At 57.1% G+C, this 137,723-nt stretch overlaps 7 protein-coding genes across 12 annotated transcripts; 4 read left to right on the forward strand and 3 right to left on the reverse strand.

Moving 5' to 3' along the window:
- The first annotated feature begins 16,483 nt into the window (after window positions 1-16,483).
- Window positions 16,484-20,325, forward strand: LOC140902449 (interferon-inducible GTPase 5-like). 2 transcript variants are annotated; one of them, XM_073322538.1, is made up of 2 exons: window positions 16,484-16,717; window positions 18,278-20,325. In XM_073322538.1, the coding sequence occupies exon 2, from the start codon at window positions 18,288-18,290 to the stop codon at window positions 19,455-19,457; it is 1,170 nt and encodes a 389-aa protein (XP_073178639.1). In that variant the 5' UTR covers window positions 16,484-16,717; window positions 18,278-18,287; the 3' UTR covers window positions 19,458-20,325. The 2 variants fall into 2 exon arrangements, with proteins under 2 accessions (XP_073178639.1, XP_073178638.1); XM_073322537.1 differs by lacking the exon at window positions 16,484-16,717 and having other exon boundaries at window positions 18,255-20,325.
- A 16,377-nt stretch (window positions 20,326-36,702) lies between these two features.
- LOC140902742 (uncharacterized protein C12orf60-like) lies at window positions 36,703-41,193 on the reverse strand. The gene is made up of 2 exons (XM_073323120.1): window positions 41,007-41,193; window positions 36,703-37,703 (listed from the first exon to the last, which is right to left on the reverse strand). Exon 2 carries the CDS (start codon window positions 37,694-37,696, stop codon window positions 36,842-36,844), a length of 855 nt encoding a protein of 284 aa, XP_073179221.1. The 5' UTR covers window positions 37,697-37,703; window positions 41,007-41,193; the 3' UTR covers window positions 36,703-36,841.
- Window positions 41,194-44,202: 3,009 nt separating this feature from the next.
- LOC140902947 (single-pass membrane and coiled-coil domain-containing protein 3-like) lies at window positions 44,203-46,777 on the forward strand. Its single transcript, XM_073323529.1, has 2 exons — window positions 44,203-44,563; window positions 45,953-46,777. The coding sequence occupies exons 1-2, from the start codon at window positions 44,203-44,205 to the stop codon at window positions 46,627-46,629; spliced, it is 1,038 nt and encodes a 345-aa protein (XP_073179630.1). The 3' UTR covers window positions 46,630-46,777.
- Window positions 46,778-69,157: 22,380 nt separating this feature from the next.
- CTU1 (cytosolic thiouridylase subunit 1) lies at window positions 69,158-74,753 on the reverse strand. The gene is given in 5 exon segments (XM_073322852.1): window positions 69,158-73,305; window positions 73,731-73,831; window positions 73,833-73,909; window positions 73,911-74,238; window positions 74,665-74,753. Coding segments are annotated over 4 exon segments (1,128 nt in total). The 5' UTR covers window positions 74,229-74,238; window positions 74,665-74,753; the 3' UTR covers window positions 69,158-72,673.
- A 3,184-nt stretch (window positions 74,754-77,937) lies between these two features.
- On the forward strand, window positions 77,938-88,535 carry LOC140902601 (beta-1,4-galactosyltransferase 3-like). Of its 5 annotated transcripts, none has more exons than XM_073322849.1 (9): window positions 77,944-78,021; window positions 81,879-81,974; window positions 83,039-83,126; window positions 84,604-84,965; window positions 85,315-85,550; window positions 86,166-86,353; window positions 86,913-87,035; window positions 87,384-87,488; window positions 87,941-88,535. In XM_073322849.1, the coding sequence occupies exons 4-9, from the start codon at window positions 84,692-84,694 to the stop codon at window positions 88,089-88,091; spliced, it is 1,077 nt and encodes a 358-aa protein (XP_073178950.1). In that variant the 5' UTR covers window positions 77,944-78,021; window positions 81,879-81,974; window positions 83,039-83,126; window positions 84,604-84,691; the 3' UTR covers window positions 88,092-88,535. The 5 variants fall into 5 exon arrangements, with proteins under 5 accessions (XP_073178948.1, XP_073178950.1, XP_073178951.1 ...); XM_073322850.1 differs by lacking the exon at window positions 77,944-78,021 and adding an exon at window positions 80,463-80,669; XM_073322847.1 differs by lacking the exon at window positions 81,879-81,974 and having other exon boundaries at window positions 77,938-78,021.
- Window positions 88,536-94,340: 5,805 nt separating this feature from the next.
- Window positions 94,341-99,364, forward strand: TYROBP (transmembrane immune signaling adaptor TYROBP). Its single transcript, XM_073322475.1, has 5 exons — window positions 94,341-94,524; window positions 96,515-96,535; window positions 97,122-97,259; window positions 97,974-98,020; window positions 98,468-99,364. The coding sequence occupies exons 1-5, from the start codon at window positions 94,464-94,466 to the stop codon at window positions 98,528-98,530; spliced, it is 330 nt and encodes a 109-aa protein (XP_073178576.1). The 5' UTR covers window positions 94,341-94,463; the 3' UTR covers window positions 98,531-99,364.
- A 1,205-nt stretch (window positions 99,365-100,569) lies between these two features.
- Window positions 100,570-105,472, reverse strand: HCST (hematopoietic cell signal transducer). Its single transcript, XM_073322672.1, has 4 exons — window positions 105,336-105,472; window positions 104,267-104,293; window positions 101,741-101,878; window positions 100,570-101,525 (listed from the first exon to the last, which is right to left on the reverse strand). The coding sequence occupies exons 1-4, from the start codon at window positions 105,373-105,375 to the stop codon at window positions 101,482-101,484; spliced, it is 249 nt and encodes an 82-aa protein (XP_073178773.1). The 5' UTR covers window positions 105,376-105,472; the 3' UTR covers window positions 100,570-101,481.
- Window positions 105,473-137,723: the final 32,251 nt, after the last annotated feature.

Below are 137,723 nucleotides of genomic sequence, written 5' to 3' on the forward strand. Positions count from 1 at the left end.
GGCTGCAGGGCCCCCCAAGAACGGCCCCTTCTCCGGGACTGGCATGATGCAGAGCCTGGGCGACTACCTGCCCGATGCCCTCACGGGGCGCCGGGCTAGGAATGCCCTGGCAGCGGCCGCCGGGCACCTGGAGGAGGCGCTCCGGGCTCTGGCACCGGCCTGCAAATCTTTCCAGTTGGCGGCTGCCGCAGCTGAGGTCTACATGGCCCTGATCACGGAGCAGCAGCCGGGAACGGGAGAGGGCCCGGGCCAGAATCCTCCCGGCGTCGCCCATGGAGCTGCGCAGGCAAAGCCATGACAGCGCCCCCCTCAGCATGGCACACGCACCGGCAGGCTCTGCCCTGGGCTCTGCGCCGGTTAACGAGCCCGGCACAGCCCAGCATGTGGGGCTGGCAGCCGGGAACCACAGCAAATAAAGGGACCCGAGCAAAACCGTGGGCCTGAGTCTTAGTGGTTTGTCCCGGCTGGCGTGCTGGCCCACCCGCCTTCGAACCAGACTCCCCTCCCGGCCCCTGGTGTAAATCAGGAGTGACTCGTGGGGGGCAAGTCTCCTTTCTGATGTAAATCAGGAGTAACTCCATGGGTGTCAAGGGGCTGATTCCCTCTCCCTCTGGTGTAAAGCAGGAATAACTCCCTTGGACTCAATGGGGCTGATTCCACCTCACTCACCCTGGTGTAAATCTAGAGTAACTCCAGGGGGTCAATGGGGCCAATTCCCCCCCGTGATGTAATCCAGAGTAACTCCGTTGGTGTCAAAATGCCATTTCCCCCCCGGTGTAAATCAGGAGTAACTCCACTGGAGTCAATGGGCCCAATTCCCCCTCACTCACCCTGGTGTAAATCAGGAGTAATGCAAAAAATGCCATTTTCGAAAACGATTTTTGGGTTCAACTAAAACAAAAACATTCGAGGTTTTGGTTAGAAATCGGGAAGAAAGGCAGCGAATGTTCTCCTGCCACGTTTAAAATACTGAAACCTGCTGGGTTTTAACCGGAAAACAAAAACCTGAGCCACAAATATTCCGGTTCCCGCTTTTCCTGCCTTTTTTTTTTTTGTTGGTGGGGGGAGGGGCACTGAAAAAACAAAAAAACAAAATTTTCCAAACCCGTTTTTGGTAAAAGAAAAACAGGTATGGAGGGGAGAGGGGGTGGGTTGAAATTTGGTGTTTTTTAAAACTTCCCTTTTTTTTAAACAAATGAAAAAAGTTTGAAAACCGTCACCTGATTTTTCTTTTTTACGTCGAAAAGGACCCCTTGGTCCCAGCTTTGGTTCCCGTTTTCTCCCAGGTTTTGCAAACCACCTCGGTTCCCGTGCAAACGGGGAGCCCGGACATCTGGACATCAGGGGCTTGGTGTCAGCCAGGCAACTAAACCTCCCCCTCCCCCAAAACAAGTGTCCCGTTGTTCGCACTCCCTCCCTGGTCCCCGTCCTGCCAAGCACAAACCCGACCTGCCAACGGCCCCGTTGAACCAACCCCCGCAATGGGCTCTCCAAAGACCCCAGCTCCCCGTGTCACGTAGGGGGTCCTGGGGCTGGAGAGCGGGTCCCAGGTCCTGGCCTCCCACCTCTGAACAAACCCAACTCTCCCTCCTCGGGGGGCAGGGTGGACGCCTGTCTCCCCTGCCCCATAACCATAGCACTGCACGGGCCTAACGCAGGCCAAGCCTGGCTCGGGCCCTCCAATGGGGGTTACACAGACCCCTCCCGCCCCTTGGCTTGACCCACAACGGCTCTTCCCCACCAACGCAGCCCCCCACCCTGCCTTGCGCTCCATGCGCTGGCAGCTCCCCCTGCTGGGCCCGTTCTGTGGTTTTAGCCCCAGGCCAGGCGTTTACATGGCATCCGCTTCAAGCAGCTCCTGGTTCAGGTGCCCATTGCCCTCGCTCCGGGCTCCAGCCTTCTGCCCCCACTTCTGCCAGCATTTCCTCCCCAAATCTCCCACGCTGCCCCCCGTCCCGCTCCCCAAATCTCCTACGCTGCCCCCTCCCCACACACCCCGTCCTGCTCTCCTTTCGCTTGTTGGGTCAACCCCCCATCATTTTTGAGTTTGGCCAACGGCGGTGGGGGGCGGGATGGAGGGAAGGATTAAGAAGATTCTGGCCCACCCGCCATTTATTTAAGTTTTTGGAAACTAATATTTTTAATGGAACACCCACCATTTGAACCCAAAATGTCCCCATTGCCAAATGGTTGAAGCCATCATTTAAATATCTATGTATCTATCTATCCCCATACACTCCCTCTACTTATCTATCTATCCCCATACACTCTATCTATCTATCTATCTATCTATCTATCTATCTATCTATCTATCTATCTACCCCATACACTCCCTCTACCTATCTATCTATCCCCATACACTCTATCTATCTATCTATCTATCTATCTATCTATCTATCTATCTATCTATCTATCTATCTATCCCCATACAGCCCATCTATCTATCCTATCTATCTAAATTTTGACCCACAAGAGTTCTTTGTCCAGTTTTTCGCTCTGTGTGCCGGGGGGCGACCTGTGGCCTATTCTGGGACCTCCTACCCCCCAGGCTGGGCAGACTCAGGAGTCCAGCCCCACAGGGCAGCCAGGGGCAGGTGTGAGTCTGAGCTCATTCCCCAGCGGGGGATGGTCAGGTCTGGGCATTGACCCGGCCCGTGGCGCTTTGCCTGGGCTGGACCAGAACCCACCCGCCCTACAGCGGGCCAGCCCCCATTACGGTCTCACTGTGTCACCGGGGAAGCCACGCGGCTTCACCGTCTCCTGGGACCGAACCTCAGCACCTCCAGTCCCCTCCCTCCAGCAACTCCACCTTAGTTGGGCACCTGAGGGAGACGTGTACCCCCAAAGGGGGCACTGCCCCCCAGCATCTGCTGGGGCTCTCAGCCGGCGGGGTAAGAGCAGGAGGGTTTGTTAGGTGGCTGCACCCAGCATGGCCAGTCCTCGGTCAGCCCAGAGAGCCGGAAGCTACAGCCTGGGCCATGGGCAGCTCCGAGCCCCAGCCAAGTGTGTCCGCCCTTGGCTCCCGCTCTTCCAGCTGGCTTCCTGCAAGGGGGGGTCACCCTGGGCGTTAGTTGCTAGGTTGGAAATGTCCCAGCAGGTTGGCTTTGCCATTGTCTTCATGGACTCGCCAGTGACACTGGCCCCAAGTCGAGACAGCCAGGGATCAGCCACCCCTGGGTGGTAGCCTGCCCGAGAGAAAACAGCCCTTTTCCAGCCCCTAGGGGCCAGCGCAGCACATATGGGAAACTGAGGCACACACGGTCTTCATACAAAGTAGTGCAGACACTTTCCACTGCGCTACTCCATGCAGGTGCAACCTAAGACTCACAGGAAACATGCGTGAGCAGAGCTCCCACGACTGCCGGCTGGCATGGACACAACCATGGGACTGAGTAACTCCCCCACCCCCATATGTCTTGGGTGTGAGGAACACACACACACAGAGCAGGGCTTGTCCCCTCTAACACACACGCACACACACACAGAGCAACTCTATGTCCAAAGGGTTCCTATGTCACTGTGCATCAGATAAGCGCCTCCATCCCCAGAGATTCCCCTCATGTGACTGGGGTATGTGCCTCAACCTGCCGGGTCAAGTGGTGTCCAATGGTTATAGCAGGGGGGCTGGGAGCCAGGACACCTGGGTTCTGTCCTGGCTCTGGGAGGAGAGGGGAGTGGGGTCTAGTGCTTAGAGTAGGGGACTGTGTGCCAGGACTTACCGCAGCCGGAGGGCTTTTGGCAGTTCTGCCAGGGTCATTACACGTTTGCAGGCCCATCTTCCAGTCCCTGCCCGGCCCCACTCGCCCTAATGTGTGGCAATGAGGAGGCACCAGGCACATGATGGTTGCGGGAAAGGAGACAGGAGGAGATGTGAGGCCCAGGATCAGGACCCAAGCCCATGTGTCGACCCCTGGCTTGTTGGCTCTGGGCCATGGCCCAGCCCCTCACCCACATTCCCTGCCATTCCCCTGCACTGGACCCACAGCTTGAAGTCTTGGGATTTCCCAGCCTGGCCCCAGGTGCTCTGTGCGCTGATTGGAGTCACCCTGGGGTAAATCAGGAGTAATGCAATGGGAGCCAATTCCCCTCTCCCTCACCTGGGGGTAAATCATTTCTGTAGCTCTTCTCAGAACACTCCCCAGTTTATCCAATGTCCTGTTTGATGCGTGGCTCCCCCCCAGAGCCAGGCACAGTCTCCAGTCAGGGTCTCCCCCATGCTGTATCCAGAGGAGACCCCACCTCCCAGCTCCTACTCTCTAATCCCCTGCTTCTCCGGTCCAGGGCCGCGCTTGACCTCTCACTCCGGTGCAGTGGGTTCCTGTGATGCACTAGGGAGCGGGGCAGATGGACCTGGGAATGTTGCAGGGCAGTTTTACTGGGACTGTCTGCATTGGGGATGGGATAGCAGGAAATGACTTTACTTGGGGGATGATACCTGAGCCTGTAACCTGAGCCAGGAGGGGGGTTGGGGCCAGCTGACACCTTTTCCAGGAAACTGGACAAAGGCTGGAGGAGGAGCCTGGGGGAGGGCTGGGTGAGACAGCTGGAGTGGGTTTCAGTTTGGAGCAGTATGGGGACCTGCCTGAGGGGTCCTGTTTGTACCTACAAGCTCTGTTTGAACTGTGTTCCTGTCGTCTAATAAACCTTCTGTTTTACTGGCTGGCTGAGAGTCATGGTGAATCGCAGGAAGTGGGGGTACAGGGCCCTGACTCCCCCATACTCCGTGACAGTTCCACCAGAATCTCCAGGTCCTTCCCAAATTGCTGCTTTCCAGGCTACAGCCCCTCACATGAAAATTGAAAGGTGGATAAGGAAATGGTTAAAGGAGAGACTACAGCGGGTCCTACTGAAAGGTGAACTGTCAGGCTGAAAGGAAGTTACTAGTGGAGTTCCTCAGGGATCGGTTTTGGGACCAATCTTATTTAATCTTTTTATTACTGACCTCAGCACAAAAAGTGGGAATGTGCTAATCAAGTTTGTGGATGATACAAAGCTGGGAGGTATTGCCAACTTAGAGAAGGACAGGGATATCCTACAGGAGGATCTGGATGACCTTGTAAACTGGAGTAATAGTAATAGGATGAAATTTCATAGTGAGAAGTGTAAGGTCATGCATTTAGGGATTAATAACAAGAATTTTAGTTATAAGCTGGGGACGCATCAATTAGAAGTAACAGAGGAGGAGAAGGACCTTGGAGTATTGGTTTACCACAGAATGACTATGAGTCGCCAATGTGACATGGCCGTGAAAAAAGCTAATGCGGTCTTGGGATGCATCAGGCGAGGTATTTCCAGTAGGGATAAGGAGGTTTTAGTACCGTTATACAAGGCCCTGGTGAGACCTCACCTGGAATACTGGGTGCAGTTCTGGTCTCCCATGTTTAAGAAGGATAAATTCAAACTGGAACAGGTACAGAGAAGGGCTACTAGGATGATCCGAGGAATGGAAAACCTGTCTTATGAAAGGAGACTCAAGGAGCTTGGCTTGTTTAGCCTATCCAAAAGAAGGCTGAGGGGAGATATGATTACTCTCTATAAATATATCAGAGGGATAAATACCAGAGAGGGAGAGGAATTATTTAAGCTCAGTACCAATGTGGACACAAGAACAAATTGATATAAAGTGTCCATCAGGAAGTTTAGACTTGAAATTAGATGAAGGTTTCTAACCATCAGAGGCATGAAGTTCTGGAACAGCCTTCCAAGGGAAGCAGTGGGGGCAAAAGACCTATCTGGCTTCAAGATTAAACTCGATAAGTTTGTGGAGGAGAAGGTATGATGGGATAACATGATTTTGGCGATTAATTGATCTTTATTCATGGTAAATAGGCCCAATGGCCTGTGATGGGATGTTAGAGGGGGTGGGATCTGAGTTACTACAGAGAATTCTTTCCTGGGTGTCTGGCTGGTGTATCTTGCCCACATGCTCAGGGTTCAGCTGATCACCATATTTGGGGTTGGGAAGGAATTTTCCTCCAGGGCAGATTGGCAGAGGCTCTGGGGGTTTTCCGCCTTCCTCTGCAGCGTGGGGCACGGATCACTTGCTGGAGGATTCTCTGCACCTTGAAGTCTTTAAACCATGATTTGAGGACTTCAATAGCTCAGACAGAGGTGACAGGTTTATCGCAGGAGTGGGTGGGTGAGATTCGGTGGCCTGCGTTGTACAAGAGGTAGACTAGAGGATCATAATGGCCCCTTCTGACCTTAATATCTATGAATCTATGAAACTCCTACCCACATGAATCGTGTCCCCCTGTTAGCCAGTGCACTGCACGCTCATGGTGCGTTGATTCTTGAAAATCCAGTGATTTGTCCCATGTCACAAGAGGAGTCGGTGGCGGATTCGAACCCAGATCTCCTGGATCTCTAAACGCGAGGCTGGCTGTTATCAAGAGTCTGTAGCACAAGTAGGGATGTTATTGACTTACATTCATGGGCAGCGCCAGGGCTGTCCTTAGGATTTCTGGGGCCTTACATAGAATTATTAAACTGGTGCCCCTATGCCCGATGGCAGCCTGGGCTCACAGCCTGGGTGGGAGACGAGGCAGCAAAGGATACCGAGCCGCCCGGCCCGCCTCACGGCAGCGGAGAGACACAGCTCCCTGCCGTTCCATCTACCTGAAAGGGGGTTCCAAAGAGGATGGCTCTAGACTGTTCTCAATGGTAGCAGATGACAGAACGAGGAGTAATGGTCTCAAGTTGCAGTGGGGGAGGTTTAGATTGGATATTAGGAAAAACTTTTTCACTAAGAGGGTGGTGAAACACTGGAATGCGTTACCTAGGGAGGTGGTAGAATCTCCTTCCTTAGAGGTTTTTAAGGTCAGGCTTGACAAAGCCCTGGCTGGGATGATTTAACTGGGAATTGGTCCTGCTTTGAGCAGGGGGTTGGACTAGATGACCTTCTGGGGTCCCTTCCAACCCTGATATTCTATGATTCTATGATTCTATGATTCCATCCGTTTCTCCCATCAGCTCCCGTCCCCCGTCCCCCCCCACGGCTCCTCGTCCTCCCCTTTCCTGCCAGATAGATGGACAACGAGTTTCCATTTCTTTACTTCTGACTATTTGATGAACTAGTTTTAAGAGAACCCTCTAGCAAAATCAGAACCTTCGTGAGATACCAAACCCTTTGTGATGCCTAAAATCTTTGGAAACATATTTTTTAAAAAAAGAACAGGAGGACTTGTGGCACCTTAGAGACTAACACATTTATTTGAGCATAAGCTTTCGTGAGCTACAGCTCACTTCATCGGATGCATTCAGTGGAAAATACAGTGGGGGGATTTATATACACACAGAACATGAAAAAATGGGTGTTATCATACACGCTGTAAGGAGAGTGATCACTTAAGATGAGCTATTACCAGCAGGAGAGTGGGAGTGGGGGGGGGGGAAAGGGGGAAGAAAACCTTTTGTAGTGATAATCAAGGTGGGCCATTTCCAGCGGTTGAGAAGAACGTCTGAGGAACGAGGCGGGGGGGGGAGAATAAACATGGGGAAATAGTTTTACTTTGTGTAATGACTCATCCGCTCCCAGTCTCTATTCAAGCCTAAGTTAATTGTATCCAGTTTGCAAATTAATTCCAATTCAGCAGTCTCTCGTTGGAGTCTGTTTTTAAAGTCTTTTTGTTGTAATATTGCGACTTTTAGGTCAGAGATCGAGTGACCAGAGAGATTGAAGTGTTCTCCGACTGGTTTATGAATGTTATAATTCTTGACATCTGATTTGTGTCCATTTATTCTTTTACGTAGAGACTGTCCAGTTTGACCAATGTACATGACAGGTTTCAGACAGCTGCTACTCTGAAACCTGTCATATTTTTTAAAGTTGGTGATATTTCATAAACGTGTCTATTGTTTTGCAGATTACACAAAGTAAATTAGGGTTCCCTTTTTCTAAAAACAATGAACGTTGTTATGAACACCTGAAACCTCTGTGACTGACTAATTTAAAATAATGTCTTTGTTTCAGTGAGGTAAATGTGTAGTCATCGGGAATGATTACGTTCTAAAGGCTTAAGAGTACATTTAAAATATAAAATCAGCTTAGAAAAACTGATTGAGACAATGTGAAACAGAGAAGAGCTGCATCATGTATTCCATAATAGCTAATGTTGTATTCAGCAAGACGGCTGACTTGCCCTTACGACAAAGTTTTTGCAAATAAATTTCTGACAAACTTCAGGGCATATCAAAAAACCCGAGACTGACGTTTTTTATTCCCAAATTTAGTGCTTTTAATTATGTATCTTTTGCCTCTCCAGTCTTCCCCTTCTGGCATGCGGTGGGAAACATGCTCCATTTTCTTGAGAAAGAAATGGCAGAAGAGTGTTTTTTTCAAATGTCATTTGCTTCATTTGGGTTCAGGAATTTGACTGGAAGGGGGTGATCAGGAAGGGGGAGGGAAGAGAGGAGGGAGAGGGCGGGGCCTGGGCAGAGTGGGGGCGGGGTCTGGGGCAGAGCAGGAGTGGAGTATGGGCGGGGCCACAGGTGGGCTGGGGAGCTAACATCCCCGAGTGACAGTTTCATCCACCGCCCATGTCATAAATATAAAGGGAACGGTAAACCCCTTTGAAATCCCTCCTGGCCAGGGGAAAGCTCCTCTCACCTGTAAAGGGTTAAGAAGCTAAAGGTAACCTCGCTGGCACCTGACCAAAATGACCAATGAGGAGACAAGATACTTTCAAAAGCTGGGAGGAGGGAGAGAAACAAAGGGTCTGTGTGTCTGTCTATATTCTGTCTTTGCCGGGGATAGACCAGGAATGGAGTCTTAGAACTTTTAGTAAGTAATCTAGCTAGGTACGTGTTAGATTATGATTTCTTTAAATGGCTGAGAAAAGAACTGTGCTGAATAGAATAACTATTTCTGTCTGTGTATCTTTTTTGTAACTTAAGGTTTTGCCTAGAGGGGTTCTCTATGTTTTTGAATCTAATTACCCTGTAAGGTATCTACCATCCTGATTTTACAGGGGGGACTTCTTTATTTCTATTTACTTCTATTTTTATTAAAAGTCTTCTTGTAAGAAAACTGAATGCTTTTTCATTGTTCTCAGATCCAAGGGTTTGGGTCTGTGGTCACCTATGCAAATTGGTGAGGCTTTTTATCCAACATTTCCCAGGAAAGGGGGGTGCAAGTGTTGGAAGGATTGTTCATTGTTCTTAAGATCCAAGGGTCTGGGTCTGTGGTCACCTATGCAAATTGGTGAGGCTTTTTATCCAACATTTCCCAGAAAAGGGGGGGTGCAAGTGTTGGGAGGATTGTTCATTGTTCTTAAGATCCAAGGGTCTGGGTCTGTAGTCACCTAGGCAAATTGGTGAGGCTTTTTACCAAACCTTGTCCAGGAAGTGGGGTGCAAGGTTGTGGGAAGTATTTTGGGGGGAAAGACGCGTCCAAACAGCTCTTCCCCAGTAACCAGTATTAGTTTGGTGGTGGTAGCGGCCAATCCAAGGACAAAGGGTGGAATATTTTGTACCTTGGGGAAGTTTTGACCTAAGCTGGTAAAGATAAGCTTAGGAGGTTTTTCATGCAGGTCCCCACATCTGTACCCTAGAGTTCAGAGTGGGGGAGGAACCTTGACAGCCCATGACAGCAGGTAAGAACGGGTCGGCTCCCGCACACCCAGCGCACGCTCCAGTCTCCTTAGGAAGGGCCCGTATTCACAGAGCCGAATGCTTCGGTGCTGCACATTCTGCCTGAGGGAGAGGGTACGGGGGTCTCTGCGGGGAACTGTGACTCTCCGCTGCCATGAGGCGGGCCGGGTGGCTCGGTATCCTTTACTGCCTTGTCTCTCCCCCCCGGGCTGTGAGCCCGGGCTGCCGTCGGGCATAGGGGCACCAGTTTAACAATACTGCGTAGGGCCCCATAAATCCTAAGGACGTCTCTGCTGAAGATGTTGCATCCAGCAGGGCAGCCAGTGGAGAGGAGTGGTGAGTGAGTGCCTGGGCAGCAGAGTGAGAAAGGGGCCTCTTTACCCCAGCCCCGGGGTGGGAGGTGAACTCTGCAGATGCACCTCTGAACTCTGGGGCTGCACTGACCAAGGGCAGCAACTGTGAGTGGGGTGCAGAGAAGGGACAGGCAGGCTGAAGGGACTTTTGGGTTGCTGAACGTGAGGGAAAAGGACACCGGCTAGCCCACTTGGGGGTGGGTCTTTTGCTCATGGTTTATGTGCATGAACTCTGTTTGTGGTGTTTTCCCAAATTAATGCCAAGTTACTTCCCTCCTTTTATTAAAAGTTTCTTTGCTACACTCAGACTCTGTGCTTGCGAGAGGGGAAGTATTGCCTCTTAAAGGCGCCCAGGGGGTGGTGTGTAATTGTCCCAGGTCACTGGGTGGGGACTCGGGCCAGTTTTGTGTTGTATTGTTGAAAAGGAACCCCTCGATACTGAGCCCAGCCCTTTTTGCTGCCAACTCTGACTGGCAGGAGGGTTACATCTATCCACAGCTGCAGAGTGAATCATTCTGTCCTCAGCAATTGGAGGTCCTCTTCTCTTCTCCCCGGGGCAGCCTGGTAACCCCTTCCTCAGCCTTCTTCCAAGTAGAGAATAGACCTGAAACCCTGAACTCTCTGCCCCCACCCCGGGTCCGGTGCACAAAGAGAAACATGGGGAATTGGTCCCCTGGCAATCTGTCTCCTGCTTAGGAAGACCTGAGGCAATTAGGCACTGGGCTGATTCTCAGCCATAGAATCATAGAATCGTAGGACTGGAGGGACCTCAAGAGATCATCTAGTCCAGTCCCCTGCACCCATGGCAGGACTAAGTATTATCTAGACCATCCCTGGCAGGGGCTTGTCTAACCTGATCTTGAAAACCTCCAAAGCCCCTCTGCCAAGTACATTGGCCACACCAGACAATCTCTACGCAAAAGAATAAATGGACACAAATCCGACGTCAAGAATTATAACATTCAAAACCCAGTTGGAGAACACTTCAACCTCCCTGGACACTCAATAACAGACTTAAAAGTGGCAATTCTTCAACAAAAAAAAATTTCAAAAACAGAATCCAACAAGAAACTGCAGTTCATTTGCAAACTGGACACCATGAAATTAGGCCTGAATAAAGACTGGGAGTGGATCATAGAATATCAGAGTTGGAAGGGAGCTCAGGAGGTCATCTAGACCAATCCCCAACTCAAAGCAGGACCAATCCCCCTTAAAGGATTGAACTCACAACCCCAGGTTTAGTAGGCCAATGCATAAACCACTGAGCTATCCCTCCCCCTAATAGATGGATCACTACAAAAACTAAATTTCCCCATGCTAATTTCCCCCACGGTTACTCACACCTTCTTGTCAACTGTTTGAAATGGGCCACCCTGATTACCACTACAAAAGTGATTTTTTTCTCCTGTTGATAATATCCCACTTTAATTGAATTTTCTTGTTAGAACTGATCCCACACTCGGTAAGGCAACTCCCATCTTTTCATGCACTATGTATATATATCTTCCTACTATATTTTCCACTCCATGCATTCGATGAAGTGGGTTTTAGCCCACGAAAGCTTATGCCCAACCAAATTTCTTAGTCTCTAAGGTGCCAAAAGTCCTCCTCATTGTTTTTTCCAGTGATGGAGATTCCACAGCCTCCCTGGACAAAGTATTCCAGTGATTAACCACCCTGGTTTTCCAAATGTTCAGTCTAAACCGCCCTTGCTGCAATTTAAGCTCATTTCTCATTGTTCTATCCTCAGAGGTTCAGAAGAACAATTTTTCTCCCTTCTCCTTGGAACAACCTTTTATGTACTTGAAAACTGTTATCATGTCCCCTCTCAGTCTTCTCTTCTCAACACTGAACAATCCCAGTGTTTTCAATCTTCCCTCATAGCTCATGTTTTTTTTCTTGCTCTTCTCTGGACTTGCTCCAATTTCTTCACATCTTTCCTGAAATGTGGGGCCCAGAACTGGACACAATACTCCATTTGCGGCCTAATCAGTGCAAAGTAGAACGGAAGAATTACTTCTCAGGTCTTGCTTACAACACGCCTGCGAACAGATCCCAGAATGACATTTGCGTGTTTTGCAACACTGTTAACTCATCTTTAACTTGTGATCCACTAGAACCCCCAGATCCCTTTCCGCAGTACTCCTTCCTAGGCAGTCATTTCTCATTTTGTATGTGTGCAACGGATTGTTCCTTCCTAAGTGGAGCACTTTGCGTTTGTCCTTATTGAATTTCATCCTGTTTACTTCAGACCATTTCTCCAGTTTCTCCAAATCATTTTGAATTTTAATTCTATCCTCCAAAGCACTTGCAACCCCTCCCAGCTTGGTATCACACAGAATACACAAAGTGTATAAATGTACTCTCTATGCAATTATCTAAATCATTGTTGAAGATATTGAACACAGGGAACAGAACCAGGTTGTGTCGTCATTTGCACCAGTGCAAAAAGGGTCTGGCTGTTAAACCCCAACTGGAGACTAAATTCGTAAATTGCTCCTGTCAGATTTTCGTTTTATTCCTGAGCTGGAGTTTGAGCTACTGCTGCAGAGTTTATACACTGACTTGCTTGTTGAGGTTGAGCTTAGGGTTGGCCAAGAGTCTGGGAATCACTGACACTGCTTAGACTAGCCTGGGGCGTGCGGACTGTAGTTGCATTGAGCTCTGATAGTGGTTGGTTCATTTTATGCTTTAAACCACTTTTTTGCAACAGATTTACTGTATTCCGCAATCAGTAACTGTAGTGAGGCCATATTGGAAATCCTGGGACTTCTAAAGGCCCCTCCCCCAGCCTAGCAGGAGGGACCACTGGACCCAGGAACCAAATGAAGACGGGGGACAGCTAAGGAATAACTGGGACAGGAGTGAAGGTCATAGGTTCAAAACTAGGGGTACAGAGGGGTACACCAAGCAGAGAACCCCGGACAGCGCCCACTGCTCCTCAAAGCTGTCAAGGGAGCTAGCGGATGCCACCCAGAGGAACTCTGCCCAGAAGTATGAGACCAGGGAGGAATGGAAATAGGCCACACAGTCACAGAGCACCCCTCGTCTACCATCCTCCTCCTGGTATTGTAGATGGTGCTTTTAGCCAGGGCCAGGAAGAGGTTGACGAGGAGGAGCCGGAATAGGGGCTGCAACCAGGCACACTGAAGATAGGATTGCGCCAGGGTCTCCCTCACGACGCAGAAGGGGCAGGCCTCGGCTATGGGGGTGAACCGCGCCAAGTGGACGCCCGTGCTCATGGCTCCATGAAGGCGGAATAGAAGCTGGCCCTGGCAGGCCGTGGGACCAAGGTGGAATAAAGGCTGGCCCAGCGGGGCTCCTCACCCTCGACAGGTGGTAAATAGTCCCGCAATTTGGTATCGGGGCGGGACACGAGGGTGAGGAAATGCAGAGTGTGGAGCATGAGCATGTGCAGTTGGTCTCTGGGCACGGTCCGGAACCAAACCGGCTGCAGGGTGCGCAGCCGGCTTGGAGTGTGGGAGCGGGGAGGCCGGGGGTGGTGGTGGTCATGGAACAGGGGCTGAATAAAAAGGTCCGGAGGGCCCGGGGTAAGGGGTGGGTGGGGAACACCCTCTCACAGGGCCCCCTGCAGGAAGACGAGAGAAACGCGTGACAAGGCAGCCCCCTGGTGTAAGTGCAGGGGGGTCGGAAGGGTGGAGAGCCCCATGAGCTGACCGAGCACACGGGGATCCACCCAGTCCCCTCTGTCGTAGTCCAGGAGGTCTCCGACCCTGGTGGTTTCTGCCAGGACCAATCTCCGGTGCATCAGGGTAATTGAGAAATGGCAAAGTGACTGGCGCAGCCCCATCGTCCTGGTCCCTGAACCGGATGGGACGGTCCGCTTCTGCATCGACTTTAGGAGGGTCAGTAATATTTCAAAATGTGAGGCCTACCCAATGCCGCAGATTGATGTACTACTAGACTGCCTGGGGGATGCACAGTACATCAGTATCCTGGACCTCACAAAGGGGTATTGGCAACTCCCCCTAAGTCTGAGCTCTCGGGAGAAGACTGCCTTTTCTACCTCCACCAGGTGGTATCAATTCACCCGAATGCCTTTAGGTCTTCATGGGGCACCAGCCACCTTCCAGAGGTTGATGGACGGGATCCTACAGCTACACAAATCCTTTGCGGCTGCGTACCTTGACGACGTGATAATTTACAGCCGCTGTTGGGAGGACCACCTCAACCAGGTCACCGCCATCCTACGGGCCCTGCGGGATGCCGGGCTGATGGCCAACCCCAAGAAATGCAAAATTGGCTGGCAAGAGGCATGAACTGGTGCTCTTCAGCCCTGACTTTGACAGGGAGTTCCTGCTACAGACCGATGAGTCGGAGGTGGGCCTGAGGGCAGTCCTTTCATAGGAGGTAAATGGGGAAGAACATCCTATATTATATATCAGCCGTAACCTGTTCCCCTGAGAGCGAAATTATATGGTGGTTGAGAAGGAAGCACTGGCCGTCAAGTGGGCCGTGGACACCTTATTATATTATCTTGTAGGCAGCCCCTTCGTACTAGTAACTGACCACGCATCTCTGAAGTGGCTACAAACAGCAAAGAAGACAAACCCTCGGATTATGTGGTGGTACCTAACCCTGCAGCCTTATGCCTTCACCATTCAGCATTGACCATAGAATCATAGAAGATTAGGGTTGGAAGAGACCTCAGGAGGTATCTAGTCCAATCCCCTGCTCAAGGCAGGACCAATCCCCAACTAAATCATCCCAGCCAGGGCTTTGTCAAGCCTGACGTTCACCACCCTCCTAGTAAAAAAGTTTTTCCTAATATCCAACCTAGACCTCCCCTACTGCAACCATTGCTCCTTGTTCTGTCATCTGCCACCACTGAGAACAGCCGAGCTCCATCCTCTTTGGAACCCCCCTCCAGGTAGTTGAAGGCTGCTATCAAATCCCCTCTCACTCTTCTCTTCTGCAGACTAAATAACCCCAGTACCTTCAGCCTCTCCTTGTAAGTCATGTGCCCCAGCCCCCTGATCATTTTTGTTGCCCTCCAATTTGTTGCCCACTGGACTCTCTCCAATTTATCCACATCCCTTCTGCAGTGGGAGGACCAAAACTGGACCCAATACTCCAGGTGTGGCCTCACCAGTGCTAAATAGAGGGAAAATCACTTCCCTCGATCTGCTGGCAACATTCCTATAAATACAGCCCAATGTGCCGTTGGCCTTCTTGGCAACAACAAGGGCACACTGGTGACTCTTATCCAGCTTTTCATCACTGTAATCCCCAGGTCCTTTTCTGCAGAACTGCTGCTTAGCCAGTTGGTCCCCAGCTTGTAGAGGTGCATGGGATTTTTCCTTCCTAAGTGCAGGACTCTGCACTTGTCCTTGTTGAACCTCAACAGATGTCTTTTGGCCCAAACCTCCAATTTGTCTAAGTCACTCTGGACCCTATCCCTACCCTCCAGCGTATCTACCTCTTCCCCGAGCTTAGTGTGATCTGCAAACTTGCTGAGGGTGCAATTCATCCCATCATCCAGATCATTAATAAAGATGTTGAACAAAACTGGCCCCAGGACCGACCCTGGGTACCGGCTACCAACTAGACACTACCCATTGAGCCGACGATCTAGCCAGCTTTCTATCCACCTTTATAGTCCATTCATCCAGCCCATACTTCTTTAACTTGCTGGCAAGAATACTGTGGGAGACCATATCAAAAGCTTTGCTAAAGTCAAGATATATCACGGCCACTGCTTTCACCATATCCACAGAGCCAGTTATCTCACCTTCCTCTCCTCCAAGCGCTTCAAAATGGATTCCTTGAGGGCCCACTCCATGATTTTGCCAGGGACTGAAGTGAGGCTGACTGGTCTGTAGTTCCCCAGGTTCTCTTTCTTCCCTTTTTTCTTCCAGACAGAGCTGTGTGCCAATGTGATCAACTTTGGCTGGTGTTGGGTTACAAATCACGTCAGTGCAGGGGTCATGAAATGTGGTTATCCTTATTGTGTGAGCAACGGGCAGCAGATCTGTGCTTCGCCTGTCCGGACTGAGGGGGCCCCGAGCGTGTCCGGTCTCTGCACTGTGTCTCTGTGCCCTGCACTGAGCGTGTGCGTTGTCTGCACTCTGTGTCTCTGCCATGCACCAGTGTGGGCATGTAGGTGTGTATGTTAGGGTGAGCAGACAGCAAGTGTGAAAAATCGGGACGGGGATAGGGAGGAATAGGAGCCTATATAAGAAAAAGACCCAAAAATCGGGTCTGCCCCTACTGGTCACCCTAGTGTATCTGCATATTTCCATGCTGCCCCATGCTGGAGGGGCTGAGTTCTGCTCTCTCTCGCTCGCTCTGTGGGTATGGGGTGTGTGTGTGTGTTATAAGTACACACTGTCACCCCCTGACTGCATTGTGACATTTAGGGCTGTGTGTCCACCTGGAAACTTGCTGAGGGGGGGCAGGTATCTCGGCTCCACTCTGCCCCACCCCTATTACCCCCCCCCCCCAGCCGGCTGGGGTGAGGCCCTGCCCTGCTTCCTAGCCAGCTGCTGCTTTCACTTTCCCCACTCGCTGATCAGGAGCGAGCCAGAGCTGGAGGAAGGCAGCAGGAGAGAGCCGGGGGCCCAGCCAAAGGCAGGCAGGGGAGGCCCCCGCACAGAGAGGGGGCGGCAGGAGGAGGGGGAGCGAGGAGCCCACAGACGGTGACAGCAGCTGAGGCACTGTGGACGGGACGGGGTGAGCCGTGTGCCCACAGATTGCTGCCCCTTCCCAGAGACCATCAACCCCCCCCTGAGCACAGCCCAGCCTTGGGGACGGTAAGAGATTCCCCTTGCTAGGGATTTTCCTCCCCATCCTCAAATTCCTCTCCCCCCCTTCCTGTGAGTTCCTGGGGAACACCCGGCCCCTGGGCCCCCTTCGCGCCTCCCCCGGTGTGGCTGCAGTTCGGGGCTCTGTTGGGGCAGCTGCTAAGCCGCTCTGCAGAGGAACTCGTGCTGGGGACAGTGTCCAGCCTGTGGCCCGCAGGGGGTCGGATTAGGTGGCCCCCAGGATAGTCCCCTTCCGGCTCTGCAGTCGATGAATCTGTGTTTTTCACCTGCAAAAGCTGTGGCTGAAAAGACTGTGCCCGGCTCTGGTTCCTCAGACTCTCTCTTGGCATCAGTAGAAATAGCTGGGCCCCAATGCCGGTGTCCTCTGTTCCCTGTGCGCCGAGCTGGGATGGGGTCCGAGAAAGCCGTGTGCTCCCCGTCTTCCTGCCAGGCCTTTCGGGCAAGCGAGAGCAGCTGCAGGGCTCCCCACGGCTCCTCTGACCTAGAGAGCAGCCAAGAGAGAAGGCTGGGTCTGAGCATGGCTCTGCCTATTCACAGATGACATACTGTCCCTGTCAGCAGCAGTGCGCTGGGCTGGCTCGAAAATCTCCCCACTCATTTCCAGGAGTTCATGGGAGCTGAGATCTTGTGAAAATTCTCACCTGTGGGGCTGCACAGTGCTCAGATAATGGGGGCCCTGATCTCAGCCAGGGGCTGTGCAGCACCTCACACAATGGGGTCCCTGATCTCGGTCGGGGTTCCTATGCACTACTATGCTACAAATAATAAATAATGATTAAAACCAAACGACTCCTGTTTTTTCCACACAGCCCCTGCCTCATTCAGCGCACGGGTCCGATACGTAAGGGGCAGAGTTAAGGTTGCATGGGCCGCCATAAATGTGCCTTTTCCTAACTTTTGAGGGCTTGACACTGTGCTGTTGGCGCAGGATTTTCTGGACATAGCCTTAACTAGGAGCTGAAATGTTCAATCGTAGAATCATAGAATATCAGGGTTGAAAGGGACCTCAGGAGGCCATCTAGTCCAACCCCCTGCTCAACGCAGGACCGATCCCCAATCAAATCGTCCCAGCCAGGGCTTTGTCAAGCCTGACCTTAAAAACTTCTAAGGAAGGAGATTCCACCACCTCCTTAGGTAACGCATTCCAGTGTTTCACCACCCTCCTAGTGAAAAAGTTTTTCCTAATATCCAACCTAAACCTCCCCCACTGCAACTTGTGACCATTACTCCTTGTTCTGTCATCTGCTACCACTGAGAACAGTCTGGATCCATCCTCTTTGGAACCCCCTTTCAGGTAGTTGAAAGCAGCTATCAAATCCCCCCTCCTTCTTCTCTTCCGCAGACTAAACAATCCCAGTTCCCTCAGCCTCTCCTCATAACTCATGTGTTCCAGTCCCCTAATCATTTTTGTTGCCCTTCGCTGGACTCTCTCCAATTTTTCCACATCCTTCTTGTAGCGTGGGGCTCAAAACTGGACACAGTACTCCAGATGAGGCCTCACCAATGTCGAATAGCGGTCCTTCTAATGTTTCTTCTTCTCTGCCGCAGACTGAGCGCCATGGCTCTCGATGAGTTCAAAGCCGCAGTCTATGAAGGGAGGCTGACAGATGCGATTTCTAATGTGCAGCAGAGACCGCTGGAGTCGTTTAACAGCCACACCCTCAGCATCGCCATCACGGGGGAGTCGGGCTCCGGAAAGTCCTCCCTCATCAACGCCATGCGGGGGCTATGTGCTGGTGATGAAGGCGCTGCTGAAACTGGGATGTTAGATACCATGAGGGAGCCGATGGTTTATCCAGATCCCATCCTTCCAGGCGTCACGCTCTGGGACCTGCCAGGGGTGGGGACATTCTATTTCCCTCTAGACACCTACTGTGAGCGGCTCAATTTGAGCCAATACGAGTTCTTCATCATCGTCGGCTCCCAGCGCTTCCGCTCCGACCACGCCAGGCTGGTCCGTGAGATCCAGAGAATGGGCAAGAGGTTCTACTTTGTGCGCTCCAAAGCCGACGTGGACCTGGATGCTTCCAGGAGGCAGCGTTCCTCCAGCTACAACCAGGAGAGGATCCTGCAGCAGATCAGGGAGGACTGCAGGAGAGGCGTAGCAGCTGAGGGAGTGGGCCACCCACAGGTTTTTGTCGTTTCGAGTAGGGAACCCAACTGCTACGATTTTCCCCTCCTGCGACAAACTTTGCAGACGGAGCTGCCGAGCCTGAAGAGACACGCCTTCCTGCTTAGCCTGCCTGCTGTCGCCTCCCGCATTGTCAACCAGAAGAAAGCCGACCTGAAGGGGGAGATTTGGAAAACAGCCCTTTTCTTATGTCTTCTCGCTGCCATTCCTGTCCCAGGCATCGCTTTCTTGTGCACCTTCTTTGGCTTCCGGAAACACCTGTTCCAACACTACAGCAGCTTTGGCGTGGACGACAGGTCCCTCTCTGCTCTCGCCCACCAGGTTGGGGAGCCCGTGCGGGAGCTGACGGCTGTGATGACGTCCTTGGGAACGACCCCCATGATGGCTCTGAAGCTGTTGTTGGATTCGGTGGGGGCTGCCATGATGGTAGCGGAATATTCGTGGAAGCGCCTCCCCGTATTTGGTGCCATGGTGTCAGGAGGGGTGGCACTGGTTACCACGTACTTCATGCTGCGGAAGTGTTTGGCCTCTGTAGCTGACGACACCCAGCGGGTTCTGAGCAAAGCTCTGGAGGCCGAACGGGAAAACACCGTCTAGGATTTGGTGTTGCATTGGATGAGCCTGCTGCTGTCTAGAAGACACAGTCTTGGACTTCAAGCAGGAAAGATTCCTGCTTCTTCATCCAGGAGTTGCATGTGTAGGCCAAAAGCCTAACGAGAAGAAATTGTCTTAAGTAAAATTTTGCTTATTTTGCCTTATACTCCATTTTGCTAGCTTTGAATTAGTATGAAGAAATTATTCTGAGTTTATTTTTTGCTGATTGTGTTAACATTTGTTCTTCGAAAGACAGATGTTTTATGATTGTAATTGCGTTATTTACTGTTTGATGGGAGTGAAGAATGTATGCTAATTAACTGAGTCAGGACAACTGGGCCGGATGGTCAAGAAGGGAGTGGAGGAGTCAAGAGGCACCAACTTTATGATCAATCACCCGGATGGCAGATTGATGACCCTAAAGCAAAGGCATACGCCCCAAGGACGAGATAAGGAGTTGAGCCAAAGGGATGAGAAAGAAACAGCTGCAGATCCTCCCAGTAACAACTCACAATAATGCTAATTAAGAGCAACCTTGTATACCTCGTGATTGACAGCTCTGGTGTAACACAGGTATGTCCATAGACTTGTATGGGAACTTATCGCTATAAAAGAAGGGTGTATTGCCATGGGACTTTGGGTTCGTTCTGCATCAACCTTGGAGCTTCGAATGCATTCAACAGCCCTGCTCCCCTCCCTCGTGTGCAGGTTCAGCTGGCCACTGGAACTGACCGAGCAACACTAAGGACTGGTAACTGTAAGATCCAGCTGCAGAACCTTTTGTGTGTGTGTGTGTGTGTGTGTGTGTGTGTGAATGGAAGCACATGCTGATTTTAATACTTAAATTGTACTCTCAATAAACGCGGTGTATTGCCCACCATAAACCATCTTGGGCGTCGTTGCACACAAGTCAAAGCGCCCATAATGAATGAGACAGACTCAGTAACAGCTCAGTGCTCCTGAGGTTTTACCCCACAAGGAATGAGGCAGCTTCCTTCTTCACATTCATACAACAAAAATAAAATTATACTGAATCCGGTTCTATCAGCCTAGGTCCCGCTGGGCTCCTCCATCCCTTCGGTATCTGAGCACCTTACAAACATGAATGGACTGGATCCCCGCACTGGGGCAGATCAGCTGTCATTCCATTGGAGTCAGTGGGGAAGATCCCAGCTGGGGTCAATGGGCCGTAGCTCCATTGGAGTCAGTGGGGCCAGATCCCAGCTGGTGCCGATCAGCTGTAGCTCCGTTGCAGCTTAGAAGCTGAAGGCCTTGTCCTCATGGGAAAGTTTTTCGGCATAACCTAAGGTGTGAATTTAAACCAATAGAGTGATCCTGGTGTAACCTTGTGTGTGGACGCTCTCACGCTGGCAGAAGAGTGGCTTTTTTCACTTTCGTTTACATCACTTGGGAGGGGGTTTAAGCTGAACCGGAGAATGTCACTGTTCTACCGGCACAAGAGCATCCACGGGGTAGGGGGTTAGAGCCGTGGATCCAGTAAACCTGGCCTTTGAAGACAAGGACTAAAAGCCTCCTTAGAATCCTGCCCTGTGAATCTGGTCAGTTGCATTTAGCTGCAATGCTGGGGCAGTGGGTTTGCTCTGTGTGTGGTTTTCCATGCTGACCAGTATCGTCTTGTTGTTTCCTTGCTCTTTTTCTTGGCCTGTTTGTTGAATCTACCTATTGCCAATAGTCTTACACTTAGATTGAAAGCTCTTCTGGGAGGGCCAGTCTTTGTGTTATATCGTCATACAGCGCCTGGCACAATGGGGCCCTGGTTTCTATTTGCTACCGTAATACAAACTCACAATAATTGGCCCGGTACCATGTGCCATCACCATATAAACAGGCTGACAGTCAATATCGATTCTAATCACGGCATCTTGCGATCATGTGATGCTTTATTGACTCATTCACTCCCTGCCACAGATCATGTTTAACTTAATAACGTTGTTAGATTCCATACCCGCCAGGCAGCGCGTATCCACGTTTACCTTCATTCACTAATATCGGTATTTGTTGCTTTTGGGTTCACAGTCACCGCGCTGGTTTAATAAAGGTACATTGAACACACGCCGCTGCCTGCAGCTTCCTGGGCATCTCTGCTCAGGCTTCCCGCCCAGGGTAAGTGGAGGGACCCAGGCTCCCCCCAGCTGCCAGCGCAGCTCTCCCCAGCCTGGCTCTGGAGGCTGTGGGTGGGAGGGGGTCGGAGCCGCAGCCTGGCCACAGAAAGGGCCAGGTGGGGAGCTGTGTGGAGCTGCCGTGGACCCTCCACCTGCCTCCACCTGCTCTGGGTGGATTAGATGGGCCCCAGGGCAGTCCCCTTCCGGCTCTGCAATCGATGAATCTGCGTTTTTCACCTGCAAAAGTTGTGGCTGAAAAGACTGGGCCCGGCTCTGGTTCCTCAGACTCTCCCTTGGCATCAGTAGAAATAGCCGGGCCCCAATGCCGGTGTCCTCTGTTCCTCTGCGCCCAGCTGGGATGGGGTCCGAGAAAGCCGTGTGCTCCCCGTCTTCCTGCCAGGCCTTTCAGGCGAGCGAGAGCAGCTGCAGGGCTCCCCATGGCTCCTCTGACCTAGAGAGCAGCCAAGGGAGAAGGCTGGGTCTGAGCATGGCTCTGCCTATTCACAGATGACATACTGTCCCCGTCAGCAGCAGTGCGCTGGGCTGGTTCGAAAATCTCCCTGCTCATTTCCAGGAGTTCATGAGAGCTGAGATCTTGTGAAAATTCTCACCGGTGGGGCTGTGCAGTGCTCAGGATAATGGAGGCCCTGATCTCAGCCAGGGGCTGTGCAGCTCCTGGCATAATGGGGCCCCGATCTCGGGAATTGGCCAATGGGAGCTGTGGGGGTGGCGCTTGTGGGCACGGTCAGCGCAGAGACATGCTGTCCCCCTCCCCCCAGGCACAAGCGGAGATGTGCCAGCAGCCAGCCACTTCCGGGAGTGGCGTGGGGCTATTGCAGGCAGGCAGCCTGTCTGAGCCCTGCTGTGCCACCGGCCAGGAGCCACCTGTGGTAAGCGCCTCCTGGCCAGAGCCTGCACCTCACACCCCCTACTGCACCCCAACACTCTGCTCCCTCCTGCACCAAACTCCCTCCCAGAGCCCACACCCCTCACTCTCTCTTGCACCCCAAGACCCTGCACCAGCCCAGAGCCCCTCCTGCACCCAAACTCCCTCTCAGTCCCTGAACTCCCTCCTGCACCCCAATCCCTTGCCCCAGCCCAGAGCTCCCTCCTGCACCAAACTCCCGCCCAGAGCCCACACCCCTCTATGATGCTCTGTACCTCAGGTAACACCTAGCACCCCCATGTTCATCCTTGTAAAATGATTGTATGGTATCCAATGCAAAGTTTGTCATGTCGGGTGTCTTTGGAAGGCTCACGATGTACTGAGCATTGTTGTTACAGTGATGTTACAGCTTATAATTTCATGTATATAGTTATAAGGCTGAAAATGTATCCTCATGGATTAAAGCATGCCCAGACAAAAACTCTCCAAGAGCAGAGGGGCAGTTCACACCTCATCAGGACAGGCATGGGACAAACCCAGCCCAGCCTCACAGGAACAATGGACACTGGCCTAGGCAGCAACAACAGAATCTGTTAGACCCTTGAGGGAGTCACCCCCCTTCCTTTGGTCAGTTTGGATCTGCGATAAGGTAATGCTCCCCTGACTCTGAAGGGTGGGGGGGAAAGCCAATAGGGAAGAAAGAACATGATAAAAGGGAGAGACGTTTGCCATGCTCTTCCTCTCTCTTCCACCTACATCTACAGACACCACACCACGCGACTGAAGCACTGAGCAAAGGGAAGAGCCTGGCTAACGAGCAACCAGCCAGCCTGTGGTGAGAAGCATCGAAGTTTGTAAGGACATTGAAAGTGTTAAGATCAGCTTAGTACGCGTTTTGCTTTTATATCATTTGACCAAATCTGACTTGTTATGCTTTGACTTATAATCACTTAAAAATCTATCTTGATATTTAGTAAATCTGGTTGTCTGTTCTACCTGAAGCCGTGTGTTTGGTTTGAAGCGTGTCAAAGACTCCCCTTGGGATAACAAGCCTGGTACATATCAATTTCTTTGTTAAATTGACAAACTCATATAAGCTTGCAGCGTCCAGCGGCCATGACTGGACACTGCAAGATGGAGGTTCCCAGGGTTGTGTCTGGGACCAGAGATATTGGCTAGTGTCATTTGATTGCAAGTAGCTGGGAGCAGTTTACATGCCAGAGGCTGTGAGTGAACAGCCCAGGAGTGGGGGTTCTCACAGCAGAGCAGGGTAAGGCTGGCTCCCAGAATCAAGGATTGGAGTGACCTAGCAGATCACCAGTCCGGATAATACCAGAGGGGAACTTCACACCCTCTCCGCACCCCAATCCCCTGCCCCAGCCCAGAGTTCCCTCCTGCACCAAACTCCCTCCCAGAGCCCACAACCCTCACCCTCTCCTGCACCCCGACACTCTGCATCAGCCCAGAGCTCTGTCCTGCACCCAAACTGCCTCCCAGACTCTGCAGCCCCTCCTGCCCCCCAATCCCCTGCCCCCCCCGCCCTGCACCAAACTCCTTCCCAGGAAAAAGACTTGTATACAGCGGCCCCACCAACTCTAATAGCCCTGGGCTCACAGGAGAGTTAATCCGGCCCTGCCTATGCCCTGGTCCCTTACACCTCCCTACCCAGCAATCAAACCTGCGCTCACTTCGGCTGGGTCAGGCTGCAGGGATTCTGGAGCAGGCCAGGCAGCCGATAGACCTTCCTGAATGTTTGGACTTGGCCAGCCTTGGACAACACACAGTGAGTGGGGAGCAGGGGAGGAGGGAAGAGGCGAGAATGCACCTGCCCCCCACCACTGAGATAGGCGCACTATGCTTGGGACTGTTGGTAAGACTGTCTGGATCAGGGGTGTGTGTCTTACACCCCAGATACTGTTGATGTATTAATTGCTGGCATCCCCAGGTTTATTCTGTTGTCCCCGCTAATAATAAAGCTTTCTTTGTTGAACTCCCAAGAGGTGCCGACTTCCCCAGTTCCCAAGGGGTTCTCGACCCCCACTCCGCCCCGGGCCCCACCCCCGCTCCAACCCTTCCCCCAAGCCCCCTCCCCTGCCCTGCCTCTTCTCATCCCCGTGTCTCCCCCTCCTCCTGTATATCCTGAACCCCATTGAACAACTGATTGCAGCAGCTGGGAGGTGCTGGGAGGGAGGGGGAGGCGCTGATCCATGGGGCTGCCAGTGGGTGCTAAACACCCACAATTTTTTCCATGGGTGCACCAGCCCCAGAGCACCCACGCAGTCAGCGCCTATGGAACCTGCCAGGAGTCAATGCTTCAGTGGGGTGCCTTGACTATCACGGGTGCCCAGAGCGGTATACACAGGGCAGTATAGATACTTTCCATAGGTTTCTGGGTGTGGCTCAAGTCGATTTTAAGTTTGCAGAAGGAACCCCTCGGAAATTGAACCCCTTTTGGCTGCCAGCACTGGTGGAAGGGTTACACTGATATCCCTATAAACACCGACTCCCTTTCCAACATACAAAGATCCAGTCCAAACACTCAACCAGCAAGGCTGACGCTTGGGTCCATTTTATGCCCTTTAATCCGTGTTTCCTAACTGCAATAAACCTCAGATGCACCAAGTGCCAGATCAAATTCCTTGGGCATTTATTAAAGGTTAAAAGCATTTCTATGGGGGGAGGGGGCAGTTGAATGATGATAAAGCCACAAGCAATGAGCACACATTGCAATTGAATCCACATTGCCCATTGCCTGCACAATACAGATGTGACCAGTTCCCCAGGAACCTGGAACTGGGGTCCCGCTGAGCCCTCTGTCTTACCAACCTGGGCTCCCTCTCACACTGTGATGCTGTGACAAGCTGCAAACCCCTCCAGGTCCTTAACACAGCCATCCACAGGCAGGGACACACCCACCTGAGTTACTTGAATGCTTCTCCCAGCCACTCACGAACCATCAATAGAGAGGCTCCAGCCAATTCCCCCAGCTCTCCCCCTAGGACTCCAGGGCTGTACCATCCTGCTCTGGTCAGAAGCCTGACCAGTGTAAGTTTATTATCCAGTCTGCCCCTCCCTCCATGTGAAGAGGACATGCAACAGCTCTAGTTCCTGAGCAGAGTCCCCCAAGCACTTTAGGCAAGACACACTCAGCCCTGGTCTACACTGTTGGAGACCCCAGGGCATGGCCACTAGTTAAGTCGAGGGGATAAAAGGCCATAAGGGTCGAGGAAGTCTCCCTGTTGAAGGCCAAAGGGCTTCTTCTTAACCCCCCTTAATAGAATTCAGGCCTGGCTGGTTTGAGTAAGCTCTTTTGGTCTTAAAACAATGTTGCAGCCGCAGATAATGCCTTATAGTGTAAGGTTTGCTGACACCAAGTTAAAAATAATAGGAGACAGTTACAAGGCCAAACAGGATGTGCTGGTTGTTTAAGTTGCTAGGAATGCTTGTTAGAGGTTGCAGAAAATAAACATTGTTGTAACCCATATAAAAAAGGCAAAATATTTGTGCAAAGTTTTAAGTGGCTAATGTGTAGTGCAGTAACATTAAAAAATATAAAAAATATATATAATGACCTGCTCTGGTGTGCAGGATTTAAAATTCTGTTCTCCCTGTACCTTGTTTGCAGCTGCAAATAAACTTTTCTGCTTCTCCACCCCATTGTGATTATTAAGTAAAACATACCGGGTAACAAACCCCTGCTGTTGTTTTGCCTCTCGGTACTGGGTGCCGGCAACAACACTACGAGTTTAGGTCGAATTTAGCAGCTTTAGATCGATTTAACCCTGCACCCGTCCACATGATGAAGCCATTTTTGTCGGCTTAATGGGCTCTTAAAATTGATTTCTGTACTCCTCTCCGACGAGGGGATTAGCGCTGAAATCAACATCGCTGGGTCGAATTTGGGGTAGTGTGGACGCAATTCGATGATATTGGCCCCCGGGAGCTATCCCACAGTGCTCCATTGTGACTGCTCTGGACAGCGCTCTGAACTCGGATGCACTGGCCAGGTAGACAGGAAAAGCCCCGTGAACTTTTGAATTTAATTTTCTGTTTGGCCAGCATGGCAAGCGGATCAGCACAGGTGACCGTGCAGATCTCATCAGCAGAGGTGACCATGGAGTCCCAGAAGCGCAAAAGAGCTCCAGCATGGACCGAACAGGAGGTACTGGATCTGATCGCTGTATGGGGAGACGAATCCGTGCTATCAGAACTCCGTTCCAAAAGATGAAATGCCAAAATATTTGAAAAAATCTCCAAGGGCATGAAGGACAGAGGCGAAACAGGGACCCGCAGCAGTGCTGCGTGAAACTTAAGGAGCTCAGGAAAGCCTACCAAAAAACCCAAGAGGCAAACGCCCGCTTGGGGTCAGAGCCCCAGACATGCTGCTTCTATGTCATGCTGCTTCTAGTCAGAGGTACCGCACTGGAGATTAGGAAACCTGGCCTGTACCCCTGGCTCCGGGAGAGGAGGGTTGTTTCTTTGTAGTGTAGAGATAAGTCTAAAGGGTTGCACATTTTGTAACTTTGCAGGCCGAGCTCATTGCACCCCTCCATTCCCCCCACCTACTCCCTGTGTGCCACCCTCCCATCCCCCTCTATTTCTTGGGCTCCCTGCAGTGCCTTGCAATCTCCTCCTTGCACTGTGTGTCCCCCATCCCCTCTTGCCAGGGTTCCCCATTCTCCACCCATACCAGAGGGCCACCCATTCTCCATACTGTGCCTGGGTCTGTGTGTGTCTTCCCCAGCTCCAAAGTACCTTCCTTCCCCCCATTAGGCAAGGGAGGTGCAGACAGCTGGTGCTTTCTCTTCCTTGCCTTGAGCAGGCTTTGAGGTGGCAGGAGTTTAGGAAGGAGGTAAGGATGAATGTATGGCCGTCCCTAGACATCGTGGTGCCCTACACAGCCCCTCTGTGGGGGGTGGGGGAGTTGGCCCCAGGCATCCGCGCGGGGGCCTGCGCCCAAGTTCTGTGGGGGGCAGGAGCAGGCTTGGGGCTTCGGAGGCAGGGGAGAAACCACCCCCCTGCACTCACAGGGCAGCGGGAAGTGGAGTGACCTGGCCCCAGCCCGCTTCGCTCTGCTCCCCTGGCTCTCAGCCTTGGGACTTGGGGGGTAGGGGAGAACTGCCCCCCAGCACTCACCGGCGGTGTGGCTGGGAGCCGGAGGAGCGGACCTGGCTGGGGCAGGGTCACTCCACTTCCCGCCCGACCCCTGCTGCAGTCCCCCAGGACATAGCTCAGGGGAAGGGGTGGAGTGGGGGCAGGTCTTGTGTGGAGCAGGGGTGGGAAGAAGTGGCGTGGGGGCGGAGCAGGGGCAGGGGCTTTGGGGAAGGGGTGGAGTGGGGGAGGGACTGGGGCGGAGCAGGGGTGGGAAGAGGTGGCGCGGGGGCACAGCTGGGGCAGGAGCTTTGGGGAAGAGGCGGGGTGGGGGCGGAGCAGGGGCGGGGGCAGCTTTCCTGGCAGGCTCAGCCGGCTGGGGAATCGGGCTGGCCACTGGAGCAGCACGCCCCAAATTTCCTGGTGCCCTACACAGCTGCATAGTTTGCATATGGGTAAGGATGGCCCTGGATGAATGAAGCCTTCTCTCTCCAGCTGCCCTTGCTGGCTGAATATCTCTCCTTTGGGTCCCAACAGGGATAGTTTGTCATTTAGGGTGTTGACACATTACTCTATTGGAAGGATGAGCAGGGGTATTGTTACGCTGCAAGGTGCTAATGGCTGCTATTAAAATGAGAGGTTTCCGAGTAGCAGCCGTGTTAGTCTGTATTCGCAAAAAGAACAGGAGGACTTGTGGCAGCTTAGAGACTAACCAATTTATTTGAGCATAAGCTTTCGTGAGCTACAGCTGACATCATCGGATGCATTCAGTGGAAAATATAAATCTGCCCACTTTATTTTCCACCATATGCATCCGATGAAGTGAGCTGTAGCTCACGAAAGCTCATGCTCAAATAAATTTGTTAGTCTCTGAGGTGCCGCAAGTCCTCCTGTTCTTTATTAAAATGAGAGTGATTCCATATGTCACCCATTTCCCCCTCTTTCAATGTTCTGAATATCCCCCAAATCAACAGAGTTCTGACCACTGTTGCCTAGAACATGCCCTGAAATTCTGGAATTGATCAGATTCAGCATTTAAAATTTATCACATCCAATGCCAGACGGGGTGTGGATCGGTGGCTAAGGCCTGGCACTGGTATGCTAGAGATTTAGGTTTTGTCCTGGTTATATCTCTAGTGATGTTGCGTATCCTCTCCATTAACTCATTTAAAAAAATGGGAGAAGGATGCATGTGTGTGTCAGCTCTTTCCTGATCGCTTTCAAGAATTGGAGTTCCATTTGCCTTGGGCCACGTCTCCTGCCTTGGGCCACATCTACACTACAGAGTGGAGTCAACTTAAGGTCCATTGACGGTCACAAACTACTGTAATTACATCACTTGTGCACGTCCACACAATGCTCCTTATGTTGGTTCATGAGTGGCTGGGAGAAGCATTCATGGAACTCGGTTGGGTATTTCCCTGCCTATGGACGGCTGTGACAGTGCAGTGCCTATCAGAGGTGTATAGCTTGACATCAGCATCACAGCGTGAGAGGCAGCCTAGGCTGGTGGGAAATAGGGGCTCAGCAGCCCCACACTTCATGTTGCACCCCGGGGACCTCATCACTGTAATATCTTGTAGGGAACTATCTTCTGTTGCGGAGGGAGAGAAGCTTTCACGCGGCTGTTGGATGGACGCCAGGCTAAACAGCTTCAAATGCCAGTCCCTCGCCTGTGTTTCTATGCAAGAATTAAGGTCATCCAGAGTTTTGTTTACTGACTGAGAGCCAGGCCCGCTTCCTGGCTTTCTCCCATTTCTGGGAAAGGGGGAGCTCAGCTGGCAGCAGGAGAGTGAGTTTGTGTGTGTGTGTGTGTGTCCCCGGGAAAAAAAAGGGGGGGGGGTGAGAAAGCCTGGATTTGTGCTGGAAATGGCCCACCTTCATTATCATGCACATTGTAGGGAGAGTGATCACTTTGGATGAGCTATTACCAGCAGGAGAGTGAGTTTGTGTGTGTGGTTTTTGGAGGGGGGGTGAGGGGGTGAGAGAACCTGGATTTGTGCTGGAAATGGCCCACCTTGATTATCATGCACATTGTGAAGAGAGTTGTCAGTTTGGATGAGCTATTACCAGCAGGAGAGTGAGTTTGTGTGTGGGGGGGTGGAGGGTGAGAAAACCTGGATTTGTGCTGGAAATGGCCCAACTTGATGATCACTTTAGCTAAGCTATTACCAGCAGGACAGTGGGGTGGGAGGAGGTATTGTTTCATGATCTCTGTGTGTATATAATGTCTGCTGCAGTTTCCACGGTATGCATCCGATGAAGTGAGCTGTAGCTCACAAAAGCTCATGCTCAAATAAATTGGTTAGTCTCTAAGGTGCCAAAAGTCCTCCTTTTCTTCTTCCAACCCTGATATTCTATGATCCACTCCCAGTCTTTTTTCAGGCCTAATTTCATGGTGTCCAGTTTGCAAATGAACTCCAGTTCTGCAGTTTCTTGTTGGATTCTGTTTTTGAAATTTTTTTTGTTGAAGAATTGCCACTTTTAAGTCTGTTATTGAGTGTCCAGGGAGGTTGAAGTGTTCTCCAACTGGGTTTTCAATGTTATAATTCTTGACGTCGGATTTGTGTCCATTTATTCTTTTGCGTAGAGATTGTCTGGTCTGGCCAATGTACATGGCAGAGGGGCATTGGATGTTTTCAAGATCAGATTAGACAAACCCCTGCCAGGGATGGTCTAGATAATACTTAGTCCTGCCATGGGTGCAGGGGACTGGACTAGATGATCTCTTGAGGTCCCTCCAGTCCTACGATTCTATGATTCTATGGCTGAGAATCAGCCCAGTGCCTGATTGCCTCAGGTCTTCCAAAGCAGGAGACAGAGTGCCAGGGGTCCAATTCCCCATGTTTCTGTTTGTGCACCGGACCTGGGGTGGGGGCAGAGAGTTCAGGGTTTCAGGTCTATCCTCTACTTGGAAGAAGGCTGAGGAAGGGGTTACCAGGCTGCCCCGGGGAGAAGAGAAGAGGACCTCCAATTGCTGAGGACAGAATGATTCACTCTGCAGCTGTGGATAGATGTAACCCTTCTGCCAGTCAGAGTTGGCAGCAAAAAGGGCTGGGCTCAGTATCGAGGGGTTCCTTTTCAACAATACAACACAAAACTGGCCCGAGTCCCCACCCAGTGACCTGGGACAATTACACACCACCCCCTGGGCGCCTTTAAGAGGCAATACTTCCCCTCTCGCAAGCACAGAGTCTGAGTGTAGCAAAGAAACTTTGAATAAAAGGAGGGAAGTAACTTGGCATTAATTTGGGAAAACACCACAAACAGAGTTCATGCACATAAACCATGAGCAAAAGACCCACCCCCAAGTGGGTTGGCCGGTGTCCTTTTCCCTCAAGTTCAGCAACCCAAAAGTCCCTTCAGCCTGCCTGTCCCTTCTCTGCACCCCACTCACAGTTGCTGCCCTTGGTCAGTGCAGCCCCAGAGTTCAGAGGTGCATCTGCAGAGTTCACCTCCCACCCCGGGGCTGGGGTAAAGAGGCCCCTTTCTCACTCCGCTGCCCAGGCACTCACTCACCACTCCTCTCCACTGGCTGCCCTGCTGGATGCAACATCTTCAGCAGAGACGTCCTTAGGATTTATGGGGCCCTACGCAGTATTGTTAAACTGGTGCCCCTATGCCCGACGGCAGCCCGGGCTCACAGCCCGGGGGGGAGAGACAAGGCAGTAAAGGATACCGAGCCACCCGGCCCGCCTCATGGCAGCGAAGAGTCACAGTTCCCCGCAGAGACCCCCGTACCCTCTCCCTCATGCAGAATGTGCGTTGGACTAGATGACCTGCTGAGATCCCTTCCAACCCTCATATTCTATTATTTGATTCTATGAACCTCTTCCAGGCCCTGGCCAAAGGCACCATCTACAATATCAGCAGAAGGATGCTAGATGAGGGGTGCTCCGTACCAGTGTGGCTTATTTCCTTTCCTCCCTGGTCTCATACATCTGGGCAGAGTTCCTCTGAGTGGCATCTGCAAGCTCCCTTGACAACTTTGAGGAGCAGTGGGCACTGTCCGGGGTTCTCTGCTTGGTGTACCCCTCTGTACCCCTAGTTTTGAACCTATGACTTTCACTCCTGTCCCTGTTATTCCTTAGCTGTCCCCCGTCTTCATTTGGTTCCTGGGTCCAGTGGTCCTTCCTGCTAGGCTGGGGGAGGGGCCTTTAGAAGTCCCAGGATTTCCAATATGGCCTCACTACAGTTACTGATTGCAGAACACAGTAAATCTGTTGCAAAAAAGTGGTTTATAGCATCATATGAACCAACCACTGTCAGAGCTCAATGCAACTACAGTCCACATGCCCCAGTTTAGTCTAAGCAGTGTCAGTGATTCCCAGACACTTGGCCAGTCCTAAGCTCAGCCTCAACAAGCAAATCAGTGTATAAACTCTGCAGCAGTAGCTCAAACTGCAGCTCAGGAATAAAACAAAAATGTGACAGGAGCAATTTAAGAATTTACTCTCCGGTTGGGGTTTAACAGCCAGATGCTTCCAAACCCTCCCAGGGTACAACTTTTATTATTATTTGCACCAGAGCAGCGCCTACTGAGATATGGGTCCCATTGTGCCAGGCGCGGGAAAGACCCAGACTGAAATCAGGGCTCCCATTGTATGGGGCATCGTGCAGTCCCCATCCAAGATCTGGGACCCCATTGTGCTAAGCTCTGCACAGATCCTGCCCATATCAGGGCCCCCATTGTGCCGGCTGCTGCACGGGACCCTGACAGAGATCAAGGACCCAACCACATTACACAGGCCTTGACTTAGATCAGGGTCATAGAATCATAGAATAGCAGGGTTGGAAGGGACCTCAGGAGGTCATCTAGTCCAACCCCCTGCTCAAAGCAGGACCGATCCTCAACTAAATCATCCCAGCCAGGGCTTTAGTTAATCCTGATCTTAAATACTTCTAAGGAAGGAGATTCCACCACCTCCCTAGGTAATGCATTCCAGTGTTTCACCACCCTCCTAGTGAAAAAGTTTTTCCTAACATCCAACCTAAACCTCCCGCACTGCAACTTGAGACCATTACTCCTTGTTCTGTCATCAGCTACCACTGAGAACAGTCTAGATCCATCCTCTTTGGAACCCCCTTTCAGGTAATTGAAAGCAGCTATCAAATCCCCCCTCATTCTTCTCTTCCGCAGACTAAACAATCCAAGTTCCCTCAGCCTCTCCTCATAACTCATGTGTTCCAGTCCCCTCATAATTTTTGTTGCCCTCCGCTGGACTCTTTCCAATTTTTCCACATCCTTCTTGTAGTGTGGGGCCCAAAACTGGACACAGATGAGGCCTCACCAATGTCGAATAGGGGGGAATGATCACATCCCTCGATCTGCTGGCAATGCCCCTACTTACACATCCCAAAATGCCATTGGCCTTCTTGGCAACAAGGGCACACTGTTGAATCATATCCAGCTTCTCGTCCACTGTAACCCCTAGGTCCTTTTCTGCAGATATGTGCTATCATTGTATGTGAAGTTGTTAAGTATTGCTGGATGTGTTACTGAAATATGTTGTGAGGTTGGGAACACCCAGAATCAGCCTTTCAGGCACAACAATGATGTTGCCGGACAGCAGTTCATGGCTCGTCAACACCCACCAAGGAAAGAATCCACTATCCCAGAGACTGTATGCAGTGGAGACTTCTCAAAGAGCTCACATAAGCAATGGAGACTGCTTGACCTATGGGGACTGACTGACCCCCATGTAGCAGCATAGATCTTTTCAGCAAGCTTCAAGAAACTATAAAGAAGGGAAGAGACATCATCACTTGGCCTCACTCCCCCCACTACTCAACACTTGGAAACATGGCTGGTGGACAAAGATTTTGAACTGCGGGGGTGGTCCCAAGCTGGAGGAGAGTCCCAGCCTACGTATTGACGACCTGTTTGTACCATCTTTCAGGGGGAGACGTGCACCGACGCATTCGGCTCTGTGAATATGAGCCCTTCCTAAGGAGATTGGAGAGCACACTGGGTGTGCGGGAGCCGACCTGCTCTTACCTGCTGTCATGGGTGGTGGGTGAAACTGTCACTCGGGGATGTTAGTTCCCCAGCCCACCTGTGGCCCCGCCCATACTCCACTCCTGCTCCGCCCCAGACACCACTTCACCCGGCAGGCTGGGCCACATACCCCAGTCACATGAGGGGAATCTTTGGGGGTGGAGGCGCTTATCTGATGCACAGTGACATAGGAACCCTTTGGACATAGAGTTGCTCTGTGTGTGTGTGTGTGTGTTGGAGGAGACAAGCCCTGCTCTGTGTGTGTGTTCCCTTAAACTCAAGACACGTGGGGCGGGGGAATTACTCAGTCTCATGGTTGTGTCCATGCCAGCTGGCAGTCGTGGGAGCTCTGCTCACGCATGTTTCCTGTGAGTCTTAGGTTGCACCTGCATGGAGTAGCGCAGTGGAAAGTGTCTCCACTACTTTGTATGAAGACCGTGTGTGCCTCAGTTTCCCATATGTGCTGCGCTGGCCCCTAGGGGCTGGAAAAGGGCTGTTTTCTCTCGCGCAGGCTGCCACCCAGAGGATCCCTGGCTGTCTCGATTTGGGGCCAGTGTCACTGGCGAGTCCATGAAGACAATGGCAAAGCCAACCTGCCGGGACATTTCTGACCTAGCAACTAACGCCCAGGGTGACCCCCCCTTGCAGGAAGCCAGCTGGAGGAGCGGGAGCCAAGGGCGGACACACTTGGCCCAGGCTGTAGCTTCCGGCTCTCTGGGCTGACCGAGGATTGGCCATGCTGGGTGTAGCCACCTGAGAAACCCGCCTGCCCTTCCCCCACCAGCTGGGAGCCCCAGTTGATGCTGGGGGGGCAGTGCCCCTTTGGGGGTTCACGTCTCCCTCAGATGCCCGTCTCAAGTGGAGTCGCTGGAGGGAGGGGGCTGGAGGTGCTGAGGTTCGGTCCCAGGAGATGGTGAAGCCGCGTGCCTTCCCCAGTGACAGAGCGAGACTTTAATGGGGGCTGGCCCGCTGTAGGGTGGGTGGGTTCTGGTCCAGCCCAGGCAAAGCGCCACGGGCCGGGTCAATGTCCAGACCTGACCATCCCCCCCTGGGGAATGAGCTCAGACTCACACAGCCCCTGGCTGCCCTGTGGGGCTGGACTCCTGAGTCTGCCCAGCCTGGGGGGTAGGAGGTCCCAGAATAGGCCACAGGTTGCCCCCCGGCACACAGAGCGAAAAAGTGGACCAAGAACACTTGTGGGTCAAACTTTAGAGTTCTGGTTAGATAGATAGATAGAGGGAGGGAGTGTATGCGGATAGATAGATACATAGATATTTAAATGATGGCTTCAACCATTTGGCAACAGGGACATTTTGGGTTCAAATGGTGGGTGTTCCATTAAAAATAGGTTTCCAAAAACTTAAATAAATGGCGGGAGAGCCAGGATCTTCTTAATCCTTCCCCCACCGCCGTTGGCCAAACACAAAAATGATGGGGAGCAGAAGGAGAGCAGGACAGGGTGTGTGGGGAGGGGGCAGCCTGGGAGATTTGGGGAGCGGGACAAGGGGAGAGGAGATTTGGGGAGCAGGACAGGGGCAGCGAGGGAAATTTGGGGAGGGAGGCAGCGTGGGAGATTTGGGGAGCGGGACGGGGGGCAGCGCGGGAGATTTGGGGAGCGGGACAGGGATAGCGAGGGAAATTTGGGGAGGGGGGCAGCGTGGGAGATTTGGGGAGGAAATGCTGGCAGAAGTGGGGGCAGAAAGCTGGAGCCCGGAGCGAGGGCAATGGGCACCCGAACCAGGAGCTGCTTGAAGCGGATGCCATGTAAACGCCTGGCCTGGGGCTGAAACCACAGAACGGGCCCAGCAGGGGGAGTTGCCAGCGCATGGAGTGCAAGGCAAGGTGGGGGGCTGCGTTGGTGGGGAAGAGCCGTTGTGGGTCAAGCCAAGGGGCGGGAGGGGTCTGTGTAACCCCCATTGGAGGGCTCGAGCCAGGCTTGGCCTGTGTTAGGCCCATGCAGTGCTATGGTTACGGGGCAGGGGAGCCAGGCGTCCACCCTGCCCCCCGAGGAGGGAGAGTTGGCTTTGTGCAGAGGTGGGAGGCCAGGACCCGGGACCCGCTCTCCAGCCCCAGGACCCCCCACCTGACACGGGGAGCTGGGGTCTTTGGAGAGCCCATTGCGGGGGTTGGTTCAACGGGGCCGTTGGCAGGTCGGGTTTGTGCTTGGCAGGACGGGACCAGGGAGGGAGTGTGAACAACGGGACACTTGTTTTGCGGGAGGGGAAGGTTTAGTTGCCTGGCTGACACCAAGCCCCTGATGTCCAGACGTCCGGGCTCCCCGTTTGCACGGGAACCGAGGCGGTTTGCAAAACCTGGGAGAAAACGGGACCCGAAGCTGGGACCAAGGGGTCCTTTTCAACGTAAAAAAGAAAAGTCAGGTGACAGTTTTCAAACTTTTTTCATTTGTTTAAAAAAAAGGGAAGTTTTAAAAAACCCTAAATCACCAACTTTCAACCCACCCCCCTCCCCTCCAGACTTGTTTTTCTTTCTGTTTTTTTTCGTTTTTTCACTGCCCTTCCCCCCACCAAAAAAAAAAAAAAAGAGGCAGGAAAAGCAGGAACCGGAATATTTGTGGCTCAGGTTTTTGTTTTCCGGTTAAAACCCAGCAGGTTTCTGTATTTTGAACGTGGCAGGAGAATATTCGCTGCCTTTCTTCCCGATTTCTAACCAAAACCTCAAATGTTTTTGTTTTAGTGGAACCCAAAAATCGTTTTCGAAAATGGCATTTTTGCATTACTCCTGATTTACACCAGGGTGAGTGATAGGGAATCGGGCCCATTGACTCCAGTGGAGTTACTGCCGACTTAAACCGTGGGGGGAAATGGCATCTTGACACACACGGAGTGACTCTGGATTTACATCACACAAGGGGAATTGGCCCTATTGACCCCCTGGAGTTACTCCAGATTTACACCAGGGTGAGTGAGGTGGAATCAGCCCCATTGAGTCCAAGGGAGTTCTTCCTGCTTTACACCAGAGGGAGAGGGAATCAGCCCCTTGACACCCATGGAGTTACTCCTGATTTACATCAGAGAGGAGACTTGCCCCCCACAAGTCACTCCTGATTTACACCAGGGGCCGGGAGGGGAGTCTGGTTCGAAGGCGGGTGGGCCAGCACGCCAGCCGGGACAAACCACTAAGACTCAGGCCCACGGTTTTGCTCGGGTCCCTTTATTTGCTGTGGTTCCCGGCTGCCAGCCCCACATGCTGGGCTGTGCCGGGCTCGTTAACCGGCGCAGAGCCCAGGGCAGAGCCTGCCGGTGCGTGTGCCATGCTGAGGGGGGTGCTGTCATGGCTTTGCCTGCGCAGCTCCATGGGCGACGCCGGGAGGATTCTGGCCCGGGCCCTCTCCCGTTCCCGGCTGCTGCTCTGTGATCAGGGCCATGTAGACCTCAGCCGCGGCAGCCGCCAACTGGAAAGATTTGCAGGCCGGTGCCAGAGCCCGGAGCGCCTCTTCCAGGTGCCCGGCGGCTGCTGCCAGGGCATTCCTAGCCCGGCGCCCTGTGAGGGCATCGGGCAGGTAGTCGCCCAGGCTCTGCATCACGCCAGTCCCGGAGAAGGGGCCGTTCTTGGGGGGCCCTGCAGCCGTTTCCCCAGCTGGGCCCCCAGGGGCGGCACAAGCAGACACAGCCCTGGCGATCTCCTCACTGCTCCGGCGCAGGGCGTCCATCGGCAGGCGCAGCACCGGGGAGGCCTCCGCCTCCCGCAGAGCCGCCTCCAGCCGCTCGGGGAGGCCGGCGTTCCGCAGCAGCACGGCCACCACGGGGCCACCCACGCTGCCGAAGATCCCCAGGGTGGCCTGGTGGAAGTCCCGGACGATGGCTCCCTTCTCCTGCAGCGAGGTGTGGGGGGAGGCCATGCGGGCGTACAGGTCCCGGCTGGTGTTCTTCTGCACGTGTCTGTCCGTCTGCTCCGCCGTGGCGTGCATCTCCTGCGCTGCCCGCAGCAGGTGCTCCAGGTTCTCCCCCACGTCGACGTCGCCCCCCACCGGTTCCAGGGACACGCTGGTGTCAAGGTGCTGGGTGAGGATGCAGAGCAGCGTGCGGGTGGCCGAGATGCATCCTTGCAGGGAGTCGAGCAGCGACTGGCTGGCGCGCACGAGCCTCTCCCTTTCGCTCTCTGTGCCTGAGAACAGGGAGAGCATCGCGGGGCTGGGAAACAAAGCAGAGAACGCCGGTGAGGGGGTGAAAGAGTTTCCAGGATCCCCAGCGCAAGGACAAGTGGATGTGTGATGGAACCGATAGGGAGCCCCTGTGAAATGGAGTAGAAGGAATGCTGTTTCACAACAACCCTGGGATTTGCCTGTAGAACTCACTGCCTCATGATCTCGCTGATGCCAAGAGCCCAGCAAGACCCAGAAAGGGATCTGACATTGATATGGCTAATGAGGAGAGCCAGAATGACATTAGAAAATAAATTTTTTTTGTTAAGTTTGATAAGATTGAACAGTCTCATGCTCCAGGGCATGACCCCACCTCTAACGGCTGTCAGGCAGGAACTGTCCCTGCTGTCAGAATCTCTCTAACCTGCTACTGTGGGGTTCTCTGAAGCATCTGGTACCATCACTATCAGAGACAGGACACAGTCAAAGGGCCTCTGGGCTGAGCCAGTCTGGCCAGTCCGACAATCCTAGTTGCGCAAAATAAAATGTCGCCCAACTGCTCTTCCTGATTTCAACGCACTGAAAGTGCCCAGACACAGCCAGGAAGGCCCAAGACCTCACAAGAAAGCCAGTGGTTTTTGGATCTCCAGCTCAGGCATGTTTTGAGCAAGTTTCAGCACAAGAGAGGAAAGAACAAAGCACCACAAACTTGCCACAGCGAGATGTTTTCCGCCACTCGAAAACGCTGGGGGCTGATTCCCAAAGCACCCAGCAGCGTCATCTTCGCCATGGAAAGAAGGGTCCTGACCTTCAGAGGTATTTCGGCTCCTAACTCCCTTTGGAATCACCAGAAAGGAGGAGCCAAAATCCCTTTAAGCTGACAGCTGCGCAGGCTGAGTTTGGTGATGGGGGGAGCCTCTTGTATCTTTGTTGTGACAGTTCTGTCTTCTGTCCCCAGTGCCTGGAGTCCCAGGGGGATGGGGAACTTCCAGTTACCCCGGCTTGTGGCCCCTGCCCCGGTGTGGAAAACCGCAGGGCAGGGCAGCCCCAGGAAGCCCAGACACCAAGAACCACTAGGCCCAGCCCCACCTGGACTCTTTCTTAAAATCTCCTGGTTTTCAGCCTTCTCATGTGTTTTCCTTAACCTCAGGCAGCAAGGGGCTGCCCAGAGCCAGGGAAGGAGCTGGAGCAGGCCCCACTATACCAGGAGTCCAGTGGGTCCGGCACTGGGCTAGGAGTCAGAGCGGCTGGGTTCTCTTGCCAGTTCTAACACATGGATATTGGGGAAACCCCTTCCTTTCTCTGCTGACCTGCCCGGCCTTTGTCTATCTTGTCTGGACTGACCCATTCAGAGCAGGGCCAGTCTCTCACTGTGTCTGGGCAGCAGTCGGCACAAGGGGGCCCTGATCTCAGCTGGGGTAGGGCCGGTCTCTCGCTGTGTGTCTGGGCAGCGTCTGGCACAACAGGGCCCTGATCTCAGCTGGGGCAGGGACGGTCTCTCGCTCTTGACTAAGAATTGGGAATCTCATGGATGGGTCTCTCTGGACTACATTTATTTTTTAAAAAAAACAAAAATCTAAGAGTGCGTTCAATTAAAGAAACCTGGCTGTCCCTCCTTCCCAGGGTGACTGCCCCGCCCGGCAGAGGCCAGCGGTAGTGATGGTGAGGTACAGGGGCACTGCTGGGCTAGAGGGGGGGTGCAAAGCCTGTCAGTGAGTTACCCACTTTGCGGCTGACGTGGGCCCCGAGAGAGCGACGCTGCGAACCGGAGGCCACGGGCCATTGGGGTGAAGCCCGGGGAGGGCGTGTGGAAACGACAGGGGAGTCTCTGGTACCTCGATACTGAAATAAAAGCCCCGTGGAACGGCCGGTGTCTGGTCTGACTCAGGCTGGGGGGCTAAAAATTGCTGTGTAGACATCTGGGCCAGGCTGGAGCCCGGGCCCTGGGACCTGTCCGCCTAGGCACAGTCCCCGCACTCGGGCTCCAGTCCAAGCCTGCACGTCTACAGGGCGAGTTTGCAGCCCGGCAGGCCAGCCGCGGGTGTTTAATTGCAGTGCAGACATACCCGCAAGGGCCTCCACTGCACCCAGGGGGAGGGGGCGGAGGGGGGGGGGGCGCCGGCCCTCCGCAGCCGGCTCCGAGCCTGGGGGAGGGGGCGTTGGGGGAGGGGGCGTTGGGGGGGGGGGGGCGCCGGCCCTCCGCAGCCGGCTCCCAGCCTGGGGGAGGGGGCGTTGGGGGGGGGGGCGCCGGCCCTCCGCAGCCGGCTCCCAGCCTGGGGGAGGGGGCGTTGGGGGGGGGGGGGGCGCCGGCCCTCCGCAGCCGGCTCCCAGCCTGGGGGAGGGGGCGTTGGGGGGGGGGGGGGCGCCGGCCCTCCGCAGCCGGCTCCCAGCCTGGGGGAGGGGGCGTTGGGGGGGGGGGGGGCGCCGGCCCTCCGCAGCCGGCTCCCAGCCTGGGGGAGGGGGCGTTGGGGGGGGGGGGGCGCCGGCCCTCCGCAGCCGGCTCCCAGCCTGGGGGAGGGGGCGTTGGGGGGGGGGGGCGCCGGCCCTCCGCAGCCGGCTCCCAGCCTGGGGGAGGGGGCGTTGGGGGGGGGGGGGGGCGCCGGCCCTCCGCAGCCGGCTCCCAGCCTGGGGGAGGGGGCGTTGGGGGGGGGGGGGGGGGGCGCCGGCCCTCCGCAGCCGGCTCCCAGCCTGGGGGAGGGGGCGTTGGGGGGGGGGGGGGCGCCGGCCCTCCGCAGCCGGCTCCGAGCCGGGGGAGGGGGTGATTGGGGGGGGGGGTGGGCGCCGTCCCTCCGCATCCGGCTCCGAGCCAGGAGAGGGGGCGTTGGGGGGGGGGGCGCCGTCCCTCCGCAGCCGGCTCCCAGCCTGGGGGAGGGGGCGTTGGGGGCGGGGGCGCCGGCCCTCCGCAGCCGGCTCCCAGCCTGGGGGAGGGGGCGTTGGGGGGGGGGGGGGCGCCGGCCCTCCGCAGCCGGCTCCCAGCCTGGGGGAGGGGGCGTTGGGGGGGGGGGGCGCCGGCCCTCCGCAGCCGGCTCCGAGCCGGGGGAGGGGGTGATTGGGGGGGGGGGTGGGCGCCGTCCCTCCGCATCCGGCTCCGAGCCAGGAGAGGGGGCGTTGGGGGGGGGGGGGCGCCGGCCCTCCGCAGCCGGCTCCCAGCCTGGGGGAGGGGGCGTTGGGGGGGGGCGCCGGCCCTCCGCAGCCGGCTCCGAGCCGGGAGAGGGGGTGTTGGGGGGGGTGGGCGCCGGCCCTCCGCAGCCGGCTCCGAGCCGGGAGAGGGGGTGTTGGGGGGGGGTGGGCGCCGTCCCTCCGCAGCCGGCTCCGAACTGGGGGACCCCAGAAAGGGGCCGGGGGCTCTCACCTGTAGCGGCGCGGCGCGTCTGCTGGCCCGGCGGGCGGAGGAGCGGACGGCGCCCCGCTCTCCGGCTCTCCTTATAAAGCTCCCGCTCGGCCGGAAAGTGAAAGTTGGCCCAAGCAGCCCGGGCTCGCTGGCTCCAGACCTGATTTATCTCCTGGAGCCCCCCCTACTCCCCCACCCCGTGACTGAGGCGAAACCAGGACTTGGAAACCAGCCAGACGCGGTTTCCTGGAAACCACGTGGGGAACTGGAAGCCAGCAGGCCCCCCCACAACAACCCAGCACCCCCCCAACCCAACACCCCCATCCCGCGATTGGCTGCCTTAGCGGTCCTCAGCCTTTCCATCTTCCAGCAGCCTCCTGCTCGCGGGGAGATCCCGCTCCCGCCCCTACCCGCCCCCCCCCCAGAGCAGGAGGCAGCTGGAGTGGGGGTCCCCGGGGTCAGTGCCCCCCCCCCCAGCAGTCAGGAACCTGGGTTTCTGCAGTGAGGAGTTAGGTGCTTATGAACAATCCCATCAGCCCCACCCCCCGCCCCTGAATCCCTTCAGAAAGCCGGCCCTTGTCTCCACCTTGTGCTCCCCCCGGTTTGGCCAATGTGCTTTGCAGTGGCTGGCGGTTGCACTCCTGGGGCTACCCTCGGGGCGTCCTCAGCAGCAGAGGGGGAAGGTCAGGGCGAGGAGGGTTGTCCCCAGCCCATTGTTCCCAGCAAAGGCCGGCCTGCAGGGCAGGAGAGGAGGGTGAGGGGCCTTTATTGCCACCCTGGTTATTCTGGACAGTGGCCAACACCCCTGGTTGGGGAATTAGCATCTTCCTTACCTTGGGATATGCCTATTCCTCACATCCCCCTGCTCCAGGCAAGTGCCACCCCGAGAAAGGGAGATCGGGGGAGGGGGGGGCAAATGGCAAACAGGACATCAGGAAACTGGGAGGGCTCAGAGAAGAGCGATGGGGGCTGGAAAACCTTCCTGAGAGCCAGAGACTGAAGGAGCCCGATCTACTGAGTTTCTCCCAGAGAAGGTGCAGACGGGACGAGATTCCTGACGATCAATATGTCTGTGGGGAGGAGGTTTTGGGGAGCGAGCAGAGGCTGTTTAACCTAGCAGACAAGGGCAGAGCCCGAGCCCACGGCTGCGGGATGAAGTCAGACAAATTCAGACGGGAAATAAGGGGCAGATTTTCTCCCAAGAGGGGAATTAACCCTGGGAATGAGTACCCCAGCAATGGGGCAGAGTCTCCATCCCTCTGAGTCTTTCCATTGAGATTGGGCATCTCTCAAAAACTCTCCTCTAGCTTCAACCCTCAGATATGGGCTTTATGACACTCTGTACCTCAAAGTAGCACCATGGAACCCCCATATTCACCACTGTCATATAATTTTGATATTGTAGTGGTTCCTCACTCTTGTGTGGGGAGGGAGGCTGCTCCGCCTCACTACAGGCAGACAGTAATCAGTAGTCTATGGGGAAACTCTGGCACTCGGGGCAGGACACAGCCACAAACAGTCTTTAGCCCACAGCCTTCTGGCTGGTGTAAGCCAACAACACAGCACGGGCCTTTGGGCCAAAAGGTGGGGGTTCAGCCATCACCCCAGGGGTGAGGTCAGTGGCAGAGGGGTAGAGGAACCCAGGCCCACCCTACTCTACCAGGTCCCAGCCCAAAACCCTCGTAGCTTCAGCACCAAGCTCCCCGGTTCTCCTTTAATATTTCCCGTCCCGCCCCGGGACTGAGGAAGGTGGGGCACATTTAGCTCCACCCACCAGGGGGAATGTAGTTGTCCCTCACGCTCCAGTTTGGAGGGAGGCCACGCTGCCTCACTCCAGGTATGTTGAGTACAAAGTCTGCCTTGTGAGGTATCATTGTAAAAGCCTTGATCTGTTGAACATTAATATCCTTTTGGGTTGTATGTGCTAGCCTTGTATGGGGAGCTATGAAGTATTGCTATGTGTGTGTTACTGACATACATTGTGAGGTTGGGAACACCCACAACTAGCCTTTTAGTGGCAAGAGAAGGAGTAGCCGTCAATAGGTAGATGGTCATTAAGGGCTCATCAACACCCAACCCACTATCCAAGAGACTCCTTGAAAGAGGCACGTAGGCAATGGAAACTGATTGACCAATGGGGATTCCCTGACCTCCATATCACAGCAAGGCTCTTTCTAGCATCTTGGAGAAGGTATAAAAGAGGGAGAGTGACATCATCACTTGCCCCCCACCCCCCAATCTCAACACAGGGAAGATTGTCTGGGTCAGACAAAGACTTGGAACTAGGGAGATTGGTTCCAGGCTGGAAGTGAGTCCCAGTCTGTGTACTGAGGAACTGTCACCTGCTTGGACCATCTGCAAGGGTGAGACAGTCCTTGATTTAACTCTTATTTAGATTAAAAGTTCAGGATTTCGAATGGGTGTTTACCTTTTATTTTCTTAAGGTAACACCCTCTGACCTTTTACCTACCACTTCTCATCATTTAAAATCGATCTTTCTGTAGTTAATAAATCCGTTTTGTATTTTACCTAAATCAGTGCGTTTTGATTTAAGTGCTTGGGAAATCTCAGCTCAATTTACAAAGGTTGGTATGTGCCCAGTCCACCCTGAGGTAGTGGTGAACTACTTAAGGAGCCGGCATTACCCAAGGGGGCCTTGAGCAGTGTAAGATGGTACAGTTCTGGGGTGTAGGGCTGGAGCTGGGGGCAATTGGCTGGAGCCTCCCTGTTGTTGGTTCACGAGTGGCTGGGAGACCATTCATGGAACCCAGCTGGGTGTGTCCCCGGGGCCTGTGGATGCTCTGCAACTGCAGTCCCTGTCAGGGGGTTGTAGTTTGACATCAGCATCCCAGGGTGAGAGGCAGCCCAGGCTGGTGACTTTGAAGGGCTCGGTGGCCCCATAGCGCAGTTTGCACCCCCAGGAACCTGTCACAGGCCTGAAATCTACAAAGGGGTGGAGTTAAGGGAGCGCTAGCTCCGCTCCCAAATCAGGGCTGCAGGGAGTCAGAGAGAGGTGAAGGTGACTTCCCTACAGTCATGCCGTAACCTGAGAAGTCCTGACTCCCAGCCTCCCTGCTCTAAGCACTTGACCCCACTCCCCTTCCCGAGCGGATGATGGAACCCAGGAGTCCTGACTCTGAGTCTGCCCCCTTTCACCTCTCTCCCTGCACTGTCCAGTTCTGCGATGGGAGAAGCCTGGGGCCTCCCTCCAGGGAGGATGGATGGACTCCGAGTTGCGCTGGTGGAAGCAATTCCCCCGGCCAAGGCCGGCTGCAGGCGCTTGCAGCCAGGAACTGCCTGGGGCTCGCTGGCTCATGGATTGATTAAATCCTGGATCTTTCCGCCCCTGGTGACTGAGAAGAAAACCGGGACTTGGAAACCAGCCAGACTCGGTTTCCTGGAAACCACATGGGGAACTGGAAATCAGAAGGCACTAAGCAACCAGCTGAGCCCCAGTAGCAGCCCTTTTAAGGACAATGTGACGTCTGCTAGCAGCATGCTCCTGACCATAGCTGGGCTCCAGGAATGTGGGGAGGCTGACTGGGAAAGTGAAAGCAAGGATCCGCTCTCCTATAAAGGTGAGAGTCCCTGCTCCGCTGTGCACAGAGCAGCCGGGGAGCTGCAGCATCACAGCGAAGGGATCCTCTCTGGAGAGCCCAGGCTGCAGCCCGCGGAGCTGAGTTGATCTGCCCAGGCAAACGGCTCGTCAACTTCCCAGGCGCCCAGCGGGCAGGTAACTCGCCCCACCGGACAGGGCAGAGGAGACACGCATGGGAGCAGGGGTAGTGCCCTGAGAGCCCCCCGGATCGCTAGGTGAACTGAGCCCCTTCTAACAATGGGGGTTTCATGCAGCCCCTGGCAAGGTGCCACGTCTAGGGATAAAGAATATCAGTCCCCCACAGGCTGTTGGGGGGGGGGGTGTCCCGACTGTAACCGATGGGGCGGGGAGTTGTGCTTTCCAAGGGGGGACCCTGGTGAGCTGCAACTCTAGGAAGGACCCAGGTGTCCTGGTGGTTCCAGCCTCCTGTGAGCCCCCTAGAGGATGCTGTGGCTAGGCAGGCAACAGCCACCCTGGGCTGGGGAAACTGGTGAATAGCGAGTAGGAGCCGGGAGGTGGGATCCCCTCCAGATAGCCGAGAGACCCTGACTGGAGACTGCACCCAGCTCTGGGGAGGAGGTGAAAAATGAAACTATTCCCAGGTGCCCCTTGAAGCTGCCCAGCTGCGCACAGCTCCAGCCCTGGCATTTTGTGCAAATTACTTCATGGGCTAATTTGCAGACAGCCAGAAACTGCAGCTTCTGACCTACGGCCGGGTACCCCGGGCAGCAGAGGGGAGGGAGCAAGTCATGCAACTGCCAAGAACTGGGAAACTCCATGGCTGGGGCAGGGGGTGGCCGGGTAGATGGGGCATGCTGCCGCGCTTCTGGGGTGGATGGACTCGGGGTGCTGGGAGGTGTTGGGGGTGGCGGGGGGCTGGGACAGAGGTCTGGGGAATGTGGGGAGGTAACGTGCGGAAGGAGAATTGAGGGTGTCTGGGGCAGTAGCTGGGACACTGCTGAGGTGAGGGGGATCTCTGGCAATTTAGGCTCTGTTGGGGAGTGGGGCTGAGAGTCCCGAACTTACTTGGGCAGATTCTCCCTCTCGCAGCCGAGGCTCTGGCTGGCTCCTCGCTGCACTTTCCTCCTAAGGCCACGTGGTTTGGTAAGGTGGGGAGCTTTTTGGGGCGGGGGCCCACTGGCCAAGTCCTTCTGCCCTAGAACCTCCAAGGTGTTTAGGCGCAGAACTCCCACGGGTTGACGGGGAATTAGGCACCTAAAGACCTTTGGGGATCGGAGCCCTGGAGACTTTTTCGTTGTAATGGCAGCTGAGTCTCTGCACTAGTTAAGTCTGTGATTGGGGGGAACGGGGGGACGGGGCGCAGTGGGGAGCGCTGGCTAACGCCTCCGTCTTCTTCCTGTCCTGGCAGCTCTCTCAAGAATGTCCTGGAGCGATATCCTGTACCCTGGCAACCCAGAGCGGCGGGAGACGGTGGTGCGGTTACACCAGGAGCTGATCAACTGCATAGAGCTCAATTTTGATTCCACCAACGAGCTGATTGGAGCCTTAAACGAACACTGTCATTGCAAGTTGCACCCCATTAAGATGAACATGAAAGGCACCATCCGGGACAACTGCAACTTGCTCCTCTCAGCCATCAAGTCCATCCAAGACATTCTGCAGGTCATCGACGCAAGGTTGAAGAGCAACCTGGAGCCAGATCTCTACCGAAAGCTTCACGATTTCCAGGAGACAGATGCCAAAAAGATGCAGATTCTGCGCTCTGTGGCCACGGTGGTGAGCGGGCTCACTGGGACAGTGGCCATGGGGATCTTCATCAAGCTGGCGTTATCGCAGGTGGTGAGCAGAGTCCTGAGCCAAACGACCATGATCTTGGCCAAGGTTGGTGCCTCCGTGATCGGCGCCGTGGCTGGCATGTTACTGGGCGTGGGTGTCGACGTGATTCTCAGCGCGATCCTGGGTGCCATAGAGAGAGACCAACTGGAAGAGAAGATTCAGGAGCTCAAGGCTCTGGTGAGCGAGTTCAAGCCAGCCTCCAAGGAGTATAACAAAACCATCCTGAAGACCATCTGCATGCTGTCATAGCCGGAGGAGAATCAGCTGCTCAGATGACTCCAGACCAAGCTGCAAGTTACCATTTCTTGTAAAAATAAGGCTGTGGGGATCAGATCCCATCTAGCTTGACATAGCCCAGCACCATTAAAGCAGGAACAATAAATGATTCTAGCTCTTACGCAGTGCTTTTCATTAGTAGAGCTTAAAGCGCGTCAGGCTTCATTAATGTCTTTATTCTCCCACCACGTCTGCGCATAGGACAGGGCTATTACCCCCATTCTACAGATGGAGAAACTGAAGCCCAGAAATTCAAAGCACTTAACTTCCATTGATTTCAGAGCAATTGGCTCAGGCTCTCTGCAGACTCAGGCAACGTCACTGATTTCAAGGGAAGCTAGGTGCCTAAAGTGACTTGCCCCAACCCATACAAAAAATCTGTAGTGTAGTAGAGAATTGCCTGAGTTTCCCAAGTCACAGACAAGTGCCCAACAACCACTGGGCCATCCTTCCCCTCTAGCTGGTGTTTTTCATCTGTAGATCTCCAAGCGCCTCAGTATCAATACCCCGATTGTACATGAGGGAAACTGGGTCACAGACAGGGACTCAGCCAGCAGGCCAGGAATAGCCCCTGGAATAAGATCAAAATAATCCATTTAGACTTTACCCTGTCGAAACTGACATGTCCCCACCAAACATTTTGATTTTGACTAAACAGCCTTTTCCAACAGAAAACTTTTCTATCAAAAGCTTTATGGCTAGCTCTGTGCCCAGCCCAGGCTGGAGAACCTACCTCAGGGTTTTCTGCTCCAGCCCAGATCTGGGAGTTGAGCTAGAGCGGAGCTCAAAGGTACAATAACTTCCCCAACATTTGCTAGGGTCTGTCAGGTGTTTAAATTCTTCTCTGAATCCGAGACTAGATAGGAGGGCGGATTCCGGGACCATAGTGAGCTGAGACACTCCGGCCTAGGGAACCAGATGGAAAATGTTACGGTCCTAAAGGGCAGTAAACCCATTCTAGAGCAGGGGGGTTCTCCAACTCTTTTTGGGTGGGCCCACTTTGAAAATATTTCAGTTGTGACAACCCCACTCCACCCCCACAAAGTGACAGCAAATCACTGGACATACTCAGAGGCAGGGCCATCCTTCGGCACACACAGCATATGCACTGCATAGGGCACCCCAAAATTTGGGGCACCACCCTCGCTGGCTGCTGCGCGGGCTCCTCTCTGGCCACCCTCCAACATTGGGGCCAGTGGGTTTCTCCCCTCCCCTCCACCCACTCACTCCTCAGCCAGCCTGAGGGCTGGGGTTGGGACAGGGCATCACGGGGCCAGGAGCAAAATTTGCATGTGAGTGAGCAGGGGGAGCCAGGCAAGGCTGGGAGCAGAACCGGGGGGATACCTGAAGGCTGGGAAGAGAGTGGGGGGAGCTGAGCTGCGGGGGTAGAGCTGGGAACGGGACTTCAAGGAGTGGGGGGAGGCAGAGGTGGAACTGAGCTGGGGATGACTGGGGGGAGCTGGGCCAGGGGCAGGGGAAGGGAGAAGGGGGCAGGCAAGGCTGGGAACAGAGTGGGGGGACACCTGGAGGCTGGGCAGAGTAGGGGGTGAGCCGAGCTTGGGGGCGGGGGGTAGAGCTGGGCACGGGACTTTGGGGAGTGGCAAGCGGAGGAGGAACCGGGCTGGGGGGAACTGGGCTGGGAAGGGAAAAGAGTGAGGCCGGGCGGGGTGGGGGGGGATTCTTTGTCTGGCTCAGTGAGCAAGCAGTGAATGCACTTGGGCCTTCTGGGGAGCAGGGTGGTGGCCCTGGGGGAGCAGCTGTTCCGAGCAGCCCCCCACTGTACCTGCCCCTCTTCTGCCCACGTGCCCTGCCCCACCGGCAACTCCCTGCAATCTCTCTGCTAGTCTCCTTTCCACTCCACCTCCCTCTGCTCTGAAGTTTAAGCCCAGACGCTGAGGATCCCCTTTGGACCCTTTCCTCTCCCTTCCCCAGCAGGGATCAACAGCAGACAAGGGCTGGGAGGAGGGAGCGGGACACACACCACCAGGCTGGGTGGGAGGGAAAGTTAAGGGTGGCGTTTGCTTTTCCTGCCCCATCACAATAGTCCAGGGCCAACAGGAGGAAACTGACTCTCAGACAATGGGAGGAAGGGGACGTATCTGGAGCAGAAAAGCAGCAATCGAGACCTTTTGCATGAAGCATATTCCAGTTACATTATATTCACACTCATTTCATAAAATCATCAAGATTTGCAACGTCACGGGGCTGCTGGGCATAAGGGGGTGGGGGTACTGGGCAGGGGGGCGCTGAGCGGGGCAGGCTGGCAGCGCAGAGCTGGGTTGGGGGCACAGGTGAGAGGGAAGAGCAGGGTTGGGGTGAAGGCGGCACAGTGTTTAATAAAGTGCTCGTGGCAAGTTTCCAACACTGAACGTTATGTTTGTGTTGCTAAGAGCAAGTCGGGCACAGGGGCAGCAGCTTACTAATCTTGCGTCGGGCCCCATAAATCCTAAGGACGGCCCTGGGTACAAGAACACATCAGCCCCTCGTAAGATAAGGACTGGATGACAGGACAGTGGGTGAGGAGGTTTTGTTTGAACTAGCTGGTGCCAGGAGAAGGGTGGTAATTAACAACATCTGGAGTGTGATACGTAACTCGATTGTATCAATATAGAAAAGGAGAAGTCCTGGAGGGGCATCTTTGAACTGGCTGAGGGGACAGTGTCCTGGTGCCCTGTCTGAGCCTTTACCTTGTGATGGGCACACATGTGTTCGTGTCCCTGTGACCCACTGGACAGGGCACTAGTCTGTGCTTTGCTGACAGTAAACGCGGCTGAGCACCTTTGCCACCGAACCGAGCCTGTGGGCTCTTTATGACTAACACCCAGGCCTCCGGAATCGGGAGCTTCCTTCCCTCCTCGTGCTGCCGACACAGGAAATCCAGGAACAGCGGCGCTGAGCAGCCGGAAGAAATTTAACCCCCTGAACCACTCACCACAGCCCCTGAACCACGCTCCGCAGCCCCTGAACCACGCTCCGCAGCCCCTTAACCACGCTCCGCAGCCCCTGAACCACTCTCCGCAGCCCCTGAACCACTCTCCGCAGCCCCTTAACCACGGTCCACAGCCCCTGAACCACGCTCCGCAGCCCCTGAACCACTCTCCACAGCCCCTTAACCACGCTCCGCAGCCCCGAACCACGCTCCGCAGCCCCTGAACCACGCTCCGCGCCCCTGAACAACTCTCCACAGCCCCTGAACCACGCTCCGCAGCCCCTTAACCACGCTCCGCAGCCCCTGAACCACTCTCCACAGCCCCTTAACCACGGTCCACAGCCCCTGAACCACGCTCTGCAGCCCCTGAACCACTCTCCACAGCCCCTTAACCACGCTCCGCAGCCCCTGAACCACGCTCCGCGCCCCTGAACAACTCTCCACAGCCCCTTAACCACGCTCCACAGCCCCTGAACCACGCTCCGCAGCCCCTGAACCACTCTCCGCAGCCCCTTAACCACGCTCCGCAGCCCCTGAACCACGCTCCGCAGCCCCTGAACCACTCTCCACAGCCCCTTAACCACGCTCCACAGCCCCTGAACCACGCTCCGCAGCCCCTGAACCACGCTCCGCAGCCCCGAACCACTCTCCACAGCCCCGAACCACGGTCCGCAGCCCCTTAACCACTCTCCACAGCCCCTTAACCACGCTCCACAGCCCCTTAACCACGCTCCGCAGCCCCTGAACCACGCTCCGCGCCCCTATACAACTCTCCACAGCCCCTTAACCACGCTCCACAGCCCCTGAACCACGCTCCGCAACTCCTGAACCACGCTCCGCAGCCCCGAACCACTCTCCACAGCCCCTTAACCACGCTCCACAGCCCCTTAACCACGCTCCACAGCCCCTGAACCACTCTCCGCAGCCCCGAACCACTCTCCACAGCCCCTGAACCACTCTCTGCAGCCCCTGAACCATGCTCCGCACCCCTGAACAACTCTCCACAGCCCCTTAACCACTCTCCACAGCCCGTTAACCACGCTCCACAGCCCCTGAACCACGCTCCGCAGCCCCTGAACCACGCTCCGCAACCGCTGAACAACTCTCCACAGCCCCTTAACCACGCTCCGCAGCCCCTTAACCACGCTCCGCAGCCCCGAACCACTCTCCACAGCCCCTGAATCACGCTCCGCAGCCCCTGAATCACGCTCCGCAGCCCCTGAACCACTCTCCACAGCCCCGAACCACTCTCCACAGCCCTTGAACCATGCTCCGCAGCCCCTGAACCACGCTCCGCAGCCCTGAACCACTCTCCACAGCCCCTGAACCACGCTCCGCAGCCCCTTAACCACGCTCCGCGCCCCTGAACCACGCTCCGCAGCCCCGAACCACTCTCCGCAGCCCCTTAACCACACTCCGCAGCCCCTGAACCACGCTCCACAGCCCCTGAACCACGCTCCGCAGCCCCTGAACAACTCTCCACAGCCCCTTAACCACGCTCCACTGCCCCTGAACCACTCTCCACAGCCCCTGAACCACACTCCACTGCCCCTGAACCATGCTCCACAGCCCCTGAACCACTCTCCACAGCCCCTGAACCACGCTCCACAGCCCCTGAACCACTCTCCACAGCCCCTGAACCATGCTCCACAGCCCCTGAACCATGCTCCACAGCCCCTGAACCACTCTCCACAGCCCCGAACCACTCTCCGCAGCCCCTGAACCACTCTCCACAGCCCCTGAACCACGCTCCACAGCCCCTGAACCACGCTCCGCAGCCCCGAACCACTCTCCACAGCCCCTGAACCACGCTCCACAGCCCCTGAACCACGCTCCGCAGCCCCTGAACAACTCTCCACAGCCCCTTAACCACACTCCACTGCCCCTGAACCACGCTCCGCAACTCCTGAACCACGCTCCGCAGCCCCGAACCACTCTCCACAGCCCCTTAACCACGCTCCACAGCCCCTTAACCACGCTCCACAGCCCCTGAAGCACGCTCCGCAGCCCCGAACCACTCTCCACAGCCCCTGAATCACGCTCCGCAGCCCCTGAACCACTCTCCGCAGCCCCGAACCACTCTCCACAGCCCCTGAACCACTCTCTGCAGCCCCTGAACCATGCTCCGCACCCCTGAACAACTCTCCACAGCCCCTTAACCACTCTCCACAGCCCGTTAACCACGCTCCACAGCCCCTGAACCACGCTCCGCAGCCCCTGAACCACGCTCCGCAACCGCTGAACAACTCTCCACAGCCCCTTAACCACGCTCCGCAGCCCCTTAACCACGCTCCGCAGCCCCGAACCACTCTCCACAGCCCCTGAATCACGCTCCGCAGCCCCTGAATCACGCTCCGCAGCCCCTGAACCACTCTCCACAGCCCCGAACCACTCTCCACAGCCCCTGAACCACGCTCCGCAGCCCCTGAACCACTCTCCACAGCCCCTGAACCACGCTCCGCAGCCCCTTAACCACGCTCCGCGCCCCTGAACCACGCTCCGCAGCCCCGAACCACTCTCCGCAGCCCCTTAACCACACTCCGCAGCCCCTGAACCACGCTCCACAGCCCCTGAACCACGCTCCGCAGCCCCTGAACCACTCTCCACAGCCCCTTAACCACGCTCCACTGCCCCTGAACCACTCTCCGCAGCCCCTGAACCACTCTCCGCAGCCCCTGAACCACACTCCACTGCCCCTGAACCATGCTCCGCAGCCCCTGAACCACGCTCCGCGCCCCTGAACCACTCTCCACAGCCCCTGAACCACGCTCCACAGCCCCTGAACCACGCTCCGCAGCCCCGAACCACTCTCCACAGCCCCTGAACCACGCTCCGCAGCCCGTTAACCACGCTCCGCAGCCCCTGAACAACTCTCCACAGCCCCTTAACCACGCTCCGCAGCCCCGAACCACTCTCCACAGCCCCTGAACCACGCTCCGCAGCCCCTGAACCACGCTCCGCAGCCCCTGAACCACGCTCCGCAGCCCCGAACCACTCTCCACAGCCCCGAACCACGGTCCGCAGCCCCTTAACCACTCTCCACAGCCCCTGAACCACTCTCCGCAGCCCCTGAACCACGCTCCGCAGCCCTGTCCCACCGCTAGGAAATGAGAGTGGAATGGCAGCGACACCAGAGCTATGGGGATGGCAGAGTTTAATTAATTGCACACCCCCAGCCCCACATCCTCCTGCAGCTCTGGGTGGGTCTTCTCCCCCCTCCCACTGCCCTCCCCAAACACTCCTCTGCCTCCTGAGGGGAGGGGGAGAGAGCTGCCTGTCTCCCGCAGCAGCTCTGGTTGGCTGCCCTTCCCCAGGAGGTGCGGCAGTGGGTATTTCTGATGGAGCAACAGTGACCCCTGGTGGCCTGTCTGGGTAACGTTTCCTTCATTCGCACAGCAGTGACACCCGGTGGCTAATTAGGGAAATGCACAGAGTGTATTTACTAGGTGGAACAGCAGGGACTGTGCATTGCATGTTACTGCTGCTTCTTTAGGTAATAAAATCTGAATGTAGAGCGGGAGCGCTGGGAGCCAGGACTCCTGGTTTCCACTGTGAGCTCGATGCCTGCAGCTGTTGTGCAATCTTGAGCAAGTCACTTATTTTCTCTGTGCTGCACTTTCCCGCTGTGAAAGGGGGAATCCTGCTCCTTTGAGGTCTGTGGCACAAATCCCGCCAGCTCCAGGGGGAGCAGCGCTGTGCCCGAGGGGGCTGACAGGGTTAATTCGTATGTAGAAAGCTCTGTGGTAAAAGGCTCAGGAGGGAAGAGTTCATTATCAGGCAGGAATTATGGGGCTGTGGGAGCAAGACAAAAAGTTCACAAGACGGTGAGAAATCGGGTGTGAGGAGATGGGACCTTAATTTTGTCTTATGATTGAAGAACAAACCTGAGTACGCGACCGGGAGATTCTTCCCCTGAGACTCAGGCCGGTTTCTGTGATTCCCGGACCAGCCTGGACTCTCTCCAAGGTCCGATCCCGACCTCATCCCCCAGGGATCCAAGCACTCTCCGGTCGGGTGCTAACTGAGGTGACGGACGTCTGTCACGTGTGATTCGGTGCCTCTCATCCTCTCTCTGCGCTGTGCGTGCAGTGGGGTGGTTTGTTCTGGGAGGTGTCACAGGCTGGCCGGCCCTTTGAGGCAAGCCAAGCTCAGCCTGGCCTGTGAGCTGGCAGCTAGCCCCCCGCTGGTGGTGATAGGGCGACTTAATAATAATTAGGGTTAGGAAGGCACCCTCAGGAGGTCATCTAGTCCAACCCCCTGCTCAAAGCAGGACCAATCCCCAATTTTTGCCCCAGATCCCTACATGACCCTCTCAAGGATTGAACTCACAACACCAGGTTTAGCAGGCCAATGCTCAAACCATTAGTGACCCCATCTGGGCCAGGGCCAGGAGGAGATGATACAAGGGATGGGGAACCAGTTAGGGGCAGACCCAGGGGGGAGGAGTGGGAGCCCTGGGGTCTGAAGTCCATGAGAGAGGCAGGTACAAGAGGGAGCTCTCTGCTGGCTTCTGCTGGAGGGCAAAGGGACTGAGTGAGGCCGTAGCTCGTTTACATATCAAGTGTGGATGGTTTGGGGACATCGGGGTTAAATGTGGCTACGTTTTGTACTTGGGCTGATACTCTGGAGAGTTCCCTGGTGGGAACCAGCTGAGCAAAGCCTGGGTTCAGGGTCTACGTTCACCTAAAGACTCTGGTGCAGGCTCCCTGTCCGAGCTGCTGAAATCATCCTAAGAGCCCCAGAACGGCGGAGCGATGGCAGCGTTAGGTTTAAGGTCCAACGGACGTGTCCCCGCACACGTGCCCCCACTTCTGACATCATCAGAGCAGGACGGGGGTAGAGCCCCAGGGACCCTGATTCTCCTGCAGCCACAGACTGTGAGCGAGGGGCTGGGAGGCAGAACAAACTGGATCAGCCGCTCAGGGGCCCATTGGTCGGGGCTGTGACAGATGCGCCCTGAGACAGTAGCTGGGGGAAGGTGTTGAACTGTAAATGTCTGTCCCAGCTCACCCCGTCCTTCCTCTTTCCTCTGCCAACAAAGTTCTTCTGTTGAACCCTCTGTTGACTGTGCTGGCGAGTGGGTGCAGATTTGCCCAGCAAAGGTGCCCCGAGGGGATACAGGTTCCCAGACTACTGGGTGGGGGCTCGAGTCACTGTGAAGGAACTGCAGAGAATCCCTGAAGGTAAGGACCAGACCCTTGTTGCTGGTGTCACGGAGTCACCGGGCGATGCTCTGGAACTACTCCATACGAAGCCAGTCAGGACTCTGGGGGAGCCTCCTCTCTGTGAGCAGACTGTCCCCAGGGCAAGACACTCACACAGCTTTGACCTTCCTGGGGCTGACCTCGGAGTATTCAGCATCCCCTTCCACACCGTGCGCTTCCCACAGCGAGTCCACACAGGCACGGCTCCTGGGGAAGCCAGAGGGGCCTACACCCCAATTCCACAGTCAGGCGTGACTCTCAGCCAGCCAGTAAAACAGAGGTTTATTAGACGACAGGAACATGGTCTAAAACAGAGCTTGTAGGTGCAGAGAACAGGACCCCTCAGTCAGGTCCATCTTGCGGGGCAGGGAGGCCAGCGCCCCATCTGGGCCTCCCTCCTTTTCCCCAGACAGCTCCAAACTGAAACTCTCCAGCCCCTCCTCCGGCCTTTGTCCCTTTTCCGGGCCAGGAGGCCACCTGATCTCTTTGTTCTCCAACACCTTCAGTTGGCACCTTTGCAGAGGAGGGGCCCAGGCCATCAGTTGCCAGGAGACAGGGTGTCAGCTATTCTCTATGCAGACACCATCACACTGGCCCTCTAGGGCTCTGCGACAATCACACCCTTATCCCCCCACCTAGATACTTAAGAAATGCATAGGGGAAACTGAGGCACCCACCCAGTATTCAGCGAAAACATTAAGAACAGTCCTACTTCATCACAGCTGGTGACACTGCTTCTTCAGGGTTTTGCTTCTTCTCCTCACAAACACCCTACGGATGCATTCCTCCCCCCCTTGTTAAACTCCCCAATTAGTGACACTCAGAGGGAAGAGCTCCTGTCTAGTCAGAGCAATGCCCGTAACCCATGGGCCTTTAGCAGTGGTGAAATTCAGAGAGTTTCAGAGAGTCCAGATTAAACGCAAGTTTATTATAATTGAAATATTAAATCATTTCTACAAGACAAGAGGGGCCCATTCTGGGGGTGTGAAAGGATAGCAGAACTGGACTGCTAATCATTATGAAAACAAAAGCAACAAATGAATGGGTTATTGAGGAAAGGCGGAGATTGACACGCTGGCTATTGACTGAGGAATAGATATGGCCAAACCAGCCTCAGTGTATCCGAGTCTCCAACTGCTCAAATGAAATTGTTCAATATGGGAAACTGTTGAAAAATTCACAATACCATTTGATTGCATCACTGTGTTTGTGACCCATAATGCCATGTACCTGGGGAAAACTTAGGATTGAGGTTTGAAACCTTTGTTTTAAAATGTTGTACACCTTACATGTATGGCACATTTGCTTAACGTTGTGGGCGATCTGTGGCAACAGATACTTTTGAAAGTTAAGGAATTAGTTGTGATTATACAATGTGCTTTCAGTGCCTGCCCTGCAAGAAAAGCCTGGTTCTGCATGTTTCTAACGGAAAGAGGGAAAAGTCCTTCTGTCCCACCAACCCCACAAGAACTTGCTGGAACGGCTGGTTCAGTGTTTCTCTTTATCACAGTGAACACACTGAGGATCCAGTTTCATTTTTTACAGAGGAGAATGGTCACAGAAGCAGTTCAAGTGTTCAAGAGAGTGTTGATCTTTGCCAATCCGCAGCAGTCACTGAAGAACTCCCGGCTCTAAAAGAGTTTCCACCTTGAATCAGGAACACGCTTCCAGCTTATGAAGAGCCCACAGTTCATGAGCTTGCCTTGTGGGCAGAGACCTGCTCTGAAACTTGCCAGCACCCGACGGCAAAACCAACACTCTTGGAAAGCTCAAACAAGGAAAAGTCAGACACGGTCACTGATTGAACCTTCCGCTTTTGCCAACCTGGTGCCGCTGTCTTCACGGCATGCTGTGTATGTGAGTCAAATCAAGTCAAATACCTTGACATTTGCGAGACCACAGTATTTGGAAATAGACCCCTGCTTGAAGAGAACTTTGCAGCACAGACAGAATGTCGGTCTTACTGGGAGCAGTTCAAGAATTGAGGAACGAGGACGTTTTGCCGCTTTTACAGATCCAGGCTAACACGGCTACCCCTCTGAGGCTTGACTTCCTGTTCTGGAGAAGCACGAAGGACACATTTCCAGCTCTGCCAGAAGTTGCCCTGCGATGCTTAGCAGTACCTGGCTACAGAACGCGCCTTCTTGTCTTATACAAATGTGCTTGGGGACAACAGACGCCGCATAAAAAATAACACTTTACCAACCTGTAACTTGTTACACGGTTGCAAAAGGGCCTTTACTAAAAAGAATCCGTTATTTTTGTTATATAGTTTTCGCTATTTTTGTTTGAAAAATGATTGTTATTACTCAGGGATCACAGAATATCAGGGTTGGAAGGGACCTCAGGAGATCATCTAGTCCAACCCCCTGCTCAAAGCAGGACCAATCCCCAATTTTTGCGCCAGATCCCTAAATGGCCCCCTCAAGGATTGAACTCACAACCCTGGGTTTAGCAGGCCAGTGCTCAAACCACTGCACGGTGTGCATCTATCACTTCAAAATAGTTTAATTTGACAAGGAAATGAAAGCTGTTGCATGAACATTGTTTCGTGTAAATGTGACACTGGAATACTTCATTGTTAAATTGTTACACGTTTTGTTGCCGTGACCGTACCCTGATTTTGTACCTTTTTACCATGACTAGTCTGTGAATTTTGCCTAATTTTACCATGAGAAAAATCCTATCCATAACTATTATCGATCTTACAGCAGCACCAGGGGCTCCCAGTTACACACTCATGCTCACAGAGTTATAGATTGTAAGCCCAGGAGGGACCCCTGTGGTCCTCTGGTGGGACCTGCTGTTTATCACAGGTCAGAGAGTCACAGGTCAGTGCCCCACGGTGCTCAGTGCGATACAAACCCATAACACAGGGAGATGATCCATGTCCCGTAGAAGTTACAGAAACAAAACAACAGGTGGGTACTGTGACAGTGCACCCCATATTCTGCACACGGGAGCAGAATTCACCCCCGGAAGAGCAAAAGCGTTTAGCTCTCAAAACAGGCGTCACATGCCTAACCGCTGAGAGGCCCGGAGGGTTTATAGCCGCGATTTGGAGATCATGGGGCAGGGGCGCCGGAACAGGGAGGGCCGGTGGCCATGGCGCTCCCTCTTTTTACCGGCTATAAGGATGAGCAATGAGGGCAGGTGGCTTTGTAGGGATCTTGCGGGGAAGAGGCAGTGTGGGAGCGGAGCCTGGGGTGGTGTGAGGTCAGGGGCTTGTGGAGAAGGGGCACGTTTGGGGCAGGGCCTCAAGGGAAGGGGGTGGCGTGGGGGGGCCTCAGGGAAAGGGGCAGTGCGAGGGCAGGGGCTCAGGGGGAAGAGGTGTTGGGAGGGTGGGGCCACAGTTCAGGCACCGGTGGGGGCTCCCCCGGTTAGGAAGCTTCCGCAGCACCTGTGTGAGGTGGATGTTTCAGCTGTTGCCGGCACCCAGTGCCGAGAGGCTGAACAACAGCTTGAGTTGGTTCGTTACCCGGTGTGCTACACCCAATAATCACAACGGGGTGGAGAAGCAGAAACGTTTATTTGCAGCTGCAAAAAGGTACAGGGAGAATAAAATCTCAGATCCTGCACACAGAGCAGGAAGTTACACAGGCTTTTATACATCCTTTTTCCCAGCATACTTATCCAATAGAAAGCTTCCCTAAGTATCCATATAGCCAGCCAATCCAGTTCCCAGCTAGTGCCCTTGTTCTCCGTATCATTTCTTAAACCATACATAAAGCTGCTTTATTCAGCATTGTTCTTCCCTATCTCCCCTGTTTGGCCTTGCTTAGTTTCAGGCAGTCTGACTCTGCAACATACTGTTGCAGATTCTCAGCATAACTGCTGCGAGTGCCTCCAGGCGGGGGGGCCAAGGACACCTGGGGGCTTCATCGACACTCGTGGTCTTCTATCCCCTCGAGTTACCTAGTGGCCATGCCCCAGTGTCCCCAACACAGCCGTCAGACATAACACCCAGGTCCTGAGTTCAAATCCACCCCAGGGCTGAGCTCCGAAAAGAAACGGGAAGCTACACGAGCAGTAATTCTTCTGCTCTGCTCACCCGTGTCAGAGCGACAACGTGCCTGGCCTGCCTCAGGATTTCACGTTAACACCCCCCTTTTCCTCGAATGCAGACAAAGCCCTCGCTTTCTCCGAAAGCCCTGAAGTGTGTGTGTCCCTGCTGTGTGGGGTGAGTGCTGCTCTGTGGGGGTGTGTGGGGGTGTGTCCCTGCTGTGTGGGGTGAGTGCTGCTCTGTGGGGGGGTGTGGGGGTGTGTCCCTGCTGTGTGGGGTGAGTGCTGCTCTGTGGGGGGGTGTGGGGGTGTGTCCCTGCTGTGTGGGGTGAGTGCTGCTCTGTGGGGGTGTGTGGGGGGGGTGTCCCCGCTGTGTGGGGTGAGTGCTGCTCTGTGGGGGGGTGTGGGGGGGTGTGTCCCTGCTGTGTGAGGTGAGTGCTGCTCTGTGGGGGTGTGTGGGGGGGTGTCCCTGCTGTGTGGGGTGAGTGCTGCTCTGTGGGGGTGTGTGTGGGGGGTGTCCCTGCTGTGTGGGGTGAGTGCTGCTCTGTGGGGAGGTGTGTGGGGGGTGTCCCTGCTGTGTGGGGTGAGTGCTGCTCTGTGGGGGGGGTGTGGGGGTGTGTCCCTGCTGTGTGGGGTGAGTGCTGCTCTGTGGGGGTGTGTGGGGGTGTGTCCCTGCTGTGTGGGGTGAGTGCTGCTCTGTGGGGGGGTGTGGGGGGGTGTCCCTGCTGTGTGGGGTGAGTGCTGCTCTGTGGGGGTGTGTGTGGGGGGTGTCCCTGCTGTGTGGGGTGAGTGCTGCTCTGTGGGGGTGTGTGGGGGTGTGTCCCTGCTGTGTGGGGTGAGTGCTGCTCTGTGGGGGTGTGTCCCTGCTGTGTGAGGTGAGTGCTGCTCTGTGGGGGGGGGTGTGGGGGGGTGTCCCTGCTGTGTGGGGTGAGTGCTGCTCTGTGGGGGGGTGTGGGGGGGTGTCCCTGCTGTGTGAGGTGAGTGCTGCTCTGTGGGGGTGTGTGGGGGTGTGTCCCTGCTGTGTGGGGTGAGTGCTGCTCTGTGGGGGGGGGGTGGGGGGGTGTCCCTGCTGTGTGGGGTGAGTGCTGCTCTGTGGGGGGATGTGGGGGGGTGTCCCTGCTGTGTGGGGTGAGTGCTGCTCTGTGGGGGGATGTGGGGGGGTGTCCCTGCTGTGTGGGGTGAGTGCTGCTCTGTGGGGGTGTGGGGGTGTGTGTCCCTGCTGTGTGGGGTGAGTGCTGCTCTGTGGGGGGGGGGGGGGTGTGGGAGTGTGTCCCTGCTGTGTGGGGTGACTGCTGCTCTGTGGGGGGGTGTGTGGGGGGGTATGTCCCTGCTGTGTGGGGTGAGTGCTGCTCTGTGGGGGTGTGTGGGGGGTGTGTCCCTGCTGTGTGGGGTGAGTGCTGCTCTGTGGGGGTGTGTGTGGGGGGTGTCCCTGCTGTGTGGGGTGAGTGCTGCTCTGTGGGGGGGTGTGGGGGTGTGTCCCTGCTGTGTGGGGTGAGTGCTGCTCTGTGGGGGTGTGTGTGGGGGGTGTCCCTGCTGTGTGGGGTGAGTGCTGCTCTGTGGGGGGGTGTGGGGGTGTGTCCCTGCTGTGTGGGGTGAGTGCTGCTCTGTGGGGGTGTGTGTGGGGGTGTGTCCCTGCTGTGTGGGGTGAGTGCTGCTCTGTGGGGGTGTGTGGGGGGGTGTCCCTGCTGTGTGGGGTGAGTGCTGCTCTGTGGGGGGGTGTGGGGGTGTGTCCCTGCTGTGTGGGGTGAGTGCTGCTCTGTGGGGGTGTGTGGGGGGGGTGTCCCTGCTGTGTGGGGTGAGTGCTGCTCTGTGGGGGTGTGTGGGGGTGTGTCCCTGCTGTGTGGGATGAGTGCTGCTCTGTGGGGGGGGGTGGGGGGGTGTCCCTGCTGTGTGGGGTGAGAGCTGCTCTGTGGGGGGGGGTGTGGGAGTGTGTCCCTGCTGTGTGGGGTGAGTGCTGCTCTGTGGGGGTGTGTGGGGGGGTGTGTCCCTGCTGTGTGGGGTGAGTGCTGCTCTGTGGGGGTGTGTGGGGGGGTGTCCCTGCTGTGTGGGGTGAGTGCTGCTCTGTGGGGGGGTGTGTGTGGGGTGTCCCTGCTGTGTGGGGTGAGTGCTGCTCTGTGGCGGGGTGTGGGGGGGGTGTCCCTGCTGTGTGGGGTGAGTGCTGCTCTGTGGGGGGGGGGGGGGTGTCCCTGCTGTGTGGGGTGAGTGCTGCTCTGTGGGGGTGTGTGGGGGTGTGTCCCTGCTGTGTGGGGTGAGTGCTGCTCTGTGGGGGGGGTATGGGGGTGTGTCCCTGCTGTGTGGGGTGAGTGCTGCTCTGTGGGGGTGTGTGGGGGTGTGTCCCTGCTGTGTGGGGTGAGTGCTGCTCTGTGGGGGTGTGTGTGGGGGGGTGTCCCTGCTGTGTGGGGTGAGTGCTGCTCTGTGGGGGTGTGTGGGGGTGTGTCCCTGCTGTGTGGGGTGAGTGCTGCTCTGTGGGGGTGTGTGGGGGGTGTCCCTGCTGTGTGGGGTGAGTGCTGCTCTGTGGGGGTGTGTGTGGGGGTGTGTCCCTGCTGTGTGGGGTGAATGCTGCTCTGTGGGGGGGATGTGGGGGGGTGTCCCTGCTGTGTGGGGTGAGTGCTGCTCTGTGGGGGTGTGTGGGGGTGTGTCCCTGCTGTGTGGGGTGAGTGCTGCTCTGTGGGGGTGTGTGTGGGGGTGTGTCCCTGCTGTGTGGGGTGAATGCTGCTCTGTGGGGGGGATGTGGGGGGGTGTCCCTGCTGTGTGGGGTGAGTGCTGCTCTGTGGGGGTGTGGGGGTGTGTGTCCCTGCTGTGTGGGGTGAGTGCTGCTCTGTGGGGGTGTGTGTGGGGGGTGTCCCTGCTGTGTGAGGTGAGTGCTGCTCTGTGGGGGGGGTGTGGGGGGGTGTCCCTGCTGTGTGGGGTGAGTGCTGCTCTGTGGGGGTGTGTGGGGGTGTGTCCCTGCTGTGTGGGGTGAGTGCTGCTCTGTGGGGGTGTGTGTGGGGGGGTGTCCCTGCTGTGTGGGGTGAGTGCTGCTCTGTGGGGGTGTGTGGGGGTGTGTCCCTGCTGTGTGGGGTGAGTGCTGCTCTGTGGGGGTGTGTGTGGGGGGTGTCCCTGCTGTGTGGGGTGAGTGCTGCTCTGTGGGGGGGTGTGGGGGTGTGTCCCTGCTGTGTGGGGTGAGTGCTGCTCTGTGGGGGTGTGTGTGGGGGTGTGTCCCTGCTGTGTGGGGTGAGTGCTGCTCTGTGGGGGTGTGTGGGGGTGTGTCCCTGCTGTGTGGGGTGAGTGCTGCTCTGTGGGGGGGTGTGGGGGTGTGTCCCTGCTGTGTGGGGTGAGTGCTGCTCTGTGGGGGGGTGTGTGGGGGGGTGTCCCTGCTGTGTGGGGTGAGTGCTGCTCTGTGGGGGGGGTGTGGGGGGTGTCCCTGCTGTGTGGGGTGAGTGCTGCTCTGTGGGGGTGTGTCCCTGCTGTGTGGGGTGAGTGCTGCTCTGTGGGGGGGGGGGTGTCCCTGCTGTGTGGGGTGAGAGCTGCTCTGTGGGGGGGGGTGTGGGAGTGTGTCCCTGCTGTGTGGGGTGAGTGCTGCTCTGTGGGGGTGTGTGTGGGGGGGTGTCCCTGCTGTGTGGGGTGAGTGCTGCTCTGTGGGGGGGGGTGTGGGGGGTGTCCCTGCTGTGTGGGGTGAGTGCTGCTCTGTGGGGGTGTGTGGGGGTGTGTCCCTGCTGTATGGGATGAGTGCTGCTCTGTGGGGGGGGGGGTGGGGGGGTGTCCCTGCTGTGTGGGGTGAGAGCTGCTCTGTGGGGGGGGGTGTGGGAGTGTGTCCCTGCTGTGTGGGGTGAGTGCTGCTCTGTGGGGGTGTGTGTGGGGGTGTGTCCCTGCTGTGTGGGGTGAGTGCTGCTCTGTGGGGGTGTGGGGGGGGTGTCCCTGCTGTGTGGGGTGAGTGCTGCTCTGTGGGGGGGTGTGTGTGGGGTGTCCCTGCTGTGTGGGGTGAGTGCTGCTCTGTGGGGGTGTGTGTGGGGGTGTGTCCCTGCTGTGTGGGGTGAGTGCTGCTCTGTGGGGGGGGGTATGGGGGTGTGTCCCTGCTGTGTGGGGTGAGTGCTGCTCTGTGGGGGTGTGTGGGGGTGTGTCCCTGCTGTGTGGGGTGAGTGCTGCTCTGTGGGGGTGTGTGTGGGGGGGTGTCCCTGCTGTGTGGGGTGAGTGCTGCTCTGTGGGGGTGTGTGGGGGTGTGTCCCTGCTGTGTGGGGTGAGTGCTGCTCTGTGGGGGTGTGTGGGGGGGGGGTGTCCCTGCTGTGTGGGGTGAGTGCTGCTCTGTGGGGGTGTGTGGGGGTGTGTCCCTGCTGTGTGGGATGAGTGCTGCTCTGTGGGGGTGTGTGGGGGGGGTGTCCCTGCTGTGTGGGGTGAGTGCTGCTCTGTGGGGGTGTGTGGGGGGGTGTCCCTGCTGTGTGGGGTGAGTGCTGCTCTGTGGGGGTGTGTGGGGGTGTGTCCCTGCTGTGTGGGGTGAGTGCTGCTCTGTGGGGGTGTGTGTGGGGGTGTGTCCCTGCTGTGTGGGGTGAATGCTGCTCTGTGGGGATAATGTGGGGGGGTGTCCCTGCTGTGTGGGGTGAGTGCTGCTCTGTGGGGGTGTGGGGGTGTGTGTCCCTGCTGTGTGGGGTGAGTGCTGCTCTGTGGGGGTGTGTGTGGGGGGTGTCCCTGCTGTGTGGGGTCAGTGCTGCTCTGTGGGTGTGTGTGTGGGGGGTGTCCCTGCTGTGTGGGGTGAGTGCTGCTCTGTGGGGGTGTGTGGGGGTGTGTCCCTGCTGTGTGGGGTGAGTGCTGCTCTGTGGGGGGGTGTGGGGGTGTGTCCCTGCTGTGTGGGGTGAGTGCTGCTCTGTGGGGGTGTGTGGGGGGGGTGTCCCTGCTGTGTGGGGTGAGTGCTGCTCTGTGGGGGGGGGTGGGGGGGGTGTCCCTGCTGTGTGGGGTGAGTGCTGCTCTGTGGGGGTGTGTGGGGGTGTGTCCCTGCTGTGTGGGATGAGTGCTGCTCTGTGGGGGGGGGTGGGGGGGGTGTCCCTGCTGTGTGGGGTGAGTGCTGCTCTGTGGGGGGGGGTGGGGGGGGTGTCCCTGCTGTGTGGGGTGAGTGCTGCTCTGTGGGGGTGTGTGGGGGTGTGTCCCTGCTGTGTGGGGTGAGTGCTGCTCTGTGGGGGGGGGGTGTCCCTGCTGTGTGGGGTGAGAGCTGCTCTGTGGGGGTGTGTGGGGGTGTGTGTCCCTGCTGTGTGGGGTGAGTGCTGCTCTGTGGGGGGGATGTGGGAGTGTGTCCCTGCTGTGTGGGGTGAGTGCTGCTCTGTGGGGGTGTGTGTGGGGGTGTGTCCCTGCTGTGTGGGGTGAGTGCTGCTCTGTGGGGGTGTGTGTGGGGGTGTGTCCCTGCTGTGTGGGGTGAGTGCTGCTCTGTGGGGGGGGGTGTGGGGGTGTGTCCCTGCTGTGTGGGGTGAGTGCTGCTCTGTGGGGGTGTGTGGGGGTGTGTCCCTGCTGTGTGGGGTGAGTGCTGCTCTGTGGGGGGGGTATGGGGGTGTGTCCCTAATGTGTGGGGTGAGTGCTGCTCTGTGGGGGTGTGTGGGGGTGTTCTCAGTACACACTCTTACCCCCTGATTCCATGGTGACATTTAGGGCTGTGTGTCCACCTGGAACTGCGCGGGGGGGGGGGGGGGGAGAGGGATCTAGGCCCCACTCTGCCCCTCCCCTATTACCCCCCACAGCCGGCTGGGGTGAGGCCTGGGCCTGCTTCCTCAGCCAGCTGCTGCTTTCACTGATCAGGAGCGAGCCAGGGCCTGAGCGAGGGCCGCAGGAGAGAGCCGGGGGTCCAGCCAAAGGCAGGCAGGGGAGGCCCCCGCACAGAGAGGGGGCGGCAGGAAGAGGGGGAGCGAGGAGCCCACAGACGGTGACAGCAGCTGAGACACTGCAGACGGGACGGGGTGAGCCGTGTGCCCACAGATTGCTGCCCCTTCCCAGGGACCATCAACCCCCACCTGAGCGCAGCCCAGCCTGGGGGACGGTAAGAGATTCCCCCTGCTTGGGATTTTCCTGCCCCCCCCTCAAATTCCCCCTGCACGCACACACCCCTTAGTGCTCAGTTGCAGTGTTGCCAATTTAGCCATATTCCAACCCCCCTGTACACTGGCACATCCCCTCTCCTGTCAGTTCCTGGGGAACACCCGGCCCCTGGGCCCCCTTCGCGCCTCCCCCGGTGTGGCTGCAGTTCGGGGCTGTGTTGGGGCAGCTGCTAAGCCGCCCTGCAGAGGAACTCGTGCTGGGGATGGTGTCCGGCCTGCGTGCATCTGCGTTTTTCACCTGCAAAAGCTGTGGCTGAAAAGACTGTGCCCGCTCCTCAGACTCTCCCTTGGCATCAGTAGAAATAGCCGGGCCGCAATGCTGGTGTCCTCTGTTCCTCTGCGCCCAGCTGGGATGGGGTCCGAGAAAGCCGTGTGCTCCCCGTCTTCCTGCCAGGCCTTTTGGACGAGCGAGAGCGGCTGCAGGGCTCCCCACGGCTCCTCTGACCTAGAGAGCAGCCAAGAGAGAAGGCTGGGTCTGCGCATGGCTCTGCCTATTCACAGATGACATATTGTCCCCGTCAGCAGCAGTGCGCTGGGCTGGCTTGAAAATCTCCCCGCTCATTTCCAGGAGTTCATGGGAGCTGAGATCTTGTGAAAATTCTGTGGGGCTGTGCAGTGCTCAGATAATGGAGGCCCTGATCTCAGCCGGGATCTGTGCAGGTGACCAGCTTGGCTTAACAGTGAAATTCTTGCTGATCTTAAACACAAAAAAGAAGCTCAGAAGAAGTGGAAGATTGGACAAATGACCAGGGAGGAGTACAAAAATATTGCTCGGGCATGCAGGAGTGAAATCAGGAAGGCCAAATCACACCTGGAGTTGCAGCTAGCAAGAGATGTTAAGAGTAACAAGAAGGGTTTCTTCAGGTATGTTAGCAACAAGAAGAAAGTGAAGGAAAGTGTGGGGCCCTTACTGAATGAGGGGGGCAACACAGAGACAGAGGATTTGGAAAAAGCTAATGTACTCAATGCTTTTTTTGCCTCTGTCTTCACGAACAAGGTCAGCTCCCAGGCTACTGCACTGGGCAGCACAGCATGGGGAGGAGGTGACCAGCCCTCTGTGGAGAAAGAAGTGGTTCGGGACTATTCAGAAAAGCTGGACGAGCACAAGTCCATGGGGCTGGATGCGCTGCGTCCGAGAGTGCTAAAGGAGTTGGCTGATGTCATTGCAGAGCCATTGGCCATTATCTTTGAAAACTCATGGCGATCGGGGGAAGCCCCGGATGACCGGAAAAAGGCTAATGTAGTGCCCATCTTTAAAAAAGGGAAGGAAGAGGATCCTGGGAACTACGGGCCAGTCAGCCTCACCTCAGTCCCCGGAAAAATCATGGAGCAGGTCCTCAAGGAATCAATTCTGAAGCACTTAGAGGAGAAGAAAGTGATCAGGAACAGTCAGCATGGATTCACCAAGGGCAAGTCATGCCTGACTAATCTAATTGCCTTCTATGACGAGATAACTGGCTCTGTGGATGAGGGGAAAGCAGTGGTCATGTTGTTCCTTGACTTTAGCAAAGCTTTTGACACTGTCTCCCACAGTATTCTTGCCAGCAAGTTAAAGAAGTATGGGCTGGATGAATGGACTATAAGGTGGATAGAAAGTTGGCTAGATTGTCGGGCTCAACGGGTAGTGATCAATGCCTCCATGTCTAGTTGGCAGCCGGTATCAATGGGTCCGTCCTTGGGCCGGTTTTGTTCAATATCTTCGTTAATGATCTGGAGGATGGTGTGGATTGCACCCTCAGCAAGTTTGCAGATGACACTAACCTGGGAGGAGAGGTAGATACAATGGAGGGTAGAGATAGGATACAGAGGACCCTAGACAAATTAGAGGATTCGGCCAAAAGAAATCTGATGAGTTTCAACAAGGACAAGTGCAGAGTCCTGCACTTAGGACAGAAGAATCCCATGCACCACTACAGACTAGGGACCGAATGGCTCGGCAGCAGTTCTGCAGAAAAGGACCTAGGGGTTACAGTGGACGAGAAGCTGGATATGAGTCAGCAGTGTGCCCTTGCTGCCAAGAAGGCCAATGGCATTTTGGGATGTATTAGTAGGAGCATTGCCAGCAGATCAAGGGAAGTGATTATTCCCCTCTATTCGGCACTGGTGAGGCCACATCTGGAGTACGGCGTCCAGTTTGGGGCCCCCAACTGGAGAGAGTCCAGCAGAGGGCATTGAAAATGATTAGGGGGCTGGGGCACATGACTTATGAGGAGAGGCTGAGGGAACTTGGGTTATTTAGTTTGCAGAAGAGAAGAGTGAGGGGGGATTCGATAGCAGCCTTCAACTACCTGAAGGGGGGTTCCAAAGAGGATGGAGCTCAGCTGTTCTCAGTGGTAGCTGATGAGAGGACAAGGAGTAATGGTCTCAAGTTGCAGTGCGGGAGGTCTAGGTTGGATATTAGGAAACACTATTTCACTAGGAGGGTGGTGAAGCCCTGGAATGGGTTCCCTAGGGAGGTGGTAGAATCTCCATCCTTAGAGGTTTTTAAGGTCAGGCTTGACAAAGCCCTGGCTGGGATGATTTATTTGGGGTTGGTCCTGCTTTGAGCAGGGGGTTGGACTAGATGATCTCCTGAGGTCTCTTCCAATCCTAATCTTCTATGATTCTCCCATGATTGCTCTAATTATTTGGACACTGAAAGTTCCCAGAAGCAGGTAAAGCCAAACCTTACACTGGAGTCTCATTTTAATTAAGTGGCATGTTTTGTTTGCGTTTCTTTTATCCCTTCTACAATATACACTGCACCTGTCCTGGGATAATGCACATTCCTCCCACAGTTTAACTCCTATAACATTAGCCATAGCAATTTTTACATATGGTGTAACTGTTTCTTTTGTGCTTACAGAGTTTTCATGTACCCTTATCAAAGTGACAGTCTGATTACTCAGAGCCACCTTAAGGCTCAGTGTTTTTAATGTTGCCTTTTTTATTTTGTGCACCTCACCCTTGCTGTTACTCCAGAGGGGCACAGCCTTTTTTAAAAAAAATTATTATTTTACTACAGCTTTTATTTGCTATTTTGTTACCACAAAACAAATCTAGAATTTCTTCCCATTCTTCTGGTTTTGACTGCCCTGCTGCAGCCATGACTTTGGTCTTTGAGAAGAAGTTATAAAGCATTGAGGTAACTTAAGGGTTAAATGCTAAATACCAAAGCCAGACAACTCTAGTTACCTGTGTCTGGCAAAAAGTGTTTCTCAGTTTTGCAATTCTGAATGAAAGATTCAAATGGATTTTAGTGGTATTATTTAAAAACAAAAGAAAACCAATTCATCTTAAACCTACAAAACAAGAGTTTTACAAACCAGGAGTGTTGGTTTAGGTCCTAAACACTCCACATATTTACACAATATATTTATACTCACTCACAGATACATACATACTGTTTTCCTTAACATCCTTTACACTGCTTTAATTTTTACACAGCTGTACATAGATTACATTTGTATATATTTGGGGGCAATTAAGTTCCAATAGAAACCCTTGAAATTCTTTTAGTGAATTTGACTAAATTGTTCATAGTCACATGATTTAAATCAGATTGTCTCTTTGCCTGGATTATTTACAGACATTTCTTTGGAAAAGGGCCCACTTTCCCTTCAGAATGGCTGCAAAGAAACCAAGAATTCTCTTTCTAACACTTTTTTAAAAAAAATTTTTTTTACAACGTTCAACTGCTTAATTCTCTCCAGCCTCTGCAGAGTGAACTTCTCACTCTCTTTCCTTAAATCACTTATTTTCCAAAATGACACCTTCATCAACTCAGATTTCACTATTCCAAGTATTGTCCAGGGATGTGAATTCCCCATGCCTGTACTTACTGCTTCCCTTACTCATGACACTATGCCGCTCAGGGCTCCCACCCTGTTTTCCAATCTCTTTATTTGTTGCTTGCCTGCTTGTCCGGGCCCATTCCTGCTTTCCTCGCTGAACTGTTCCTTCCATGGACACAGACTGTAATCAATTCTTATTTGATGAATGCTTGTTTTCTTAAATTGTTTTGCTTATTTTGTTTTTTTATTAAGTCTCTTAGGGAGTTACCCCATGCTGGTTTTGATCACAGCTATCTTGTCCCCGTTGGTAGGTGCCTGTCTTACTTTTAGAGTCGTCTATCTGCCCTCTTCTGACATTTCAATAGGGTCGTGTTGTAATTTTCTGGTGCCCTTGCGTCTGCCGCGGTTCCTCCCTAGAACATCTGGTTTGGTGATGGCCTTCCCACTTATCTTCTAACACACACATTCCTTATTCGCACTCAAAACAGGATGGATTTACACAGAGCATTTGAATGGGAACATCAAATTGCAATGCAGGAGAACAATCGTGGCATTCTTTTATTTTAAAATGCTAAACCTACAACAAAATGGTGACCCTAAAGGTCTGTCACGGCCTTAAAATCAGCTTCGGACACAGATGCTGGCTGATGCAGCTCTACCAATGGCCCATTCGGCCCATTCCTTTCTGCTATTCAAAAAGGGTGGTTGGCAGAATATAATCCAATCATACACCAACACATTTAATACATGCTACATTATTATTCTTTATTCTAAATTATATAAAATACAAACATTAAATCCTACTGCTACGTGGGGCTCTGTGCAGACTCAGGCAGCATTGCTGATTTCAAGGGAATCTTGATGCCTAAAGTGACTTGCTCCAGCCCGTGCAGGACGTCTGTCGTGCAGCAGAGAATTGCTCGAGTTTCCAAGTCCTAGAGCCGTGCCCGAAAACCACTGGGCTATCCTTCCCCTCTAGCTGGTGTTTTCAATCTGTGGCTCTCCAAGCGCATCAATCTGCCCCTATTAGAGAAGGGGACACTGAGTCCCAGAAAGGGCCTCAGCCAGCAGGCAGGAATAGCACCTGAAATGAAAATGTCAGAATAATTCATTTAGACACCCCACCCCACACCTCCCCACCGAACATTTTGGTTTTGACGAAATGGCCATTTCCAACAGCCAAGAGAACCTACCTCAGGGTTTTCCGCCTCCAGCCCCAATCTGGCAGTTGAGCTAGAGCGGAGCTCAGAGGTACAGTAGTTTTCCTGACCTTTGCTAGGATTAAATTCAGGGTCTATTATCTGAAACCGAGACAAGGTAGGGGTGGGGAGGGGGGCCTATAGGACCATGGTGAGCTCCAGTGCAGAAAAGACTTGAGACACTCCGGCCTAGAGAATCAGATGGAAAATACTGTCCTAAAAGGCGGCTGGTGTTTTAAACCCATTCTAGAGCAAGGGTCCCCCTTTGAAAATATGATTACACCCCCCCAGCAAGACGTGACAGGAAATCACTGGACATACTCACAGGAGCAGTAAATGACGCATGTCGGCGTTATCCCTGCAATCAATGGCGCTGAATCCCCTAGTGGCTTCCCTATCCTGCGCAGGCTGGAGATCAGCTCCCTCACCCAGCATAGGGCTGCCAACTCTGACTGAAGCTATTCTGGAAAAAAATTTTACCCAACGTGACGTAATGTCATTTTCTTAAAATATCCTACTTATAATTCCCAGATCGCTTTCAATGGTTACGGGGAGATGAATGTCAATTCCAGGAGACCCCAGGCCAATCCTGGAGGGTTGGCAACCCCAACCCAGCCATATCTGTCTGGGCACTGGTTGCGCACTCCACCCCCGGTGCCTACCTGGTCTCTGGACCTGGGCTGGTAGGAGCCTGCACTGGCTTCAGTTCTGTCCCCGTCTCTCTCTGGCCCGGTGTAGCCAATTATTTTAGTTTATTGTTCATTTATTGTGTGATGTTCTGACTAGCTAACATGTTATGGCCTATATAATCATTGTATGCTAAACAGTTACATTGTAGGATTATAGAAGTCTAAGACGGATCAGCATGTAGAGGGAATAATCATGTATTAAGTATCTGAGTAAGTAGGGTCGAAACGCAAGGCCTGCAGGCTGAGGCCTGCAAAATTTTAGCTTCGCTATTTTAGGCCTTGGAGTTAAGAAATGCAGATATAAGTAAGTACGTGAAGAAAAACCCGATGCCCTAAGATGATGGGGAAAAGAAGGGTCAAGGGGTAATGAGAAAAATTAACTGGAAGATGAATTTTAAATCCTAAAAATGCTGCAAAGGCATATCTGTTTCCAGCACGTGCCTTCGCCACAGGATACAGGCTGTGTGTCAATGCGAATGAGAATGAAGAGAGCCTACGCGACCTAAAGAAATCAGGCTCCCTTAAGTTTGTAGGGGACAGATAAGGGAAAAGAGGGGTGACACTTTCTTGTCCATGCGCAGAAGGTTGCTGTAGGCAGAATCACATTATAAAACCAGGATGCCCAGAGCAGGAAAATTGAGCTTGCTATGGGAATCTCCAGCAGAAACCATCTCTCTCATCAAACCGTGAGACCCATCAGACCGAAGACTATTGGAGAGGACGAGAATGTAACAATATTTGTAACTTGTGCACAGGTCTGTCTAGAATTGCGATCGGCTTGGGTAATAACTTTAACAAAGCCTATAAAACAGACTAGACCTTGTACTTGCGAATGCCTGCGTGGTCTCTACCCTTGGGGTCTTTGTGTTCCGAGAGACTCTACAGCGAAAGCAAGTCGCCGAGGTGACGTTCCTTCTGTTGAGCTTGAAACCGTCCCTGCTAGATCTAAACGCACAGGGGTGCGATACATTACAAAATTCACGTGAAATGAAATAAAAGGCTACACTGGCGTGCAAACTGTCCTCCTCCGTCCCTACTTCGTGCTTCTTGCTGCTGAGTTGTAATAAAAGTGAAACCTTGTCCTCTCCTAGATGCCAACCTTGCTGCTGCTCGCGGCAGCACTGCCTTCAGAGCTGGGTGGCCAGAAAGCTGTACCCACCCCCTCACCAGTTCCCCTTTTCCCCTGGCAGCATCCTTCAAATATGGTACCCCTAGGTCTCACAACCCCCCTATAATAGCCTTGCCACCCCCTTCTGGGGTTGGGAATTCCTGTTCTACAGAAGAGATGGAAATTGCATCCCCGCTATAGAATGGGAACGGCAGAAAAAGGTTCCGACCCACCATTCAGTTCTACAGGATGGACTGACTAAAAATCATTTCTGTCAAAATCTTCTCATCACCTCTGACCCTTGTGGTTTGAACCAGGCTATCGGTGAGCTGCCAAAACCTTGGGGCTGTGTAAATCAGTCCACACATGCTGTAGGTTTCCCCTGCCCCAAGACTTTCAGGAAAAATTGACCCAGCCTAAATCAGACTGAAAAGTCCAAACTCTCTAATCTTTACATGAGAAAAACTTTTTCTTCAGTGCCAGTCCCTCAAGCAGTTTCCTCTCAATCGTTTTGAAATATCTTATCTCAAGTTTGGACCTTTGCCCCCTTGACGTGTGAATTTTCTTAAGTGCCCGTCCGGCTTTTGTTAGAGGATTGCCAAAGATTACAGATGCTGTTTACCCCGTGATTTCTTCTTCAGCAAACAGTTTTATTCTCAGCTCTTTCACATGTCCTCGTAATCTCCTGGTACAGGAGAGAACCATGCGCCACTTGTTCACACTGAGCACTTCTCATCCACAGTTCTCCAAGCAGTTTACAAAATATAAGCTGCATTATCTCAATTCTGCGGGGGGGGGGGGAGGGGGGAATGAGTCACAGCAAGGTAAAAGTGACTTACCTAGTCACACAGTGACTTGGAAATAGAACCCAGGAGTCCTGGCTCCCAGCCCCACTTCTCTAACCATGAGACCCCACTCCCCTCCCAGAGCCAGGGAGAGAACCCAGGAGTCCTGGCTCCCAGCCCCCCTGTTCTATCCTATTGGATCCCACTCCACCCCGCCCCGGAGCAGGGCTGTGGACAGGAGCACGGCTGTTCTCAGTGGCACACCCCACACCACTTCAGAAGTTCAGGTCCCGTGGGCCCCTCAGCTCCCGTCTGCCCCACGGCTCCTTGTCTGTCCCCAGCTCCCCCTGAGGCTCCTGCTCCTCCGGCGGCTCCCCCTCGGCCGGGGCCCCCAGGTGCCTGAGCTCCTCCTGGGTGAGGGGCTGCCCGTCCCGCAGCTTGTCCCGCAGACGCCGATGCTTGCCGATACCCAGCTTGGGCAGGCCGCGGTCGAGCCCCTCCAGCAGGACGCAGGCCTTGCACAGGGTCTGGCTGGCCACATAGCCGCAGCGCTGGCAGGTGCCGCGGGACGGCATGCGGAGGTCGGAGCGCAGCAAGAGCCGTTCACCCGAGTGGCCCAGGTCAGCCACGGCGCTGGGCCGGACGGCTTCCAGATCCTTGAGCAGGGCGCGGGCGTAGCCGCGGTAGGCCTGGGGGGCGTAGACACACTCAGTGCTGAAGTAGTCCAGGCCCTGGAAGTAGGCGTAGAGGACGATCTCCTTCTCGTAGGCATGGCGCAGGGGCTTGCAGCGGGGCACGGCCCCCTCCCCCCCCGCCGGCCCCACTCCTGCCCCCCGGCGCAGCCGGCCCACGTCACCCCGCAGGAAGTTCATCAGCACCGTCTCGGCCACGTCGTCTGCATTGTGCCCTGCGGGGGGAGAGCGGAAGGGTCAGGCCGGAGCGGGCCCCGGGTCGGACCCTGCGGTGACTCCCCCGCCCAGTACAGAGTCCCCCAAAGCAGACCCCATAGCACCCCCTCCTCCAGCACAGAGTCCCTCCAGATAAGACCCAACAATGCCCCCTTCTCCCCAGCAAAGCCCCCTCCCCGCAATTCAGACCCTACAGCAATCCCTGCCTCCATCCCACAGGACCCCCCCCACACACACCCACACACCCCCCTGGGGAGATGTTGTACATGCTGAGCAGCAATCCTCCAGCTGACACCCCACCCCCAGGGCAATCCTGGCCCCCGCTCTTTCACGCCAGATGCTCCCCATGGACTCTCCTGCCCCCGTGACCATCTTACTCTGAGATAGCGCGTAGGGCACCTGGTGGCTCCCCCCCCCCCCCGACCTGTGGCGATCTTGTCGGCGCCCATCAGCAGGGCGCCCCGGTCGAGGGCCTGGCGCCGGAAGACGCCGCAGAAGGTGCAGTTGTTGCGGGGGCCGAGGGTGGCGGGCGATGCGGTCCATGCTCCAGCCGTAGAGCTGGCGGTAGGAGACCACGTGCAGGGGCAGGCCGGAGCGGCGGGTGGTGTCGACGCACGGCGGCCAGGGAGGCATCGCGGTAGCCGGCGATGCCCTCGTCCACGGAGAGCAGCAGCAGGCGCAGGCCGTAGCCGTGGCGCTGGTCAAGGAGCTGCAGCAGGTGGGCCAGCACCGTGGAGTCCTTGCCGCCCGAGGCGCCAATGGCCACGGTCTCGCCGGGCCGGAAGAGCCGCCCGGCCACGATGGCCCGGTGCGTCTCCTCCTCGAAGGCCGCCAGGAAGCAGGCGCGGCACAGGGCGTGGCCCGTCTTGGGGCGCCGCAGGGCAGCCGGGCTGGCGCAGCAGGCAGAGCAGGTGGCCGGCATGGCAGGGGGGCTGGGATAGATGGAATGAGGGTTAGAGGGGGAGCCCCCCCGGGCCAGCTCCCCAACTCACCCAGCCCCGCCCCCCGCTGCCCTCCGCCCGGCCCCCAGCCCAGCCCATCCAGCCCCCACCATCCGCCAACTCACCCAGCCCCCACAACCATAAACAGCCTCCCGCCTCACTCAGCCCCCCCACCATCCCCCCTCCAAACCACCCCACCGCCCTCCGCCCAGCCCCCCAACCCCAGCCCCCCACCCAGCCCCTAGCACAGCCCCCCCCCCACCTGCAAACCTCCACCCACCCCTCAGGCCCCCACCCCCTCCCCGTAGCGCCCAGCCCCAAATCTCTCCCCACACCCCGCCCCCCCAAGTACCAGCCCCGATCTCCCCGCGGGGCGCACACGCAGAGCCGGGGGGGGGTCGGGGGGGTTTGACTCACCCGCTGTCGGAGCTGAAGCCTCTGCTCCTCCTGCACGGCCCTCTGGCCAACTCCCAGCATGCACCTGCCTACCGCTCCCAGCATGCACCTGGCCACAGACTGCATCTCCCGGCATGCACCTGCCTAATGCTCCCAGCATGCACCTGGCCACAGACTGCATCTCCCAGCATGCGCCTGCCTACAATTCCCAGCATGCACCTGGCCACAGACTGCATCTCCCGGCATGCACCTGCCTACCGCTCCCAGCATGCACCTGGCCACAGACTGCATCTCCCGGCATGCACCTGCCTACAATTCCCATCATGCACCTGCCCGAGACTGCACCTCCCAGCATGCGCCTGCCTACAATTCCCAGCATGCACCTGGCCACAGACTGCATCTCCGGCATGCACCTGCCTACAATTCCCAGCATGCACCTGCCCGAGACTGCACCTCCCAGCGGCCGCCCGCAGAACAACAACCCCTCTCCCCATTGTTCCCTGCGCATCCCAGCCCTGCCCCCCCCCCCCCGTCAGCCCTTCCTGCGCTCCCCCTGCTGCTGCCTGCCAGCCCGGGCCATGCCCTGCAGCCCCGGCTTCTTCTGCCCTCCCAGTCCCTTGCCCCAGCACTGGGGACGAGATGGTGCCCAGGGGCAGCCTGGGACCTGCCGGGGGAGCCAGCCGCGGGGGGACCCGGCGGGGTGTCTGTCCTGCCCAGACCCCTCCCCATGGCAATCACTGCAGGCCCCAATGGCCCCGTTCAGTGCAATGGGGTGCCAGGCCACAGGCAGTGGGGCAGAGGACCCAGCAGGGGGCGCCATGCCGCAGGGAACAGGGCGGGGGTGTGCTCCGCAGGGGGTGCTGTGCTGCAGGGAGCAGGGCGGGGGGCTCAGCTGGGGTCGCCATGCTGCAGGGGGCTCAGTAGGGGTCAGTGCAGTGTTGCTGTGCAAATGTCAAACAGCTGGCCCCTCCCCAGAGGTAGCTGCATTTCAGCACAGCACAATTCTAAGCACCCCATGCTGGGACATCGGGCTGGTCCTGACCCCCACGTCCCGCCCCACTGAGCCGTCCCTATATGCACAAACCGACCCTAAACTAAAGTGGCGTCTGGCCACATTCAAGCTCTGGAAGAAGCAGGCCTGGGTGGGAGATGCGGGGTGAATCTCTCGCCAACTATTTATAAGAAGCACATGTGGGACGGAGCTGTGTGTGGGAGGGGGGAGAAGAGAGTTTTCTGCGCCCTCCGGAGCTGTCTCTGGGTAGGAGCATGGGCCATGCAGGGCGGAGCTGGGATGTGGAGAGTTGCAGGGCAGGGTTTCACCTATCCAGGGAGGGGACAGAGCCACACGCCCGGCAGCATTCAGACACATGGCCTCAATTGGGACAGGATATTTCAGGGACAGGGACATGGAGACGTCGCCCAGATCAGAACAGACCCTGATCTATCCCTAGCCTGGACAGACGTGAGGGAAATGCAGCCAGCTCTGGTGCGGGGCAGCTGGGAAACAACCACATGGGGGATGGCTCACTCAGCACTGAGGTGCAGCCAGCTCTGGGTGGGGTAGCAAGGGAACAGCCACACATAATGCCGCATGAGGAGGGCTTGCCCAGCGCTGAGATGCAGCCACCTCTGGGGTGGGGCAGCTGGGGAACAGCTGCATGGCAACGCTGCACAGTAATTAAGTACGGGAAGTGAAGAATATGTGAAACTCCCTGCAGCCCGGGGCTCCCTGCTGAGTCCCCAACCCGCTCCCTGCAGCATGGTGCCCCCTACTGAGCCCCCACCCTGCTTCCCGCAGCACAGTGCCCCCTCTGAGCCCCCACCCTGCTCTCTGCCACACAGCACCCCACCAGGACACTGGGGTTATTAGCACTTAGTGTAGGAGGGAGTGTCCCTATCCTGGCCAGCTGGCATCATGTCCTGCTGCCTCGTGACTCCCGCTCCCTCCCCCCCCCCACCCCGACCTGTGGAGCTGGGGCCCAGCTGCTCCGCAGCTGTTTCCTGTTGTTCCTCCATCTCCCTGGCCCAGGGCCGGCTGGCCTCTCATTTCCACCCCTCATGGCCTCAAGCTGGGGGCCTGCGTGATGGGAATCAGGATGGGGGGCTCCCTGGTCAGCTCTGGCTGGGGGGGAGGGGGATGTAGCTGCTCTCCACAGCAGCCATGGGGTGAGATCAAGTCCAGATGCCATTTTGGAGGCAACTGCCATCAGGGGCCAGGAGAGAGATACCTGGCTACCACAGCCGGATGGGACCATCTAGTTGGACTCCCGGACCAAGGAACTGCCCCCCAAATCCTCCATCAAGCAGATCTCTTTGAGCAACACCCCGAGGGGATTTTAAACCCACACTGCTAAAATTCCCCTCTTATTACCCTGGATTCATCTAGCTTCAAATCCCAGCGGTTGGCGGGTGTTGCAGGTGCCCCTGGTGGCTCAAAGAGCCCGGTATTAAATATTCGTCCTCCATGTAGGTGTTCACGGACGGGATCAGGTCCCCCCCGTAACTTTCCCTTTGTTTGGCTCAATAGATGGAGCTGCTGGTGTCTCTAGCCCGAAGATAGGGTTTCCATCCCTGAAATCATTCCCCCTGGTTTCTTCTCTGACCCCCTCCCCAACTCATCAGCAATCGGGGACACCAGGTCTGGGCCCGGTTTGCCAGCCCAGTCACCCCAGGGCCAGATCCAGAGGGAAAATAACCTCTCTGCTCCCACTCATGTGTCCCCAGTTTGTGCAGCCCAGGAGAGCCTCAGCGTCACCCCGGGAGCATCGTGTTGCAGCTGCTGAACCCCCCACAGCCCCCCCCCCAATCTTTCTCAGCAGCGCTAGTTCCCAGGGTGAAGCCCCCCAGTCCATGGGTCTGGCGAACGCGCTTTGCTCCAACAAAGTGGGGATTTGCTGCAGCATTCTTTGCCAGGCCACTGCGTGCCTCAGTTTCCCCCACGTTTCGCACAGTTCCCCCGGGGTCGGGTGATGGGCGAGGAGAGAAAAAGGGGCAAGCTAGAGCTATGGGCCTGAGCAAGGGGTAAAAATCCAGACACCCTCCCCTCCCAGCTGCCCGCCCCCGCGTAGATAGTTGGTCTCGCCCCCTCCCCCGCTTTGGATGGTCTTCCCCGCTTCAGATGGCCCCTTTCCCCAGGTTGGTCTCTCCCGCCTCGCCCAGGTTGGTGTCTCCCCCTGTGGATGGTCTCTCCCCGCGCCCAGTTGGTCCATCCGAGCCCGGCCCATGTCTGACGCGACGGCCAAGCCCCGCCCCCTCTCCCGGCCAATGGGAGCCCAGATTCCCCGGTGACGCGGGGAGTCCAGCCCCCGTCGGGGCAGGGAGGAGCGGGAGCGCGCAGCGGGCGAGTGCCCGGCCCGGCCGTCTGGAGACAGAGAGGGGGTGAGAGCCGGGCCCCGCCCCGCCCCGCGCCCCACGGGGACCCCCTCCCCCTGCTCCCCCTTCCCCCCACGGGGACCCCCCTTCCCCTGCCCCCCCACGGGGACCCCCCTCTGCTGTGCACCCTGGGGTGCCCCCCACCACTGCTTCCCCCAGCCCCGCCCCCCACGGGGACCCCCCTTCCCCTGTGCACCCGGGGTACCCTCCGCCCCTGCTCCCCCCAGCCCGCCCTGCCCCACGGGGACCCCCCATCTCTACCCCCTGATCCCCCCTCCCCTGTGCACCCCAGGGTACCCACCGCCCCTGCTCCCCCGGCCCCGTGCCTCATGGGTACCCCCCTCCCCTGTGCACCCTGGGGTACCCCCCGCCCTGTGCCCCACGGGGACGCCTCCTCTGCTGTGCACCCCGGGGTACCCTCCGCCCCTGCTCCCCCCGCCTGCCCCGCTCCCCACCGGGAGCCCCCCTCCCCTGTGCACCCTGGGATACCCCCCTGCCCTCCTCCCCCAGCCCGCCCTGCCCCCCACAGGGAGCCCCCTCCCCCATCTCCTCTGCCTCCTCCCCTGTGCACCCCAGGGTACCCCCAAGGAGAGCCCCTTCCCCCCCTCTCCTCCCCCTGCTCCCCCCTCCCCTGTGCACCCTGGGGTACACTCTGTCACTGCTCCCCCCAGCTCTCCCTGCCTCCCATGGGGAGCCCCCCTCCCCTGTGCACCCTGGGGTACCCCCCGCTCCCCCCAGCCCGCCCCGTGCCCCATGGGGAGCCCCCTCCCCTGTGCACCCTGGGGTGCAGCCCGCCCCTGCTCCACCCAGCCCATCCCACGGGGAGCCCCCTCCCCCTGTCTCCTCCCCCTACTCCCCCCTCCCCTGTGCACCCCTGGGGCACCCTCCATCCCTGCTCCTCCCACCCCGCCCCGTGCCCCATGGGGAACCCCCTTCTCCTGTGCATCCCCAGGTACCCCCCACCCCTGCTCCCCCTAGCCCGCCCCTCCCCCCATGGGGAGCCCCCCTCCCCTGTGCACCCTGGGGTACCCCGCCCCTGCTCCCCCCAGCCTGCCCCGCCCCCTCATCTTCTCCCCCTGCTGCTCCCTTCCCTGGGCACCCCTGGGGTACTCCCCCTCCTGCCCCCTATGGGGAGCGCCCATCACTGCATCCTCCCCTGTGCATCCCAGAGCATCCCCGCACCGCCCATCTCCTCCCCCTGCTGATCCCTCCCCTGTGCACCCCGGGGTACCCCTGCTCCCTACGGCCTGCCCCCCATGGGGAGCCCCCTCCCCTGTGCATGCCCAGGGTACCTCCCACCCCTGTTCCCCCCCCGCCTGTCCCCCATGGGCAGCACCTGCTCTCCCTACTCCCCCTCCTCTGTGCACCCCCAGAGTATGACCTGCCCCCCCCATGGGAATGCGCACCGTCTCCCCTGTGTACCCTCTGGGTACCCCCCACCCCTCCTGGCTACTATGGGGAGTGCCCCTCGCCTGTTCAGCCTCGGGGTATCTCCCGCCCCCTGCTCTTCCCAGCCCATCCCCCACATGGATCGTCCCCTCCCCTATGGGAGTATGGGGGGGGGCACGCTTACCCCCACCAGGGGAAGGGTGATGAGCTAGGGTGCTCCTCGAACCCCATGAGCGTAGCGTTCGGCTCTGCCCCATGGGGCTCCACGTGCCAGCCCTGCCCCCGTGCCTGTTGGAGGGGCCGGATCAGCCCTTTGGGCCCCTCTGGCTGGTCTCTTGCCCCCTCCCTGCCCCCCTGGGTCAGACCGCACGTCTAGGCGGTTTCTCACCCGCTCCGGGGCCCCTCCAGCCTGCTGCCCCTGTCCTCTCGGGCTGGGCAGAGAGCGCAGGTCCAGGAAGCATGGCGGTGTCTGGTGGGTGGCACTGGGGGTCTCCGGGTGGCAGGGGAGATGCTCGCCCAGCCCTTGGGGTGCTGAGCTACTAGATTTGCAGTCCTGGCACCCCTGCTTCTGACCCACTTGACCCCCACTCCCCTCTCAGAGCTAGGATGGAACCCAGAAGTCCTGGTTCCCAGTTCTCCTGCTTTAACCCACTAGATCCCACTCTCCTTCCAGAGCTGGGTCCATCTAGGTCCCAGTCCCACCCACCTAGCAGGAGGCAGTGCTGGCTGTTCCACTAGAAGCTGCCAAGCCCCTTGTTCTTTAGCAGCCTGTGGAACTCACTGCCACTGGAAATCCCTGAGGCCAGAAACGAAGTGACTCCAAATGGCCCAGCGCCATGTGCACAGGGGGTTTTATTCCTTCCCGACCCAGTTTCATCCACAGACGCTGCTGGATGCCAGCAGCACGCAGTTCTGGCATCTCCCTCCCGGTGACTGCCAGGCCACGCAGGTCTCAGGAGCTCCTCAGGACTCCTGGGTTCTGTCCCCAGCTCTGGGAGGGGGAATGGGATCTAATGGCTAGGGCGGGGGCGGAGGGGAGTCAGGACGCCTGGGTTCTGTCCCTCTCGCTGGGAGGGGAGTGGGTCTGGTGGTTTAGAACGGGGACGGATGAAGCTTGAACTGTCTCAGCGTGCAGTGGGCTGGTTCTTCAGCTTGTTGGGTCGGTTCTTCAGCCTGCTGGGCCGAGATTTTTGCAGCGGAGCTTCCACTGGCCTCTGCTTTTTGCCAGCGCTTTCGGGGCGACGTCTCCCTCTGTGCACGGCGGGGTGAGGCCAGCGCTGCGCCTGGTGCTGGGGGGGCGCTCGTTGACAGGGGTGGAGGAGAGACCCCGAGATGATCGCGGGGCAGGAGAAGAGGCCCGGTAGCGAGCCGTCACAGCGAGGACGGAGCAGCGATGGTCAGGGTGTGGAGAGGAAATGGGAGGCACCATGGGGCCGAGTCGGGAGCTGGCGGGACCCCCGGTGTTGCCGCACCACTTCCCTTAATAAAGCTGCCAGAGAGCTCAGCGCTTTATGCAAGAGGGGAAGAAGAGTTATCCCTGCCTGATGGCTGGGGAAACTGAGGCAAGGAGCGGGGGAGTGGCTTGGCCTTGCTCACCCAGCTTCCCTCCCTCCCCCACATTCCGCCCCATGCCAGCACTGCCCCCCACACACTGGTCTGTCTCACCCTCCGAGCACTGGTTCTCCCTCCCCAGGGCTAGCTCAGCACTGTCGTGACCTCCCATCTCCAGCTGAGGATCCCGGGACTCCCCCCCATGCACCCCGTGGGCACCCATTCGCCGGGCGGGTGCTGTGTCTGGGCGTGGACCTGGTTCTGTTTCCGAAAGGGCCTGTGTCACGCTGTTGGCTTGCGCCTAGCTCGATGCCCATCTTCCAGCTGGCTCTGTGCCCTCCTGGGTGCAATCCCCATGCGGCGCCCAGCTGCCCAGGTCCCGCTGGCTGTTAATGTGCCATTGTCTGGCTACAGAGCCTGCTGGCGGCTGGCTGGAGCAGAGTCGGTGGAGCAGAACCCATCCCTGCCCTGGGGATGGATCGGGGCCGGCGCACACTAGAGGGGAAAGGGCCCCATTCCACCCCCCTGAGCCAGCCAGTCCCCTGGCTGGGGCCAGATTGGGGTCCAGGGGCTGGCCTGGCCGGGGTCCTGGCTGGCCTCGCTGTGCGGAATGGTGCCAAGGGCCATGTTGTTGTTGGCTCATCCCCCTGATGTCAGGTCTGCGCACGGCCAGCGCTTGTGTAAATGCCACATTAGTGCTGGTGCACGGGGGAGTCAGCTGAGCTACCTGGGGGTGCTCAAAGAGGTCACCCATGGGGCAAAATATGGGCTAGCGAGTTAGAAGTGGTGGGGCTGGGAGCCTGGACTCCTGGGTTCTTTTCCCGGCTTTGCAAGAGGAGTGGGGTCTAGTAGTTAGATCGCGGCGGCTGGGAACTAGACTCCTGGGTTCTATCCTGTCTCGCATGCCCATTCCTTCCCTGCAGACTTGCAGTCCTTCCTGGGGTGGAGCCGGCTCGGGAAGGGGGGTTGATGTGTCGGAGGGGAGAGACGTTGGCTTGTTTCACCTTGCGGCTTCGTTGGTATGTGGCTGAGGAGCCGGGCACAGCTGGTTCCGTACACAGACGGAGTTTGAGCAACCTTGGACTTCGATCCTTCCCTGTGTTTCTCCTCTGGGCACGTCACTGTCCCAAAACCGCAGCGTAGAACAAAGAGAGGCCGGGCTGCACCAGGACACGAAAACTTGCTGGTCCTGCCCTGGTGACGTAAATCCACCCGCAGCTCTGCGGGGTAAAGGGCTCTCCGCTTCCTGTCCGAGATTGCAGGTCACTGGGTTCCCCAGCTGCCCCACCCCAGAAGTGGCTGCATCTCAACACTGGGCGAGCCGTCCCCCTGTGACCTAGGTAACCCAGACAGGAACTGAAAGGTGCCAGATCTTGCTTTCTTCCTCTAGCAGCTGGCTGATGGCTGCTGGGGGGGTGGGGTCTGTGCACATGCCTCACTCTGTGAGGAAGGGGCGTCTGGCGGGCACCCTGTGATGGGTTTGCTGCTTTCCAAGCCTCGGGGCCCTTTAAGACGGATGAGGAGTGACTGCCTGGCAACCCCTGGTTGTCTAAGCAACAGCACTCTGGCTTGCCCAGCAACTGGGGAGGGGAAGAGGGGGGGTGCTGAGTCCACCAGGCTCTGTGCCTGCCCCCTGGGGTCCAGGCCGGGTCTCTGGGGCCTGGCATGTCCCATGCCCACCTTGGTGTGAGAGCCCGGGTGCCCTGGCATCTCACGGTATGCAGGGCTGGGGTCCAGGTCATGACATGGAGCTGGGGGTTCAAGTAGGGGGTGCCGTGCTGCAGGGAATGGGGCAGCTGTGGGGGCTCATTTTCTTTTCCCTTAGGAAGCCCAGTTTCCCCAACCCCTGCCCCATTTCCCCTTGGACGTTTTTCTCCTTAACAACCTGGCGCAGCGGTGCTGGGGCAGTGGCCAGGTGCTGCACTCTCCCCCAGAGGTGGCTGCCTTTCAGTGCTAGGTAAAGCGGTGGGATGGAAAAAGGGGGTGGATCTTTTGTCTCAGTCCCTAGTCCACTCCCCTGCCCACCTTCCCTGTTTTATCCTTCCTGCTTCCTCTCACGCTCTCCTCCTCTTCCTCCCCCTAGGCGCACCAGGGAGCCTGGAGCCCCAAGCCAGCTGCAGGGAGTGAGAGCCGTCCCGGCGGAGCTGGCTGGGGGCACTGCCCATCTCGAGGTAGGTACCCTGGATTTCTCTCCCTCGGGCTGGGGGACCCCAGGCTCTGGAGCAAACTTGGGGGTTGGGACACGGGGCCTTTGCCCTGTATGGGGTACTGGCTCTGTTCCAGCCCCATGGAGGTGGGGTTGGGGAGTCCCTGGACCCCTCCTGCCCTGGCGTGGGCAGAGTTTGGGCACCAGCATCAGTCCGGAATCCGGATCAGAGCAGCCAGGCCCTGGAATTTCAGAAGGCTGGTCAAGCCGGAGAAACCAGTTCCCAGACCTAGGGAGCGGGGGCAGGGGACACCATGGTGGGTGGGGGCTGGGAGCCAAGACACCTGGGTTCTATCCCTGGGTGAGGGGAGTGAGGTCAAGTGGGTAGAGCCGGGGAGGGCGGGGCTGGGAGCCAGGACGCCTGGGTTCCCTTGGTGTTGTTGGCCCTGTGGCTGGAATGATCCCCTCCCCCTAACAGCAGGAGGCCCAGGGACAAAGGGTTCCTGCGAAGTATGTGAAACATGCAGCCCCTGACACATGAAAGCGGCTGCCGCCCAGCTCCGTCAGGGCCTGGAGGCTGAGCTAGGTACAGCTGAGTCCCCGAGCACCCCACGGCCAGGACCCAACCGGGCCAGCCTCAGTGCTAACCAGCGCATCCCCGTCCCAGAGCAGGGGATAGAACCCAGGAGTCCTGCCTTCCAGCCCCCCCCCCCCCCACCCCACTCCACTCCACTCCCAGAGCTGGGATAGAACCCAGGAGTCCCGGCTGGCTCCCAGCTGTCTGGCCGGGAGTGGCAGGGAACCTGTGAGGAGGGGGCGGGGGGCGGGGGCCAGATCTGTTCCTGGAGACACTTGTTGTGCCAGGGGCTGGCTGGCTTTTGTCTTCCCTGATTTCCCAATTCCTGCCAAGCCTCCTGCAGCGGCTGGCTCACACCTCAGGCAGGTGAGGTTGTGAGAGAGAGTCCAGGACGCCTGGGTTCTTTGCCAGGCACTGGGAGGTGAGTGGAGGCTCAGGGGCTAGAGCAGGGGGGCCTGGGAGTCAGTCCTCTTGTGTTCTCTCCCCTGCTCTGGGAGGGAAGAGGGTCTAGGGGGCTAGAGCAGGGGGGCTGGGAGCCAGGACTCCTGGGTTCTCTCCCCTGCTCTGGGAGGGAAGAGGGTCTAGGGGGCTAGAGCAGGGGGGCTGGGAGCCAGGACTCCTGGGTTCTCTCCCCTGCTCTGGGAGGGAAGAGGGTCTAGGGGGCTAGAGCAGGGGGGCTGGGAGCCAGGACTCCTGGGTTCTCTCCCCTGCTCTGAGAGGGAAGAGGGTCTAGGGGGCTAGAGCAGGGGGGGCTGGGAGCCAGGACTCCTGGGTTCTCTCCCCTGCTCTGAGAGGGAAGAGGGTCTAGGGGGCTAGAGCAGGGGGGGGCTGGGAGCCAGGACTCCTGGGTTCTCTCCCCAACTCTTGGGGAGCAGTGGGGTTGGTTTACAGGTGGCACAGGGGCTCATGTACCTCCCCCCCCCAGGTCTGTCCCCAGGAGGGCGAGCCACAGCCGTCCCCGCCCGGGCCCTGCCCACCCGCCGGCCATGGCTAGATGATCCCGGCCCCGCGCCATGCTGCAGTCCCGCGGCCGGTACCTGCTGCTCCTGCTGGGGGTGCAGCTCGTGGTGATGGCTCTGCTCTACCATGAGGGCTACCGCCGGCGGGTCGCCTACTTCCTGGGCATCTTCTACAAAGGGGGGGCCCCAGCCGGGCCTGGGGGGCCGCGGGGCGCCGCCCACAACACCTCGCTGCCCGGCGATGTCTACGCCAACCTCAGCCTCATCGCCCGGCCCCCGCTGCATCCCGAGGAACTGCCCTACTGCCCTGAGACCTCCCCGTTCCTAGGTAAGGGGCGCCCGGAGCCCTGGGTCCTAGCCCTGGCTTCGGGGGGGGGGTGCTGGGGTCAGGACAGCTGGGTTCTATCCCATCTGGGAGGGGAGTGGGGTTTAGTGGGTAGAGCGGGGGGGTTGGAGGCAGGACTCCTGGGTTCTCTCGCTGGCTCTGTCGGGGGAGTGGGGTCTAGTGGTGAGATCTGGGAGCCAAGGACTCCTGAGTTTTGTCCCTGGCTGTGGGAGTGGGGCAGAGATTTGGGGGCTCACACGGATTTGAAGCCTCTCTGTGGGTATGGGGGCGGCCCCCCCAGAGCTGTGAACCCCAAGTTTCCTGGGGCTCAGGCGTTTGTTCTGCCCTGCAGGGGGCCCGATCCGGGTGACCTTCCCCCCAGGGCTGACCCTGGAGGAGATTGTCCGCAAGAACCCCTATGTGAGGGCCGGGGGCAGGTACCAGCCCCCCGACTGCGACCCCCTGCACCGCACGGCCGTCATCATCCCCCACCGCAACCGGGAACAGCACCTGCGCTATCTTCTCTACTTCCTGCACCCCTTTCTCCAGCGCCAGCAGCTCGCCTACGGCATCTACATCATCCACCAGGTGCCCCGGACGCTGGGATCCGGGGGGGTCGGCTCTTTGGGGTTAGAGCGGGGCGGCTGGGAGCCAGGACTTCTGGGTTCTATCCCGGCCCTGGGAGAGGAGGGGGGTCTAGTGGTTAGAGCAGGGAGGCTGGGAGCCAGGACTCCTGGGTTCTATCCCAGCTTGGGGAGGGTAGTGGGGTATACAGCTTAGAGCAGGGGGGTTGGCAGCCAGGTCTCCAGGGTTTTATCTTGGCTTGGGGCAGGGAGAGGTTAGAGCAGGGGGGCTGGGAGCCAGGATTTCTGGGTTCTATCCTGGCTGGGGGGTGGGGGGAGTAGTGGGGTATACAGCTTAGAGCAGGGGGGCTGGGAGCCAGGTCTCCAGGGTTCTATCCTGGCTTGGGGGCGGGGTAGTGGGGTATACAGGTTAGAGCAGGGGGGTCGGCAGCCCGGTCTCCAGAGTTTTATCCTGGCTTGGGGCGGGGGGGGGGGGGGATTAGTGGGTTATACAGGTTAGAGCAGGGGGGTTGGCAGCCAGGACTTCTGGGTTCTATCCTGGCTCTCGGAGGAGGGTGCGGGCTAGTGGTTAGAGCAGGGGGGGTTGGCGGTAACCCTCCATTGTCGTCCCACCCACCAGGCAGGGAACTACACCTTTAACCGGGCCAAGCTGCTGAATGTGGGGTTCAAGGAGGCGATGAAAGATGAGGACTGGGACTGCATGTTCTTCCATGACGTTGACCTCATCCCCGAGGACGACCGCAACCTGTACACCTGTGACCGCTTCCCCAAGCACGCCTCCGTCGCCATGGACAAGTTCGGATACAAGTGGGTCCCCGCGCCCTCCTCCATGCTGGGTGAAGGGTGCCCAGATAACCAGCCCGCCACGTCTTCACGCCGGGCGAGGGATCCCCTGGATAACCAGCCCCTGCACCCCACCCCAGAGGTGGCTGCCTCTCCATGCTGGGCGAGGGGTCCCTGAATAAGCACGCCCTGCCCCAGAGGTGGCTGCATCTCCATGGTGGGTGAGGGGTGCCCAGATAACCAGCCCGCCATGTCTTCAGGCCGGGCGAGGGGTGCCCTAGATAACCAGCCCCCGAGCCCCACCCCAGAGGGGCCGCATCTTGCCAGGCACGGGGTTCCCGTATAACCAGAGCTCGTGCTCCACTCCAGAGGTGGCCACTGTCTCCATGCTGAGCGAGGGGTACCTGGATAACCAGCCCCTGGTGTCCCGCCCCAGAGGGGCCACATGTCTGCGTCGGGGTCCCTTTATAACCAGCCCCCGTGCCCCAGGTGGGCTGCATCTCTGGCAAGTGTGATTGACCGCCTGGATTCCCCTCCCCGCCCCATCACTGCCCCTGCTGACGCTGCCCTCTCTTCCCGGTAGGTTGCCCTACAAGACCTACTTTGGGGGGGTGTCGGCTTTGACCCCGGAGCAGTACATGAAGATGAACGGTTTCCCCAACAACTACTGGGGCTGGGGGGGCGAAGATGATGACATCGCTGTGAGGTAGGGGGCGGGGCCGTGGGTGAGGGGGCGGGGCCATGGGCAGCCTCACAGCCAGTCACCCCTTTGGGTTTTCCCACCCAGGGTGCGTGCGGTGGGGTGGGGTGAGGATTCTCATGTGACACCTGCTGGGCTAGCCCAGGGTTATGGGAGGGGGCCACGCAGTCTCTTCTACAGGTGGGGAAACCAAGGCACGTGAGCAGCACAGCCGGGGAGAGAACCCAGGAGTCCTGGCTCCCAGCCCCTCTGCCACGAGGCTGGATGGGCCTGCGGGTGTGATGGGCGGGGCGGATGACAGGATGCCAGGCTAGATGGGCCTGTGTTTTTTAACCCTGCCTCCCCTCCCCCCAGGGTGGCGCTGAGCGGGATGCTGATCTCCCGGCCCTCCATCCGGCATGGCCGCTACCGCATGATCAAACACGGCCATGACAAGGGCAACGAGCAGAACCCCAGGAGGTGATGGGGGGAGGGGAACGGTGGGGGGGGAGGGATCCCCTCAGTGGGAGAGGGGAGTGGTGTGAGGAGTTCAGGGGGATCCTGGCAGCGGGGGAGGGGAGCAGCGGGGGAGGGGAATGGGGCGGGGCTTGATGGGTGGTGGGGGGGATCCTGGCGGCGGGGGAGGGGAATGGAGCGGGGCTTGACGGGGGGGGGGGTCCTGGCCGCGGGGGGAGGGGAATGGGGCGGGGCTTGATGGGTGGTGGGGGAGGGGAATGGGGCGGGGCTTGATGGGTGGTGGGGGGGGTCCTGGCCGCGGGGGGAGGGGAATGGGGCGGGGCTTGGCGGGTGGCGGGGGGGCGGTCGCGCCGGGGGAGGAGATCCGGTGGGGAATTGGGCAGCATCCCAGCAGTGGGCAGGATGGGGGGGGGGGTCCTTGTCCAGCTAACCCCCGCCCCCCCCCCCCCCCCCAGGTTTAACCTGCTGGCCAAGACGCGACGGACCTGGCGCCAGGACGGCATGAACACCCTGGAGTACCAGCTGCTGGCCAAGGAGCGCCTGCCCCTCTACACCAACATCACCGCTGCCATCGGCACCGAGAAGGGCCTGCGCCGCCCCACGTGACCTCTCCGCCCGCAGGGGGGCCGGGACTTGGGGGGCGTGGCTGGCCCCCATTCCCCCCGATCCACCCTGGACTGAGCAACCAAAGATGCCCAGCTGGAGGGGGTGGGGCCTTGGGCTGGAGCTGCTGGGGGGAGGGGGAGGGATTGGGCTCATGAGCTGAGGCAGGGGATGTGGGGTAGAGCGGGGCCCTGATTGGGGGCCCCCAAGCTGGTGGGGGCCCTGTCAGGGGATGGGGCCCCTGATGCCCCTGCTGTTGGGCGAGGGGGGAGGGAGTCAGGGCCTGACTCCCCCCAGAGCCATTCGCCAGGGCTGGTTTTTTATACAGATGTCTCTTGGGGGGGCGGGGTTTGTCTCTTGGGGGGCAGGGTTTGCTGTCCTGCCCACAGAGGTGGCTGCCCCCCTTTGCACAGACTTTCTTATTAAAGTGCAATTTATTTTACTGCAGCCGTGTTCCCCTCCCCCCAGCCTTGTTTGTTCTTGGGCGGGAGAGGGGGACATGGGACATGGGCAGGGCCGGGCCACCTGGCTGCTGTGGGGGGCCACCGGCCACGCTGGGCCCATGGGGAAGGGGATGCATTGGCCTTGCCACAGGGCTGCCAGCACATGTGTCCCTCTGCTCTACCCCCAGGGGCTCCCCAGAAAGCCGGGCCCCCAGTGCCCAGCTCCCTCCTGCAGCAGGGGGTCCCTGGGTCTGGTCCCCATGCAGCAATGAGAGTTGCTGGAGACCCCCTCTCCCCTGGGCTGATAGGACGAGTGGGGCGGCGGGGAGGGGGGGGGGGTTGTGAGACTCTGGACCCCCTTCCCTTCCCCCACAGCCCCCATGCAGCGCACGGGGCCTGGAGTTACCTCCCCAAATGTAGAGGAGGCTCCTGGTCACGCAGCCATAGGTGTGGGGAGGGCTGTGGGGCTGGGACAGCTGGGGGCTGCGGGTGGGGATTGAGGGGAGCCCAGGGCTGGGTGGGGAGGGGCAGGGCTGGTGTAGCAGGGGCTTGCAGGTCAGGATTGAGGGGAGCCCAGGGCTGGGTTATCTAGGGGCTGTGGGTGGGGATTGGGAGGCACTGGCAGAGCCGGCGGGGGGAGAGGGGGGGCAGGAGATCTCAGGCCTGGGTTTTTCCAGAGGCTGCGGGTCCCCCAGTGTCACCACAACCCTAAACTGCAATTCTTTAGCAGGGCTTATTCCCTGCAGGAAGATCTGGGCCCCGGGGCCCATCACCCTGGTCTCCTGGCCTTGGGGGCAGCTCCAGAATCTCAGCCTTCAGTTAAAAAAAAATTCTGCTTCGAGCCCCCGCAAGTGGGGAGAAAAGCTGAAAACTGAATCTGCCGGGAGCTGCCGGCGTCTGCCGAGAGCCTGAGCCCAGTGCTGGGAGAGGGGGGAGCTGGCCCAGGTGTGAGCAACGCTGCCTGCGTCTGCCAAGAGCCTGAGCCTGGCGGCAGAGTTGGGCCAGGGGCCCTGGTCCTGGGGGAGGAGGGGTGTCACGGGGTCCCATTCGCGTACTGCTGGGCCTGATCCTCAGCGAGCTCAGGAAGCCGAGACAGTTCCTGATCCTCCAGCCAGCTGCATTTCAGGGACGCCGCGTGTGGCCACCCCCTCTGGGCCCCTGGTGGCCTGCCCCTGGTTGCCATCAGAGTTTCTGCAGGCCCTGTGCCCCTTCCTGGCTGGGGGTGCCTAGGAATACCCCAGCTGGTTGAAGTGCGGGGGGGTGGTGTCCCCAGCTGGGCTCAGAGAAAGCTTCGTGGTGAGGCTGGCCAGGGCCCACGTGCAGCTTGTTCACCTATGGCAAGGGGGCAGAGGGTAGTGGCCAAACCGGCGATAAAGTCCAGGAGTCCTGGCTCCCATTTGCCTCCCCCAGCTCTGACCACTAGACCCTACTCCCCTCCCAGAACTCGGCTAGAACCCAGGAGTCCTGGCTCCCATCTACCTCCCCCAGCTCTGACCACTAGACCCCCCTCCCCTCCCAGAATCATAGAATCTCAGGGTTGGAAGGGACCTCAGGAGGTATCTAGTCCAACCCCCTGCTCAAAGCGGGACCGATCCCCAATTAAATCATCCCAGCCAGGGCTTTGTCAAGCCTGACCTTAAAAACTTCTAAGGAAGGAGATTCCCCCACCTCCCTAGGCAACGCATTCCAGTGTTTCACCACCCTCTGGCCTGGCCCCATGGCTGTTAAAGAGAAACATAACACAGCCTGGGAGGAGTCTCTTCAATTCTTTCGCTCTCCTGGCAGGGCAGGAGGGGGGCCTGTGCTCCACCCAGAGACGGCTGCGTGCCAACGGGGGACTAGCTGGGGAGTTCATCTGCTGCCTTTGGGGAAGGGGGATTTGAATGGCCCCACTTCGCTCACCCTACGAAGGGCTGGGTTTGGTCTGCGATCGGCGCTATCGCAGCCAACCACCAGGTGGCGCTGCTGTCCCCTGTCGCCTCCAGATCTTGAGTTCTCTTCAGGATGCCTGGGTTCTATCCCTGGCTTTGGAAAGGGAGGGGGTCTGGTGGGTTAGAGCAGAGGGGCTGGGAGCCAGGACTCCTGGGTTCTGTCCCCAGCTCTGGAAGGGGAGTGGGGTCTGGGGGGGTAGAGCAGGGAGCACTGGGGCCCCCGAGGGATCACGCATGCATTGTTGTTGGCCTCTGTGTGCCGTACCCATGCAGTTTTCTTTCCATGTTGCAGCCGGAGCACGTGGGCGTGCGTTTGCACCTGAGCTTTTGGGGCAGAGTGTGCGGTTCGGTGCATGCAGGGGGTGCATTTTTGCACGAATCCGTGTGCATACGTGTCACAGATCCACAGGAGAACTCTGCAGCGGGCCTGGATCTGGCGGGTCCAGTCGGACTCGCTGCCATAATAGTGGGGGTGGGTGAAATGTACTTTGTGGCAGGTGGGCAAATACCCCAGGCTGCCATGATTTGCAGGAACACACGAAAGCTCCGGTCAGTTTGGCAGAAAGAGAATCTCAGCAATGCCAAGCAAGTCTGTCTGTTAAAATGAAGGTTTTCGTACTTCAAGTTAAGCGAGGGATAGAAAGAGATTTCCTGTCTATTATAACAGGCATTCCAGTGTGTGTGTACATGGTTTAACCAAGTTTTGTTTTATTCTTTCAGTGGTAAAAATTGTGCCTGAGTTCCGTTTATGGAGATATCTTCACCGATCGGTTTTATGTTGGGTTTTTTTAGCAGCCTGGGGGGATCTGTCTTTCTTGCGGGATTTGCGGGATCTAAGATTTCTGGGACGAAAATGGAAGAAATGCGGGAGCAGATATTGCAGGTGGGACGGGAGTGGGGTTAAAAAAGGAGTCCCGCGCAGGGGTCTATCGTGCGTGTGTTGTCGGCCGCCGTGGCCCATGCGTGAATTTTTCCTTGCACGTTGCCGCGGGAGCGTGTGGGCGTGCGCTTGCCGATCCGCGTTTGGAGCTGAGCGGGCATCTCGGTGCGTGGGGGGGTGTGCATTTTTGCACGGATCCGTGTGTGTATGTGTCACAGATCCACGGGGCCAGCCCTGGGGAGGCCTCCTTCAGCGTGTCAGTCCCCCGCCCCCCTCACTGGGAGCAACCACCTGGCTTCACCACCTCCTGGGACCTAACCTCGGGAGTCTTTCACACCCCTGCCTCATGCCATGAGCTCCCTGCAGTGAGTCTGCCTGATTTGGACACCGGAGGGAGACGTGTACCCCCAAAGGGAGCAATGTGCCCCAACCTCCTTAATCTGGAGTGACTCTCGGGCAGTGGTGTAAAAGCAGGAGGGTTATGAGCTTCCTGGAACCTGGAAAAAGCCCTTAGTTAACACCGAGAACAGAAAGTTACGGCCTGCGTCAGCCCAGAGACCTCTGACCCCGCTCTGGCCTCTGGCTCTGACCCCTCTCGCTTCCAGCAGCCCCACGCCTAACAAACCCACCAGACCCCTCCTCCGCCCTTTGTTCCCCGGCTGGTCAGACCCTCCTGGCTCCAGGCTGCGGGGGGCCACCCAAGGGTATTGCTAGGTGCCAAACATCCAGGCAGTTGGCATGGCCAGTGTCTTCTCAGAGGCTCCGTGAGCGTGGGGCCCAGGCAGGTAGGTGTCAACCACACCCGGATTTCTGCAAAGAGTAAACAACCTTTTCCCACCACCTGGGGAACCATGCACCACTGAGGGGAAACTGAGGCACAGACAACATATTCCCACAAAATATGTCGGAAAAGTGCCCTGCTGTCCCAGCCTGTTGCTGCAGCTGCATGGCTGGGGGTGCGCATTGGTAAGATAAGGCTGCGTGGGCAAGTATTTGTGCCTTTATGCAGGCAGGGAGCTCAGTGGTTTGAGCATTGGCCTACTAAACCCAAGGTTGTGAGTTCAATCCTTGAGGGGGCCATTTAGGGATCTGGGGCAAAAATTGGGGATTGGTTCTGCTTTGAGCAGGGGGTTGGGCTAGATGACCTCCTGAGGTCCCTTCCAACCCTGATCTTCTATGCCTTTGTGTGTGTGCAAACACCTGCATTTCTGTGCAGGTGTTTGTGTGGGTAGGTGTGTTGTGTTGTGCATTTGCAGAGGGGGATGTGGCATGCAGTTTTCTTGGTGCATTTGTGAAGGGGGTGTGTACATCCCGGGGGGGGGGGTGTTTTTGTGAGTGTGTGTGTGTATTTGCAGAGGCATCTGGGCACAAAGATGTGTGCATTTTTGCTCTGCTTTGCACTTGTATGCATCTGTTTGTGTTGGCAGGTGCATGCTTTTGTGCTTGAAGGTGTGTGCACCGATGATGTGTGTTTGCATCCATTGGGGGGGGTGCGTTTTGTGCCGGAGGGGTGTGGGCGTCTGGTGTGTGCGCCCTGTGCATGGGGGGGGTGTATTTTTGCACACCATTGTGTGTGTATTAGCTCATACCCATTGTGTGTAAGTGCATCTGTGGGCATTTGTTTCTGTCCCCATACGTGTGATGCTTTTGTGCCAGGCTCCGTGTGCGTGTGGCACGGGTGTGTTGCTTTCCGCACACACCAACGGGTATTTTGCACGTTCACTGGTGGCTGCACGCAGCCTCACATGCACTTTAGCATTTGTCGGTGTGTGTGACGGGTGTGTTACTGCTCACACCCTTTCTCCTCCCCTCTTCCTCCCCCCCCCCCCGTGCCCCAGGCAGGGTAGGGGGCTGGGTGTGGAAGTGGCTGCAGGTTTCCGGTGACCAGGCTCAGTTCCCAAATGGGGAGGGGCTTGGACTAGGCTCTGCCTCCTCTGGGGCAGTGGGCGGGGTGGGGGGGGGAGTGCAGTTATGCAAGGTGCAGTGGCTGTGTGGGGCTGGTGCCTGGCAGAATGGGGTCTCGGGGGGGGGCAGTGAAGTGTGAGGATGCAGTGGGGTGCAGTGTGAGTGGAGGGATGCAGTGGAGCACTGTGCAGGGGCAGTGGGGGGGTGAGGTTCCGTGAAGATGGGGGATGCAGTGACCGGTGCAGTGGAGAGCAGTGTATTGGAGTAGGGTGTGGATTATGGATTATAGTGGGGTGCAGTGCCCAGTGCAGTTAGGCATGGGGGTGCAGTGACCAATGCAGTGTAGTGCAGTGACCAGCACGGCGGGGTGCAGTGAGGCATGGTGTGCAGTGGGGTGCGGGGGTGCAGTGCCCAGTGCAGTTAGGCATGGGGGTGCAGTGATCAATGCAGTGTAGTGCAGTGACCAGCACGGTGGGGCGCAGTGAGGCATGGTGTGCAGTGGGGTGCGGGGGTGCAGTGCCCAGTGCAGTTAGGCATGGGGTGCAGTGATGGGTGCAGTGATGCAGTGCCTAGCACAGTGGGGTGCAGTGAGGCACGGTGTGCAGTGGGGTGCAGGGGTGCAGTGCCCAGTGCAGTTAGACATGGGGTGCAGTGATGGGTGCAGTGATGCAGTGCCTAGCACAGTGGGGTGCAGTGAGGCACAGTGTTCAGTGGGGTGCGGGGGTGCAGTGCCCAGTGCAGTTAGACATGGGGTGCAGTGATGGGTGCAGTGATGCAGTGCCTAGCACAGTGGGGTGCAGTGAGGCACGGTGTGCAGTGGGGTGCAGGGGTGCAGTGCCCAGTGCAGTTAGGCATGGGGGTGCAGTGATCAATGCAGTGTAGTGCAGTGACCAGCACGGTAGGGCGCAGTGAGGCATGGGGTACAGTGCCCAGTACAGTGGATTGCAGTGGGCCGGGGGTGCAGAGGATTGCAGTGAGGTCAGGGGGTGCAGTGCCAGGCACAGTGGGGAGGAAGTAGTTAACGCTGCGGGGGGGGGGGGCTGTGTCCTGCGGTCTCTAGCTCTTCCCCCCCCCCTCCCCCAGCCACTTCCCTTCCTCTTTTCGAGGATTTCCCGTCCGTGCTGTCGCTTGGCTCCATCCGCAGCACCCGGCCCCTCCCGCGGGTACCCCAGCGCCCGGCAGACGGCCCAGCCAGACATCTCTACACCCCAGCACCATGGGACCTCTGGGCCCCCCAGCCCTCTGCGCCCTACTGGGCTTGGCCTGGGCACTGTTGGGTGAGTCTGACCCCCCCACCCCCAGCTCCCCCAAACCTCCCCTGCATCGCGGCTCCCCCAGATCTATCCTCTCCCACTCACAGCCCCCCAGATCGATCCCTTCCCCCCCACCTCCACCCATTAACATGAGATGTCCCCCAGGACCTGCCTTTCCCCCCTACTCCCCCCTTCATCAGAAGAGCCCCCCACAGTGTCCGCCAATATCTCCCAACCCTGCCTTGGCAGAATACCATCATCCCCTATAGTGCCCCCCCACACCAATTCTCCATCTCCCCACCCAGCTGATGCCCCCCCCCAGCCCAGCCCTCCACCAATACAATCCCCAGCACCACAGCCCCGGCCTGTCTGCCCCTCCCTCCAGGAACCCCTAGACTCCCCCACCAATCAACAGCCCCCAGCACTCCAGAGGAGCATTGCCCATTGACACCCACGGGATGCTGGGGACCCCTCCAGGGCTGTGGGGGCAGGAATGGGGGTCCCAGCAGGGTCCTGTCTCCTCATCCAGCCTGCCTGCCGCTCTGCTGTGGGCTTCCCAAGCCCCTCCCCGCAGCGTTACCCCTTCTGCACCCACTTCTGCTTCCCCTTTCCAAGGAGAGACTCAGCAAAAAAACAACACAAGGGGGGTGGGCAAGGCCAGGACGCCTGGGCTCTGGGAGGGGAATGGGGTCCAGTGGTTAAAGCCGGGAGTGGGTGCTGAGAGCCAGGACTCCTGGGTTCTCTCCCTGGCTTTGGGAGGGGGGTGGGGTCTAGTGGTTAGAGTGGGGGGGTGGGCCTGGGAGCCAGCTAGGAGCAGGAGTGTGTGAGGTTGGGGCAGGGAGCCTTGGCTCCTGGGTTCCACCCATGCCAGGCCTTGATCAAGTCCCTTACCCTTCTCTGTGCCTCAGTTTCTCTTGGCTGAGTGGTGTTAATGGGATGGCACAGAGGGGGGTCACAAGCTGTCTGGGTGCCCTGTGGGGCGCAGGCTCCTACTTATGGGTCTCCCCTCCCCCCACACTTCTCTGTATCCTTCCTCCTTCAATCTCCAGCCATGGCGTGCTTAAAAATACCCAGCCACGGGACTCGAGCTTCCGGCCGCCTCAGCCTGGCAAGCCCTGGTCACATTAATGCAATGGAACCCAGGAGTCCGGGCTCCCAGCCCCCTCTGCTCTAACCACTAGACTCCACTCCCTTCCCAGAGCCCTGATAGAACCCTGGAGTCCTGGGGCCTGCCCCAGGGGTTTATGGTACATGGGGGTCGTTGGTACAGCGCCCCAGTGGCATGGTGACCTCAGGGTGTTAGACATAGTGAGCCTAAGGGGGGGACAGAGGATGGGAGATGGGCAGGGGATCCTGCTGTCCCCCCTCCCCCTCCCCCCAGTACAAACCCAGAGCAGGGGCAGGCCTCAAGTAGAGAAACCAGAGACGTGAAACTGACCACTGGGCCCTGCAGCAGCTAGGCGAACTGACCGGAAACACATCACGTGCAGAGCTGGGGGGGGGGGGTGCAATGGGGGGGGCAGAGTCACTGCACAGATACCACATGGGAGCTCAGATCAGAACCCAGCCCTGTCCCCCCCCACCCCCCCGCAGCAGTCAGGGGGTGACTCCGGATCGACCCCGGGGGAGCTGAGATCAGAACCCAGCCCTGCCCCTCCCATTGCAGTCAGGGGTGACTCTGGATTGATCAGAACCCAGCCCTGCCCCCGCTGCCATCAGGGGGTGACTCTGGATCGACCCCGGGGGCGCTGAGATCAGAACCCAGCCCTGCCCCTCCCATTGCAGTCAGAGCGATTCCCTCCCTGGCCCACCTCCTCACACTAATTATCCAAGTTACACAGTAGTTCTGGGGCAGATCTGGGAAGAGAACCCAGGAGTCCTGGGTCCCAAACCCCCTGCTCTAACCACTAGCTCCCACTTCCCTCCCAGAGCTGGGGAGAGAACCCAGGAGACCTGGCCCCCAGACCCCCCTGCTCTAACCATTAGACTGAAGGTCCTTTTCTTTGTCTTGCAGGTTCTGTTAACGCACAGAGAGGTGAGGAGCCGCCCCACACCTAGGGACTGGATCTCGGGGTGCTGGGGCCTGGCCGTGCCCCCTGGCTTGAGGGGGTTTCCAGGGTTTCCAGTTTGGTTCAGTGGCTGTCAGCTGTCCCCCATACCCCCACTTTACAAATTGTTCCAGCACCCCACCCCGCACCCCATTCCTTCCCTGCCCCCCAGCTCATTTCCCTGCCCCCCTGCATCTCTACTCCCCCACCCCCTCCTTGCCCCCTCCCCCAATGCCTCTAGTCCCCCACCCCCCCTGCTCCCACAGCTCTTCTCTGCCCCACCACTCTGGTCTCAGCCCCCTGTTCCCCACCCCCCCTTGCCTTTTTCCTTCCCCCCGCTCCATTTCGTGCCCCCTTGCCTTCTCTCTCTGCCTCCCTCCCGCAGTCCCACACAACCCCCACCTCCCCTCATGGCCCCCACTCCCAACCTCCCTCTCCTTCTCTCCCTGCCCCCCCACTCTCCTTACCCTTCTCTCCCCCACCCTGCCCCCTTCCCACCCTCTCTCCTCCCCCACCATACTCCACAGATCCATTGCTCGATGCCCATCTCTCTCTCTCCCCACGCCCTCCCAGATTGCACCGGCTGCCCCGAGGTGAGTGGGGGGCTGATCGCGGGGCTGGTCATGGGGGACCTGCTGCTGACGCTGTTCATCGCGCTGGCTGTCTACTTCCTGGCCGGCAAGATCCACCACCAACGGGAGAGCGCACGGGGTATGGCACTGGGGAGCGCGCCGGGGCTGGGGGGTGCACAGGGGATGGGGTTGGGGTCATACAGGGAACAGGGGGGCAGCCAGGGGAGGGGGCAGCCAGGGAGTGGAGCAGGAGAAGAGTTGGGGGACAGCCAGGGTACGCGGTTGGGGGTCATACAGGGAACGGAGGGCACCCAGGGGGTGGGGCAGGGAGGTATTGGGGGCAGCCAGCGGATGGGGTTGGGAGTCATAGAGGGAACAGGGGAGCACCCAGCGGATGGGGCAGGGGAGAAATTGGGGGGCAGCCAGGGAGTGGAGCAGGGGAAGAGTTGGGGGACAGCCAGGGTACGCGGTTGGGGGTCATACAGGGAACTGGGGGCACCCAGGGGGTGGGGCAGGGGAGGGATCGGGGAGCAGCCAGGGGATGGGGTTGAGGGTCATACAGGGGACGGGAATGGGGGAGCACCCAGGGGGTGGGACAGGGGAGGAATTGGGGGCAGCCAGGGCATGAGGTTGGGGAAGGATGCCGGGGCTGGGGTTGGGTGGATGCCAGGGACACCCAGGAAAAGTGGGGGGCTCCCAGCGAGAAGGGGGCATCTAGGTTGAGTGGGACTGCACGGGAGGGGGGTGTCTCTTCTGCCACCTGCTGGTGGGATTGGCCCTGCTCTTCCTGTGTCCGTCTGTCCCTGATCACCCCCCGCACGCACAGATGGACGTTTATTTCTTTCCCCCACAGGGGAGGTCAAGAAGTCCCCCAACGCTGAGATGGAGTCACCCTACCAGGTGAGCATGACCTGCTGTTTCCCCTGGCCCCAGCCCCTCGCCCCCACAATGTATCACGACCGGGGTTGTCTCAGCCACGTGTCAGGGCCCCTGCACTGACCAGAGAGCCTGGGGATTTGCCCTCAGTTACAGCCACTAGCTGGCAGGGATCTCAGCTCCTGACTGATACTAATGATCCACAGCACCATCACTTACCCACCCCCCGACCCTGCACACGGGGGGGGGCAGGGAAAAGAGCATTAGCCCTGTTTGATATGATGGGGAAACCAAGGCACAGATTAGGATGTGATTTGAATCAGTGGCAGAGTAGGGGATAGAACCCAGGAATCCTGGCTCCCAGCCCCCCACTAACCACTAGACCCCACTGCCCTCCCAGCACTGGGGTAGAACCCAGGAATCCTGGCTCCCAGGAGCCCTCTCTGACGCTCTCCGTTTCTCCTCTTGTAGGAGCTCCAGGGTCAGAGACTGGATATTTACAGTGACCTGAAGAAGTCGGGAGCCAATTATTAATGCCCCCTCTCCGTCCCACGCCCGCTCGGCACCCAAGTGGCTGGTGCCAGGGTGTCAAACTCATGCAGCCGTCACAGTTTATCTCCCTGCCACCCGCTCTGAGCACCATTCTGTGCAAACATGCAGTCCCCCTCAAATCTCCAGCATTGATCCCACCCTGCAGCTCTTCAGAGATGCATTTCCTCTCTGCTGGACTCATTTAATCTCCAGTTGAAGCACCCTGCTTGTCTCTGGATGAGCGGGTTACAAAGACCCCAGCCCTGGTCCCGGGGTTGCGGTTTTGCGATCTTAACAAAGTTTTTTGGCTGGGAATTTCCTTCCTTGCTATTTTTCTCCTCACCGTTATTGGTACAATTTCAGCTTTAGCAAAGTTGTTTCTCAGGGAATTTTCTTCGTTGCTTTTCCTTCATCGAAGTTATTGGTACAATTTCAACGTTAGCAACGTTTTTTTGCTTGGAAATTTCCTGACTTGCTCTTTTTCCGTTAAAGTTCTTGGGTTGACGTTAACAAAGTTTTTTGGCTGGACATTCCCAAAGTTGCTTTTTGCTTTCCTGAAAGTCTTTGTCCTGTTTCTATTTTAAGGAAATTTTTAGCTCCTGAATTACCATAGTTTTTCCCTCTTCCATTCCGGTTGCCACTACTCGTCCTAGGTCAGTGGTTACGTGTTTTTGACTGGGAGGTTTCTTGGTTGCCGTTTTCTCCTGGTGAAAGCTATTGGTACAATTTCCACGGTAAAGGTTTTTTGGCTGGGAATTTCTCAAACATGTTATTTTTGTTGGTGTTGAAGTGCTTGGTACGATTTCAAGTTTAATAAACCTTATTTGCTGAGAGTTTCCTCAGAGGCAGATGCATCTCAGCACCTGATGAGCCAACACCATGAGGTGTTATGTGCGGCTGTTACCCTGCTGCCCCGCCCCAGAGGTGGCTGCATCCCAGCAGCGGGTGAGTCGTCCCTGTAGCTAAGATCTCTAAAGTGCTGGCGCCCCCTACACGGGAAAGGCTCCGTGTCCCATTCCCTGCACCCCTGAGCCAGCCAGACCTAAACCCTGGGGCTGGACGGCAGCCGGTGGCCCCAGAAGGGAAAGGCCCCATGTCCCATTCCCCACGCGCTGAGAGCCAGCCAGTCGCCGCCCTGGGGCGGGATTGGAGCCAGCGACCCCCAGAGGGGAAAGGCCCCATGTCCCATTCCCCACGCGCTGAGAGCCAGCCAGTCGCCGCCCTGGGGCGGGATTGGAGCCAGCGACCCCCAGAGGGGAAAGGCCCCATGTCCCATTCCCCACGCGCTGAGAGCCAGCCAGTCGCCACCCTGGGGCGGGATTGGAGCCAGCGACCCCCAGAGGGGAAAGGCCCCATGTCCCATTCCCCACGCGCTGAGAGCCAGCCAGTCGCCACCCTGGGGCGGGATTGGAGCCAGCGACCCCCAGAGGGGAAAGGCCTGATGTCCCATTCCCCACGTGCTGAGAGCCAGCCAGTCGCCACCCTGGGGCGGGATTGGAGCCAGCGACCCCCAGAGGGGAAAGGCCCCATGTCCCATTCCCCACGCGCTGAGAGCCAGCCAGTCGCCGCCCTGGGACAGGATTGGAGCCAGTGACCCCCAGAGGGGAAAGGCCCCATGTCCCATTCCCCACGCGCTGAGAGCCAGCCAGTCGCCGCCCTGGGACAGGATTGGAGCCAGTGACCCCCAGAGGGGAAAGGCCCCATGTCCCATTCCCCACGCGCTGAGAGCCAGCCAGTCGCCACCCTGGGGCGGGATTGGAGCCAGCGACCCCCAGAGGGGAAAGGCCCCATGTCCCATTCCCCACGCGCTGAGAGCCAGCCAGTCGCCGCTCTGGGGTGGGATTGGAGCCAGTGACCCCCAGAGGGGAAAGGCCCCATGTCCCATTCCCCACGCGCTGAGAGCCAGCCAGTCGCCGCCCTGGGGCGGGATAGGAGCCAGCGACCCCCAGAGGGGCACTGAGCTGCAGAGAACAGGGTGGGGGCTCAGCAGGGGGTGCCAAGGGAGTCACAATAAAGCGCGACTGGAGTCAAAGTAAACAGGCCACTTGTTTTAATAGTAAAGATGAAGAGAAGCAGTAGGGTGGCCTATAGCCCCAAACCCTTTAATGCTTGGGGCTGATGGGGGTCAGGTGGGGGCAGAGGGGGGTGTCTTCTGTTTCCTCCCCCCATCCCTGGGGGTGGCCGGGTAGCACCCCCAAAAGTCGGCCCTCCCTCAGCGTTAGCCCAGGAGCTCGCTGGCTCCCTTTCATTGCCCCCTAACGTGAGCCCCTGCCCAGCTCTGGGGTGTCCCTCTGGCAATCGGGGTGTTCCCCCCCAAAACCAGCCCTTCCCCTGCTCAGAATGGAGCTAAATTCTGCACCCCCTGAGCTGGTCCCAGAGTCCCCCCTCCAGGGCTCAGCGCCCCCAAACGACAACCCCCCACAAAAAGGGGAATGCGAGCCCCCAAAATGACTGCCTTTGCATTCACCCCCAAACTGGGGAAAGCCCTTGGGATTGGCCATGAAACTGGGAACCCCCAGCAACCCCCAAACTGGGGCTAGGGCATGTGATTCTGTCACCAATCAGCAGGGGGCACCGGGGAGCCAAGATTCCACCTGACTGTACCCAAATCCGGGACCACATCAGACCCCCCAAGCCGGTGCCCCTTAGAGGGAAAAGGCCCCTTTTCCCATTCCCCTCACCCCCACCCCCAAGCCAGCCAGCCCCCAATCTGGGGCCAGATGGGAGCCAGCGCTGCCCAGAGGGGAAAGGCCCCGTGTCCCATTGCCCGCCTCTGAGACCCAGCCAGTCAGCACCCTGGGGCCAGATGGGAGCCGGCGTCACCTAGAGGGAAAAGGCCCCATGTGTTGGGGCAAGGAAGTGCTGGTATCTGCGGAGAATGTCTATCCCCCAGTGGTGAGGATGGTGTCAGCAGTGGGATCAGCGAGGTACTGAGGAGGAGGCCGGGGGGAGGGTCAGTTGACTCTTCCAGGCATGTTCATATAAATATTCTGGTCTTCTACAGAGAGAGACAAGCAAAGAGCTTCTGTTAGCAAAGAGCCAGTCTGATTCGGGGTGGGGGGGGGATTCTGGCAGGGGGTGGCACGGGGGGATCCAGTGAGGGAGTGGGTGAGGTGGGTCGCACAGGCTGGTGGGGATCCCGGGAGAGGGGGTGGCACGGGGGGGACCCAGCAGCAGGGGAGGGATCGGGGGTCTCCCCCCCCCCCCACTCACCGCTGTTGCCGGTGGGTTTGCTGCAGCGCTTGGTGCAGTGATACACCCCCGCGATGAGGAACAGGGTGAAGACGAGGTCTCCGAGCACCACCCCCACGATGAGGGACGCCTGGATCTGGTAGTAATCCCCACACTGCCCTGCAGGAGAGCGGCTGTGAGCCCCACAACGCAGCACGGCACTGGGGACACCGGCTGCGGGGAGCGGGGCGGGGGGTGTCGGGGGGGGCGCTGTGCCGCGGGGAACAGGTGGGGGTTCTGCGGGGGGCGCTGTGCTGCGGGGAGCTGGGAGGGGGTTGTCAGCGGGGGGCGCTGTGCCGCGGGGAGCAGGCGGGGGCTCTGCGGGGGGCGCTGTGCCGCGGGGAGCGGGGCGGGGGGTGTCGGGGGGGGCGCTGTGCCGCGGGGAACAGGTGGGGGTTCTGCGGGGGGCGCTGTGCCGCGGGGAGCGGGGCGGGGGGTATCGGGGGGGGCGCTGTGCCGCGGGGAGCAGGCGGGGGGTGTGGGCGGGGGGCGCTGTGCCGCGGGGAGCGGGGGGGGGGTGTCGGGGGGGGCGCTGTGCCGCGGGGAGCAGGCGGGGGGTGTGGGCGGGGGGCGCTGTGCCGCGGGGAGCGGGGGGGGTGTCGGGGGGGGCGCTGTGGAGCGGGGCGGGGGTTCTGCGGGGGGCGCTGTGCCGCGGGGAGCGGGGGGGGGTGTCGGGGGGGGGCGCTGTGCCGCGGGGAGCGGGGCGGGGGGGTGTCAGCGGGGGGCGCTGTGCCGCGGGGAGCGGGGCGGGGGTTCTGCGGGGGGCGCTGTGCCGCGGGGAGTGGGGGGGGTGTCGGGGGGGGGCGCTGTGCCGCGGGGAGCGGGGCGGGGGCTCTGCGGGGGGCGCTGTGCCGCGGGGAGCAGGCGGGGGCTCTGCGGGGGGCGCTGTGCCGCGGGGAGCGGGGCGGGGGGGTGTCAGCGGGGGGCGCTGTGCCGCGGGGAGCGGGGCGGGGGCTCTGCGGGGGGCGCTGTGCCGCGGGGAGCGGGGCGGGGGCTCAGCGGGGGGCGCTGTGCCGCGGGGAGCGGGGCGGGGGCTCAGCGGGGGGCGCTGTGCCGCGGGGAGCAGGCGGGGGGTGTCGGGGGGGGCGCTGTGCCGCGGGGAGCGGGGTGGGGGCTCAGCGGGGGGCGCTGTGCCGCGGGGCGGGGGGTGTCGGGGGGGGCGCTGTGCCGCGGGGAACAGGTGGGGGTTCTGCGGGGGGCGCTGTGCCGCGGGGAGCGGGGCGGGGGGTATCGGGGGGGGCGCTGTGCCGCGGGGAGCAGGCGGGGGGTGTGGGCGGGGGGCGCTGTGCCGCGGGGAGCGGGGCGGGGGTTCTGCGGGGGGCGCTGTGCCGCGGGGAGCGGGGGGGGGTGTCGGGGGGGGGGGCGCTGTGCCGCGGGGAGCGGGGCGGGGGGTGTCAGGGGGGGGCGCTGTGCCGCGGGGAGCAGGGCGGGGGTTCTGCGGGGGGCGCTGTGCCGCGGGGAGCGGGGGGGGGTGTCGGGGGGGGCGCTGTGCCGCGGGGAGCGGGGCGGGGGCTCTGCGGGGGGCGCTGTGCCGCGGGGAGCGGGGCGGGGGGTGTCAGCGGGGGGCGCTGTGGCGCGGGGAGCGGGGCGGGGGCTCTGCGGGGGGCGCTGTGCCGCGGGGAGCGGGGTGGGGGGTGTCAGCGGGGGGGCGCTGTGCCGCGGGGAGCGGGGTGGGGGGTGTCAGCGGGGGGCGCTGTGCCGCGGGGAGCGGGGGGGGGTGTCGGGGGGGGGCGCTGTGCCGCGGGGAGCGGGGCGGGGGCTCAGCGGGGGGCGCTGTGCCGCGGGGAGCGGGGCGGGGGCTCTGCGGGGGGCGCTGTGCCGCGGGGAGCGGGGGGGGGGTGTCGGGGGGGGGGCGCTGTGCCGCGGGGAGCGGGGCGGGGGCTCAGCGGGGGGCGCTGTGCCGCGGGGTGTCGGGGGGGGGCGCTGTGCCGCGGGGAGCGGGGTGGGGGGTGTGGGCGGGCGGTGTCAGCGGGGGGCGCTGTGCCGCGGGGAGCGGGGTGGGGGCTCTGCGGGGGGCGCTGTGCCGCGGGGAGCGGGGCGGGGGCTCTGCGGGGGGCGCTGTGCCGCGGGGAGCGGGGCGGGGGCTCTGCGGGGGGCGCTGTGCCGCGGGGAGCGGGGCGGGGGGTGTCGGGGGGGGGCGCTGTGCCGCGGGGAGCGGGGCGGGGGCTCTGCGGGGGGCGCTGTGCCGCGGGGAGCGGGGTGGGGGGTGTGGGCGGGCGGTGTCAGCGGGGGGCGCTGTGCCGCGGGGAGCGGGAGGGGGTGTCGGGGGGGGGCGCTGTGCCGCGGGGAGCGGGGGTGGGGGGTGTGGGCGGGCGGTGTCAGCGGGGGGCGCTGTGCCGCGGGGAGCGGGGCGGGGGCTCTGCGGGGGGCGCTGTGCCGCGGGGAGTGGGGCGAGTGGGTGTGTTTGCTGCCCCCTGCTGGAGGGGCTGAGCCCTGTGCTGGGGGGGGGGCTCCTCCCCCGCCGCCGTCCCGCTCTCCGTGGCTCGGCTCCGTCCGGCTCTCACTCACCCTGTCCCTGGACGGAGACGGCGCCTGCTGCGGAGAGAAAGGAAACCGGCTGTGATCCAGCTCCAGCCCCCCTGCTACAAGCGTCTGCCCCCGAGCCCCCCACAACGCCCCCACGCCCCCTTGGCCCCTGCCCCGTCCATCCAGCAACGCGGCCATTCCCTGTTGGCTTCCTTCTGCTCCGCCCCACTGCAGCCCCTCCCCCCGGCCACAGCTCCGCTGGTGCCCCTCACTCCCGACCCACAGCCCTGGGCTCCCCAGCTCTGACCCTCAGCCCCCCTTGCTGTACAGAGCAGTACCCGGGTTCCTTGCCCAGCTGTGGGGGGCTCTGGCTGTGGATATGTGGGGGCTAAGGGGTGGGGAATGGCCACTCTGGGGAGAGGGAGGAGCCGGGGGTGTGCACGACCCCCCCCCCCCCCAAGGCAGCATCTGCTGGGGTTCAGCCCTGAAGAGGAAGCAAAAGTGGCATTTGAGACACTTCCCTAGGCTGGCCCTGGTCCCAGCCTGGGGATTGCACAAGGGGATGTGGCTGGAGCTGGACCAAAACTTCTTCCCTGGAGAGATGGGCCTGACCCCCTCCCTGCTGCCCTCCCTGCTGGGGGCCAGCCTCTGTCCCCGACCCGATCCCCTCGGGTCACAGCCCGCCATGCCCGCGGCTCCCCCCATCTGTTACTTAGTACAAGGGGATTGTCCCTAGAGCCTGGGAGCCTGGACTCCTGGGTTCCTCCCAAGTGTTGCCAGCAGAGAGGGGGTCTAGTGGATTAGAGCGGGGGCGGAGGAGTTAGGAGCCAGGACTCCTGGGTTCTGTCCGCAGCGCTGGGAGGGAAGTGGGGTCTAGTTGATTACAGTGGACGGGGTGGGGGCTGGGAGCCAGGACTCCTGGGTTCAGTCCCCAGTGCTGGGAGGGGAGTGGGGTCTAGTGGTTTAGAGCAGTGGGGCTGGGAGCCAGGACTCCTGGGTTCCATCCCTGGCGCTGGGAGGGAAGTGGGGTCTAGTGGGTTACAGTGGACAGGGCGGGGGCTGGGAGCCAGGACTCCTGGGTTCTCTCCCCAGTTGCCAGGTGGACACTCACCGATGAGGAGGCAGAGGAAGGGCAGGGCAGGGCCCCACATGGTGAGCTCGCCCTGGGCAGGCCTACGGGCAGCGCAGTCAGCGCTCAGCCACTCTCCCCTCCAGCAGCGGCCCGGCGATTGCTACGTTTGTTGTGAAGTTCCCTCTAGGGCCCAGCGCCCGCCTCAATCACCCACATCCGGGGCTGGGGGCGAGGCCAAGGCAGACCATGGTAAAGACACACAGGATGTGTGGGAGGGAAGAGCACAGGGGCTGAGTCACATTTGCCATGTGAGGCTGTTGCTATGCCCACCTTGCCCTGCTCTAACCACTAGACCCCACTCCCCTCCCAGAGCCAGGGTGAGAACCCAGGAGTCCTGGCTCCCAGACCCCACCGCTGTCACCCCAGACACCGGCTGAGGGTCTGGCCCCACTGACTCCAATGGGACTCCGGCCGCTTGCTGCCCGCTGGCCTGTGCCCGTCTCTCCTTGCACCACGCGCGCTGAGCCCTTGTACCGGCTGGGAGCAGGTTTCCGTTTACAAATCGACTTCCCCGAATGCGCCTCACTCGGCTGGCTTAGAAATTCGCTGTGACCCTTTGCCCGCGCCCTCCCCGCCCGGTCACAGACACACCCTGGGCCTGAGCAGGAGCCCTCACCCTTCGGACCCTTCTCCTGCACCACGGACAGAACCTGGCGTTTATGCACCATTACCGCCCCTTCGCCCTTGGGCGCACCCCATGGCAAGAAAACCCCCGGCCCCACTGCGGACACAACCTAGCCCACGCAGCGCTGCTAAGAGACACGCCAGCCCTCAACATACGTGTGCGCCCCTTTCCTCTGATCCCACACCCGGGCAGGGGTCACGGAGAGCGGCTCACAGACACTCCCCAAGGAGTGCAGGGCCCCCCAAGATCACCCCATGCCCCAATCACAGCTCTGCCAAGCTGCTTCCTTCAACTCACCCACCTGGGGAGGGAAATTCCAAGAGGAAAGTGACTGGGAAGCCAGGAAGCGATTACTTACACTGCACATCCACGGAGACAGGCATAGACTGTCCATAGCTGATCACGTTCTGAGCTGCACAGCTGGAGCGACCGGACCGCTCCTTTGTAGCGGGGAAGGTCAGGATGCTCTCTTGGGTCTTCTGATACTGGCTGTTATCCTTGTACCACATATACTTGGTCACCGGGGGTTACTGCTGCCCATGGAGCAGTTCAGCATCACAGAGTCGCTTTCCAATATGCTCTGGGGGTTTTGAGGGTGATTCGTACCTCCTTGGGGGTGTCTGGAAAAGAATCCAGGTCGGGGGGGTGTCTCGGTGTTCGGGGGCAGGAAATAAAAAGGAGAAAGCTTCCCCAAGCGTAGCTGACCCCTGCCTGAGTCTGGAGGTCAGAGAGGGGGGATCCATCCCCGGGCATTAACGCAGTCTCAGGAAAAGTTCTAAACCCTGGATATATTTGGGGGGTTTTTGTAAAAAAAAACCCCCGAAACAAACCTAAAAATATGTTTGTTTTTTCAAAGTGTCACTTCCCACCCCACAAAACCAAACCAATTGTTCAGTGAAATGAATTAGCTGTCTGTGGTAAAACTTCCAAAAGATGCGGGTGGGGGGGGGGAGCGCGAGTGCTTTTACTTTTATTCTTCAATTAAAATTCTTCTTTTAAGAACCTGATTGTTTTTTCATTGTTCCATGTCAGGGTTATGGGGTAGTCAGGTCAGTGATAGGCTACGGAGCAAATCACATGGGCCAGGGTTGACTCCCTGAGCTCACTGGGTGGTTGGATTTGAGGAGCTGGAGGCGAATCTGTGTCAGAGGGACAAAGGGGAAAGTTATTAAGGAGAACGCTTTATTATTAGGTGGTATTAAATGTTCGGTTGCATGTGTGTTCTCTCTGTGTGCTGCCCCAGCTTCTGCGCAGACAGCCGGCACGGCAGACCTCGAGCGAACCGCCCAATGACCACAAGATCCGTTAAGGGACGAAGGCACCAGGCCAGGTTTATTGTTCACGAAGCAGGGTAGTACCACCTGGAAGACTCTCCGAGGATACTAAGACATGGATGCCCATGACAATGGACGCAGCTCAGTCCATGGTGGGACTTTCCACTGCCCCCTTAGCTGGCCAAAGATTCTCTCTCTGAGGCTGTGCGTACCCTGGAACTTTGTCGGCAAAACTTTTGTCATTCAGGGGTGTTAAAAAACTCACACGCCCCGAACGACCAAAGTTTTACCGACAAAAAGTGGTGGCGTGAACAGTGCTTTGTGGGCAGGAGTGGCATCCCGCCGACAAAGCTGCTGCCGCTCGTTGGGGGTGGAATTTTTTTGTCGGCGGCAGAGCTCTCTCCCTGCTCGCCTTTGAGTGGCAGGGCTGTAACGCCACAGCTGTGTCATTGAAAGGTGCTTAGTGTAGACAAAGCCTTGGACACATCTTTATACCCTGCTGTAAACAAGTTCCATACTGTCAGCCTGAGCTTATCTGCTAGGAGGGGTCGTGGTGTTCCCGGTATCCTGGGAGAAGGTTTTTGTACCTTCCTTGGTACCACTTAATATCGGGCTGTGGTTGCGTGAGTGCTCTGTGCCCAGCACTTCTGCAGGATCAACCCTGTTCTTGCCACATTCTGTGAGCAGGGCCTGCCTCATACCAGGCCTCTGATACACGGGCTCACGTCTCAGGCTCTCTTCCTACTGCATTAGGTGTATTATAGTAGAGTCCCTGCCCCAGGTGAGATCGGGGCCCTGTTTGCCGGATGCTGCCAGACACAGCAAGAGACAGGCCCTGCCCCAAAGAGACCACAGTGGAAATAGGCAAAGGATTTTTCTCCCTGATTTTCAGGTGGGGAAACTGAGGCACAGAGAGCTGGAACGACGTCCCCTGGGGCATCCAGGGGAAAAGGGAAAACATGAAATAACAGAACCCAACCCCCGACATCCCTCCTTGTGCTGCACTTGGAGTGAAAAGGGAATAAAAAACAAGTGGAAAAATGAAATTCAAAATTTGTGGGTAAAATATTTCAGGAGAAATGTGGAAAAACACCATAAAATGGAAACAACTTTGAAATTTTCCACCCAAACCGTTGTTCTGTTTTGATAGAGGCTCTGCTGAGCAGCACTGAGGATAACAACCTACTGCTTCCGCTAGGTACGGACCCATCTCCTTGAGCTCGACTGGCCGAGGTCGGTGCTGTTCTCATGCAGAAGGGGAGTTCGAGGCTGGGTGTAGCCCCAGACTTTAGCGAGAGTCGTTACCTCATTAAATGGGTGGGACAGAGGTGAAGAAAATAGGAACAACCGGCCTGGATGTCCCCAGTAACGGCGGCTGCCAGAGCGGGGTCTAGTGTCTTGGGGGGCCGCGAGCCAGGACTCCTGGGTTCTGTCCCCAGCTCTGGGAGGGGAGTGGGGTCTAGTGGTTAGAGCAGGGGATTGTGGGGGCGGGGGGGACTATGAGTCTTTAGTCTGTTCCTGCAAGGAAGCCCAGGACTTTCCCTCTTACCCATCACGTTCACATTCATAAGTCACCCACGTCTTCTCCTGCTTCTTCCTGGGGTTTGAGGCGATCAGTCTCAGCCCGTAGGAGCCGTTCTCGCTGGCCCGCAGGTCACACCGCTGCAGGCTGCAATCTCTCTCCAGGTCCCCCAGGAACCTCACGTGCCCTGCAAAGGCTGGGCTGATGGCAGTGTTGTGTTTATAGAGGACGGTGTCACTGAAATCTTTCTTCTCAGGGTCATACCCAGGGTTCAGGTACCAGGTCAGGGAGTTGATGGTCAGTTTGTTTGTCCTCCTGGGGTTCAGGAGGCAGGATTTATAGCGGCACGGGATGGACAGACAGGCCCCCGTCCAAGCGATCAGGGACGCGGGCACCTTGGCGGGTTGCTGGCCACATTGACACAGGAAGCCTGGAAGCAGCAGAGTGACAGCGATGGCAACGAGACGCAGGCTGGCCGGGTGCTTCCGGTGTTGAACTGGGACTCAGGAGATCGGGGTTTGATTCCCAGCACTAAACTCCCTGTTCAGCTCATGGTGTGACTCTGTGCCTCAATTTCCCCATGGGCACACTGTGAAGAACCCAGGAGTCCTGGCTCCCAGCCCCCCCAGCTCTAATCACAAGACCCCACTCTCCTCCCAGAGCTGGGGATAGAACCCAGGCATCCTGGCTGCCAGCCCTCACCACCACCTGCTCTAATCACTAGACCCCCTCCCCTTCTAGGGCTGGAGAGAGAACCCAGGCGTCCTGGCTCTCAGTCCCCCTGCTCTAACTCACCAGCTCCTGCCAAAGGCAGAAGAAATAGCTGCCGGATGAGTTTGTCACGCATGGCACGGTGCAAAGGGCGTCACATTTACATAGGGGAGGCAGCTAAATGCAGGGCAACCGTTGCCCACCCCACTGGGCTGGGTTCTGTTATTGCAGGTCTTGTTATAACCCCCCCACACACACACACCCCGGGAGCTCACACCGGATGCCTCTAATTGGTTTGGGCGTGGGGGCTGGAAGCCAGGACTCCTGGGTTCAATCCCGGCTCTGGGTGGGGAGCAGAGTCTAGTGGTTAGAGTAGCAGAAGAGCCCAGACCTCTGAGCCCACTTGTGTATGAGGTTCTTTGATTCACCCCCGTGCCTCAGTTTCCCCAGATGTGCAGCAGGAACCCAGATGCACGCTTGCTGTCAGGCTGTGTGCATGGCTGCAGGCCGGGCATGGCGCAGTCCAGAGTCAGAGGCCGCGGCTGCTCCTCACCTATGATCCCCCATTTAGGGGATGGGGGACAAAGAGCCCTGAGAACGCCCCTCCCCTGCTGCTGAGCAGCGCAGGGCGCCAGAGCAGCTGTTTCCCCCACGTCAAGGGCCACTGGCTGGGCCTGGGCCGGGGTAGTTTTGTCTCAGAGACGCTGCCCCTTCCTCTGGGCTTTGAGCAGACCAAAGTAAGGGGGAGGACCTGGGAGAGCAGCCGCGGTGTGAGAACCGGCATTGACCATCCCTGCCCTGCCCACTGCTGCACAGCGCCCCCTAGCGCTCCACCCCCAAAGTGCCAGGGAAAGTTCATGGCCCCCAAGAGGAGAGACCTATTGATTGGGGGTGGGGGGGGGCAATCGACCAACCAGATGTGGGGAAATGGGGCACACACAGAGCCCCCCACATCTGGTCAGAGCAGCCACAGCTCCAGCCGGCTCTGAAATTGACGACAGATCCGAGAACCGGCTAGAGGCACCACTGAGGCCTTCCTGCCTCCTCTCATCACGGTCCCGCCACCTTTCAGCTTCAGCCCTCTCTTCAGCCCACCACTTACTCTCTTCAGCCCGCCACCTCTCCTCCCGGTCATTTTGTGCTTTCCTGCACTCTCACATTGTCTGCCTCCACGCATTCGTCTGTGCACTGTCAGTGTGGGAGGACAGCATGAGCTCAGAGAACATTTCATCACGAGTGCGTTTTTTTCGCCTTCTAATCTTCACTAGCCTCTGGGAAGGAGAAGATCCTGTGATCCTTGAAACACAGGCAGCTGGTGGAGAAAAAAAAAGGGACCGTGGTATTTAAAAAGACACATTTTCTAGAACAGTGGCTACACTCTTTCAGGGTAAACCTTGCTGTTAACATTACATACACAGCACATGGGCTTTCGTTCCAAGGTCACATTTTGCCTCCCCCCAGCGCGTGGCTAGCCCCTCACCTCCCGCCCCGCCCCACCATGGCTAACAGCGGGGAACATTTCTGTTCAGCCACAGGCAAACAGCTCAGTAGGAACGGGCACCTCTGAATGTCCCCTTAAGAAAAGCACCCTATTTCAACCAGGTGACCATGAATGATAGCACTCTCCTGAGGATAACACAGAGGATAACAGAGAGATAAAGAACGGATGTTATTTGAATGCCAGCAAACATACACTGCGATGCTTTGTTCTACAATGATTCCCGAGTACGTGTTACTGGCCTGGAGTGGTAAAGTGTCCTACCATGGTGGATGGAATAAAGCTGCCCTCCCCAGAAACCTTTTGCAAAGGCTTTCGGAGTACATCCAGGAGAGCCGCAAATGCCAGGGCAAATTAATCATTAAACATGTTTGCTTTTAAACCACGTATAGTATTTTAAAAGGTACACTCACCAGAGATCCTTCTCTGCCTGGCGGGGCCGGGAGGCAGCCTTGGCTGGGTTCGGGGGGTACTGGCTCCAGGTCCAGGGTGAGAAACAGTTCCTGGCTGTCGGGAAAACTGGTTTCTCCTCTTGCTTGCTGTGAGCTATCTACAACCTCATCATCATCATCTTCCTCGTCCCCAAAACCTGCTTCCGTGTTGCTCCATCTCCATTGAAGGAGTCAAACAACACGGCTGGGGTAGTGGTGGCTGAACCCCCTAAAATGGCATGCAGCTCATCATAGAAGCGGCATGGTTTGGGCTCTGACCTGGAGCGGCCGTTTGCCTCTCTGGTTTTCTGGTAGGCTTGCCTCAGCTCCTTAAGTTTCATGCGGCACTGCTTCGGGTCCCTGTTATGGCCTCTGTCCTTCATGCCCTGGGAGATTTTGACAAATGTTTTGGCATTTCGAAAACTGGAATGGAGTTCTGATAGCACAGATTCCTCTCCCCAGACAGTGATCAGATCCCGTACCTCCCATTCAGTCCATGCTGGAGCTCTTTTGCGATTCTGGGACTCCATCATGGTCACCTCTGCTGATGGGCTCTGCATGGTCACCTGCAGCTTGCCTGTAGCCAGACAGCCAGCCCCCCCCCCCCCCCCCCCCCACCCCAACCAGCATTGCTGGAAACACAGGAGGAAGCCGGAACAGGGCATTTCACATATATTCCAGCACAGCCTTTGAAGCTGTGAAAAGCACAGGTGTGCTGCTACAATGTGCCTCTGGGAACAGATACAACGATTAAGCTCACAGCAGGCAGAGGCCCTGTGACAGACATGGCTCTTAGCCCCTACTAAATAGCGTGATGCACACACCCCAACATCCTAGGTGGGAAAATATTTACCCTGATAAAAGAAATATCCAGTAGTCGAAACTTATTGTTTCTCTCCCTTGCAAGTGTGAACTACTCTTGCGAAAGCTGGCATCACCCCGACAGACCAGCCTCAATTTGGCATAAGAAAGGAGAAAGAGACTAAAGGAGTACAGAGGTATAAGTAGGGGACCTACAGCACCATGATTTTGGAGTGCTTTTCACTATCTATCTGCTGGTCAGATAAGTGACAGCCTCCCAAGGCTTCTGCAGCTAAGAGGGTCCCTAAGCCTTGTCCCTTATTCTTATTCGTCTTTCCGCGGAATTGAGTGACCGATCCTGGCTTGGCACCGCTGGAATCGAGAGATGCAAGAAGGGTAAGAAGCACCCACACCTGATCTCCTATCTTTAGTGTACACATATTTTGAAATAGAGCTCTATACTTGGTTTTCTTTCTTTGGGATTGTGGCTTTGTTTGTGTGTGTAACATCTCTACATTTAAATAAGTAGGCACTAGCAATTTTGTAACCACATGATTAGAATCTAGCTTAATAAATTTTGGTAACCATTTGTGCATAAGCCTGACTTGTTTTCTCTGGTTTACTGTAAAGCAGCCAACACAATTAAAGAACCTCAGCCGTTTTGGCTCTAAAGCCTGGCCATTAGGTGAGAGTACTAAGAGCCTAGCGTTGAGTTGTGCCGCCTCCACGGGGCAAACTCTTGGGGCACCTGTCAGTCAATCCTGGCTGCCCGCTGCGAAGGAGCTCTGAGCTCTAGCAGTTAAAGTCATGGGTGGTTAGGACCTTGGGGCATCCGTCAGCCTAGCCCGGGCTGCCCGCCGCGAAGGGACAGTGCGTCCTAGCGGTTAAAGTCACGGATGGTATAAACGGGCATAGCTGGCACCTCACCAAACATCCTTGGCCGTCGGCTAACAGAATTGGCGTCACGAACAGGATTGTGATATAGGCTGCACTACAGTAACACAATGAAACCAGTCATGATAAACACCACAGAATTCCCTGAGCTAGAGAAAAGTTTGACCCAAGAGGGATGGGGAAATCCTCTGTGGAGCAAAGAACTGCTGGAGAAATATTGGGGAAAACCAGCAGAGATCTGGCAGCATTTCTGTAACTGGAGAACTGCCTGCAAGATGAAGAAAGGGAAAGGAAAAGGTGCTTGTATATGGCTGCTTACTAACATTTGGCAAGCTGCCTGTAAGGATTATCATAGTCTGGCAATAGAATTTAATAGGCTACAACAGGAAAGGGACACACTGCGCCAGCAATGCCAGAATTTAGATACCAGAGTAAGAACACTGAATAGGGATATGGAACATCTTCAGAAAAGATTACTTCCCTTAATTGAGAAAGAAGGGATAGAACGAAGGGAAAAGCTGGAGACTAAAACACGCAGTATCAACCGGGCTAAAATTGAGACTGCTCTCTGGCTAGACCCTGAGGAATGGGATGGAGACATTTGGGATTCAGCAGATGAGTCCCCCTCCTCTGAGGAGGAAGGTCCCTCTGTAAAATTAAGACTAGCTATCACACATCACAAATCAGAAGAACATGAGGAAAATTTGAGTGGGGCAGAGCTGGATGAAGAAGGGGATGACAATTATCCATCCACCTCTTCAAAAACAAAGAAGGGAGGTAAAAAGGGAAAAGGGAGTAAAGCTCCAACACACTTTACCAAAATTACCACCCGCCAATATACTCCCATGGAGTTAAAAACAATCCAGGGAGATTTTGCTAAAAAGCCTGAGGAAGGTATAATAGAGTGGCTGGTCCGCCTCTGGGACACTGGGGGTGGATATATACGCCTGACAGCCCAAGAAACTGAGCGCCTTAACTTAGGTGCAGGAATATTCCTGGAACATTCAGAAGGGAACACCCCTAAAACACTTTGGTCTCTGGCTTGTCGATGGGCAAGAGGAATTTACCCAGCAGACCGAGATGAACCCACAGTAATGCACTGGACCAACATAGATGAGGTAAAAACAGCTCTATTAACTGTGGCTGTCATTAGCATGCTTGGCCAAAACCCTCAAGAGTTAGCCTATGAAAGCCCATGGGAGGGTCAGGTAGATGTAGATGATCTCAGACCCCTGCTTAAGGGAGTTCCGAGTAACCACAGGGCTATGGCACTGTCCCTTAGATCAGAAGCTGCAGCACATAACAGTACCTTTCGGGCACTGCTAAACCTTCTGGTGTCATACTTTAGAGAATTCGGAGACATCAGAGCACTGACAGGCAAAGCTAAGATGCGTTCCCTTCAGGGAAACAAGGGGGCACCATCTAAAGGACATAAAAACAAGCGAGAGCCAACCCAGGAGGAAAAGGAGCTTAGAGCCAAGTTGTGGAGACAATGTCTGGCTTTAGGTTATCCCAGAGATGTGATAAATGGACTGCCCACAGATCGGCTAAAATTATTCACCACCTTTAAAAGAGCTGACTGGGAGACAACTCATGCTACTCCCAGTGCACCTCTGCAGCTCTCTCCTCTTTCCCCACCTGCAGACACCCGGTATACTCCATTGCTGCAGCAACTGCAAGAATTACCAGAGCAGGGAAACTAGCTTGCGGGGGTCAATCTCCTCTCCTAATAAACCAGCTTAAATCCAAAGAGGAGAAAACAACAGCAAAAGACCCCCGGATACATGTAACTGTAAATGACAAACACATTATTCCTTTCTTAATGGACACAGGGGCTCAAAGGTCCATGATTAAGCGAGAAAGTTTTCAGGGCTCGCCACCTACTGGCGGAAAGCAGGTACTTGTTACAGGGGTAAATGGCAGTACCATAACTTACCCATTAGTTAAGATAAAACTGGATATCCCCTTGCAACCCCACCATCAGCCCCGAAAATATGAGGTGATTTTGGGCAATGCCAACATACTGGGCATGGACGTTTTAAGAGGAAAGAAGGGAAGGATGAATGGGGAAAGATGAGCTTTTGGAGTCAGTTCTGTTCCTCATGCCACCCACCTGGAAGAGGAAAGCCCTCCCCACTATTCTGTAAACTTACTTAGCAGCTCGCCTGCTCTCCCGCCCTCAACAGTAACAAACACAAAGCAGTATAATGTCCCAGCTGAGGCCATAAGCCCTGTTACTGACCTGATCAAAGATTTGGAACAGCGAGGAATTTTAATTCGTACCCACTCTCGCTTTAATTCTCCTGTGTGGCCCATCAAGAAACCAAATGGCAAATGGAGACTCACTATAGACTATAGGAAGCTAAACAGTAACACTGGACCATTAACTGCAGCAGTCCCTAGCATAACAGATATTGTAAACACCATACAAACCTGGGATAAACCCTGGCTAGCAGTATTAGATGTAAAGGACATGTTCTTCATGGTCCCTTTGCAACCAGCTGACCAGGAAAGATTTGCTTTTACTTGGAAAGGTGTACAATACACTTTTACCCGAATGCCACAAGGGTTTAAACACTCACCCACTATTTGCCATGGGGCACTGTCAAAGGTCCTAGATGACCTTATCCTGCCACCCAATGTACAAACTGTGCAATACATTGATGACATCTTAATAGGTGGGAAAACCTCAGAAGAGGTACAGGAGGCTATGAATCAAATCAAAGGAGCACTAGAAGCCCTTAATTTAGAGTTACCAGCTGAGAAATGCCAAGGTCCCCCCAAGAGATAAAATTCTTAGGTACTGTATGGATGGGAGGTAGGAGGTCTGTGCCTAATGACCCTGTGCAAGAGCTAAATCAGGCACCCTCCCCTGAAAGTAAAGATCAATTGAGACAGATTTTGGGAACCCTGGGATTTTGGAGAAAACATGTACCTGGCTTTGCCATTATAGCCAGACCATTGTACAATTTGTTAAAGAAAAGTGCTGCCTGGGAATGGGCTCCTGCCCATGAGGAAGCCCTCAGGCAACTGATAGGGGAGATACACACCTATCAGGCTCTGGGTCCCATACATCCTGAAGCCCCACTCCATTTGTACCTAACTGTGGGAGCCACTGGAATGTCTTATGCTCTCTGGCAAGAAAGTGACACTGCTCCCAGACGACCAATTCAGTTTGGTTCCAAGTCATGGCAAGGGTCACAGGCTAACTACACGCCTTATGAGAAGGTGCTTCTGGCAGCTTACACAGCCTTGAGAGAAACTGAGGAATTAACTCAGGATAAGGACATCACAATTCACACTCCTCTTCCAATCATTAAACCTATATTGGAAGGGAAAGAGTTACCACCTGGTGTAGCACAAAAGATGACTATCCAAAGATGGGCACTTTACACACACCACAGGGTAGGGAGTGCAGACACTGCACAAAACCCCACTATGATTCAGGAATCCCTATGGAAAGTAGCAATGCCTGATGAATACCGCCTACCTCCACAGCAGTCTCCCATTAAGGATGCTGCCCCATTTGATCCTTCTAAGCCTGAGGGAGTATGGTTCACTGATGGCAGTGCCAGGCTGGTAAAAGGAAAATGGAAGGGGAAAGCTGCAGCAGTGCCTGCAGACCCCTCTGCAGCACCCCTAACTGCTGAAATTGATGGGTCAGCACAACTTGCAGAATTGGCTGCAATTAAACTGGCCTGTGAAGCAGGAGCCACCGCAGTATATATAGACTCCTATGCGGTATGGGCAGGTGCCACTCAGTGGATCACTAACTGGAAAAATAACCACTGGGAAATAGGAGGTAAACCAGTCTGGGGACTGGAATACTGGAAGTGGTTATATCAGCATGCCCTGCAAGAACCCCTGTCTATAGGACATGTCTCAGCTCATCAGAGGAATAATACCTCAGCTGCACAGTTAAACAATTTAGCCGATGCAGCTGCCCAGCTCTTTACCACACAAGTAGAATGGGAACGCTTATATTCATGGTTACATGATAATTTAGGACACACGGGAAGTGATGAGTTAGTGCGGCAAGCACATATCAGGGGGTGGCCTATCACCCACAGACAGGCTAGAGACCTGGTGCAAGCCTGCACTATTTGTGCTGAGACTAGAAAACATATAGCAGAAGGACAAAGGTTTGCCAGGCTAAGAGATGGAAAAACACTATGGGCAACCTGGCAGGTCGACTATGTCGGACCACTGCCCACTACAAGGCAGAGGTGGAAATACATCTTGACTGGGGTAGAAATTGTTTCAGGGATTGGTTTTGCATATCCAACCCGATTGGCAACAGGGTTGTCCACAGTTATGGGACTAAACCGCTTAACAGCAATTGTCCCAATGCCTCAAGAAATCCAATCAGATAATGGTTCGCATTTTAAGAATAAACTTGTAAGGGAATGGACCCTTAACCATGGAGTCCAATGGACCTTCCACCTTCCATATCGACCTCAATCTAATGGCATGGTCGAGCGCTGGAATGGGTTGCTAAAGAATCACTTGAAGCCTACTGATGGCACATGGGGAGACAGACTGGACGAAGTGGTGCAGAGATTAAACAACAGACAGACTCCTACAGGAAGTCCAATCAGCAGGGGATTCTTCCCTACAGGGAAAGCTATCTCCCCTGCCAGAACACCACTGCACAGTTCCAAGTATGCTCCCGGAGATACTGTTGTGATTAAACACCCAGCCCTGGGAACCTTTACCTGCGTTTTGCACGCCTATAAAGAGAAAGGTGTATGGAGTGCCTTAAATGCTGATAAAAGGCTAATAACCATTACAGAGGCTTGGATCGCATCCAAGACCGGCTGACCATGTGATTTATTGCAGGAATGGTCCCATGGTTCCGAGCAACCTGCCAGCTAACCTGTCAGCAAAATGGACCATGCAGCAGACCTGTTTGATCACTAGAGACTACTATGGACTGTTGATATATTTGCCATTACTTATAATAGCAGGTGTAATTTTTGCTTTTGGTTTTAAAATAAGTTTTTTAGCTAGAACACGACCCACCAGAGATATGTTCCTGCAAGCCCTCATGATCCTTCTGTTGGCTCCAGTCACCTTGGCAATACCAGAACATCCTCTTCGGGGAGCAATCCAAACCATCGCCTCAGCTGCTGGTGCTACCAATGGCTGGATGTGCACCTTGCTGGATTCAACCAATGGACTGGGACTTGAATTGGTACCACTACATGCAGTGGCTGAGAATGGACAAACCTCATGGATGCGATGGTTAGCTCAACACTTGGGATTCTCCCTCTCCCCGTTTTTACATTCGGTTGTGAAAACTGTTTTAACCATTTTAATTATTGTAATTGTTTTTTGTGTAACTTTATGTATTATGAAGCGTTTGATTCAAACTGCTCTTTCCTCCACGCAAATCAGATACCTAGAGCTAAAAAGGGATCCTAACCAATTCCGCGAACCCTCATCCTCTAATTTGGTTGTTGGGTATTTCTAGATTTCCCCAAGGAGGGCAAGAGGTGCTGGCATCACCGCCACCTTGCAATCTGGGATGTAGTGTGGTGCATCAGGGGGTGGAATGTAGCCAGACAGCCAGCCCCCCCCCCCCCAGACCAGCATTGCTGGAAACACAGGAGGAAGCCGGAACAGGGCACTTAACATATATTCCAGCACAGCCTTTGAAGCTGTGAAAGCACAGGTGTGCTGCTACAATGTGCCTCTGGGAACAGATACAACGATTAAGCTCACAGCAGGCAGAGGCCCTGTGACAGACATGGCTCTTAGCCCCTACTAAATAGCGTGATGCACACACCCCAACATCCTAGGTGGGAAAATATTTACCCTGATAAAAGAAATGTCCAGTAGTCCACACTTATTGTTTCTCTCCCTTGCAAGTGTAAACTACTCTTGCGAAAGCTGGCGTCACCCAGACAGACCAGCCTCAATTTGGCATAAGAAAGGAGAAAGAGAATAAAGGAGTACAGAGGTATAAGTAGGGGACCTACAGCACCATGATTTTTGAGTGCTTTTCACTATCTATCTGCTGGTCAGATAAGTGACAGCCTCCCAAGGCTTCTGCAGCTAAGAGGGTCCCTACGCCTTGTCCCTTATTCGTCTTTCCGCGGAATTGAGTGACCGATCCTGGCTTGGCACCGCTGGAATCGAGAGATGCAAGGAGGGTAAGAAGCACCCACACCTGATCTCCTATCTTTAGTGTACACATATTTTGAAATAGAGCTCTATACTTGGTTTTCTTTCTTTGGGATTGTGGCTTCAGTTTTGTAACTTGTTTGTGTGTGTAACATCTCTACATTTAAATAAGTAGGCACTAGCAATTTTGTAACCACATGATTAGAATCTAGCTTAATAAATTTTGGTACCATTTGTGCATAAGCCTGACTTGTTTTCTCTGGTTTACTGTAAAGCAGCCAACACAATTAAAGAACCTCAGCCGTTTTGGCTCTAAAGCCTGGCCATTAGGTGAGAGTACTAAGAGCCTAGCGTTGAGTTGTGCCGCCTCCACGGGGCAAACTCTTGGGGCACCTGTCAGTCAGTATTGACTGCCCGCTGCGAAGGAGCTCTGAGCTCTAGCAGTTAAAGTCACGGGTGGTTAGGACCTTGGGGCATCCGTCAGCCTAGCCCGGGCTGCCCGCCGTGAAGGGACAGTGCGTCCTAGCAGTTAAAGTCACGGATGGTATAAACGGGCATAGCTGGCACCTCACCAAACATCCTTGGCCGTCGGCTAACATTGCCACGCTGGCCAAACAGGAAATTGAAATTCAAAAGTTCGCGATTCTTTTCCTGTCTACCTGGCCAATGCATCTGAGTTGAAAGTGCTGTCCAGAGCGGTCACAATGGAGCACTCTGGGATAGCTCCCAGAGGCCAATACCATCTAATTACGTCCACAGTACCTCAAATTTGACCCAGCAAGGCCGATTTCAGCACTAATCCCCTTGTTGGGGGTGGAGTAAGGAAATCAATTTTAAGAGCCCTTTAAGTCGAAAAAAAGGGCTTTGTCGGGTGGACAGGTGCAAGGTTATATCGATTTAACGCTGCTAAATTCGACCTCAACTCCTAGTGTAGACCAGGGCACAGAACAGCCTGGGGACTATTCTAACTGAGCCCGGCCGAGGTCCCTGTGAGCCGTGGTCCCCTCTGTGCTGCCAGGACACTGAACCCAATGAAACTCCACCATCAATGCCCCTGGCCTGTGTTCACCCTCCTCTAGGAGCCGGGAAAATCCTCTGAACCAAGCTCATGTCCACAGCTCGTCCCCCAGCGGGCTGCGAGCCCAGCTGCAGCCCAGACCCCACTTCAGGTATGTTGGCAACAAGAAGAAAGCCAAGGAATGTGTGGGCCCCTTACTGAATGAGGGAGGCAACCTAGTGACAGAGGATGTGGAAAAAGCTAATGTACTCAATGCTTTTTTTGCCTCTGTCTTCACTAACAAGGTCAGCTCCCAGACTGCTGCGCTGGGCATCACAACATGGGGAAGAGATGGCCAGCCCTCTGTGGAGATAGAGGTGGTTAGGGACTATTTAGAAAAGCTGGACGTGCACAAGTCCATGGGGCCGGACGAGTTGCATCCGAGAGTGCTGAAGGAATTGGCGGCTGTGATTGCAGAGCCACTGGCCATTATCTTTGAAAACTCGTGGCGAACCGGGGAAGTCCCGGATGACTGGAAAAAGGCTAATGTAGTACCAATCTTGAAAAAAGGGAAGAAGGAGGATCCTGGGAACTACAGGCCAGTCAGCCTCACCTCAGTCCCTGGAAAAATCATGGAGCAGGTCCTCAAAGAATCAATCCTGAAGCACTTGCATGAGAGGAAAATGATCAGGAACAGCCAGCATGGATTGACCAAGGGAAGGTCATGCCTGACTAATCTAATCGCCTTTTATGATGAGATTACTGGTTCTGTGGATGAAGGGAAAGCAGTGGATGTATTGTTTCTAGACTTTAGCAAAGCTTTTGACACGGTCTCCCACAGTATTCTTGTCAGCAAGTTAAGGAAGTATGGGCTGGATGAATGCACTATAAGGTGGGTAGAAAGCTGGCTAGATTGTCGGGCTCAACGGGTAGTGATCAATGGCTCCATGTCTAGTTGGCAGCCGGTGTCAAGTGGAGTGCCCCAGGGGTCGGTCCTGGGGCCAGTTTTGTTCAATATCTTCATAAATGATCTGGAGGATGGTGTGGATTGCACTCTCAGCAAATTTGCATATGATACTAAACTGGGAGGAGTGGTAGATACGCTGGAGGGGAGGGATAGGATACAGAAGGACCTAGACAAATTGGAGGATTGGGCCAAAAGAAATCTGATGAGGTTCAATAAGGATAAGTGCAGGGTCCTGCACTTAGGACGGAAGAACCCAATGCACAGCTACAGACTAGGGACCGAATGGCTAGGCAGCAGTTCTGCGGAAAGGGACCTGGGGGTGACAGTGGACGAGAAGCTGGATATGAGTCAGCAGTGTGCCCTTGTTGCCAAGAAGGCCAATGGCATTTTGGGATGTATAAGTAGGGGCATAGCGAGCAGATCGAGGGACGTGATCGTTCCCCTCTATTCGACATTGGTGAGGCCTCATCTGGAGTACTGTGTCCAGTTTTGGGCCCCACACTTCAAGAAGGATGTGGATAAATTGGAGAGAGTCTAGCGAAGGGCAACAAAAATGATTAGGGGACTGGAACACATGAGTTATGAGGAGAGGCTGAGGGAGCTGGGATTGTTTAGCCTGCAGAAGAGAAGAATGAGGGGGGATTTGATAGCTGCTTTCAACTACCTGAAAGGGGGTTCCAAAGAGGATGGCTCTAGACTGTTCTCAATGGTAGCAGATGACAGAACGAGGAGTAATGGTCTCAAGTTGCAGTGGGGGAGGTTTAGATTGGATATTAGGAAAAACTTTTTCACTAAGAGGGTGGTGAAACACTGGAATGCGTTACCTAGGGAGGTGGTAGAATCTCCTTCCTTAGAGGTTTTTAAGGTCAGGCTTGACAAAGCCCTGGCTGGGATGATTTAACTGGGAATTGGTCCTGCTTTGAGCAGGGGGTTGGACTAGATGACCTTCTGGGGTCCCTTCCAACCCTGATATTCTATGATTCTATGATAGGGCTGGGAATTGCTGCTGTCAAATGCCGGGTTCTCCTAACTTTGACTTGACCCTAGAATTTCCTGCCTGTCTCCTCTTTGGGATTTGAAATCTCCCTTGTTCCCCTCTCCTTTGCTCCTGGGCATTGCTCAGCATGTATCACCTTTAACCCCAAGTTAACCACTGTTTTTTGTCTTGGGATTTCCACTATTTTTTATAAAGTTAATCTCGAAAAAGAATTACCCAATCCCTGCTGTGACGAAGTGGGACTGTTCTTAATGTTTCCTCTGAATAGTGTGGGGGTGCCTCAGTTTCCCCTATGCAGTTCTTAAGTATCTAGGGGGTGGGATAAGGGTGTATGATCATTGCAGAGCCCTAGAGGGCAGGTGTGTGCAGGGGTCTGGACACAGAGAATGGCCAACACCCTGTTTCCTGGCAACTGATGGCCGGGCCCTTCCCCCCTGCAAGGTGAGAGCTAAAGGGGTGGAGAACAAAGGAATCCAGTGATCTCCTGGCCCGGGAAAGGGACAAAGCCTAGAGGAGGAGGGGCTGGAGGGAGTTTTAGTTTGGGGCTGGCTGGGGATGAGGAGTGAAGTGCAGACGTGGTTGTCTGACTCACTGCCCACAAAATGGACCCAGCTGAGGGGTCCCGTTCTCTGCACCTACAAGCTCTGTTTTAGACCATGTTCCTGTCGTTTAATAAACCTCTGTTTTACTGGCTGGCTGAGAGTCACATCTGACTGCGGAGTTGGGGTGCAGGACCCTCTGGCTTCCCCAGGAGCCCGCCTGGGTGGACTGGCTGTGGGAAGCGCACGGAGGGGCAGAGGAGGCTGAATGCTCCGAGGTCAGACCCAGGAAGGTGGAAGCCGTGTGAGCTGTGCGTCCTGCAGACAGGCTGCTCACAGGAAGGCGACTGCCCCAGAGTCCTGACTGGCTTCATGGGGAGCAGTTCCAGAGCATCGCCCGGGGACTCCGTGACACCTGCATTGTGGAGCGATTTATTCCCAGTCAAGTTCTCCAGTAGAGTGATGGCCACATCACCCCAGCTGGGGGTCTGGCCCCATTCATTCCAATGGAGCTACAGTCACTTGACCCCAGCATAGGCGTCGACTCCATGGGTGCTCCGGGGCTGGAGCATCCATGGGGGAAAAGTGGTGGGTGTTGAGCACCCACTGGCAGCCCCCCATTAGTGCTTCCCCCTCCTTCCCCGCTCCTCCTGCCCACCGGGGCACAGGGGAGAGGAGCGAGGACGCAGCACACTCGGGGGTGGGAAGAGGTGGGGTGGGAGCAGGGCAGGGGTGTGGCCTTGAGGGAAGGGGTGGAGTGGGGATGGGGCCTGGGGCAGAGCCAGGGCTCGAGCACCCCCCGGCACAATGGAAAGCCGGCGCTTGTGGACCCTGCTGGGACCTGCCCCCATTGAGCGATGGCTTCTCTTTGTGCAGCCGTGCAGAGGGGTCTCCGGCTGGTCGGGATTTTGGCAGAGCTCAGTAGGAACCAGCTTCGGGATAGACCAACTGGCTGTAAATATCCTGGGTCCGTCCTTGGAGTTCCTGTAGGCCCAAACAGAGAGCCAGTGAGATCCCTGCTCAGTGGGACCCAGGGCCAGCGGGGTGGGTGCTGCCAGGACCGGACACTCTGTGGCTGGGGGAATCTCCCCTGAGCCGGTAGCAGGACGGGGTCTGACACACACACATAGGCAGCGCCGGTTCCACCCAGCAGGGGGCAGGGATTTGCAGTGCGGGGGGAGATGGGGAGGCTGCAGCCCCAGCCAGCAGGGGGTAGCGAAGTCCCAGGGGAAGAGTAACAGACCCTGCACTCACCTCATAACGTGACTGCGTCTCTGGCCTGTGGGAAAACTCAGCACCTCATGGGAAAGGGAAAATGGTTTCTGTTATTAGATCTGGGTCCCCCGAAACCACCTGCCCCCCTGAACCACCAACCCCCTACCCCCGACACCCCCCAAATGTTTCCTACGAGCCCCCCCACACCACCAGCCCCCTGAATCCCCCAAGTGTCTCATGAGCCCTGCAAACCATCAGCCCCCCGACCCCTGTAGCCTGTATGTTTATTTGAAGTGAATGCCAGTGATGTGACATTACAGCAGTGAGGGGCCGGCACTGGTGGCTACCGTCTCCGTTCAGCAGAGCTCCCTCGGCCTGGTTTCGATCCAGTGCTCACCGGGACACAGGGAGGCCCAGGCCAGTGACACAGACAGTCGTGGGAACAAGGTCCCCTGTCTCGTCTCAGCTGGATTAAAGTCGCCAGCTAAGTGACGACTGTCCCCGCGTATCCAACTCCTAGAGCGATCCATGTACCAGTGAGAGCTACACACGTACTCGCAGCTTCCCACACGGGGCGAGGGGCTGCTGGGGCCCCCGTGGATCGATGGTCAGGAGAGGGATGGTTCCCGCTGGAGTTTCCCCAGAGGAAGCTCAATGTCCCCGCTCTGGGACCCCCTTTTTATAATGCGAGTCTGCCTAGAGAGACCTTCTGTGCATGGACCTGAAAGTTTCACCCCATTTTCCCTTATGGGTCTGGGTCCCCATTGTTGACCAGGAAATTGACCAAAATGGATGTGAATTGGGTAGGGCCCTGGCTATAGGTTGTGTCGTTTCTCTTTGTTCTCGTTAGCACGGACACATGACCCGTAGCCGGGGCTGCAGACACATGCTGGAGCCAGATGTGCCGCTACGGCGTTTCTGCGATTTAAAGTTCATCCTCCGGCTGATGGTTTGTCACATTATGTATTTCTCTCCTTGCCATCGTGTGGCTGTGAACACAGAGCTGTTTTCCGGGCTCGCCGAGTCTCAGCTGGTGCAGTCCATCGTTAACACTGCCCATGCATCTCGTTGCAGGCTGCGAGCATCCCGGGTGCTGCTGGTTACCGTGAAGGGCCTGGGAGGAGAAGTGGCGAAGAACCTCATCTTGGCAGGGGTCAAAGGCCTGACCATGCTCGACCATCAGCCGGTAGGAGCTCTTGGCTTGTCTCCTCTTGGATTTCTGAGCACACAGGTCCCAGCAGACTGCCCCGCCCCCCCCAAGGCACGGCCATGCTGGAGCAAGCGGAGGGGGGGAGGTTGGTTCTCGGGGGTCCTTATGGCAGGCTTGTTGCAGGTTGGGGCAAGAAGTTCCTGTCTCGGTGCTTCTCTGACCCCCGTCATGGAGTGTCTTAGTGCGTCACAAACACACATGGATTCTAACCCCACCCACCCCTGTGTGCGCCTGGATCTCTGTTTGGGGAGCCACGGGGCAGATAAGTGACTCCCCAAGGTCACACAGGAAGTGCGTGGCGGGCCTGGGAATTGAACCAAGGTCTTCCCCGTCCAGCACCCGATTCCCTAGCCCTCCCTCTCAAACTGTCCATTGGAAACCCTGCTGCTCGCCCAGCTGGGGCCATGCTTCCTTGTCGCTGCATCATGCTGGCATCCGATGTGATGAAGTGGGATTGTTTTAAGGGGGGAGGGGTAGCTCAGTGGTTTGAGCATTGGCCTGCTAAACCCAGGGTTGTGAGTTCAATCCTTGAGGGGGCCATCTGGGATCTGGGGCAAAAATTGGGGATTGGTCCTGCTTTGAGCAGGGGGTTGGACTAGATGACCTCCTGAGGTCCCTTCCAACCCTGGTATTCTATGATTCTAATGTTTCCAATGCACAGCTACAGACTAGGGACCCAATGGCTAGGCAGCAGTTCTGCGGAAAAGGACCTAGGGGTGACAGTGGACAAGAAGCTGGATATGAGTCAGCAGTGTGCCCTTGTTGCCAAGAAGGCCAATGGCATTTTGGGATGTATAAGTAGGGGCATAGCGAGCAGATCGAGGGACGTGATCGTCCCCCTCTATCCGACATTGGTGAGGCCTCATCTGGAGTACTGTGTCCAGTTTTGGGCCCCACACTACAAGAAGGATGTGGAGAAATTGGAAAGAGTCCAGCGAAGGGCAACAAAAACTATTAGGGGTCTGGAACACATGACTTATGAGGAGAGGCTGAGGGAACTGGGATTGTTTAGTCTGCAGAAGAGAAGAATGAGGGGGGATTTGATAGCTGCTTTCAACTACCTGAGAGGTGGTTCCAGAGAGGATGGTTCTAGACTATTCTCAGTGATAGAAGAGGACAGGACAAGGAGTAATGGTCTCAAGTTGCAGTGGGGGAGGTTTAGGTTGGATATTAGGAAAAACTTTTTCACTAGGAGGGTGAAACACTGGAATGCGTAACCTAGGGAGGTGGTAGAATCTCCTTCCTTAGAAGTTTTTAAGGTCAGGCTTGACAAAGCCCTGGCTGGGATGATTTAATTGGGGATTGGTCCTGCTTTGAGCAGGGGGTTGGTCTAGATGACCTCCTGAGGTCCCTTCCAATCCTGATATTCTATGATTCTATGATTCCTCTGAATAGTGTGGGGGTGCCTCAGTTTCCCCTATGCAGTTCTTAAGTCTCTAGGTGGTGGGATAAGGGTGTATGATCATTGCAGAGCCCTAGAGGGCAGGTGTATGCAGGGGTCTGGACACAGAGAATGGTCGACACCCTGTTTCCTGGCAACTGATGGCCTGGCCCTTCCCCCCTATAAGGTGAGAGCTAAAGGGTTGGAGAACAAAGGAATCCGGTGACCTCCTGGCCCGGGAAAGGAACAAAGCCCAGAGGAGGAGGGGCTGGAGGGGGTTTCAGTTTGGGGTTGGCTGGGGACATGGAGTGAAGGGCAGACGTGGTTGTCTGGCTCACTGCCCCCCAAAATGGACCCAGCTGAGGGGTCCGGTTCTCTGCACCTACAAGCTCTGTGTTAGACCATGTTCCTGTCGTCTAATAAACCTTCTGTTTTACTGGCTGGCTGAGAGTCACATCTGACTGTGAAGTTGGCGTGCAGGACCCTCTGGCTTCCCCAGGACCCTGCCTGGGCGGACTCGCTGTGGGAAGCGCACGGAGGGGCAGAGGACGCTGAATGCTCCGAGGTCAGACCCAGGAAGGTGGAAGCCGTGTGAGCTTTGTGTCCTGCAGACAGGCTGCTCACAGGAAGGCGACTGCCCCAGAGTCCTGCCTGGCTTCATGGGGAGCAGTTCCAGAGCATCGCCCGGGGACTCCGTGACATCTTCCCATGTTTGTTACCGCTCGGGGGCATAGCCTTTGCCCAGGTGGCTCTCTCTGACCTGGTGCCAAGCGAAGTGGGGCTCGAGGGGGCCCGTGCTGTCTGTCTCCCACCGTCCTTCTTCGGTGTTACCCGCGGCACAGGGGGAAGAAAAGCAGCGAGAGAGCCCCCCACCCGCTCTGCTGCTGGACTCCCCTGGGTGTCACCTGGAGCACCAGGGAATGTGGGGAGAGAGGTTCGAGGGAGGTGCCGGGGGGTCTTTATGGCCCCTCTCGCCCTGCCTCTCTCTCTCCCGCTGGTTTTGCCCCTTGGCACCTCTTTGCCCAACATCTCAGGGCATCGGGGTTTTCTTCGCTCACTTCTTTCTGTCAGCATCTCTTCGCTCCAAGGCCCAAAATAGCGAAGCTAAAACCTTGCAGGCCTCGGCCCACAGGCCTTGCGTTTCAGCCTTCCTGCCTGAGCTCTCGAACACAGCGGTTCTCAGACTGCGGGTCAGGACCCCAAAGTGGGTCGCGACCCGATTTGAACGGGGTCGCCAGGGCCAGCATTAGACTTGCTGGGGCTCAGGGCTGAAGCTGAAGCCCCAGCTCCAGCCCCACTTGGAATGGCAGGGCTCAGACCGTGGCCCCCTCTCTGCCCCGCTTGGGGGGGGCGGGGCTCGGGCTCTGCCCCCTCCCTGGGTCATGCAGTAACTCTGTGGTCAGAAGGGGGTCATGGTGCAATGAAGTCTGAGAACCGCTGCTCTAATACATGGTTATTCCTTCTAAACACAGATCAGTCTCAGACCTCTATGGCTTTGTTTTTCCCTCCCCCCAGCTTTTGAAAGTATCTTGTCTCTTCGGGGCTCATTTTGGTCAGGGGCCAGTGAGGTTATCCTAGCTTCTTAACCCCTTACAGGTGAAAGGGTTTTACCTCTGGCAAGGAGGGATTTTAAAGCTGTTTACCCTTCCCTTTATATTTATGACAGCTCCCACCTGCCTCCGTCCTCTCCCGAGCAGGTAACAAGCCCCCACGTTCAGGAGGACAACAAGGAGCAGGATGGCAACCACAACGCCGGCCAAGAGGCTGGGGCTCAGACATTGGGACCTGCCATAGCCTAAGGGAAGACAGGGGCTGGTGTCACTGGTGTGGGGCGCTGACAGCCCGGCCCAGCATGGCCCGACCCAGATGGCACAGAGCCCGGCAGGATCAGAACTCACAGCCCAAGGGTTTGCCAGCCTGCGTGTTGGGCATGCCCCAGCCAGACCCCGTGGGGTACCAGGGACTCCTAGGACGGTAATGGGGGGTGAGCGATATTCCCCAGCGTGCCTGGCTGTGACGCCTTGAAGCGTCAGCTCCGACTGCGACCCCCCCAGCCTGGCCTTATGCTTGTCCCAGGCGAGGGGACGTCGACGGGGACACTGCTGCTGAAACGGCAGGTTCAATTCACCGGGTCCCCTTTGGGCAGGTCAGCGCCGGGTGTGGCCGTGATGTTCGCGCCTTTCGGGGTGTCTAGAAATGGAGGGAGAAATGGGGTTGCTTGTCCCAGGGTGGTGTCGCTTTAAATAGGAGGTGAGCCTCGGGGGCGCTCACCGTGTTCACGCTTTAGAAAGCAGCCGTGTGTGCGGGTAGCTCGGCCTGGCTGCCGCGTGTGGTTAACAGACACGTGTATTGGGGCCCTGCTGGCTTGTGGGGTCCCTCCCTGATCATCGTCACTGAAAAGCAAACGGCACTTGAACGAGTGGGAGGGCCTCTGGGGCAAATGGGCACTTTTCAGAGACAGAGTGGGGGGACCTGGCCCAGAGAGGGGAAGGGTTTCAGGGCAGGGGGTGAGGGGCAGGGCCTGGCCATGTGGCTCCAGGGCACCAGAACTGGCAGGGGGATAAGGAACAGGGGGTCCCCCAGAAGGGTCAAGGTAGGTGGGCAGGGAGTGGGGGGGTAAGGCCTGGCCCAGACAGGAATGGGGCCCCAGGTCAGGTGGGGGAATGAGCTGGGGCCCGGAGGGGGTTGAGGGCCCTGGGCCGGTGTGTGCGGGACACAAACGACATTTGTTGCTGCTGGGCCCAGCCATAGGAAAGATGCATAGAAAAGATCCAGCCTGGAGCCAGCGGCAAATGTGACCAAATGTGGTGATTAGGAGGCGTGGGAGGAATTTGACGCCGAGGCGGGCGGGGGACGAAGCAGGGGGGACAAACTGGGTGGGGCGAAGCAGAGGGGATGAGGAGGGGGCACATCGGGCTGCTCCAGGAGGCCGTATGGGGAGTATCGGGGGCTGCGAGGGAGGAGGCTCTCGCCAGCCCTCGCTGCTTACGCTGAACTTCGACCGATTCCCTCGCAGAGAAGCTCAGATACCCCCAGCCGGGGCCGGACACCCAGACCCCGCACGCGTAGCTCCCTTCGTCGGAAATGGCTGCCTTCTCAACACGTAAATCCTGCCCGGCTCCTGGCAGCCACACGTCCCCGCGGGACCAGACGTACCCGGCGACAGGCCGCAGGGCAGCAGCTTGGCAGTGCAGGGTAAAACCGTCGCCTTCCCTTAGTGCTGCCTTCCCTGCCGGCCACGAAACCTCGACCCTGGGCACGTTGGAGGCGACTGAGGGGAGAGTTGGGTGAGAGTTTGTCAGTGGGGCCCCGGGACTGAACAAAGGGGCAGGTCCCTCCCCGTCCAGTCCCTCAGGGGGAGAATACTTGCTAGAGCCAAATGAGAGTTTTTTTCAAGCAATAAAACCCAGGAGTCCTGACTCCACTCCCGCACCCCACATTCACTCACTAGACCCCACTGCCCACCCAGTCTCAGGGGCAAAACCCAGGAATCCTGATCACCAGCTCGCCCCGCCCCTCCTCTAACCATAGTCCCTGCTCCACTCCCCGTGTCAGGGATAGAACCCAGGAGTCCTGGCTCCTGCCCCCCCTGCTCTAACCATGCCATGCGTAGAAGCAGAGCTCACTTGTCCCCAGGGGCTGGGATTGGTCAGAGTCACACTCATCCCTGTATCGATCCACCTGGCATCGATCAGCACCGTGCTCGGGGTCCAGCTGGGACGGGGATATTCGCAGCTCGGTCGCCCCAGCCCTGCCCGGGGTTTGCTCTGGGCTCCGCTGCGCGCCATATCGGTCGTACCAGGGGGGCGATGGGGGCACTTGGCCACCACAGAGCAGGTGAGGGACGGTCCCGGTTGCATTCGGCGCCCCAGGGATGGCTGGCACAGATCGTCTGTGAGAAGAGGAGGGGTCAGGAGCCATTGAACCCTGCTGGGGCCTTGGGCCTGGCAGCGCTCCCAGGGGCCGCGGCCTGGCTGCAGAGCGGGGAGCAGCCCCCAGGGTGTGGGCGTGACCCAGGCTGGGACCTCGGGTGGCCGGGGCAATGAGGGCTCGTGGCAATGGGGGACAGCAGCAAAAGTTGGCCTGAGACATGGGGAGCGCTGGGTCTGCCTGGAGGGGCGCAGCCGCCAGTCTCAGACTAGAGCCCTAAGTGGGACTGTTTTTAATTATGTCCTGTTCCTGTTACTCAATTTCCCTGCTTTGTTTTTTGCATTTTCATTCCCCTTCCAGCCACAACAACCTTAGATCCCGCAAATCCCTCAAGAGAGACAGATTACCCCAGGCTGCTAAAACCAACCAACCAACAGACAGAAACCAGTGGGTGACGGTCTGATCTGTACCCATGGAATTCTTACCTCTGAAAGAAGAAAACAAATCTTGCTTGAACCAAGTACAAACACACTTCAACTCCTGTTATCCCAGAACGGGTCTGACCTGACTTGGGCGGGTGCATTTCCCCAGATTTGGAGCGAGGGAGATAAACATGGAGAGGAAAGAGAAGCTCAAACAAAATATTTAGCAATTTCCCCAGTAGGCGACTCTTGGTACATTTATGAGATTTAGTGTTTCCTGCCAAATACCACAATCTGTTTTTTTGCCCATCCGATCCCACCCACAACAAAGCACATTTTACCCACTCCCGCTGTTCTGGGGGGGTCCTGCAGGGTCCCAGTCCCACTATAGGCTCCACCTGAGAGCCCCTCACGCCTGCTGCATTACGCTGGCTGCAGGGTCAGTCTCAGCGGCTCTTCAGCGCAGGCCAAGGGTTAGACAGAGGGACGGGGACGCGGATCTGACAACAGCCTAGGAGTCTGACCCACAAGTCCCCCCTGTGCTAACCACTCCCCCCCCCCTTCCCCTATAGCTGGGGAGAGAACCCAGGTTTCTTGGCTCCCACTCGGATTTGAGAGCAAGGCAGAAACGGTTTGTGTGTGTGTGACAACCCTCTTCCGTGTGTGCGTACTTGTGTGTGGCAAGCGTGAGTGACCCAGGGTTCCTCGAAGGAAGCTGGTTACCTGAGACATTAAGCCGCTGTCCTGGGCGGAGGCACCTGCTGGGGACAGGAATCGGGGCGCCCGGCCCCAGCGAGTTGGGGAACCCGCCCGCAGGCTGGGCTGCCGCACAGATCCCGCCGGGAGAGACCAGCATCAGCTCAGCCCCCCAAACCAGGGGCTTTAAAACACAATCGGGGATGTTGTGTTGTGTGACTGTCTGAGCCCCCTGCCCTCTCCTGGCTTGGGGGTGACAGAGAGCCCGGCCAGCGCTCCCCTGTGAATTGGGGAAGGGGAGTTTGGAGATGCCCCCCCGCAACATCAACCTGTCCCCTGCCCAGCAATTAATCACCCCAGCCCCCGAATCACTCCTGTCCCCCCGAGTTCTCCCATCAGTCCAGGCTGACCCCCCCCCCCCGCATCTGCCCAGCCCCACTTCAGTCTAGTCCATCCTCTGCATCCCACTTCAGTCCTCCTAAATCTCTGCTCAGTTCACCTGCTCCAGCCACCCCCTTCAGTCCAGCCTCCCTCAGTTCACCTCCGCATCCCCCCTCAATTCAGCACCCCATATCACCCCTCAGTGCACCCCTCATCCCCTCTCAGTTCAGCCCCCCCCATAGCTGGGTGTCTGGCCCTTGGGCCAGAGGCCGTGACCGCAGGATGAGCCCCACTGGTGGTCAGGTTATGGTTCCCAACTTTGGTTGGACAAATTCCTGGAGGTTTAATAACATGACAATTTTTAAATAAAGATTAATCTTTCAATCCTGGAGGGTTGGCAACCATAGTTCAGGCACTTCCCCCAAGATCAAGGAGCCTGGTGCGGACGCAGGCGGGGCCCAGCTGGGCCAGAGAGGGGTGATCTGGTAGTGCAGGAAGCAGAGCTCTCCAGGCCGGCCCAGGAGACGCCCCAAGAAGCCCGGAGGCAGGACGTGGCGCAGGGAAAACGGCAGCCCGGGGGACGAGAGCGGCTGAGGCCGTCGCTGCTCAGCCCAGGGTGGCTGGGGCTAGACCAGGCTGACTCTGCCATGACAGCCAGGCGTGTTCTTCACCGGGGTGAAACCAGCAGCGAGGACCCGGCCGCTCAGGGTCAGGTTCAAGGCCAGACGCCCCCTAGGCTTGAACTGGAGCCGCTGGCGTGAGTGGCTGGGACTTCCCTGTGATGGAACCCGGTTCTGAGCACCCTCCCGGCAATGTAGACGCACTCCCAGGGCTGGGGAAACGGTCCCCACCCGTCCCCTGGACGGCAGCGCGGCACGTCTGTGTGAATTACTCACCGCTCAGGAGGCAAAAGGCAGGGACCAGCACCAAGGCCATCTCTGTCCAGCGCAGAGCACTCAGCCGGCCGGGTGATCGGCTGCGTGACCAGGTATTTTACACCTAAGGCCCTTCATAAATTAATTTCATAACCAGAAGGGAGTAAAGCTTGGAGATTGGCCTGAAGGAGCAAGGACTGGTTGCATTTCTATCCAAGTGTGTTTTGCGGGCTGTGTGTGCAGGGCTTACAGCCTCAGGGTTGAAATGCAGCCACCTCTCGGGAGGGACACGCAGCTGTTTGGCAGCTCACAGCAATGCAGAGGGCAGTTTCAGGGCAGGACCGGAAGACGGTTCCTATGTGGAGCTGGCATGTGCAGGGAGAGTCAGGAAGGTGGAATGGAACAAAGCACTTTGGGGTGTGGCAGGGACCCCAGGGGGACATTCTGACCCCTTGGGAGAGAGCCATGTGGGGGAGAGTTAGCACAGGCACAAGGGGACAGGGTTGGCGTTCAGTTTCTCATCTGGATACAGCAAAGCCCCAGAAGCAGAGATCAGCCCTGACCGCGAGGGGAGAGCCCCCGCTACAGAGCCCCCATCCTTGCAGCACCACCCCACCTAGCGCCACCCTGGGGCATTGGGGCCAGCCCTGACTGCGAGGGGAGAATGCCCCCGACTCAGCCCCCCTGGCCCGTCCTGCAGCTCTGCACCGCCTAGAACTTCCTCTGCTGCTTCTTCTCCGATAACTGGATTGTTTATTGGGAACGCGTCTCTGTGTGTATCTGTGACCAATGTTACCCAACCGCTCTGAGAACGTTCGCTCTGGGTCATGGTGCAACAGGCCAGCAAGGGTCTGAGGGCCCAGTTGTGGCTGAAAATAAATTTCCCTTTGCAGATCTGGGACTAGAACCAAGGAGTCCTGGCTCCCAACTGCCCTCCTTTAACCCACTAGCCCCCACTCTGCTCCCAGAGCTGAGATAGAACCCGGGAATCTTGGCTCCCAGCCCCCAATTCTACCCCAAACACCATACTCCCTCTCTGAACAGTTGATCGGTCTAGCGTGGTCTCCCCCACGTGATCTCAGACACCTTCACAGCCTGCCCTGTTGTTGATCTTTTCAACCCACAGTGAAATGCAGCCTGCTCTGGGGTAGGGCACAGCAGCTGTTTAACAGCGCAGGGTAATGTCGCCCTGCCATGTTCAGTCCCCATATCTTACATCATGAGCTCGTCAGGCGGAGCCTGGCTCTCACGCTGTGCTTGGGAAGTCCCCGATGTATTTTCAATACTACCCCCAGTTATGGTGTGACAGTGTGGCCCAGTGGCTGGAGCACAGTGGCGGGACACAGAGCCCCGGGTTCTACTCCTAGATCTGTCATGGATCCACCATACAATAGCCGGCCAGTCACTGCTCTGCCCTGTGCCTCAGTTTTCTCTCCCACCTATTGTCTATTTTAATTATAATTTCTTTGGGGCAGGGACTGTCTCTGGCTGTGTCTGGGCAGCCCCTGGCACGATGGGGCCCTGGTCTCAGCTGGGGCCCCTCCCATAAGAAACTCTCACCGTTTAATCTCCTTTCAGTCCTTTAGAGATGCAAAGAATCATTCTCCCCAACTCTGGTTTTTTGCCCCAAAACAAGGGAAAATGGCTCTTACCTGGGCCCTGGGACTGGGTTAGTGGCTGAGACTCTGGTCTGACCCCACCCCTGACACTAACAGGAGAGCAGGGAGGTTGGGGGCAGGTAAGGAGGAATCATCTTCATCTACATCTGTGGCAATAGCCCCAGGCGCCGTAAGTGGCTGGTGGTTCAGGGGAGGAAAGGGAACCGTGACAGTTTGTTGGCCTTTAAAGGCAACGCACTTGCTGGTTTGGTAATCAGGACTTCTGATGTTCATCCCCAGCTGGGGGAGGGGCGTGGGGTCTAGCGGTTAGAGCAGGGGGCTGAGAATCAGGACTTGGGGGTTCTGGCTCCACGCACCATTTCTTCCGTGGGAGTCTTTCACTTTGTTGTCTGGCTGCCACAGAGAAACTTCCCCAGTTTTTTCCCCAGGAAATTGCGAAAGCTCAGCCCCAGCGCTGGTGACAACGGGGGCGTGTGTGGTGTTGCCTGTTCCTTTTAACCCCGTCCAGCCCCAGAGACTCCCCAGCCACAGGCCAAACGGGCCCGCTGGGTCAGAGTTCGAAGGACCACGACACCCGTGCTCGGAGAGACCCTGGTGAAGGGATGAGGCTCGGTCCTGTTCTAGAGCTGGCCAGCTGGGATCTCAAAGCATCTGAGGAGCCGCTCAGCCCTTGGCATGAGAGGAGGGTCCCCATCCCCCATGGGCAAAGGGGCAGAACCAAGAATAGAACCCAGGAGTCCTGACTCCCAGCCCCACTGCTCCAACCCACTAGACCCCACTCCCTTCCATAGGTGCCGACCCCGTGGGTTCTCCGGGGTTCTCCCCCCACCTCATCTCCGCCTCTGCTCCCCCTCCTCCCCTGAGAGCGCCGCGGCTCCGCTTCTCCCCCTAGCTCCTAGTGCTTGCACCGCGAAACAGCTGTTTCACGCAGAAAGTGCTGGGAGGAGGGGGAACGCGGCGCGCTCGGGGAAGAGGCGGGGCCGGGGCAGGGATTTGCCCAATAGGGGCAGGGTGGGGGCAGAGTTGGGGTGGGGACTTTGGGGAAGGGGTTAGAATGGGGGTTGGGCAGGGGCAGGGAAAGGGTGGAGTCGGGTGGGGCTAGGGGTGGGCGGGGGCGCAAGTGCCCACTGGCTCCGGGGAAAGTTGGCACCTATGCACCCCTCCCATAGCTGGGGATAGAACCCAGGAGTCCTGACTCCCACCCACTCTGACGGGTTTCCTGGGGTGCAACCTGGAACTGGGGTACTGCTGAGCCCTCTGGCTTACCAACCTGGGCTCCCTCTCACACTGTGATGCTGTGACAAGCTACAAACCTCTGGCACCTACAAGCCTCAGGGTTCTGCCCCACCATCCCAGGAAAGAAGCAGTGGAGAGGTCCTCCAAGCAGGCTAGAGTGGCTGAAGGGGAAACAGCCAATCAGGGTACAGAAGGGCTATATAAAAGGAGCTGCAGCCCAGAGCAGTAGTTAGTTCTTGCATGGAACAGGAGAAGAGGGTGTGGTAGGTCTGGCTGTCTAGAAGAGCAGCTAAGTCTGCTGGTAGGGACTGGGGGAGCGAGAGGCTCCTGGCTGGCTGCTAGGGACTGAGTAAGGTCTGAGCCTGGGGAGGGCTGCAGGAGGATAGTGTCTCCAGGGAGGAAGCCCTGGGGATATGGTCCCATACCAGGGCTGGGCTACTTAAAGACTCTAGCCCAAGGAGGGCCCGAGAGAGACACCACCAGCGGGGTCCTGAGATAGGCCCTGCGGACTGTATCCCCGGAAGGGGTTTGCGCGGGCTAACGTGCAGACAGTGTGACTCGGCCGCAGGGCTGAGTCACTGCAAACCTGCCTGAGAACCACCGAAAGGGGGTCTCGAGACCTAAAAAATGCAGACACGCCCAATCAGAAACGGGCACTTGTGCGAGGTGGGTGCCAACCCCCGGTGCACCGCTGCCACAAAGGAAAGTGGATGCACACCTGCCTTTGCGACCTGAGTAGATTTCCCAAGCACTTCAACCACAGCGCAGCGTTTTAGGTACAGTGAAAACCCACTAGAATGTGATAATTGGGGGTCCAAAAAATTTGATTGTGATAAAGGCGGGGTTGCATTATAGCTGGGTTATGAAAATTTACCGTTTCAAGCTGGTCAATTTCTCTTGGGCAGCAGCTGGGGCTCTCAGCAGGGAAGAGGTGCAAGGAGCAGAGGAAGAGGGAGGAGCAGCTGGGGAGGAGAACGGTCGCTTTTTAATTAATTTATTTATTTGGCGCTGCCACCTTATGATTGCGTTATATCCGAATTCATGTTACTGCGGGGTGTGTTATAGCGGGTTTCAATGTAAAATATGAACCAGCTTTATTAACTACAGAACGATGGATTTCAAGTGATTGTAAGCAGCGAGCGTAGAAATCAAAGTTGGTTATTTGAGAAATAAAAGTAAAATCATAATCTGAGTTCTCTAAACTAGACAGGATTGGAACCAAGCCATGTCTCGTGCTGATAGACAATACAAGCAAGTCATATCTCCTCCACACACCACCTGGGCCTCACCTTCAGGCTAGGACCCCCTCCCCAATTCAGTCTTTGTCCTCCAGGCATGTTTCCAGGTGTTGGATTGTGGGGGGAGTGAGACCAAGTGATGACGTCACTTCCCCTCCTTTAGAGTTTCTTCCAGTTTGCTGAAACCATCTTTTGCTATGACATGAATCAAGCAGCCTCCATTGTCTACTTGTGCCCTCTCAGAAGTCTCCATTGTATAGGGTTCCTGGGATAGTCCCTGGGAGTGTGGATTCCTTTAATGCTCCATCAGCCTGTCTGGCCCCTCCACTGTTGTAGGTGAAAGGCTGATTGGGGAGGGAACGACTTGTCTATGAAGGGAGCTACTCCATCTCCGAGCAAAAAGAAAAGGAGGACTTGTGGCACCTTAGAGACTAACCCATTTATTTGAGCATGAATAAATTGGTTAGTCTCTAAGCTGCCACAAGTCCTCCTTTTCTTTTTGCGAATACAGACTAACATGGCTGCTACTCTGAAACCTGTCATCTCCGAGCAAATGTCTGTGAACAGCCATGTGTGTTGGGACAAGGGAAATGAGATCCCAAGCTGTTTGTCTGGTAAAGGGGAATGTTTCTCCAGCTCTTTTCTGCCTGTAAAGCTGACAGAAGAAGCCTGTCCGCCTATGACGGTTGAAGCTTTATCAGTTAACCCAGAGCTGATTCTGGATACAACTAAAGCCCAGGAAGGAAGTGGTCCTGAACTTGTGTCTGCTAGGGACAATGATATTGTAGCTAAGTTGCATCCAGTTGATGTCATAAATAGCTCCCAGAGACCAAGCAATTCTG

Source organism: Lepidochelys kempii, chromosome 24 (genome assembly GCF_965140265.1).
Source record: "Lepidochelys kempii isolate rLepKem1 chromosome 24, rLepKem1.hap2, whole genome shotgun sequence".
NCBI classification, from domain to species: Eukaryota; Metazoa; Chordata; order Testudines; family Cheloniidae; genus Lepidochelys; species Lepidochelys kempii.

Excerpts from the sequence above, each read along its gene's own strand:
- LOC140902947 (XM_073323529.1), top strand. The coding sequence starts at position 44,203 with ATGGATGGACTCCGAGTTGCGCTGGTGGAAGCAATTCCCCCGGCCAAG. Across the intron at positions 44,564-45,952 it reads GGATCCGCTCTCCTATAAAG|CTCTCTCAAGAATGTCCTGG; the intron begins GTGAGAGTCCCT and ends CTGTCCTGGCAG.
- LOC140902449 (XM_073322537.1), top strand. The coding sequence starts at position 18,255 with ATGTTTCTTCTTCTCTGCCGCAGACTGAGCGCCATGGCTCTCGATGAG.
- TYROBP (XM_073322475.1), top strand. The coding sequence starts at position 94,464 with ATGGGACCTCTGGGCCCCCCAGCCCTCTGCGCCCTACTGGGCTTGGCC. Across the intron at positions 97,260-97,973 it reads CCAACGGGAGAGCGCACGGG|GGGAGGTCAAGAAGTCCCCC; the intron begins GTATGGCACTGG and ends TTTCCCCCACAG. Across the intron at positions 98,021-98,467 it reads AGATGGAGTCACCCTACCAG|GAGCTCCAGGGTCAGAGACT; the intron begins GTGAGCATGACC and ends CTCCTCTTGTAG.
- LOC140902601 (XM_073322847.1), top strand. The coding sequence starts at position 84,692 with ATGCTGCAGTCCCGCGGCCGGTACCTGCTGCTCCTGCTGGGGGTGCAG. Across the intron at positions 86,354-86,912 it reads ATGGACAAGTTCGGATACAA|GTTGCCCTACAAGACCTACT; the intron begins GTGGGTCCCCGC and ends TCTTCCCGGTAG. Across the intron at positions 87,489-87,940 it reads AACGAGCAGAACCCCAGGAG|GTTTAACCTGCTGGCCAAGA; the intron begins GTGATGGGGGGA and ends CCCCCCCCCCAG.
- LOC140902742 (XM_073323120.1), bottom strand. The coding sequence starts at position 37,696 with ATGCTCTCCCTGTTCTCAGGCACAGAGAGCGAAAGGGAGAGGCTCGTG.
- HCST (XM_073322672.1), bottom strand. The coding sequence starts at position 105,375 with ATGTGGGGCCCTGCCCTGCCCTTCCTCTGCCTCCTCATCG. Across the intron at positions 104,294-105,335 it reads CTTCCTCTGCCTCCTCATCG|CAGGCGCCGTCTCCGTCCAG; the intron begins GTGAGTGTCCAC and ends TTCTCTCCGCAG. Across the intron at positions 101,879-104,266 it reads CGTCTCCGTCCAGGGACAGG|GGCAGTGTGGGGATTACTAC; the intron begins GTGAGTGAGAGC and ends GCTCTCCTGCAG.